The 132,046-nt window shown below is 43.2% G+C and overlaps 4 protein-coding genes and 2 long non-coding RNA genes across 6 annotated transcripts in view; 4 read left to right on the forward strand and 2 right to left on the reverse strand.

Annotated features, from left to right (window-relative positions):
* LOC138976713 (fatty acid-binding protein, heart-like) overlaps nucleotides 1-9,143 on the reverse strand; it is a 48,798-nt gene extending 39,655 nt beyond the window's left edge. Inside the window, exon 1 of the mRNA XM_070349585.1 lies at nucleotides 8,567-9,143. Coding sequence (XP_070205686.1) covers nucleotides 8,567-8,639 — 73 coding nt within the window. The 5' untranslated portion in view covers nucleotides 8,640-9,143. The remainder of the gene's footprint in view (nucleotides 1-8,566) is intronic.
* A 22,055-nt stretch (nucleotides 9,144-31,198) lies between these two features.
* LOC138977500 (uncharacterized) lies at nucleotides 31,199-35,150 on the forward strand. The gene is made up of 2 exons (XR_011459312.1): nucleotides 31,199-31,544; nucleotides 34,084-35,150. It is a non-coding gene; the product is annotated as an uncharacterized lncRNA (long non-coding RNA).
* A 2,142-nt stretch (nucleotides 35,151-37,292) lies between these two features.
* LOC138976714 (uncharacterized) lies at nucleotides 37,293-58,182 on the reverse strand. The gene is made up of 7 exons (XM_070349586.1): nucleotides 57,894-58,182; nucleotides 53,276-53,412; nucleotides 49,735-51,091; nucleotides 49,175-49,274; nucleotides 46,829-46,888; nucleotides 44,247-44,437; nucleotides 37,293-42,789 (listed from the first exon to the last, which is right to left on the reverse strand). Exons 2-7 carry the CDS (start codon nucleotides 53,397-53,399, stop codon nucleotides 42,579-42,581), a joined length of 2,043 nt encoding a protein of 680 aa, XP_070205687.1. The 5' UTR covers nucleotides 53,400-53,412; nucleotides 57,894-58,182; the 3' UTR covers nucleotides 37,293-42,578.
* Nucleotides 58,183-58,516: 334 nt separating this feature from the next.
* LOC138976717 (protein strawberry notch homolog 1-like) lies at nucleotides 58,517-109,365 on the forward strand. Its single transcript, XM_070349588.1, has 28 exons — nucleotides 58,517-58,584; nucleotides 62,970-63,083; nucleotides 63,405-64,544; nucleotides 65,799-65,892; nucleotides 82,631-82,840; nucleotides 83,633-83,717; nucleotides 84,654-84,744; nucleotides 84,913-85,074; nucleotides 85,838-86,079; nucleotides 86,956-87,109; nucleotides 88,536-88,718; nucleotides 89,016-89,113; nucleotides 89,630-89,766; nucleotides 90,160-90,339; nucleotides 91,311-91,538; nucleotides 94,550-94,677; nucleotides 96,222-96,350; nucleotides 96,615-96,750; nucleotides 97,160-97,272; nucleotides 98,258-98,429; nucleotides 98,938-99,012; nucleotides 100,192-100,338; nucleotides 100,842-100,936; nucleotides 101,486-101,578; nucleotides 103,238-103,384; nucleotides 104,144-104,220; nucleotides 104,955-105,151; nucleotides 106,501-109,365. Exons 1-28 carry the CDS (start codon nucleotides 58,567-58,569, stop codon nucleotides 106,896-106,898), a joined length of 5,043 nt encoding a protein of 1,680 aa, XP_070205689.1. The 5' UTR covers nucleotides 58,517-58,566; the 3' UTR covers nucleotides 106,899-109,365.
* On the forward strand, nucleotides 77,514-79,739 carry LOC138976715 (uncharacterized). The gene has a single exon (XM_070349587.1). The coding sequence runs from the start codon at nucleotides 77,850-77,852 to the stop codon at nucleotides 79,536-79,538; it is 1,689 nt and encodes a 562-aa protein (XP_070205688.1). The 5' UTR covers nucleotides 77,514-77,849; the 3' UTR covers nucleotides 79,539-79,739.
* Nucleotides 109,366-112,281: 2,916 nt separating the features above from the next.
* LOC138976718 (uncharacterized) lies at nucleotides 112,282-115,877 on the forward strand. Its single transcript, XR_011459128.1, has 2 exons — nucleotides 112,282-113,913; nucleotides 114,250-115,877. It is a non-coding gene; the product is annotated as an uncharacterized lncRNA (long non-coding RNA).
* Nucleotides 115,878-132,046: the final 16,169 nt, after the last annotated feature.

The following is a 132,046-nucleotide window of genomic DNA, read 5'->3' on the forward strand; positions in this document are numbered from 1 at the left end:
TACATCCTGTTCTTTTTGTATCGTGTGCATTGGATAAAGTTGTGTTCTACATGTACATGTACATAATACGTCGCTGTGCATCCAGTTTTCTGGCATTATTGCGATTGGGGGGGGGGGGGGGGGGTGGGGGTGTTGCGACTGCGATCAAATCAAGGGGCCAGTTCGGGGTTGTGTTATTTTCAACCATACACATTGATCGAGTAGTGGATTTGTAGATTGAAACCCTGATTGGGCCTTCGATGTGTACACAGAAGTTTTCAGACAAAATCGCGATTGTAAGGGAGATAATTGTGGGTTCGATGTCAAAATAAAAGCTGAGTTATGGTTCCTGTTTATTTCAGGTAAGAATTAACTTGGTGCGTAATTACACAACACGTAAAAGGTAAATGTAAGTACAAAATCTGAAATATATTTAGTTTGATAATCTAATTCAATGAAAAGCCTGATTTCTGTATTTTTTTTCCTTCTTGTTCTTGTTTTGTTTACCCGTGCATGTTTTTCCTTCTTTGAGAAGTATGGTTACATGGGTACTCACGACGTGCTGCAAAGAATGTTTTTAGCGACCTACGGCGAAGGTTAAAGTTCTGGACAGGTCTGTGATGATGTTTGGATGATGACGTTGTCACACGTTAAAGTCTTGGAGATGTCTGTGATGATGTTTGGATGAGGACGTTATCACACGTTAAAGTCCTGGAGATGTCTGTGATGATGTTTGGATGATGACGTTATCACACGTTAAAGTCCTGGAGATGTCTGTGATGATGTTTGGATGATGACGTTATCACACGTTAAAGTCCTGGAGATGTCTGTGATGATGTTCATGATCATTCTGATAAGCATCGCTTCACGGCTATTGCCAGTTGTCTCTCTGACCGGACGCTACAGTCCTACGCGAATCTATCAAAACGAAAATACAGAGTTATCTCCCATATGTTTTTCGCGAGCACTGATCTAAATTTGAGAACACTGATCTCAAATTTAGATCAGTGCTCGCGAGACGAAAATGATTGCAGATTGGCCGACTTCGACAGTGATCTCCGTTCTGTTCTTCACAGCCAGTCATGATAAAGACATCGTTCTAAGGTCGAAATTTTGGGACAGCTGCCGGAAGGAGACCGTAATATATGGTTTCATCACTGTCAACTGGTTACAGAAAAAATCGTCTGCTCCAGTCAGCGCCGAAACCAAACGGTTGATTATCACGTGACACTTTTGCCATATTTAGAGTTGTTTGCACAGTAAATACAGCCGCGAAAAAACTTGAAACTGTCTTACACATCAATTTCTTTGTAATTTAAAAATTACAAAACACCATGAAAAATCATTATCGACGATCGCGAATCTGCTTATATCAATAATACATTACAAAAAGCTCTAAATAAAAAAATGGGTTTCCTTGCATGCCAGACAAGGAAACTCAAGGCATCCTGTCAGGGAGAAAATGAGCCGAACTCATTTTGACCTGAGTTCAGGATGGTTCATGATGCGTTACACGGGAACGATTGTAACTTTAATAATTTTGCACGTGAATTCCGTTCAAAGCTTTTTACTCCTGTCAACCACTAGCATTGTCATTTAGCACTGTTTTGTTCAAACGAGAAAGCATTTGTCAGTGAAAAAGAAAATTGATTTGCTGGTAAAAGGGTCAATCTTCTTGCACGTGGAATCGGGGGCGAAGCTTTCTACTCCTGTCAGTCAATTCCACCGTTAATTCTATGGGCAAATGTTAGTCTAAGCGAGAAATCATTAGTCTGTGGAAATGAACATTGATTTACCGGTAACACTGTCAATCATCTTGCACTTATAAAATCGGCTGCAAAGTGTTTTACTTCCGTTGAACATTTATAACGTTACTGCCACCGGCAACGTTTCGTCCAAACAAGAACTGGTTTGTTGGTGAAACCAAAACTGGGATTTTATACGACAGTGATATAATTCGTGTAGGTAAGGTCCAATGCAAACTTGTTTGTGTGTGTGTGAGTGTTTCGTTCGTATGTGGTTTTTGTTTTCCATTGTGTCAATTATCACACCCCCGGTATAGGGGTGTGTATAGGTTTCGGTCGATGTGTTTGTTTGTTTGTTTGTTTGTTTGTGTGTTTGTGTTCGCATATAGATCTCAAGAATGAACGGACCGATCGTCACCAAACTTGGTGAACAGGTTCTATACATTCCTGAGACGGTCCTTACAAAAATTGGGACCAGTCAAACACACGGTTAGGGAGTTATTGGTGGATTAAAATTATACAAGGACTTATAGAGGGACATCTTAATGGTCAAAGGGAAATAACCATTCTCACTCAGTCACTGCCACCAACTGAGAAGGTTATTTCCCTTTGACCAACGGGGGTGTTTTTCCTACCTCGGAGGAATTTCTTGTTTCTACTGTTTCTCGGCAACTTCTGATTCAAACTAGACGTGACTTGATAGGTCTACTGGGAAAACGGAAGCTGATCTGTGTACCTATTCTTTCGATCTGTTTATCTAAACAATTTTATTCAAAGATTTACGGATAACAAGGCTAGGCCTACATGCAATCAATTGTATCAATGGCGCACAAGTGTTAAACTGTTCATCTTCTCTACGTGCGGACCGACGGAAAGCCTTCTTTTTTTCTTTCTTTGTCTTTCATCGTCTTTCTGTCTCTTCTTTAACCCCTTCACTGCCCACCCCGTATGTAATACGTGGTCATTTTCGGTTTGTCCTACGCCCATAACCGTATCTCATACGTAGGATTTGTGTCAACAACATTTCAGGACATTTCTGAAAACTAAATGGGAGGTAACCACTGTCCAAGTACTTGTAGGGGTCCTAAACACAGTTCTTTCCCATAGACCGTTCGGATAATGCTGTTACACTGTGGCAGTGAAGGGGTTAAACTCTTGGCAATGGTGGATCAGACACTTCTTGCCAATATTAATCAGGAGAAAAGCAATGTACGAGGCATGACAGAAAGATGCAGGCAGTCCGTTGCCAGTAATCAAACAAGACGTGAAACTTCGTAAATCGTGCGAATGATTGAGCTAGTTCCCTTATTGCAATAAAGAACACACGCTGACGTGATGCGTTCAGGAGACTGGAAACAGTAATAACAAGGTCTAGTTTTTTGCTTGATGCTGAACTAACAGTCACATGGGAACACTTTATTCTTTCTGAAAAGGGTCTTTGTAGACATTTATGCCTTTTAGGCACTTGAAATATACAAAAAACAGTACCGTTGCAGTTGAGTTCTTTTGCTTGATAAAATAAAATTCACATTGAATTCTTTCCTCGTTCTGAAGATTGTGATGAACACAGATGTCGCTAAGATTTATTTCTTCTATAAATTTGCATACATGGCGATATAGGTTTTGGCACTTTTTTTTTTTAATTTTTGAAAATTGCAAGACTTTAGCGACACCTTTCCCCCGTGGTACAAACAATAAATTAAAAAATGCTAAAATGACGACAAGAGTTTTAGCTTTCCGCCGAATGCCGACGCTGCAGGAAGTCACGTGATAATACCACAGTCACTGTTGAATAAAATTACAATTGAAGATAATATAACGATATACCTTTTCTGTGTTAAAAGGACCACTATTGTACTACTTGCTGCGTTACCATACGATCGCCGTCACTATCCTAGTATCGTGTCTTGCATGTGAACAAAGCAGAGCGTGGTACGCAGTGATCCACCAAGTCTGGGATCGACGGAACCAGCAAAGCGTGGTACGCAGTGATCCACCAAGTCTGGGATCGACGGAACCAGCAAAGCGTGGTACGCAGTGATCCACCAAGTCTGGGATCGACGGAACCAGCAAAGGGTGGTACGCAGTGTTCCACCAAGTCTGGGATCGACGGAACCAGCAAAGCGTGGTACGCAGTGATCCACCAAGTCTGGGATCGACGGAACCAGCAAAGCGTGGTACGCAGTGATCCACCAAGTCTGGGATCGACGGAACCAGCAAAGCGTGGTACGCAGTGATCCACCAAGTCTGGGATCGACGGAACCAGCAAAGGGTGGTACGCAGTGATCCACCAAGTCTGGGATCGACGGAACCAGCAAAGGGTGGTACGCAGTGTTCCACCAAGTCTGGGATCGACGGAACCAGCAAAGCGTGGTACGCAGTGATCCACCAAGTCGGGGATCGACGGAACCAGCAAAGCGTGGTACGCAGTGATCCACCAAGTCTGGGATCGACGGAACCAGCAAAACGTGGTACGCAGTGATCCACCAAGTCTGGGATCGACGGAACCAGCAAAGGGTGGTACGCAGTGTTCCACCAAGTCTGGGATCGACGGAACCAGCAAAGCGTGGTACGCAGTGTTCCACCAAGTCTGGGATCGACGGAACCAGCAAAGGGTGGTACGCAGTGTTCCACCAAGTCTGGGATCGACGGAACCAGCAGAGCGTGGTACGCAGTGTTCCACCAAGTCTGGGATCGACGGAACCAGCAAAGCGTGGTACGCAGTGATCCACCAAGTCTGGGATCGACGGAACCAGCAAAGCGTGGTACGCAGTGATCCACCAAGTCTGGGATCGACGGAACCAGCAAAGGGTGGTACGCAGTGATCCACCAAGTCTGGGATCGACGGAACCAGCAAAGCGTGGTACGCAGTGATCCACCAAGTCTGGGATCGACGGAACCAGCAAAGGGTGGTACGCAGTGTTCCTCCAAGTCTGGGATCGACGGAACCAGCAAAGCGTGGTACGCAGTGTTCCACCAAGTCTGGGATCGACGGAACCAGCAAAGGGTGGTACGCAGTGTTCCACCAAGTCTGGGATCGACGGAACCAGCAGAGCGTGGTACGCAGTGTTCCACCAAGTCTGGGATCGACGGAACCAGCAAAGCGTGGTACGCAGTGATCCACCAAGTCTGGGATCGACGGAACCAGCAAAGCGTGGTACGCAGTGATCCACCAAGTCTGGGATCGACGGAACCAGCAAAGGGTGGTACGCAGTGATCCACCAAGTCTGGGATCGACGGAACCAGCAAAGGGTGGTACGCAGTGATCCACCAAGTCTGGGATCGACGGACCCAGCAGAGCGTGGTACGCAGTGTTCCACCAAGTCTGGGATCGACGGAACCAGCAGAGCGTGGTACGGCGCAGTGTTCCACCAAGTCTGGGATCGACGGAACCAGCAAAGCGTGGTACGCAGTGATCCACCAAGTCTGGGATCGACGGAACCAGCAAAGGGTGGTACGCAGTGTTCCTCCAAGTCTGGGATCGACGGAACCAGCAGAGCGTGGTACGCAGTGTTCCACCAAGTCTGGGATCGACGGAACCAGCAAAGGGTGGTACGCAGTGTTCCACCAAGTCTGGGATCGACGGAACCAGCAGAGCGTGGTACGCAGTGTTCCACCAAGTGATCGACGGAACCAGCAAAGGGTGGTACGCAGTGTTCCTCCAAGTCTGGGATCGACGGAACCAGCAGAGCGTGTAGCGCCTGTGCGGCTGAAAGGATCAAGGCGTCTAAACACATCCTCCCTGTCATGCAAGGAGACTGCAACAACCATACAATGCAATCTCACCCATCGTTCAACCTTAAAGGTACCATCATTCTTTCTGATGTGAATTGTGAGCAAACATGCTGTCAAGCATCACAGGCCTAACCAGGATTTTACATGGGTTAAAAACACTTACTGGACCACATACGCACACACACACACACACACACACATACACATACACACACACACACACACACACACACACACACACACAAAATATATATATAAAAAAAAATATTTAAAAATTATTTTTAACAAGCTTCTTTTTGTGCAGGTTATTTTTCACGAATAGATTTCCTTAATGACACCAGTGTTAATCTGCAAAAGAAATTGACCACAAAATGCCCACGTGACTGTACAGGAAGCAGCCAGGATGTAGAGTTTGGTATGTCACCAGGTGAAAGGATGGTCTTTTCCCGGCAAACACCACCACAGATCCGTGACGGTGCACGTGATTGGTCACAAGTGAAGGAAGGTAGTCTTGAGTCGAGCATTTGAAAATGCCTGAGCCTGAAGGCGGGTGTCTGTCTGCCTTAGAGATGAGGACGACAGTTGGCCAGATAGCCAGGATAGCGCGCTGCATTTTCCTGCATAGAACTAAGGCGCGACTACCGGGACGGTGCCTGAGCTAAACATTGGCGGGCACTGCTCACAGCCCGGCACCCGGCACTGTAAACATTCCCCGTCCCTTCACCTCTCTCGCCACCATCCGCCCTACCCTTGGTCTCATGTCTGTAGGTGCATTTAAGGCATCTAAAATATATCCTTCTTTCACACAGCGAGACTGCAATAAACTAGACGCCATCACTAACTTGGCAACACTCGCCCCCCTCTCCATTCACTGTCCCTATCCTCCCTACATCCGCCAACCCAACCTACCCCACCCCTCCCCCCATACCTCCACCCGCCCCAACCCCCTCACGAGGCTGTACAAATAGGCAGTCTGTGACCTGAATGTGTTGGACATGCGGCGATATAAGTCATATCCGACTGCGTATGTAATCCGGTCTCTTTAATAGGGTATGTAATCCGGTCTCTTTAATGGGGTATGTTATCCGGTCTCTTTAATGGGGTATGTTATCCGGTCTCTTTAATGGGGTATGTAATCCGGTCTCTTTAATGGGGTATGTTATCCGGTCTCTTTAATGGGGTATGTAATCCGGTCTCTTTAATGGGGTATGTAATCCGGTCTCTTTAATGGGGTATGTAATCCGGTCTCTTTAATGGGGTATGTAATCCGGTCTCTTTAATGGGGTATGTAATCCGGTCTCTTTAATGGGGTATGTAATCCGGTCTCTTTAATGGGGTATGTAATCCGGTCTCTTTAATGGGGTATGTAATCCGGTCTCTTTAATGGGGTATGTAATCCGGTCTCTTTAATGGGGTATGTTATCCGGTCTCTTTAATGGGGTATGTAATCCGGTCTCTTTAATGGGGTATGTTATCCGGTCTCTTTAATGGGGTATGTAATCCGGTCTCTTTAATGGGGTATGTTATCGACTTTTTATTGTCAAACTGTCAACATGAAACACGACAATGTGACTCACGCTTGCATGCAGTCTGTCACTGAAGTGTCGTTAAAAGTGAGAAAGGGAAACGCAAAGTATGAACGTTATCCGCCCGGCCTCTTCCGAGTATAGTAGTTCTACCTCCGTCTCCAACGTCGAATGTTGATGGCCCGTGAGGTCGCAGGCATGGGAATTCCAAAGTAGAAAAAACTCTGAAAATAGGCCTAGGTCCAGAGGCCGCCCAGGCCCCGTCAGGGTACAGGGGTAGAGCCCGTTGGAAGGAAAACGAATTTTAGCATCTTAGACCAATATTTTGATAGTTCTCGTGTAAGCAAAGAATGGCTAGAGAGACAATAGTATACATATCATTTAATTTACATTTTCTTTGCTGCGGACAATTTTACATTTTTGCTGAAACGTAATTTCCTTTTCGCGGAAATTGCGATTTCGCGGACAATTCCCATGGCTGGGTCGAACCTGCCTTGGCGACTACGTTTCGATAACGACCACCTGCCCACAACGACCACCCCAAAGGACCCAACACGTCGAGGGGCTCAGAGAACTTACAAAAATCGGCTTTACGTTGACATTACCGCTCCAGGGATAATCTGTTGGCGGGGAATGTGCCTTCCGACAGCAAGAACATGCACATCTTGGCAATTGTCTTGGTCTTCGGACCCTGAAGTTCCACTGATGCCTTTACACGCTGTAAACGCACAGGAAACGTTTCTTACGTGAAACATAAAACCAAATGGGAAAGTTAAATCTCATCCAAGGTCAGTAATGCTTAACTAATTAAACAGATATACAATCAATGATTGCATCGCTCACAGTATCAGAGAGAGAGAGAGAGAGAGAGAGTGGCAGGGAGGGTGAGAGAGACAGAGAAGGGGAGAGGGGGGGGGAGAGAGAGAGAGGACGATTAGAGATAGAGAGAGGGAGAGAGGGAGAGAGGGGAGGGGAGGGAGAGAGAGGATGGGGAGAGAGGAGAGAGAAAGTGTGCAAATGCTAAATTATAATTGATTGAAAATATTGTAAATTTTCGAAGATTGTCCATGCTAAACGAAAGAATGATATTATTATTATTTATAACCCATTCTGTTTACGTTTAAACTGTTCAGCTTCGCTCACAGTATCATATTCATAGCGAGTCATATTGTAACTGAGGGTCAAAAAGAAAAAAAATGCAATCAATGATTCCACTCCCGTCTGTGTGTAAAAACAAAGGTCTAAAATAAACCAAAGCGCAACTATGATGTATAATGAAATGCAAATTCACAGACAAAACCCGCAAGAAGAGCAAACATACGAGAAAACTTTCAGTATGGAAGAAATGAAGGGGGGGGGGAGAGAACGAGGAAGAGATACATTGATAAGGATTTGAAGAAACGGAAAACTGGGAAATAAAATTAAAAGTACGCTGAAAGAAGGAACGAGAACGACGAAAACTGAAGATATTAGAAGAAAGGGGGAGAGAAAGAAGCAACGAAAACTTTACGCTACATTTTGTTGGTAAAAATGAATACATGTACATGAATTGAAGAAATGAAAAGTGTTTGCGTTACTTACCCATCACGTCCCAGAAAGGATCGATGTTTTCATAATCAACTGACTGCCACTTTCCGATCAGACCGTCCGCCATCTTTTTCACTTTTCTTTTTAGTTTTCCACGGAAAAAAGAACACCTCGTTGAAAATTCCTTCTCTGTTTGTTTGTTGTAGTTTTTTCAATCCGAAAGCACCAAACAGGTGATCAGGTTTCTATTGAATAACTTTATGTGATCACAAAAGTGTGTCTGGTTTTGAATTGTTTCCTAGATAGACTTTTTTTTGCAATTTTAAAACAATGGCTTTTCACTCAATAATAGTCAAGCACTAAGGACTTTCAACGTTCAGATCAGAGAACTTTACTACAGATATCAACCCTGCCTGCTGTTGGCAGGCGACAACTGGAAGAAAACTGATAAGACTATAACGTCAGTGAGCAAGAGGAGAAAAATCCAAAGTCTTATCAAAAGTGATTGCACAAGAGATAGACGCTCCCGTTCCGCAGATGCAGGCGTTTACAGCAGACTGAGTGAGACCACAGCATGTGCTAACATCCTTTTAAACACGGACTTCCATTCATTTTCTCTGAATAATTATACGCACGTCACAAGGCCGGCAGATAGGCGCTCCTCTGCGCATGCCCCGTGCCGAGGGTTGCGCGTGCGGTGAGGTGACCTTCTGCTGGAGAGAAAGAGAGAGAGGGAGAGAGAGAGGAGGAGGTAAGAGAAAGATTATGTGTGTGTCTGTGTCTGTGTGTGCGTGTGTGTATGTGCGTGTGTGCATGTGGGAGAGAGTGAGACAGAGACACAGAGACAGATGAAGAGACGGGGCTTCCGCCACCCCCACCTCCTCCTCCCATCCAAAGAACTGGTGATCGACCTTTGGTACTTTACACTCATGGGATCAAATTCATTCACAAAATAAAAAGGAATTTTAATTTCATCGCAAAAAAACTTTCCCTTCTTAATTCTAGGGTCGTATACATAAACCACTCGGTGTACGGAGTTTTCAACGAAGGAATGGAATTTTTTGGTATAATCGATCGAATTTCACAACAAATTTCCTTCACTTGCAAGATACTGACAAATGATTGAAGTTTTGCCCTTTAATTTGACGGGCAGGCAATATCAAATGCGAAAGCTGGACACAAGCGAAAAATGAGATGGTTACACCGGCCCACGGGACGTAAGGTATAAACTGTCCCCCGTTTCTTTAACGCGAGAATTGGCGAGTGAAACGAGTGGGGTGAGGAAGTGCCGTTTCTTGGGCAATTCTCGCCGCCAGGAACGCTAGGATTTGGTTAGCGTAGGCGAGCATGCCTTGGAGATGCCTGCTACGCTAGAAAAAAAATGGAGGCCGCGCGCTTTCCAATCCGATTGGCTGTCCATGGCGGTTTACCGACTACCAACTTTTCGGTATCTTGCGTAGCTAGCCATCAAACCGTTTCATATACACTCTCGCTTCCTAGCTTTGCGAGCGGCTAGCCACAAGCCTTTAAGAAACACTCGTCTGATGTGGCTCCGCCAAGTACCAAACTATTGCTTGTTATCAGTCATGCCCGAGGTATCTGTGTCTACTTTATCATTCCATCTTCTTGCATCCGCGTTCCGTGTTCGTGATCATAAGACACTCCTGTGTCTGTAGAAAGCGTGAGCTTGGAATGCGGTTGACAAGTACGTTTGGCACGAACGACAAAAGATATAATTCGTTCTAAATCAGAAAGGATAGACCAATTACAGGTCTGATTATAACTCAAAATTCTTCATGTCCGTCTTGTTCTTCTCATTTCTCTTGTTCTTCTTCTTCTTTATGTGTTCTTCTTTTTCGCCTTCTACTAGTGGATTCACTGGCAATCTTTGTCTTTTTCCAACTTCAGTCTTAAACGGTTAAATGTCAAGGACTGTCAGAGTATTTGCTCTGCAGTTACTTCCTTAGATGAATACCAAGGAGGACAATGCAACATAGGAAATTAACCATAGGATGCACATTACTCTTTATTAATGACCGAACGAAAGAGGGGTCCAAAAAGGCACGCATGAACAGAAGAAGAAAGAAAACAACCTTGACCTAAGCATGCAGTCGCTTCGTTCCCCTTCATCTCGCAGTGAGAGGGGATCCACTGGAGTGCAACAACGCATTCTTTCTGGAGCTTCTGCTAGCGGAGTTTGAGAAGTACACAAGACCTGGGGAATTCTTCATTCACGGCATGTAACATGTACAGCAGTTATCGGAGTCAGTAGATTACTATACCTTTATGCTTATATACTGTTCAAAAAAAGAAACGCATAGCTTGTAATATTTGGTTAATTTAGTTATATGGCTACAAGGATATCCACCAAACTGCAGAAAATGTTTATCTGGTCGTCGACCTTTCGTCCATTGCCACAAGTGAGCTCTGCACGTGACGCATGCGTTATCAGTGGCTACAATGTCAAAATTGCTCATTTGGCATGACCACTCGTCATGCTTCAGTGTAATCTCGTGAAACTCGGGGAATATTGAGCTCTCACCATGTCTTCCAAAACCCATAAAAGCGGATTGTTCGCCACAAAGAAATCAAACGACAATTCAGCGACGAAAGATGGCCCGATTGAGCAGAGAAGACCGCCAAATTGCATTGGGTCGTTTACAAGCAGGCCAAAGTCAAAGTGCAATCGCCAGGCACTTCCACGTGTCCCAGAGCACCATCAGTAGACTGTGGGTCAGGTTTCAAGCCACTGGCTCCGTTGCTGACTTGCCACGAGCGGGAAGACCAAGGGCGACAACTGCTGCTCACGACCGCTTCATACGGCTCCGCCACCTCCGGAATCGTTTCCTGTCGGCCTCATCTTCTGTCCAGGCTCTCCCCGGGCCACACCGATTATCGGACCAGACCGTGCGGAACCGCCTGCATGAAGCTGGTTTGAGAGCTCGCAGACCTCACAGAGGAGCTGTCCTCACCCGCCGCCATCGCCAGAACCGAGTGCAGTGGGGCAACCAGCACCTTCGCTAGACCGTCCGGAATCACTGGAGACACGTGTGGTTCAGCGACGAGTCCTACTTCCTGCTCCAGCGACATGATGGTCGGAGGAGGGTCTACCGGAGAGTAAACGAACGTTACGCGCCCAACTGTGTGGATGAGGCACCCGTTCATGGTGGTGGAGGCGTCATGGTGTGGGGGGCGATCAATACCACTGGAAGGAGCACCCTGGTGCTCGTCCAAGGGCGCATAACTGCCCAGCGATACGTGGAGGAAATTCTGCGCCCACACGCCCTTCCTCTTCTGGCTGACCAGGATGCCATATTCCAGCAGGACAACGCTCGCCCGCACACAGCACGACTCACCACCCAGTTCCTCACCGACCACCATGTCCAGGTGCTTCCCTGGCCATCCATGTCGCCAGACATGAACCCGATAGAACACCTCTGGGATGAATTGGACAGACGTGTGCGCAGGCGAGAAGAAGCGCCGGCAAATCACCGCGATCTATTGCAGGCACTTCAGGAGGAGTGGGACACCATCCCACAGCAAGATATCCGGCATCTGATCCAGTCCATGCCCAGAAGGTGCCGGGCAGTTGTTGCTGCTCAAGGCAGTCACACCCCCTACTGACTTGACAGCCTCGGCACCCAATCGTATTGATTGACTGATTGATTTGAAGATGCAAAAGAACTGTGTGTGCATTCAACTGTGTCCATACCAAATTTCAAACAAATAATCTAAATATTGGATTTTCTGTTAATTTTTTCGAAAAATAAAACAAATTTGGCAAGTAGCAACTATGCGTTTCTTTTTTTGAACAGTATACTACCTCCGTGTATTAACTTGACTAATCATTAATTAGTAAAAAAAAAGATGATAGTTTACAGTTATCCTTTGACAGTGTCAATACTGTCAAAGCATAACTATACATGTAAACTATTAATAACTCCAACTAATTATGACTGATGAGTAAGAAATTAAAGGAATGACATCGTTAAATTATAACTACACCGGAAAATTATTAATACCTCCACGTAGCCAAATCATGTGTAATAGCATAAGTAAAGAAAGGAATAAGTCACTGTCAAAGAATAACTACAGCGGGAAACTATTGATACGTCTGTGTAATCATGGGAAGTGATTATTATACGTTATTTGCGTGTTTGACCAAAATATGACATTTTACACAGATCGAGACAGTCACACGCAAATAACATTTATGTATCGATCGAATTCCTCTTAGGTACGTATGACTTTGTTGTTGTTTTGACGATTGAACGAGCACACACACACATGCATGCAATCCACATGTATGCAATCAAACACATAAGCTTCATATTTGGGCGTTTCAGGTTGACCGAAACTTCAAAGGAACTACAAAACACACGTCATGTACTGACTTTGTTGTTGTTTTGACATTGAACAGCACACACACATGTAATCAAACAAATGACGGTTTTTTTTTTTGAGTTCCTTTGAAGTTTCGGTCAACCTGAAAAGCCAAATTATAAAGTTTTGTCGGCCTCTGACGTCACATGACTCAAAGAAGGGAAATCCAATCTCCAATCGATACATAAGACATTAAATATATGACGCTGACAAGTTTGCTTCATACAGCTTATGTGCATTAGTCAGCCAGTATACGATTTCGCTAAACTAGCCAGTTTTGAAGCCATTATGCATATTTGGTAAATCACTCATTCACTGCCGATTCCGCGAAATGGGCGGCGTCTTGCCGATTTCGCGAAATGGGCAAAAATGTTGCAGATTCCTCAAATTCGGCAATTCCGTGAATTCGGCACGACATGTCTATGAATAACATTTTGTTCAAACCAAAAGTGCATGACCATCGACACTATACGTTTGCAGATCTATACAGAAAGATCCTAATCACGGCATTTTGTTTTTAATAATGAATATTCATAACTGAGTACGGTCACGGGTGAGGTTGGACATCTGCGTTTCGCGCTTCGTCAGTCAGTTTTGCTGTCATATACAGGGCTCCCCGCCACGAACGCCTCAGTCACGTGGAGGGTCCTGGGACCCCCACTTTCAATCTGTAAAGGGTCCATGGACTCCCTCATCGGAGTTTTAGAGGGTCCTAAACTCCAGGGTCCCCAAAGCCCTCGTTGTACAGCTAACACTTTGTGATGACAAGTAGTGTTACTATGATATGATGAGTCTTTTTTTTTAATATATTCAACAATATTCCAGGCATGTCAACAAAACGCACACGCCCACAGACACACGCACACCCACGCACACAGACACACGCCCACAGACACACGCACACAGACACACGCACACAGACACACGCACGCAGACACACGCACGCACACACGCACGCAGACACACGCCCACAGACACACGCCCACAGACACACGCACACAGACACACGCACACAGACACACGCACACAGACACACGCACACAGACACACGCACACAGACACACGCACACAGACACACGCACACAGACACACTCACACAGACACACGCCCACAGACACACGCCCGTAAGCAAGCAGGGAATATTGGTGCTTGCACTTAGCCGATGACTACAGTCTGACAATGTTAACTACGGTATGCACGAGAATGTCAGTGCGTCCCTGGACCCGCTGTTTTTTTATGTTTAGTAGGTCCCGGGACCCCTTCTATACATTTCTATAGTATGTGTTTTTGGCTTCCAGTGCGTAGTATATGGCATAGGGACGCATAGTTTGGGGAGCCTTGGTCATATGTCAACATGCCTTGGTCATATGTCAACATGCCTTGGTCATATGTCAACATGCCTTGGTCATATGACAACATGCCTTGGTCATATGTCAACATGCCTTGGTCATATGTCAACATGCCTTGGTCATATGTCAACATGCCTTGGTCAGATGTCAACATGCCTTGGTCAGATGTCAACATGCCTTGGTCATATGTCAACATGCCTTGGTCAGATGTCAACATGCCTTGGTCATAATTATGTCAACATGCCTTGGTCATATGTCAACATGCCTTGGTCATATGTCAACATGCCTTGGTCATATGTCAACATGCCTTGGTCATATGACAACATGCCTTGGTCATATGTCAACATGCCTATGAAGATGCAAGGGTACACAAGAGCAAGCCTATTCAGGACTCCCCCATAGCAAAAGGGGAAAACACATGTACCGAATAACAGCACTAGGGGGTCGGTACTGCACCCTGATGCCATCCCAAAATATCAGAGTCCTATCAAAAGCATTTGCCTGGGAGTGTGTAAGACGTGAGTGTGGGTATTGCTTATGCCGCTGACACTGACGTTGGCACCCGATACGGTTTTAGCGGCTCATGCACATGCCTGGCAAGAAGCGGAGCGAAGAGACTGTCAGTCTGATAAGATAGCGGTGTCATTCCCACTGTCAACTTTCGTCTATCCCAGATTTCCCCGAAAACGGAGTATGGCAGACTAAAGGGCGGGTTAAGAACGACCAGACACGTACTGAAAACCCGTTTGTGTAAAACACGAGTCACAGTGTACTTGGGAGTTCCTGCCCACGAACGATGAAGAAGAAGAAGTCTATCCCAGATTATGCACTTGGTGGTTCCCACTTCAGAAGGCAATCACTGACTTTGAACTCAAAACGAAAACTTGAGCGTCGATTTTAAACGTCATCATGAAAGCTAAGTCTAACTGGAGTCTTTTACTTGAAAGGTCAAACTCATGACATACGAGGGGCGTTCTAAAAGTGCTTAGAATTCAAGCTCCTGGCAATGCCTCACAATATTTACAATGACTCGCGTATGCTAACTGTAATCTTTCATCGGCGGTGACACAAAATGTCATGTATCACATGTATGTATGAACGCTCTCTACTGACGCCGCACTGACGTCGACGCTGAGGTTGAGTTCCCGTATCAGTCTATAGACTTCCAACATTCCGACTAGACGGGCCCCATGATGAATATGCGCACTCCTCCGTATGAAGACTTCAGACTGTTGTCGCCAGTTGCACTGCCACCGGGGTCCATGGGCTTGACTGCATGATTGCCTGCACAGTACGCCGTGAGGTATCTGCTGCTTTGCGGCACACACACACGCACACACACGAGCACACCACACACACGAGCACACCACACACACTGAGCACACCACACACCACACACCACACACACGAGCACGAGCACACCACACACACGAGCACACCACACACACGAGCACGAGCACACCACACACACGAACACAACACGGCACACACCCCCACACACACACACTCACTCACACACACACACACACATACACACTGACACACACACTGACACACACACACAACAGATTGTCCGGAACTCGGCTTTTCTGCCCTTGCCATAATTACGCGGCTCTCCTCATATTGACAAGTAATAGCGGGGATCCCGAAAACAGACACAGTCAAAGGAAAGAGAAATTCAAGTTTTACGCCCTCACGGCAAAGCCATTAGGGGCATGTTCCCGGGTTTTAACCCGACTTTAGATGAGATACACAAGTGTATGCGTGTTTAGGTGGTATCAGCCATCTGCACTTATGGCAGAATGACCGAGGTCTTTTACGTGCCACAGTGGTGACACGGGGGTAGGAGATGGATACCGTCTCTGGGTCTGCACATAAAGTTGACCTGTGTCCGTCCCGGCCCGGATTCGAACCAGCGACCTTTCGATCACAAGTCCAATGCTCTACCACCTGAGCTACCCGGGCCCCCCAGTCAAAGGAAGAAGTCCCGACAGTGATTCAGGAAGCTTCATTCGGCCGGTCCGGTAGTCATTATAGTATGCTGGTAGTCATTGACAACTTTGACCGATGACATAGTTTCTGCAATTATACTCTTACTGTGAATGATGTAATTAGTTTAACAAAAGAAGGGATCTCAAGGCATAGGGAGCAGAGGCAATGACAGAGGAGGGGGGGGGGGGGTGGGGGGCGGGGGGACAATGACCGTCTACAAGGGGCGGGGAATACAGAACAACGGGGGTGGGGGTATCGGGGGTGGTGCGATTCGAAAGATCGAAAGAGAGAGGATAAGAGAAAACTAGAGCTGTTAAATGTCGTTTTAGGCGTCGACTGTCGGTTAATAAACAAAACTGATGCCAAATTCAGTGCTGGAGAGTCTGTCGCCTTGCTTTTCGGCACCATTGCCAACTTTATCATGAGTGGGCTATAGCAGAGACATACATACTATCATGAGTGGGCCATAGTGACATACACACTATCTATGTCTCTGGCTATAGTGACATTTCATGGCCAATTCGGCAAAATTGACGGGGAAACAAATCCTAAAAAATAAAAATAAAAATAAAATAAAAATAAAAATCCTAACCACATCCCTGAAGGTCTGAACTGGACTTTTGGGGGAGGGGGGGGGGGAGAACAAAGCAACGTACACGCCCTAAATGCATGCACGTGCAACATCAGAAATGCTGCGAGTGGCTGATGCCATCGACACATGGGTGGGTTTGTTTGTTTTTTACGACTGATAGATGTAAAAGGGTATCTCTAAATCAAAATAATCTGAGCGAGTTAGTGGACAATTTGTCAAATAAGTTTATTTTCTGTATATTATTAAGTTTTTGTCTGTGTGTCCGCTGAAAAAACCCGCTGGGTCGAAGATCAATTTATGTAACGTTTTATTTTGTCAATAATTAAACGTTCCAATAACACAACTTTCTTGTTTTTGGCTCACGTAAGTGTAGCCTATGTATTGCTATCGTCAATTTTGTCTGTCTGTGCGTACGTGCGTATGTATGTATGTATGTATGTATGTCTGTGGTAGAAACTTTAACATTTGACTAAACACCGAAATACTCATTTTACCTAGTTATTTTTCAAGCACCATCTTCAAACTATTGAAGTAATGATCAACATTTTGTCGGCATGTGTGTAGTTAAAGTGTGTATCCAAAAAAACCAGGTGGAGGGGGTTTTGAGGGGGTAAAAGCAGGTGACTGGTTTGTATCGTGTGTGGTATGTTTACTAGCTCAGACACAAACATTTCTGTCTTTCTGTGTCTGCATGCGCGAAATGTTTGTTCTGTAAATGTAAAGCGCTTAGAGAACGTCAAGCGCTATACAAATCTCCCCATACAATACAATACAATCAAGATAATATAGTCTTGGAATTGTTATACGACTAAGAGTTAAAGAACTGCGTATGGCGAGAAGATCCAGCGGGTTGTTCTTTGCAGCCTCAGTTGCTCGGTACAGATGCCACACCTGTTGGATACAGACGTTTATCCTACATACGTGAGAGAGACACCCGTGAGATAATAATCGTTCAAATCACACGTGTGTATATCATGTAAATGAGGTCATGTCAAGCAAGTCTGGCAGGGACCTGTTTTTCCACTGCTTATGATGCCAAAGTCACCGAGACAAACGTCATTATAGAAACACAAATTGCGCTCGCTAATTACCCTCGATGAATCTTTAGAACTAACACGTCACGCCACACATTCAAAGTGACGTTTCTTTGCTTTGACGTAATAGATTGCACGAGGCTTTAGAAGAGATCGAGGTTCTAAAACAAGCGTCTTCAATTTAGCTGCCTCGAATGCAGGACATTTTCAGTAAAATACACGTAAGTACAGTATGTAGGATAAACAGAATACTACATGGCTTGCTGTTCCGTACCAGATTTACACTCGTTGCTTTTTCAAATAGTGAACAGCTCGCTTTCGCTCGCAGTTCAATATTTAAAAAAACAACTCGTGTAAATCTGGTACGACACAGCAAGCCATGTAGTATTCTCTATCTAGGCAGTAGGCAAAGATGGCCCACCACCACTTCTTCGAGCGTATGGCAATCCTGTACTTGCCAACGTTCTGATCAGTGGGATCAACACATCCCATGGTTTGGTTGTAGTGGCGAATCAGGAAGGGCTGTGGGAGTTGAACTTGCCTGGACTCTGACCTTGACCACCTCTTTGCCACCTGAAGTGGATGTACCCCAACCTTGTTTGAGACGACGTTCACGATATTGTTGTCGTTCCATCGCACGACAATGAGACCTGACTTTGTGTCTGTGGCATAGTCGAAGGTTCCTCTTGGCGTCTTCCGCATGTCTTTCACATCTCTCAGTGGGCAGTCTTCGAGACGATTTGCTCGGATTGTGCCTGTGCACGCGATGTTCTTTTCCGACAGCGGATCCACCAGTTTCAAACTCGTGAAAAGATTGTCAAACGTCAGGTGGAACGAGCATCCCTCCACTTCCTGCAGCTCGGCTATGAGATCGAGAACCACCTCCCCTCCCATGTCAACGCCCGGGTACGCTGTCGGTCGTCCTGTGGCTCGCACTGAACGATGTATCCCAGAGTGGTCAACAAACACCCGCATACAAATTGTTTTTCCACACTTACTCTTTCATCTGAAGAACTGTCGATGCCAGGTTTATTTTTCTGCCGTTGACTCTGCCTGCGCTCAGTGGAAGTTGCAGTTGTGGTCCGAGAGGTCGAGGGTGCATTCTGAAAATCGCAATAAATATAAAATTAGAGAGAGAGACAGAGAGAGACAGAGACAGAGAGAGACAGAGACAGAGACAGAGAGAGACAGAGGGAGGTTTGGGCGTTGGATTGATAACTCCACTACAGATAACCCTGGACTGATTACTGTTTTACCCAAGCGTATGTCCGATCTTACTCTTTCTTCATCTGAAGACCTGTCACTGATTCTCGGGTTCATAACGGTGGCTGGCGTTGACCATTTCTGACAACTGTGGCAGAAGCAGGCGCCCGCAGCTGACGGCCATTGAGGTTGGAGACTGTCCCTTCCCCGCCCTTCTTCTCCGCTGTCTTCATCAGTGTCCCGGCTCAGTCACATGAGGTGGCTCAATGAAGACAGAGGCTTCCTGGACACTGCTGTCATCTTCCAGCATTGATAAACCTTCGTTGACATTATAGAGTCTGGAAGACAAGAGAAGCAAATCCTTCTTTGTAGCCTATATGTAAAAAAAAAAAAACCCACCCCTCTCGTGCCCACGGTCCCATAAGCTATATGGGACGGCACTTCAAACACTCACAGATGCAAGCAAAACTTTTTTTAAATAATCCGCGAAATCCATATTCAGATAACATCAGTATCTCCATTATTTTATTTTTGTTTGATATATAAAAGTCTTGGTAAAGAAAATAACAACTTACCTTTTACTGCTTGCCATTCTGCTCATCAATTCAGACCAAAAAATGCAAATCATGGCTGCACCTGTGTGAAACGGTAAGGGAGATAAATCCCGTTCAACACGAAAACTGGACACACGTAGCCTCCCTTGATATGTCTGGGTAATGATAACCACTTTATTGGGTTCAGTTAAATGTATAATCTCCACTAAAAGATAGCGTCCCATATATGGGACGGTGGGCACATATGGGTTAAATTAATGATTGTAGATAAGCTTTGCCATGATAATTATGCTGATGCAGTTTAAAAGTGTGTCTGTGTGTGCGTGCGTGTTTGTGCGGTCTTGTGTGTATGTGTGGGTGCACGGTGTGTGTGTGTGTGTGTGGGGGTGTGTGTGTGTGTGTGTGTGTGTGTGTGTGTGTGTGAGGATTGCACAAGATCTCCTTCAGGGACAACTACACCAACAACAAATACAGTCATTTTATCCGTTTGCCTTCTTTTGAAAATTATACATGGAGTAGATATGATGACGCGTTAGTTTTAACTCTGTGTGTGTGTGTGTGTGTGTGTGTGTGTGTGTGTGTGTGTGTGTGTGTGTGTGTGTGTGTGTGTGTGTGTGTGTGTGTGTGTGACGGAGTGATTGAGTTTGTGTTACTTTTGACCATTTCTTACGGGAGCCTTGAAGGCTTTGCCTCTTGTTTATTCTTCATTTTGGAACGTAGGCAGTCCTTTTCCGGGAACCTCCATTCAAAATTGGTCGAGAAAAAGTGAGCTGCAAAAAAGCAAAAACAAAAACCAAATTGATTTTGAACCATCAACTTTTTGCAGTCGCACAGTTATCAGTGAAAATATTCGCTTATTGTGAACATCTTTGCGTCACGTTAATTCCAGCTATTTACTGCCTTGGGTTTCCTTTTATCTGTTTGCAGTGCGGATTATTTGTCAAGCGCAGCTGAACATGAAAGGACGAATAAAACTTTAAGATACGGAACTCCTAGACAGGGAGCTTTATTGTTTTCTTGGCCATAAACGACAAACTGTAAGATTGACTTTTAGTTTCTTTGCTTGAAGAAAACAATCTCCGACGCAGCCCGCATGAAAAGAAAGAATCAGATAAATGTCAATTTTGACGAAAACTTGACATTTAATCAGTGTTGAAATGCATATGTCACGATCGGGTGACAGAGACCAAGAAAGCGTCACTCAGTGGAGTGCCTGTTCTGGGTCAATGTATGATAGAAAGCGCCTGTGCGTGATATTGGACACAGCAGAGTTTTTGCTGACAGTGCTCCCGAGCACGGATGTTTTGAAACGCACGAGCTTCACAGTGCAGGTTTCTGCTGTCATAGGGCTGACGGTTTTTTTCGCTGACAGCGCGCACGGGATTTTCAGGGATTGAGTTTCTCGTGTCCTTTTCCTGCTTGGGGAGGCAAAACTGTGTATAGCTGGACTGGTTTGGTGACAAGGTCAGTCACGTGTATTTGGCTAGGTGGTCTGTCAGAGACTCAAGGACGGCACACTTGACACCCAGCGGCAGAAGGGGAAGGACCTAACACACAGTTACTAGAGTATGATGGTTTTTCACCGAGTATCATATTCGGCACTCTAGGGGAACTTCCACAAGTTATTCCTTTCCTCTGCCACGTATTTTGCTGAGGACAAGTCGTCACATTTCCTTCGTCGGCGATGGCTTTCGCATAAGGATTCGACAAGGGGTTCTGGACGTTTTGGGTCACTGTTGACGAACAGAGACTGTTCCAGGGAGGAGGCGGACTTTGCTTCCATTGAGAGTTACAATCATAGGCTTTTGAGGTAATAAATCATTATTTAACGCTGTTGATGAGTCTGTGTTGTGGAATGAAATACTCTCTGTTGTTCTTTCCAGGTTAGCGCATAATTTACTCTCTGTGACGCTAAAATACTAATCTGTATATGGTTTTTGCAGATAGGGAGAGAAGGACGGAAAATGGCTGTTTTGTTGTTGTAAAAAGTCAGTTTTGTGCAGGCCCACGTGCTCGATGAGATATTTAAAGATGACATGTTTTAAGGTGGTGGGTGAGGGGTAGCTGACATGTTTAGTGCACCGATGCTTTCTGTTTGCAGCCTTCCTTCGTTCGTTCGTTTCGTTCGTTCGTTACGTTCCCGTAACATCGGCACGGCTGACTCTGGCGGGAACTGTTGAGGCTACGCTAACCAGGAGACCGGCTAACCAGGAGACCGGCTAACCAGCGGACCGGCTAACCAGCGAACCGGCTAACCAGCGGACCGGCTAACCAGCGAACCGACTAACCAGCATACCGGCTAAGCAGCAGCAGCAGAGATAAAGCTAAGTGCACCATGTCGTACGCACCCCGTTGACCACCGTTGTCTTTTCGTATCTATGATTTCATTGGAGTAGTGACAACGTGGGGTGTGTGACACCTGCACGAACTAGAGCTTTTCGAACAGAACATTCTCATTTCGACTGTATTTACACGGGTTCAGCGTGTTACTATAATTTTCTACATAGTACTGGCATTTTGTCAGTGAACACTGGTTTTTTACGTGTTGAGAACGTAAAAGGAACATATTTTGAGTGAAGGCTCGAGGGAGGTGGAGAGTTTATACATAAACAGGCGTCTGAAACTTATACTTTTGTTGACTCTATTTAATTGTATGCCTGCGAGAGTGGATCGTGGTGTGGTTAGTTAATTAGTAGTAATTAACCGGTTCATAATCACCTTGAGTGATATATTGAAACGTGACACATGGGGGCCAAGCCGGGATTTACTCAGTTAATTTCCAACTGATAAAGACCCACCAATTAAGGATAACTAAGAGCAGATAATCTCGTCAGTGCTCGACTTATTTTCTGCTTGGTGCTACCCTTTTTTGTATAGTTTTGATCATATACCACACCTTAAGCGATTCACATCTTGCAGGAAATGTAAATTGTAATTTGTGAGTTATTGTATGCGCTAACTGTGATTACTTCCCTTTCCTTTGTTTGTGAATCTTTGTTGTTGTACGTTCAGAGTTTTCCGTTGCAGAGAGCTGAGCGGGGTTAACGGATTTGTTGTTCGTTTTACTCAGTTTTCTCTACATTGTTGTTTCGCATTCTGTAACAGGTTACATTTCTACCGTCTTGTTTTACTTGGATTTTTCTCCATATTTTGACTTTGTTGGAATTTTGGGGGGGAAGGGTCCGAGGACTTCTGTCCTAACCAAGGCTGTGGGAAACACTCTGTTTCACCGCAAAAAGCAGCCGATAAAGTAGGCCACGGCTGTGGGAAACACTTTGTTTCACCGCAGAAAGCAGCCATAAAGTAGGCTACGCGTTTTGTTCTACACCGTTTGGATTTTTCTTCTGCATTTTCTGGTTGCTGGATTTTTGTATCCACCGCTTTCATCACCGCGTGTTCTAGCTATAGCTGCGTTAGACTTATTTTGGTAATAAAGCTTTGCTAAAACTAACCATGGCTACAGGGGGATCTCCTACGAGGAGAATAACTTTCGAGACTCCTGGCAGCGAGCAACCGACTGAGCGAGACGCACGCGTTAGAGCCCGAAGCGTTCTAAAACGCTTAGAAGTAGAACGGAAGGAAGAATTTGAGCGACTGACAAGAAAAGAAGAACGTGACCGACAGGACAAGAAGGACGAACTTGACAGACAAGAAAGGGAACGACAGGCAGAACGACAGGCTGAACGAGACAGACAGGAAAGGAAAGAAGAACGTGACAGACAGGAAAGGAAAGACGAGCGTGACAGACAAGAAAGGGAACGACAGGCAGAACGAGACAGACAGGAAAGGAAAGACGAACTTGACAGACAAGAAAGAGAACGAGACAGACAGGAAAAGAAAGACGAGCTTGAGAGACAGGAACGACAGGCCGAACTTGACAGACAGGAAAAGAAAGACGAACGTGACAGACTAGACCGGAAGGAACAGGCGGATCGCGATCACCAGCTAGAGCTAGCTAGGCTACAGGCCGAGAAGGGTACGCTTACTCAGGCTAGCGCGCCGACGTTTGTTGCCGACCGTACGAGACTGCCGACGTTCGACGATGACAAGGACGAGCTCGACGACTTTTTACGCCGGTTTGAGCGCATTGCATCTGACCAGAAGTGGGAAGAGGCCACGTGGGCTAGCCGCCTTAGCACCTGCTTAAAGGGACGCGCATTGCAGCTCTACAACGCTTTGGAGGACGACGAGGCGAGAGACTATCAGGCACTTAAGAAGGCGTTACTCCAGCGCTTTAACCTGACTGCTGAAGCCTACAGACGACGTCTGCGTAACAGCAAGAGACTGAGCGGCGAGCTGAGTCATCAGTTTGTGGCACGCCTTAACCTCTACCTGCGGCGCTGGGTGGAGATGGCCGAAAAGGACTGGACCGTCAACGACCTTGCCGACCTCATAGTCATGGAACAACTGATGTCCAGCCTGCGACCTGAGGTGGTGACCTTCGTGCAGGAACACCAGCCAAAGACTACTCAGGAGGCAGCCGACTGGATCAGAGTGCACGAGGACGCCCAGGCGATCTCCGGCAAATCTTCAGGCTCACGGCCAGGAAAATCGGGAAATTCGGGTTCTTCAGGACCCAAGGACGGGAAGGACGATCAGGGACACAAGGGATCGAGTTCCAGAACTGACATCCAGTGTTACTACTGCAACAAGCGGGGCCACGTGAAGAAGGACTGCCACAGGAGACAGGCTGACCAGAAGGGCGTTCACTTTGTTGGCAGTGAGGAGTTAAGGGACGTCACGAGCTCATGCACCATTCCACAACTCTGCGTTCCGTGCTCCAGGAAACATTTCCAGCCCCACTGCAACGTCTACGTTAACGGAGTGAAGGGCGAAGGTCTGCGGGACACAGGGGCAGACATGATAGTGGTTCGGGCGAGTCTAGTTCCAGCTATGGCCTACACAGGAGACAGCATCAGGGTGAGAATGGCCGAGGCATCTCACGCTTACGACTTGAACACGGCAGTGATCAAGGTCGTAACCCCGTTGTTCACGGGGACCATTGTGGCCGTCGTCATGGACGATCCTCCATGCGACCTGCTCATTGGAAACCGGGTTCAGTTTGTGGACGGCGTCACCAGGGAGGTTCCCGTTTATCGGTCTCCCGACGTCATTTCAGTGCTCACGCGGGCACAGGCGGAGCGAGAGGACAAACCTCTCAAACCCCTACCTGCTGCACGAGCTGCCCTGGGGAACGTGACCCCCGCGCTTCTCGCGAAGGCTCAGGATTCTGACCCGACCTTAGCTACTCCTCGGGAGCACGCGAAGTCGGGGAAGGTGAAGCTGAGCGGGAAGCATGGGAGGTCAAAGTTCCTCAGGGACAAGAAGTTGCTCTACCGTGAGTTCAGCAACCAAGAAGGTACATTCAAACAGGTTGTCGTGCCTCGCGAGTTTCGCGAGGGTGTCATGGCAACGGCACACGACTCGATTCTGGGAGGTCATCTTGGTACCAAGAAGACCACGGATCGTGTCTGGCGCCACTTTTACTGGCCAGGCATCTGCACGGATGTCCGACGTTTCTGTGCGTCCTGCGATAAGTGCCAGAAGGTGGTTGCCAAAGGAAGGGTGAGGAAGGTCCCCTTGGAGAAGATGCCGCTCATCGACGAACCCTTTCGTCGGGTGGCAGTGGACATCATCGGGCCCATCTTGCCTGCGTCTGAGGACGGAAACAGATACATTTTGACCATGGTGGACTACGCTACTCGATACCCAGAGGCGATCCCTCTGAAATCGATTGAAGCCACGCGAGTAGCTGAGGCTCTGGTTACTATGTGGTCCCGGCTGGGAATTCCATCAGAGGTACTCACCGACAGAGGCACGCAGTTCACGGGAGGAGTGATGGCGGAGGCAGCACGACTGCTATCACTGGAGCAGCACTTCACCACTCCTTACCATGCTCAGTGCAACGGACTGGTGGAAAGGTTCAATGGCACCTTGAAGACCATGCTGAGGAAACTAGCTCAGGAGAAGCCACGCACGTGGGACAGGTACATCCCAGCATTGCTTTTTGCATACCGCGAGGTTCCTCAGGAGAGCTTGGGCTTTTCCCCATTTGAGTTGTTGTACGGCAGACAGGTACGCGGTCCCATGGCTATCCTGCGTCAAGCTTGGACGGACGAAGAAGCTGACGAGGAGGTGCAGACGACAGCGACCTACATCGTAGAACTCAGGAACAGGATTGAAGAGACCTGCAAATTGGCTCAAGAGAACCTGGGAAGAGCAGCACAGCGTTACGCGCGAGGATTCGACCGCAAGGCACGGCCGCGCAGCTTCAAGATTGGAGAACGGGTGTTGCTACTTCTACCTGTCAAACACAACAAGCTACAACTGCAGTGGCAAGGACCTTTTGAGGTGACAGCGAGGGTGGGCCAGAACGACTACAGGATCATGATGCACGGGAAAGCACGCCTGTACCACGCCAACCTGCTGCGCGCCTACATAGAGAGGACAGCCTACGGGGAGAAGAACAAAGACCAGAAGAACAAAGACAAGAAGACAGAGAAGGTTGCAGTCATCAGGGGTGAAACGAGGGGTTGCTCGTTCTTGAGGACGACCTTTCTGTCTGGAAACAGACCATCAACCTCTGCAATATCTTCAGGTTGCAAGGTTGGCAAACGCCAGACTTATGCGCTGGGCGTTGATTCTCCAACCGTACCAATTCACGGTACGCGTCATACCGGGCGCCAACAATGTTGGAGCTGACTTTCTCTCTCGGGCTGTAGAGGAGAACATGACTGTGAGCGAAACCGAGGTTTCGTCTTGAAGAGGGGAGGTGTGTCACGATCGGGTGACAGAGACCAAGAAAGCGTCACTCAGTGGAGTGCCTGTTCTGGGTCAATGTATGATAGAAAGCGCCTGTGCGTGATATTGGACACAGCAGAGTTTTTGCTGACAGTGCTCCCGAGCACGGATGTTTTGAAACGCACGAGCTTCACAGTGCAGGTTTCTGCTGTCATAGGGCTGACGGTTTTTTTCGCTGACAGCGCGCACGGGATTTTCAGGGATTGAGTTTCTCGTGTCTTTTTCCTGCTTGGGGAGGCAAAATTGTGTATAGCTGGACTGGTTTTGTGACAAGGGCAGTCACGTGTATTTGGCTAGGTGGTCTGTCAGAGACTCAAGGACGGCACACTTGACACCCAGCGGCAGAAGGGGAAGGACCTAACACACAGTTACTAGAGTATGATGGTTTTTCACCGAGTATCATATTCGGCACTCTAGGGGAACTTCCACAAGTTATTCCTTTCCTCTGCCACGTATTTTGCTGAGGACAAGTCGTCACATTTCCTTCGTCGGCGATGGCTTTCGCATAAGGATTCGACAAGGGGTTCTGGACGTTTTGGGTCACTGTTGACGAACAGAGACTGTTCCAGGGAGGAGGCGGACTTTGCTTCCATTGAGAGTTACAATCATAGGCTTTTGAGGTAATAAATCATTATTTAACGCTGTTGATGAGTCTGTGTTGTGGAATGAAATACTCTCTGTTGTTCTTTCCAGGTTAGCGCATAATTTACTCTCTGTGACGCTAAAATACTAATCTGTATATGGTTTTTGCAGATAGGGAGAGAAGGACGGAAAATGGCTGTTTTGTTGTTGTAAAAAGTCAGTTTTGTGCAGGCCCACGTGCTCGATGAGATATTTAAAGATGACATGTTTTAAGGTGGTGGGTGAGGGGTAGCTGACATGTTTAGTGCACCGATGCTTTCTGTTTGCAGCCTTCCTTCGTTCGTTCGTTTCGTTCGTTCGTTACGTTCCCGTAACATCGGCACGGCTGACTCTGGCGGGAACTGTTGAGGCTACGCTAACCAGGAGACCGGCTAACCAGGAGACCGGCTAACCAGCGGACCGGCTAACCAGCGAACCGGCTAACCAGCGGACCGGCTAACCAGCGAACCGACTAACCAGCATACCGGCTAAGCAGCAGCAGCAGAGATAAAGCTAAGTGCACCATGTCGTACGCACCCCGTTGACCACCGTTGTCTTTTCGTATCTATGATTTCATTGGAGTAGTGACAACGTGGGGTGTGTGACACCTGCACGAACTAGAGCTTTTCGAACAGAACATTCTCATTTCGACTGTATTTACACGGGTTCAGCGTGTTACTATAATTTTCTACATAGTACTGGCATTTTGTCAGTGAACACTGGTTTTTTACGTGTTGAGAACGTAAAAGGAACATATTTTGAGTGAAGGCTCGAGGGAGGTGGAGAGTTTATACATAAACAGGCGTCTGAAACTTATACTTTTGTTGACTCTATTTAATTGTATGCCTGCGAGAGTGGATCGTGGTGTGGTTAGTTAATTAGTAGTAATTAACCGGTTCATAATCACCTTGAGTGATATATTGAAACGTGACAGCATATGAACTCACATACATGCTTGCCTGTGCCAGCGCTGCATGCATCCATTGCACGGTAGCTAAACGTAGGGGTTGCACGCTCGTGTGTGTGTGTGTGTGTGTGTGTGTGTGTGTGCGTGTGCTTCTGTGTGTGTGTGTGTGGGGGGGGTGTTGTGATTTGTTCGTGTGTGTTGTGTTTTGTTCGTGTGTGTGTGTGTGCCGTTGTGTGCGTGTGTGTGTGTGTGTGTGTGTGTGTGTGTGTGTGTGTGTGCACATGTGTGTGTGTGTGTGTGTGCGTGTGTGTGTATCTCCGCCAAGGTGTCGCACTGCGTCGCCATCCGGCGTCCGCGAGGCCGCCGTTTTGGAAAAAAAAGCAACGACATGAATTGCTGCAAAGCAGCTGAATATAATGACAAGAAAAGCAAGCGTGCAGAAGTAAATTTATGTTTGAGTCTTGCAAGACTTTGTGAACAGTAGCCTAGTCTGATTGTCGTCTGCTCCGGAAGGTATTGATATTTTGAAGCGTAAACGTCAAATCGCAAGTCGAATTGGAAAGCTTGTTGTTATCATTTTTCCTACGAAGTGCCGTAGATTTGTTCGCAACCATGTTTGGAGGTGTGCCTTGTCAGGTAACGGTGATAAACGCATTCGAATACCAACTTGCAAAGAAATGTAGATCGTTTGATCCGGAACTGGAACGTCGATATATGCAACAACAAAATCTAGCACAAAACCCCAACGCTGACTGGAAGTGTCACATTTTTGTGATGAATTTGCTTACAATGTAGCCTACATAGCACTCAGGCCGTGTTCTTTTTTTCTTTTTTTGTGTGTGTAGAGCGAAATATATTTCTCGCGACGCAGTAGTAGGGGAAGGGCTCCTAATATGGACCGGCTCCTAATATGGACCACCTCCTGTTCTGACAAACTAACGGCGCTAGAGCGCTCAAAACAATTTCATTGGCTGTATTCACCCTCTCTGGATAACTTTCACATGTCAAAACAGTTGCAGAAACACAAACCTGAAAACCGTTAGGCTTTTTCTCTAATTTTCACTTTTGGCAGGGTTCACTCTAAATTTGCCGCCTAAAACAGACTCGTTTCTGTCCACAGCCAAAGTTTTTATCACACAAAAATTGCTACATATGACAGCTAAGACCGTATTTGTTACATTTTAGCAGTGCTGACCCCGAGTTTCTACTGCAAACAAAAAATAATTGCAAAATCTCAAAGTATGTGTGAGTCCCCTAATATGGACCACCTTCAACAAATCGAAGAAAATAAAAGCTAAAGGCTATTTTCATTAATTCATTCAGAAGCTTGCTGGAAATGACCTATAACTAGCCTTCGAGATTTAAAATAAATATCACAAATAGTCTTCTTTTCGTGGAAGTTGATAATTTCACTTATTTTCACTCTGTTTTTGATGAGTTTCTTTAGTTTTCTGGTGTGCTTCAAATAATGCTCTCATCAACCCGAAACAGATAAATCTAAAGCATATTTTGATTAGTCTGCCTTGCACACTAAGTTGTATCATGTTATTCTGAAGTATAGGGGGATTTTTACAGTGATTCGAGAAGGCCGCTTCAGTGGTCCATATTAGGCGCCCAGGCTCCTAATATGGACCATTTGCGTTTTTTCTGTCTTTAATTTTTGCTGAATATCTATCAAAGCTATTTCACTCTAATTAGGCCTAGCGGTTAACCTAAGAGAGAAGGACTACCAAACACAAAATGAAACTTCTTAGCAAGAAAACAAGCTAGTTATCAGCATGAAACAAAAAGTGGTCCATATTAGGAGCCCTTCCCCTAACAAGCAAGCAAGCAGACAACCAAACAAACATTACAAGCAAATCAGTAAAAACTGTCGCTGGCGGTAATTAGTATAGAATCAAAAAACAAGAAAGGTAGGTTGTTGGAACGTTGCTGTTGGCAGTCTCTTTGTTTTGGGCACAGGAGCTTGTATCTAACCACCGGTCGATAATTATTTACTCCTGCATGCTTATTATGTACTGCTGCATGCTTACCCTTACTACTACTATGTAGTAAATAGTAGTTGTAAGGAGACTGTATGGAATAAGGAGTAAATATATGGAATAAGGAGTAAATAATGATCGACCGGCGATTGGATACAAGCTCCTGTGGTTTTGGGTATAGTATAATCAGAGACTGTAGAGTACACATGCACCACAGTCGCTTGTTCAGTCGTGAAAAACAAATTTAAGCTTACGGGTCCACGGTGTGGGAGACGTTCCATGCGTAAAAAGCTCTGAGGCGGAAGTGCTCCAGCTCTGAAGGGCCACTTTTTCGCAGTCGGCTCAGATTTCTCGCCACGGAAGGTGTCGAAGGCAGTGTTCCACTATACGTTTTGGTTTGTAACGTTCATAAATGCATTGGGTATTACCACAAGTAGGCGATTAGATGCCACAGGGAATAGAAATCGCAATAATTGATCATTTATGTCAAAAAGTGGAGATTTTTGTGCATTTTCGTGGTTATGTTCGATTCAGACTGACACAGACCATCGAAACCCTAATGGAGAGCTGAAACAATGCTAGAACAATGTTTTGGAGTAAAAATAGTTTCAGATTTCTCCTAGATTTCTCTCAAAATTAAATAATTCGTTAAATCGATGATCCAGCTCTGAGCAAGAGACATCAGTTTTGCGATCAAACACTTCAGAGCTGGAACATTTCGTTTTTGCCGCATAGCATGCAGATTTCACAACTTTGATGCCATCCACTGATAGGAAGTCTTACATATATGCTATTCTATCAACAGGAGTACATATTTCATCTATACGGGCCTTATTTTGTCTGTTTTGCCAATTGTGTCAGAGCTGGAACAAACTAAGCTCCGCCCATTTCGCTCTTGCTCAGAGCTGGATCATCGATTAAACGAATTATTTAATTTTGAGAGAAGTCTAGGAGCAATCTGAAACTTTTTTTGACGCCAAAACATTGTTCTAGCATTGTTTCAGCTCCCCATTAGGGTGTGGATGGTCTGTGTTAGTCTGTATCGAGCACAACCACGAAAATGCACAAAAATCTCCACTTTTTGACAGAAATGATCAATTCTTGCGATATCTATTCATTGTAGCATCTATTTGCCTACGTGTGGTAATACCCAATGCATTTATGAACGTTACAAACCAAAAACTATAGTGGAACACTGCCTTCGACACCTACCGTGGCGAGAGATCTGAGCCGACTGCGAAAAAGTGGCCCCTCAGAGCTGGAGCACTTTCGCCTCAGAGCTTTTTACGCATGGAACGTCTCCCACACCGTGGGGTCACCGAGACACAAAAATAGAGACCGCGTGTTTATTCTTATGGTCTGACGTTATACGCAGTATTGCGCGTCACAAGTATGACGCCATACCAGTCGGGATGTCAGCTCAGCGCAGAAATATGCAACAGGGTGGCCTGGCAAATGGAGTAAGGCCTCATAATTGTGATTGACCAGCACACGAAGAGGCAGAAGCCGTTTGACCAGGTCAACAAAGATCTGTCAAGCCCGGCGGAGAACGCCTTCTCCCTAAAGGGAACATCATGGAAGCTTTCTGTTCCACTGCAGAAAACATTCTTGGAGGTTAGACAGTTGATTTTTTCCTTTCTTCTTTATTTACACCATCAGCCATTTTCAAAAACAGTGAAGTGCCGGTGACAACGATAGTTTGGCCTGCGCCTTATTCGCTCGCTCAAAGTGTCAATGTTTTTGTATTTAAAGGCAGAATGGAGAGAAAATATGACTATTTGTGATGAGCCATTTGTCGGGCTCTTTTCTTTCGACGTTAAAGGCGGACTCAGGGGACGTAATTCCATCCCAGAAAACAGAAAACAGTATCAAGTTTATGTTTCAAGGAACGCAAAGCTGTCTCCGTTTTACAAATAGCTAAATGTAGGATCTACTACCAGTGGACCTTTCTTATTAGTCATTTCAGTTGCATAGTCCTGTTTGTAGTCTCAAATTTGCTTTGTGTCTCGTGTTTGTGCCGCAAATCCATTCAGTGTGCAGTATTGAAACGTATAATGGCAGTTCTGGATCTGGTGTAAATACGTTGCAGGAGCCATAGTCGACTATCGTCGCAACGGAAACTGGGAGAGTCACCTCTATATTTTGGGCATAGGGGTGGTAAAATTATGCCTCACTTTTCTTGCTCCTCAGTTTATTAAAAGTTCATGTACTGTTCACAGCTGTTGTTGTTTGTACAGTCCGCCAGCTCCGATGATTTTAGTTGGAGGGTTAAACAGGCTGGCTAAAAACAATCTACTGTCTACTGTCAGTTGAAATGAGAGTAAGGAGGGGTAGAGGGGGGATCCTGGTAATTAGAAACAAAATATATAGATAGACCTGAATTAGCGGCAAGTTTTAAACGACCGCAAACACTTTTTTGAGAAGACATGTAGGCTACAGACTCAGCTCTCTACGCGCAAGCAAGGGGCGCGGAATTATAGCTATAGACTGTGAAACCCCCCCAGTTGTGGTTTACCTTGCTGTCCAGATAACGCTGGACTTGTGCGTAGAGCCGGCCGGTGGAACACGAGAAAATTACTCCCACGAGATTTTTACTCCGGAGTAAAAATTTCGTACGAAAATGTTACTCCCTTTACGAAAAAAGTACTCCTCCATTACACGAGAAAATTACTCCCCACTATCAATCAATCAATCAATCAATATGAGGCTTATAAGTTATATCGCGCGTATTCCGTGGGTACAGTTCTAAGCGCAGGGATTTTTTTTATTTTTTTTATTTTTTTTATTTATGCAATTTATATCGCGCACATATTCAAGGCGCAGGGATTTATTTATGCCGTGTGAGATGGAATTTTTTTACACAATACATCACGCATTCACATCGGCCAGCAGATCGCAGCCATTTCGGCGCATATCCTACTTTTCACAGCCTATTATTCCAAGTCACACGGGTATTTTGGTGGACATTTTTATCTATGCCTATACAATTTTGCCAGGAAAGACCCTTTTGTCAATCGTGGGATCTTTAACGTGCATACCCCAATGTAGTGTACACGAAGGGACCTCGGCTTTTCGTCTCATCTGAAAGACTAGCACTTGAACCCACCACCTAGGTTAGGAAAGGGGGGAGAAAATTGCTAACGCCCTGACCCAGGGTCGAACTCGCAACCTCTCGCTTCCGAGCCGCGCAAGTGCGTTACCACTCGGCCACCCAGTACTTACCCTGTTCACTACAGGTGAGTTCCGAGTAAACATTTCGTACAAAAATGTTACTCCCCTGACGAATAAATAATTTGTGACGAATACATTACTTCACGCTAATACGAGCAATTCAACTTCCCATGCCAGGTGTACGAAATTTTTACTCCCTTGTCCTCTGTTAGTCTTGGTGGTGGAAGGGCTGGAGGGAGGGTAGCGCGACATTCGTTTGCTCGAGATTACATAGGCTATTGGCATTATCCCCTTCGCCCGCATTCCATTTTCGCGAACGAGATTTTTACTGGAAGTAAAAAAAATGGGGAGTAAAAATGCCGTGGGGCCGGGAGTAATTTTTGTGTGCCTTGGGGAGTTCTTTTCTCGTACGAAAGGTGTATTCGGAGTAAAAATTTTGTACGAAATTGTTACTCCAGAGTAAATTTTTCGTGGAGTAAAAATTTCGTGTTACACCGGACTGGTTTGATGTATTACCTGTTTGTCCCTCTGTTCTAAAACTCTGGGATGGGCATTTGTCGCAATTGGTGCGATACGACAGGCGGAATTTGCGACAGCGGATTTTGACACAAACTGCGACAGACAAGTTGCAGCACGCGACAAGATATTTAAGATCTGAGACAGTAAAAACACCTTTGCGCCCCCGCCCCTCTGACAACTTTTCTGTTTAGAACTTGGCTGGGGTGCATGAGGTCAAAACTGGGTCTCACCCAAAGTAGATAGGAGCCAGCCGCGGGTTCGGATTGGTTGAAATCACAAACACATTTTAATTTCTACCGATCCGAACCAGCGGTTGGTTCCCAATCAGTCGGCATTTGTTCTTGCACTGCTCTCTCCTCTATTTAAATTGGTTTGATCATGCTCTAATCCAATAATGTGTGTGTGTGTGTCACGTGTGTGTGTGTGTGTGTGTGCATCCGTGCGTGTTTGTGTGTATGTGCAGGTTTTGCTGGAGACCAAGCGTGTGTAGTAGCCACCAGTTTCCTCGTGGCAGTGACCACCGTCATGGGGTTCATGCTGTTCTGGAAGAAATCCGCGGGGTGCCGCACTCCCATCGATGAACGCGCCGGTTCCGCGGGTGGCCGCTCTCATTCCAGAAAGCGGAGAGGCAGGAAGCCAGCTCGCAGGAGGTGATGACAAGCAATGGAAAAAAAAGAGAGGATGAGATTCGGAGAGGAGGGTGATGGACTTGATGAAGATCGTGAAAGACTTAGTGATCGCAGAAAGGTAGATTCTGATGAATCACTGAAATTTTGAGCATGATGAAAGGCTATGGTGATCGCAGAACTGATGATTTTGATGCAGACGGCTAAAGACCATGATGTCCACGGAACGATTATGAAAGACCATCAGTGATGATTGTAGAAATGATGATTTTGATGAAGTTGATGAAAGATCAGAAAGTAGACTATAGAGAGATAATGTGTCGATGTTTTATAGATGAGGTCCAATTGAGAAATTGACAAAAGCTTCAAGAGAACCTGATGCAAAATGCCTTGTGTGAATCAATGATGAATTTGCCAACATTTTGCTGCTGATGCTGATAACGCAGAACATTTACACGATCAACAAAAAATCGAGCGCTGAAGGACAGAAGACTTTTTAACCAGAAAAATACTCCTGATTCATTAAATAATGTTACCACTTTTTCCATACAAATCTTATATCCGCAACGTGGGCTGGTGCCTTGTATACCAATTTGTTTTCCTTTTTTTTTCTTTTTGAGGGTGAGGGTGGGGGTGGGAGGGGTCGCATGTGACCGGACTCGTTTTAATGCTTATACAATATACCATTTCAAATATTACAATGTGTTTTTGTCAGCTCGTGAATTTTAACCCGTTCAAGGTAACACCCACACACACACAGACAAACACACACGCACGAACGCACGCACGCACACAGGTGTACGCACACCATTACCCTCGTCTCGATTCCCAGTCTACTGGCATACATATATAAATATATAGTGAACTCAACAATTGGCTGAAAATAAAAAAGATTGAAGTCTCATCAGTTTTGTCCTTGCATGTTCAATAGAGAATATATAAGAAGCTTCACAGGCACGCCATACACTACAGAAACAGAATTACGAGGTTAACAAAAAATCCTGCAATGAAATGTTCAGACTGAGGTTCTGTTATTCTCACCCGTTCTCAACGGTTGACAGAATGAAAGAAAACGCGTGACCAGACGCACGCACGCACACTCGACATTAAATGGATAAGGTGGCACAGGCCTAAGTGTTTGTGGGTGTAGGTATACGTTCGCGTTTGTGCTTGCGTGTACTATGAATGTGGGGAGAGCAAGATAGAGTAAACTGCAGCAATCCCGAGTGAGTGCGTAAGAGTGTGTTTGCGTAAGTGTGTTTGAGAGAGGGCACGTGTGTGTACGAGTGTAGTTCTGCACCTATGTCTGTGCTCAATGTGAGCACTGAATTTCTAAAGACATACTGCAAGCAAAGATCTTGTATGCTACGCTAAGATGTTGCACTGGAGCCGTTTTTGCGCGTTCGCTGCTAGCTGCGGTGCCACGCCCCTTGGCTTGTTGGGCTCTGCTGCCGCTGATAAGATCCCTAAGTACCTCTCCCAATTATAGTACTTTTCGGCAATATTTACAGTTTCAAATTGTTAGGATAACTTCTTTGTGATTTTATAGAGGTGTTCTGGGGAAACTGAAAGGTAGCCTCGTCAGGGGACAACTATTCAAACCCGTATCCTCATCACTTTGTTTCTCGATTGAGAATAATCATTTATAGATGACTATTTTTCATTTCCCTTGTCTGGGTGTATTTGTGTGTACTGTCCTCTCAGTGATTGAGGCTTATGTAAGGCTTGGTGATTATATAGTACATCGTGCCTTTAACGGGTTTTTTTCCGTATTGTTGTGTGTACTGATGGTACAGGTAAATGTGGGAAGTGGTGTGGTTGTTTGTTCAACCTTCTCATTATTTTGTCTGTGTACTGTATGTACAGGTTGACAGGGGGAGGGGGTGTGTTGGTTTCATAAGGTAGTTTATAGGGGGTAAAAAAAATCAAGGGTCTGCACAGGATGTACTGACATGCTGACCGGTCAACTGACAGGTGCACAGACCGAACTGCTTCTTGTTCACAAGATGCACGAAGGTTGCAAGGAAGGCCTCATCACCCCAAGCATCATCGCTCGTCAGTGCTGTGACAGTCATGGAAAGTACATACAAGCTACACATAGAGAGAAATATCCACATGCGGAAAGTGATGACCAGGATATGATATGTTTGGATTAAAAACACGCTCAGAAAGTTGCAATACCCGGCTTTCTTAGCCCTATATTATCTGTTGTGGCTTCTCAAATGCCAGAACATACAGACAGACAAAAGCCGCTAGACCCCATCACAAACAGAACTCTATAATCCACAGGTGTTGCTTCCCTCAATACTGGTTTGTGACGTCTCTGTTGCTGTTAAAATTGACAATCTCTGTGACAATACTCTTGACTGCAACTGACTGAGACAAGTGAATTGTCATAGGTCAGAAACAATGATAAAAACCTAACCCAGAACTTCAAAGCCAGACAATTTCAGTGAACTACACATTGTTCTAATTCAATCTAAAATCTAAAATTGTCTGACCAGTTTACTCTCCCTGTCTTTTTCTTGTGAGACAGTTCTACCTGTTTATGATATATATCATGTGTAAGTCACTGCGTGAATGTTGCCTCGAAGTCGAACGATCCAGCAAACATACTGATGTAAGTACATTTTGTTATCTTTGAAAGTGTATTTTTGTAAGGAAATAGCGTCCATTTATATTGCAATAACCCTTCTCATTAACAGTCTTGACACTACGCCGCGTGTTTGTAAATAATGCCATTTAAACAATCTAAATAAATAGTTAGCGCGCATAGCTCTCTGCCTGGCTCAGCCAACGATAAGGACACTTTTGCGATAAGAGCGGAGCGCCGCTACCGCGCGTTTCCAAAAGGGCTGTAAGAGGCGGTGAAACATCTTAGCGTAGCATACAAGATCTTTGCTGCAAGCACGTTTGTGTTCATGTGCAAAAGAGACAGGTAAACAGACATTGGGCATAAATCAAACAACCACACCGTTGTATCATGGAGCATAAATCAAACAACCACACCGTTGTATCATGGAGCATAAATCAAACAACCACACCGTTGTATCAGTCACCTTGCACTTTATTTCTTCCAGTTGAGCACCTAAGCAGGCAAAAATGGCACTGAAGGCACGCTTTCACACACATTCTAAAACTTGTCACAATTAATCAACTATTAAACTACAACTACGCATGTCAAGTAAAATACAAGGGAAAACTGATACAGTTTTCAACATTCAAAAAAGGGTACCCACACTTTCAATGTTTTTTATTATAGCAAAACAGCATACACTTTCAATTTTTTTTACAATCACTCTACTCAATAAAGAGAAATATTTGACTTCCCGAGGATCTAGGTGAAGTTTGAGTCAGAAAGAATTCCCCTAAGTGATTAGGACTAAAAAAAAAATAGGTGTGGTTACGGTAACCCGACCTACCCTATTTTTAGGGGCCGATCCTATAACTTTTTATTACATTTGTCAAAAAAAAAAAAAAAAAACGAGTGAAAAAACGCAATGAAAGCGAAAGCGCCTGTGTCGCACACTTATTTCCCTGTCAAGCAGGTTTAATTTGTACACATTAGAAAAAAAAGTAAAAAAAAAAAAAAAAGTGATTGCCTACCTACCTACCCTATTTTTTTTGGCTATGTTACCGTAACCACACCTATTTTTTTTTGTTGCCTTAACACCAAGGCTGTGTTTTTTTCTTCAAATTTACTCACTAATACCAGAGAGGTTGGATCAATTGCATCAATGCCTGCATTGCAATATGTACCCCCAAAAACAGGCACTTGTAATTAACATTATCTTTACTTTCTTTTCTCAAACTAACCCTAACAAACAGTACATTGCTACCATAGTATTACAGAAAAACTGAGGAACCGAAATTTGTGGCAGATTTGTTCATTTCATTTGAGATTTGTGTATGTGCATGGCATGCTCTTCAAATAAATAATAAAAAAATGCCGTACTACAAAAGTAATGAATAAAAGATTTGTTCTTTGCATCTATCCTCTAAAAAAAACGGCACAACTTTATCTGTCAAGCTTTGTTCACACACCATACAAACATTTAATTAGATAAAATGTGTTCTTCATATTTTGATACTGAAGGAGCTAAAACTGCAAAAGTATGCTTTTTGACTAATCACCTCTTGCACATTCTCAGAATAACTTCCCCTTAGAGATTTCAATTCATTCACCAATAAAACATGAAAACATGTTAAAATCACAAGTACTCTAGAAAATAATACAAACTCCTTTGGTATGCAGAACAAGTAAAAATGTAACTCTTGAAAGATGGTTTCAAACTGAACAGCAACTTTGACGCAACTTAGAGCGGACTTTTGTAAAATTGTTAACAATACACACAAAACCTTGGGATGACAACCAGGTCACTGTCAATGTCATGCACTCTTTGAGCGTTTTTCACAAGAGAACAAGTTTCGCACATCTTAATCAGGCTTCTGTGGCTGTTGACAGCCACAAAAAAATAGTCCGTCATGCCACACAATGTCACGGATTCAAAGATAAATTTGATCAAGACGCTAGGTTTTGGCAAGGGAAGCATATGAATCCTAATACTCACCAATTACTGAGGTGAGTCAAAAAGCATTTTCATCAATGATCAAGAAACAGGTTTTGCACATCTTAAATTAAGCAGGCTTAAAAACAACTGTTGACAACACATACAAAACCTTGTCACGCTATCCTCGTCCCTTTCATTTCAACATTATTTCATCGGCATAACACGCAATTCATATAATTTTTTACTGAGCGACATTTTCTGATGCAATGAAAACCAAAAAATACTGTGCAACTTATTTGTATGCCACACTCGCAGGTTGGCGATAACAGGTAAATGTAGTTTTGGAAAAGTGTTATGCCCCCCTGAAAACACTGCATGCAGACCTGCAAACCCCATATGCACCAGGAGTATTCTCAAAGAAACTTGGCGTATTTTCAGAAAAATGTTTGTTCCCCACACAGCATTCAAACAACCAAAATACTGGATCAGTTTCAGGATGCGCTTGTGAAAAGAAGCAGTCTCGGAATTTTGTTGATCATATTTATTATCCACCCACCGTTCTGATCATATTTTCGACAATTAGGTGTACAAAATACAGCGAAATGGTATAGGTTTCCAGGTCTGTGTATGCAATAACTTACGCATACACACAAATCTGTTCTCAGCGCGTTTTGATTTTCTGGCTCAGTAAGGTACTGTACGTCAGACTTAACTGGTGTGAAACACTACACACTTGAGGTAAGCGATAATGAACAGGTTTTTCAAACACACTGTGTATCATACTGTCAGTGTCATGCATAAAACTGACAAAGTGTCCGAGTATGGAGGCTCATGAAAACTGCACAAATGACATGCATGAAACTGACAAAGTGTCCGAGTATGGAGGCTCATGAAAACTGCACAAATGACATGCATGAAACTGACAAAGTGTCCGAGTATGGAGGCTCATGAAAACTGCACAAATGACATGCATGAAACTGACAAAGTGTCCGAGTATGGAGGCTCATGAAAACTGCACAAATGACATGCATGAAACTGACAAAGTGTCCGAGTATGGAGGCTCATGAAAACTGCACAAATGACATGCATGAAACTGACAAAGTGTCCGAGTATGGAGGCTCATGAAAACTGCACAAATGACATGCATGAAACTGACAAAGTGTCCGAGTATGGAGGCTCATGAAAACTGCACAAATGACATGCATGAAACTGACAAAGTGTCCGAGTATGGAGGCTCATGAAAACTGCACAAATGACATGCATGAAACTGACAAAGTGTCCGAGTATGGAGGCTCATGAAAACTGCACAAATGACATGCATGAAACTGACAAAGTGTCCGAGTATGGAGGCTCATGAAAACTGCACAAATGACATGCATGAAACTGACAAAGTGTCCGAGTATGGAGGCTCATGAAAACTGCACAAATGACATGCATGAAACTGACAAAGTGTCCGAGTATGGAGGCTCATGAAAACTGCACAAATGACATGCATGAAACTGACAAAGTGTCCGAGTATGGAGGCTCATGAAAACTGCACAAATGACATGCATGAAACTGACAAAGTGTCCGAGTATGGAGGCTCATGAAAACTGCACAAATGACATGCATGAAACTGACAAAGTGTCAGAGTATGGAGGCTCATGAAAACTGCACAAATGACATGCATGAAACTGACAAAGTGTCCGAGTATGGAGGCTCATGAAAACTGCACAAATGACATGCATGAAACTGACAAAGTGTCCGAGTATGGAGGCTCATGAAAACTGCACAAATGACATGCATGAAACTGGAAGACTGAGGTTTATGATGATAAAGCACAATGAAAAGAATAAAACTTATATACAAACTACAATAACAGTGTTTTTTTGAGACAGTGAATACACGCACATCCTGCACATGAAAAGAACAAAGATAATAGATATGATAAGATACAGATAAATATGATGAGAGAATGGTTTTCATGCAAAAGCACACACACAAATATACGCTAAATACTGATAATTTACAACCAATCAAAAGTGCTGTCTCTAAACTGAGAATTTTGCTTCCAAACACATCATTTCATTGTCAATGAGTCCAAGAGTAATGGAGTAAGTTCCAGAGCTTGTAATTTCGACAAGATATTTTTCACTCTGGCAAAACACTTTATCTCATTCTAACGCAAACACAAACACACACACTCTCTCTCTCTCACTTTTTTGGATTACCAGAAGGATTTCATCTTTGCAGAGTACAAATCAGATTTCCCGCACCATGTCTGACATATACTCACACTGAACGCAGTATAATGTAGAGTGTGTACAAGTGTGTGTTTGTGTCTGAGCAAGGAAGAGAAATTGGGTGACAGCTTTGTACTTGTATATATATCAAGCCAAGAAATGCTCATAGTGTATTGAGCATTGTTGTAATGAAGTCTGATGTCTCATCGCAAAATCTCCCATCCAAACACAAAACCAGGTGTCCTGTCATGTGACCTGTCATGTGACCTGTCATGTGACGTCTCCTTCTCTCACAAGACCACACTTCATGAAGTTATGAATGTGACTGGAGCTACATGACAGGCACTCATTTTTCCACAACAAAAGAATCATTCTCACAAGCATAAAATGTAGCTTTCTGGCACCCATTTTCCTGCAACACAATTATTATCCACATAAGGCACAAAAAAAAAAAAAATTGTCTGTTTCTGGTAACATGGCTAAAAAAAATAGGGTAGGTAGGTAGATATAAAATGTCTAATTTTTCCTTTGACGCTGACCTGTGACCTTGAAAAAGGTCAAAGGTCAACGAAACCATCGTTAAAGTGTAGAGGTCATTGGAGGTCACGACTAAACAAAATATGAGCCCGATCGCTTTGATAGTTTCCGAGAAAAGTCCAACGTTAAGGTGGTGTCTACGGACAGACTAACACTGACCGATTACATAGAGTCACTTTTTCTCAAGTGACTCAAAAATCGCGCAAAGAGACTGGATTCACTATACATAGAGACAAGACACTCAACACATTTACAAATCTGTGACAAAGACTGAAAGAGTATGACATGTTTTTCTTTGTTTACCTGGTCTGATATTTCCATGATGAAACAGAAAAGAAGACTTGAGACATCTTACATCTTGAGCTTGGACAAATGGGAAAATTTTTTGAGTTTGGAAAAAAAAAGTTTAGGGTCGGCGCCGAAATTTAGGGTCGGTCGGGTGACCAGAAACAGACAATTTTTTTTGTGTGGCCTAAGCATAAAATGCAGCTTCCTGGCACGTATTTTCTCAATTTCCCACAACAAAAGAATCATCCACTCAAGCATTAAATGCATCTTTCTGGTACCAATTTTCCCGTAACACGATAATCATCCACTAGAGCATAAAATGCAGCTTCCCTGACACACATTGCTTACAACATAAGATTGTCTCCCTTCTGACCAACAGACTAGGAAAGAGAAATCACTCTACCTAAATCATGGATGCGACCATACTGCTCATGACTCTCACATTTTCTCTCTATCTCACAACACAAGATCCACTTCCTTAAATCCTCATGGACTAGGAAAGAGAATTCACTCAACCAAAGCTGCAGACGTCACTGAAACGCTCTTGACTCACACATTTTCACCACGTCTCTCAACACACAAGATCAGCCATGGATGTGATAACACAGTTCTCTCAGTCTACCACTGCAATTGCCGCACATTTTCTCACAAGATCATTCCCTCACACAGCCTAGTAGTGGAGAAAGAAATCCCTCAATCTCTGAGTCTACCACTGCAATTGCCGCACATTTCTCACAAGATTCTTCCCTCACACAGACTAGAGAAAGAAATGTCTCAAGCTTTCAGCCAAGGATGTGACTCTAGCGCCTTCTGACTTCGGTCACCATAGTCGTACGTCAGTTCTTCCCCCTTTTCTATGTGTTGTGAGGCGACGAGGATTAGGTAGGGACGGTCGCCGACAGTGACGGCTTTGGTGTGACAATTTCCTTTTCGACTGTGGTTAAGCAGTCGACCGAGCTTCCCGCTCTCAGTTGTTGCGTCAATGCTGCAAACACACGCAAAGAACTTAATACAGACATGGGAACCAGGATACATGAGACAGTCTGTAAATAACCTACGGTTCCCAAGTAATACAAGACGGATCATAAAAACACAATGGATGAAAACAAGGGTTGAAACATTTCCATTTACCTCAGTGTTGTTCCAAGCCTTGGTTTTTGGTCATTTAGACTTTTTTTTTTTAAACAAATGCCTCATTTCAACTCCGAACCGAAGGCCTGAAAGTGGCGAGTAGAAACATGTAACTGGCGAGTAGAAATGTTCATCTACTCGCCAAATGCGAGTTAAGTTGCTGAAACAAATTGTTGGTGTGGCTAGTAAAGTTTGCTCTAGTACACTTTCAGAATCACAGCCAAAGGCGAGTGCACCATTTTTTATATTTAGTCAAGTTTTGACTAAATATTTTAACATCGAGGGGGAATCGAAACGAGGGTCGTAGTGTATGTGTGTCTGTCTGTGCGTGTGTGTGTGTGTGTGTGTGTGTGTGTGTGTGTAGAGCGATTCAGACTAAACTACTGGACCGATCTTTATGAAATTCGACATGAGAGTTCCTGGGTATGAAATCCCCGAACGTTTTTTTCATTTTTTTGATAAATGTCTTTGATGACGTCATATCCGGCTTTTCGTGAAAGTTGAGGCGGCACTGTCACGCCCTCATTTTTCAACCAAATTGGTTGAAATTTTGGTCAAGTAATCTTCGACGAAGCCCGGGGTTCGGTATTGCATTTCAGCTTGGTGGCTTAAAAATTAATTAATGACTTTGGTCATTAAAAATCTGAAAATTGTAAAAAAAAATAAAAATTTATAAAACAATCCAAATTTACGTTTATCTTATTCTCCATCATTTGCTGATTCCAAAAACATATAAATATGTTATATTCGGATTAAAAACAAGCTCTGAAAATTAAATATATAAAAATTATTATCAAAATTTTTTTTTCGAAATCAATTCAAAAACACTTTCATCTTATTCCTTGTCGGTTCCTGATTCCAAAAATATATAGATATATGTTTGGATTAAAAACACGCTCAGAAAGTTAAAACGAAGAGAGGTACAGAAAAGCGTGCTATCCTTCAGCTTCTCAGCGCAACGAATACCCCGCTCTTCTTGTCAATTCCACGGGCACTGCCTTTGCCACGGGCGGTGGAGTGACGATGCTACGAGTATACGGTCTTGCTGCGTTGCGTTGCGTTCAGTTTCATTCTGTGAGTTCGACAGCTACTTGACTAAATATTGTATTTTCGCCTTACGCGACTTGTTTTAATTTCAGGCCCGAACCGTTGGATGTCCAACAGTTTTGATACAATAATATTTTGCGGCAAGGACATTTTGACAGTAATATATTTGAATCCAGGTCCAACTGACCTATGGTCCTTTGTGTCTGGGAACAACACTTATCTTGCATTAATCAAACCACCTATTAATTAACAAAAGCCACTCACCAGTACTGTTTGTTCTTGTGATTGAAGTAGTACATGTAACAGCCGACCTCCTCGTCGCGCTCGTAGAGCTGTTCGCGCTGCTTGGCGGTGGTGATGTTGACCAGGTCCCCACAGTACTCCACCACAAAGTCGTCCTTCTCGAACGACTTGGTGGCCACCACCCCGCGACCCTTGCCCTCAAACTCAACAACCTATAACATACACAGTTCACAATCATGACCCTGCCAACTTTGCCCTTGATCAACAAACTGACACACACAGTTCACAATCATGACAAACCTTACTTCTTCTTCTTCTTCTGCGTTCGTGGGCTGAAACTCCCACGTACACTACGTGTTTTTTTTGCACGAGTGGAATTTTACGTGTATGACCGTTTTTACCCCGCCATTTAGGCAGCCATACGCCGCTTTCGGGGAAAGCATGCTGGGTATTTTCGTGTTTCTATAACCCACCGAACTCTGACATGGATTACAGGATCTTTTTCGTGCGCACTTGGTCTTGTGCTTGCGTGTACACACGGGGGTGTTCGGACACCGAGGAGAGTCTGCACACAAAGTTGACTCTGAGAAATAAATCTCTCACCGAACGTGGGGACGAACTCACGCTGACAGCGGCCAACTGGATACAAATCCAGCGCGCTACCGACTAAGCTATATCCCCGCCCACTGACAAATCTTACGACATAGGTCTGGCAGATAAGTAGCACTGTTTGCCTGCAAGACTTTTCAAAATCTACTTGTTTCTTGTAATTCTACGGCATCTAGATAAAACGTGTGGCTATATATGGTCTATTCATCAGGAGATTTCATGGTTAGAATGAAACAGAAAAGAAAGAAGACAAAGCAAAGTCTTGTCCTGAAGTCTGTTTTAAAGTGTTTGATATGTCATTGTCTCCCATTCTTCTCCTGTGGAACTTCTGAAAGTTGAAAAAAGTTTATTTTTCTAGCTATGTGATACAGCAGCACCCCCAAAGACAGTGGAGGAAAATCTGAATTTTGTCAAAGGTAGATAACTGCTTGTACAGTACCTAAAGTGAAACGTCATAACCTAAAAGACAGCTGAACTTTTCAAAAAGAACAGTGTTGCAGAGGGTGGAATGATTGGAATCAAAGCATAACGAGAAAAATGAGTGTCCACTTTCAGAAAGGTGTACTTTTCTAAAGTTTGTTCAACTCAAGAGCTAGCCGTCAAGTCCTTGTCAAAGGCCACTTGCAGGTTCTATTGGCAAAACAGCCTTTGAAACTTAACCCCACCATTTCTATTCCAGGTTTTTTTTCTTTCTTGCTTTTGTAACCAAACAATGAATTCAGCACAGAGAAATAGATAACGAGGAAGAAGAAGCACAGACAAGAAATGGCTGAAAGCAAAAGTCATTACCATTCATATTCAGTGTCTCTCAGCATTTGCATTTGTGTCTACATACTTTGCATCAGGCCTATCATTACACATCACAGAATTCAGAGAAGGGTACCATAAGGCTCTTTGTCAAATCATCACTGGCAAAGCTTTTAGCTTAAGTTACCAAACACAACAATCAGAAACAAGATGAGAATGGGCAGAGTGAAACTGGCCACCAAACACACCAATCAGAAACAAGATGAGAATGGGCAGAGTGAAACTGGCCACCAAACACACCAATCAGAAACAAGATGAGAATGGGCAGAGTGAAACTGGCCACCAAACACACCAATCAGAAACAAGATGAGAATGGGCAGAGTGAAACTGGCCACCAAACACACCAATCAGAAACAAGATGAGAATGGGCAGAGTGAAACTGGCCACCAAACACACCAATCAGAAACAAGATGAGAATGGGCAGAGTGAAACTGGCCACCAAACACACCAATCAGAAACAAGATGAGAATGGGCAGAGTGAAACTGGCCACCAAACACACCAATCAGAAACAAGATGAGAATGGGCAGAGTGAAACTGGCCACCAAACACACCAATCAGAAACAAGATGAGAATGGGCAGAGTGAAACTGGCCACCAAACACACCAATCAGAAACAAGATGAGAATGGGCAGAGTGAAACTGGCCACCAAACACACCAATCAGAAACAAGATGAGAATGGGCAGAATGAAACTGGCCACCAAACACAACAATCAGAAACAAGATGAGAATGGGCAGAGTGAAACTGGCCACCAAACACACCAATCAGAAACAAGATGAGAATGGGCAGAGTGAAACTGGCCACCAAACACACCAATCAGAAACAAGATGAGAATGGGCAGAGTGAAACTGGCCACCAAACACACCAATCAGAAACAAGATGAGAATGGGCAGAGTGAAACTGGAAACCAAACAAAATTCTTTGAACTTCTTCTTCTGCGTCAATGAGTTGAAAGTGAAACTCCCGCGTTCACTTGTGTTTTTTTGCATGAGTGAGTTTTTACGCCTATGACTGTTTTTACCCACATCATTTCGGCAGCCGTATGCCGCTTTCGGGGCTAGATGAATTTGTGTTTCTATAACCTACTGAACTCGGACATGTATTAGAGGATAGGAGGCCGGCGCCTTATCTACTAGGCCATTGCGGCTGTGAGTACTTGTCCAACGTAGACTTTGAGAGAAACATTACCTCCAGTCCATCTTCACAACCAGTCTTGATCTTTTCTGCCATCTCCTTCTCTCGGGCTCTCTGCAACAAAACGTATTACTCAGTCAAAAGTCTTCATTTCATGTACTCTACAGTAGAACCTTTATTTTAACTGTAGTTTAGGACTTCCCCCTTTGAAAACTTTATTTTCAGATTTTGTTTCTTCATAACCTCTGTTAGTGTTACTTACCTCCATTATAAGACTCCCTCCTATTTATTCATTTTAAGACATACATTTCTCACATTTTGTTTTCGGTCTTAAAAGGGTTTGACTGTATTACCCCAATGCTGGGAAATTCGGGTCGCTTCCTCCCAGTGGAAAGCTAGCAGCAACAGAGTTGCACTACCCAGGTGTGTGCGTGTTTAGGTGTTATCAGCCACCTGCACTTATGGCAGAATGACCGAGGTCTTTCACATGCCACTGTGGTGACACAGGGGTAGGACATGGATACCGTCTCTGATTCTGCACATAAAGTTGACCCGTATCCTTCCCTGCCGGGATTCGAACCTGTGACCTTAGGATCACAAGTCCAGCGTTCTACCAACCGAGCTACCCGGCCCTGTCAAAACAATAGTGGACCCCGCATCTCTCCAAACACATGAGAAAATCAGGTCTTTAAGTTTAAAAGGAAGGAGTCTTAAAATGGAGGTAAACCTACTGAGGTCATGAACAGAAAATCTGACAATATCAATATGTGACCCTCCACCACGGAATGAGTCGCATGTCACCTTTGCATGATTTTCATATTTGTACATTTTCCCAAAGAGTTTTTTATGCTCTATCCAGTGGAGTTTACCAAAACAAATGCATGGGTGAAACTGATCAGAATTGAAAATAAGGAAAATGAGGCTGGGGTCCAGGGGCCGCCCAGGCCCTGGTGGGGTGCAGGGGCAACGCCCTGCTAGGGGGCCCAGGGGGGCAAAGCCCCCCGGAAGAAAACGAAAAATCAGGCTTTTAAGGGTAAAAGTAGGCCTATCCTGGTATCTCAAACACACAAATTTGCACATTAAACATGGTAACAAATGCCAAGCTGTAGTCCGATAATTCGCGCGCCCAGTGAAACAAAGACTCAGCGATGTCCGGTCACTGTGTTAGGGGGAAAACAGATCAAATTGGTGGCGAAAAAAATCTTTTTTAAAAAAAAAATTTTTAAAATATTTTCAAAATAAGGAATTCCTTATTTGACCAATTTCATTTGGCAGATTTCCGCCCTGAGGCGGAAAAGTTTTACCCATGCAAATGCTTCTTTCAATGTTTAACAAGAAGAGCAAACGCTCGATCGAGTCACTTTCGCAGTTCTGAATATTATATGAGGCATCAGATGGACAGGAAGAAATTGCTATTCACAACACAATGAGTCACGTGCACATAAAATTTGAGCCCGGTCACTTTTATAGTTTCCGAGAAAAGCCCAACGTTAAGTTGTGTGTTGCCGAACAGAAAAGGCTAGTTATCTCCCTTGTTTTTCTGATAACGTTCGTAAAAGGCTACAGATGTAAATACTTTGATGTAAAGAATAATCCTACAAAGTTTCAATCACATCCGATGAACTTTGTCAAAGATATAAAATGTCTAATTTTTCCTTTGACGCTGACCTGTGACCTTGAAAAAGGTCAAAGGTCAACGAAACCATCGTTAAAGTGTAGAGGTCATTGGAGGTCACGACTAAACAAAATATGAGCCCGATCGCTTTGATAGTTTCCGAGAAAAGTCCAACGTTAAGGTGGTGTCTACGGACGGCCGGCCGGACGGCCGGCCGGCCGGACAGACTAACACTGACCGATTACATAGAGTCACTTTTTCTCAAGTGACTCAAAAATTGTAATCATGTGTCAAAATACTGGATCGGCTTCGGGATGCGCTTGTGAAGAAAAATAGTCTAGGAATTTTTCTCGTCATATTTTTTTTCACTGACCGTAATGATAGTATTATGGACAATAATGCATACAAAATACGGCAAAATTGAATGGGTTCCCAGGTCTGCTAATGCTTCCCTTAGTGAGTAAATATTCTCCATCTCTTCTTGGATGGACTTTGGGAGGTGATGAAGATTGCCATGACACCCAGCATTGCTTCTGCTGCTGAATCTCAGTCGCAGGTGGAACTGAGCATATCTCTGGATAACGATCAACTTTACAGACTTGTAGCCTTAGCATAATTCAAACTTTAAATTGTGAACACTTTCAGTTTTTTTGTTATAACTTTAACTTGTCATTATTGCCCTAGGCTCATTTGGCTATGACTGATTTTCAGCCTCCGTGTCAGTTTTAAACAAGAAAATAATGAATGCCCTGCAACTATTAAAAGATAGTGATGTGAAAGCTTACCTTGAGCTGTCTGCTGGTCATGCCTTGTCTGCTGCTTCTCCGCACGGGGAAGAAGGAGGTGATCTGTTTCTGGGGGGTGTCATCATTCTCAGGTTCCTTGCTGCTGGCCACATAACACACAAATCACTGTACAACATGTCAAACTTTTTCTGCGTTTAAGAAATATCACTCACATGTCCCTTTGACAGCAATAGAAATACATTTTACACAGAGAGGTGCAAAAAGGAGCCTTTTGAATTTGATGTTGATTCTGTTTTCACTACAAACTAGAGTTTCCTCTCCCACACACATTTACTTTAAGTGCAACAGTTTAAGTGTAACACTGTAAGGCAAGTTCTCTTGAAGCTTGACTATGACAACAACAAATTTGCTGAATGTGACTGTGAGAACCAAATATGTATGGACAAAGAGTGACATCTGACAGACACACACACACAAACACATTCACAAAAACCCAACACAGAGACAGACAGACAGACAGACCGACACACACACACAGAACACAAACAAACTCACAAGAAGCATAAAATGAAAACAACCACCAACAAAGACCAACTCACCTAGCCTTGGCAGCTGGTTTGCCCTTGGAGGGAACAGCTTTCGTCTTGGTGGGAACAGCAGCAGTACTGCTAACCGTTGTAGCATCGGCATCCGTGGTCACAGCAGAACCTTTGCCAGATTTTGCCGCCGCCGACTTAGTTCTAGCGCCTCGCTTGCGTGGTTTCTTGGGCCCTGCAACACCACCGAGCATTTCAGTGTGTGACTGGGGGGGCACATTCTCTACGTCCGCTAAATGTTTGCCACTCTGTTTACACTTCTTGGAAGCGCTTCTCTGTGCGCTGCTCACAGCCACAATTTCTTTTTTCCGCTTCTGTGTGCTGCCTGTGTTTTGTTTTCTCCCTTTCTGCTGGTTGTTTCCATTCTGTCTTTTCTTGCTCTCTGAGCAGGGTTTGGTGTGGGGTTGCCGGTGCTGAACGGTGTGCGCTGAAGGCTGCAGGTTGATGTTGACCGGCACCAGCACCGGTGACGACTGGCCGGGAATACTGACCGGCACGAACACCTGGTTGGATTTCTGTCCACGGACATGTATTAAAGTGGGCACGGGTATATACACAGGACCATCGGGCCGCCCGGCAACGCTGACAGGCATAAACACCTGGCTGGTTCTGGACAGTCCATGGCTGAGGGGCACCACAAACTGGGGAGAAGAAGTCACTGACTGTTGTTGGATTAATGACACAGGGGGAGCCACTGGGCTCTGCACTGCAGCGCCTAGGCCTAAGCTGACAGGGAAAGGCACAGAGCTAGCACCAGCAGGATCAGCCCGAGAGTTGTGAAAAGACGGCCTGGGTTGTGCAGCAGGGTGTAATGTCACTGGGTACGGTACCTTGGTTGTGCCAGGAACTGAAGGTAGAGCACAGACTCTTGCACTCGTCACAGGTGATTTGCTCCCTGAGAGTGAGACTGAGAGGTTTGTAGATGTGTTTTGCCCTGATTGCCGAAAACTAATGGCTTGACTGTCACCGTCAGAAAAGCAGTTTTCACTATCTTCACTTTGAATTTCAACACTGCAGTCCTCAACAATGCAAACATCCTGCATATCATCCTCATCATCTGAGATGGTAATGTACTCCACTGATGAGTCATCTCCACAGAAATGATAGCTGTGTTCTGACAAGACCTGCTCCTTGCTGTCTCTGTCTCCACCACTGACATGTGTTGAACAAGCAGAGAAACACACGTCTCCCTCAGCCTCACACTTACTCTCTTGTGAGCTTGTCACGCCACTCTCGTAGCCTTCATCGCTTTCACTAGCTTCGCACTCATCACCTCTTTCCCTCAGGTGTTTCGTCTGACAAGTCTCAACGGCAGAATCCGGTACTGGGGTCATCCTGCTTTCAGATTCAAGGTCGTCGCCTGAAATCCACCACCATAAGGTCATCAGCTGTGTCCGCTTCAAAGTTTCTTCTTTTCCAGCTAGTGTTAACAGCACTTGAAAACTACTTCTAAGTTCTACTTCTAGTACATCATGCACATGCACTCAATGATCACACGCCTATTCCTGCACAGTTTGTGCAGCACACAGAAAAACGAAACTTACAAAGTTTCTGACTTGAATTACCCACATCACATGAAACGCAGTGTGCACAGATTTACAAATAGACCTTAGTTGTGGAAGACATTCATACGGTTGTCTGCATTTCAACACACACTTTAAAGCAACGCTAAGGCCTAAAAAAAAAAATAGGTGTGGTTACGGTAACCCGACCTACCCTATTTTTAGGGGCCGACCCTATAACTTTTTATTACATTTGTCAACAACAACGAAAATGAAAACAAGTGCAGAAAACGCAATGAAAGCGAAAGTGCTCGAGTCGTCATGCAGACGACAGACGATGCAAGGGAAATAACTCCTTCTACTAAAAAGGCCCAACAGACGCTTGCCATGACAAAAATGGCGGCATCTTCTTCAGTTGCGAGTGCTACACGCTTGGTTGCTCTGCTATTAAGAAAAAAAGTTTAAAAAAAAAAGTGATTGCCTACCTTCCTACCCTATTGTTTTTGGCTATGTTACCTTAACCACACCTATTTTTTGTGTGTGCCTAATAACAAAATTATTCAGAACATCCTTCAACCTTGCAAATGCTACTGATTAGCCCACTCTTCTTGCGGAAGATGAAATCAACTTACCCTGCAAGTCAAAATCACCATTTTCAAAAGGTTTGTGCAGCAAAGCCACATAGACAAAAAAACAACGACTCCTTTTGTATAAGTTATAACCATCATCTTATTTGGTTCAGAATCAAATGCATACAGTGTTGTTCCCAGACTCACATGACAGAAATTAAACTGGAATTGGATTGAAAATAGGCAGGGTTTAGCCTGGGAGAAAAAAGCAATGGGACATTTGTCCCCCTCAGCCAAATTCCGATGGGACATAGTCGAAGGCAAGAAGCCCAAAGACATGTACGCGTTTTGACCAAAGATGCAAAATGGTGCAATCTGATAATTAGCCGCTATATCGTGTTATCTGTGTGTGTGCGTGTGCGTGTAATCCGATGTAAAGTGTACATTTGGTGGCGCAGTGGTACGTAATGTCAATGCGCCCTTTGACGCACCGAAGGGAATTGGGATGGTACATTTTTAGATTTAATGCGCTTAATGCGCCAATGGCGCAGAGCGCACTAGTAAATGTTTGTTCGTTCATGGGCTGAAACTCCCACGGCTTTTACGTGTATGACAGTTTTTACCCCGCCATTTAGACAGCCATACGCCACTTTCGGAGGAAGCATGCTGGGTATTTTCGTGTTTCTATAACCCACCGAACTCTGACATGGATTACAGGATCTTTTTCGTGCGCACTTGGTCTTGTGCTTGCAAGTACACACGGGGGTGTTCAGACACCGAGGCGAGTCTTCACACAAAGTCGACTCTGAGAAATAAATCTCTCGCCGAACGTGGGGACGAACTCACGCTGACAGCGGCCAACTGGATACAAATCCAGCGCGCAACCGACTGAGCTACATCCCCGCCCGCACTAGTAAAGGTATCGTAATCTGTCTGAATGTCCTGGCTTCAAAAACATAGTTCTGTCAGAAGACAACATATGTATGTCAAAACCATGGTGGACTTTTGCAAGGGGTCAGAACAATGAATCAAATGAAAATCAATCAATGCACCATTGACCGAAGCCTTAGAACAACACTGTGATAACTAGCGGCAAATGGGACAGTACAGACTGGAGACCACTGCTATTAGGCCAAAAAAATAAAAAGGTCTGTTTACGGTAACATAGGGTGAAAAAATAGGGTCGGTAGGTCGGCTTTTTTTTTTTTTCTTCTCCCCTCTCTATGATGTTTCACAGGTCATTTCTTCTCATCAATCCCTGTTTTTGCCCAACATAACTATAAACAGTACTTTGAGCTTACCTCCCTTCTGTCGTCTGCTGTTTGAGCGCAAACAGCTCTATTTTGGATGCGTTTTTTTTCCCCAGACGATCCAAAAAAAAAGATTAGGGTTGGGCCTAAAAACTAGGGTCGGTCGGGTTACCGTAAACAGACCTTTTTTTTTTTGGCCTTAAATCAACAGTACCAAACTGACCTGTAGCGCTGGTTGCACTGGATGCTCGGGGTGATGGGCTCGTAGCGCCAGGGCAGTCACCATTGGGAAAGAAGTCAGTGATGCGTGACACAGGTGTCTTGCTTCTGGCCGACACTTCAGCCATCCTGCTGGACAGTCTATGGACATAGGTCACTTGAGTAAGTATGGCTATCTGAATTAAACATTAAACTTTTAAAGCCACACTCTGCATGAAAATGAAATCACTTCTTTCTTCTCAGATCAGATCTATCCAGGCTTTATCGATAATCGAGGTCTGTCGTTTGTCATCACACTCACATTTTATGCGTACCCGACCCTGGCAGACAAATCAGCACCGCATGACTGTCGGATATGCTGTCCGTAAAGATTGGGACTTTTTCTTAGTACACCTGGTGACTATCTTACTTAGTATCACTTTTTGCACTGAAATTCAGCATGCACCTTTGCCAGCTTTCCACGTGACACTCCAGTATCCAAACGACAGACCTCAATTAGTCAATACCACCATCCCCCCCCACTTCGACACATACCCCAAATCAACATTTTTACTGATTTTGTTAGGCAACAAACAAAATGTTGGTTTAGGGTAACGTGACCCAAAAAATTAGGGTTGGTAGGTACGCTTTTTTTTAAAATTTGAAGTCGAGTTCAAAGAAGGTTTTTTCCCTTAGTCTCTCGGTATGGTTCACAAAATGTGCCAAAGGTTTGGTGGTTGTTTTTTTTAGGTTCGGCGGGGAAAAAATAAAGTCGGTTACCCTAAACCAACATTTTGATTTTCTGGCCTTACATAGTGGGATTTATCTAATTTGCTAAACTAACATTCCAGGTTGACAGTGAAACTAATTAATGCATAATAAAAATTCCCACTCCGCGCAGATAACACCAAGGCTGTTGAAAAATTGCAATGAACGAACGGCACACACACTGACACAGTGATTTGACTTAACTAGATATATCCTCCCTCATAGTTCTACCTTGGTAGTCCACCAGGTGGGATGTTAGTTGAACTTGCACTTTGACTACATTGTTAGTACAGGCCAAACTTTGTAAAAATAAAAATGCACGTGTAACACAGGCCTGAAAGTGGCGAGTATTTTACTTGCCATGGCAAACAGAAACATGTAACTGGCGAGTATTTTACTTGCCATGGCAAATAGAAACATGTAACTGGCGAGTATTTTACTTGCCATGCCAAATAGAAACATGTAACTGGCGAGTAGAAATGTTCATCTACTTGCCAAATGCAAGTAAAGTTGCTGAAACAAATTGTTCATTTAGCTAGTAAAGTTTGCTCTCTGGCTAGTAAATTTTTTTTAAATCACTAGCCAAAGGCGAGTACAGCATTTCTTGGACTTTCAGGATTGAAACAATATAATTTTTCTCATCGGCCTTGTTGATCCCCCATAAGCTCCACATCGAATATACCCCCTAAGCGGTACACTTATTGGCGACTTATTTGACTTGAGAAAGAAAAGCATGTCAGTTTCTGTCAATTGAAGGAAATTCGTGGCGAAATTTGATAGGTTTTACCCTAAAATTACTTTGAAAACGTGTTTGAGTAGATATACTTCCCTTGAATCATGGAAGGGTTTTTTGTAATGATGGTAATTTCTATTTTGATCCAAAATACATTTTTTTAGCGGAACAAAATAGACACCATGATTGCAAAAGTAGCACTACCAAAAATCGAGCATCAGTACTTGGGAAGGGAGGGTGGGGGGCAATGTGAAGTTTAAGCGAGACTGACCGCTGGTGAAAACAAGAAGAGCAAACGCTCGATCGAGTCACTTTCGCAGTTCTGAATATTATATGAGGCATCAGATGGACAGGAAGAAATTGCTATTCACAACACAATGAGTCACGTTCACATAAAATTTGAGCCCGGTCACTTTTATAGTTTCCGAGAAAAGCCCAACGTTAAGTTGTGTGTTGCCGAACAGAAAAGGCTAGTTATCTCCCTTGTTTTTCTGATAACGTTCGTAAAAGGCTACAGATGTAAATACTTTGATGTAAAGAATAATCCTACAAAGTTTCAATCACATCCAATGAACTTTGTCAAAGATATAAAATGTCTAATTTTTCCTTTGACGCTGACCTGTGCAGGCATGGGAATTAAAAATTGTAAAAAAGGCTGAAAATTTTAAGTTATAACAAAGTCGACGGCGCGAAGCACCTAGCCTTACTAGGGGGGTCCGGGGGCATGCACCCCGGGAATGTTTTTCTCTCCAAAGAACCCAAATGGTGCTATTTGGTGTTATCTTAGCTCTAAGTTTGCCATTTAATTCAGTTTTTAGAACCATTTTTGCCTTCTCCATTTTTTTTCCGGCGGAAACTTCTGCTTTTTCGGCGGAACAAAAAATTAATTCGGCGGAAATTTGCCTTTCGGCGGACAATTCCCATGCCTGCTGTGACCTTGAAAAAGGTCAAAGGTCAACGAAACCATCGTTAAAGTGTAGAGGTCATTGGAGGTCACGACTAAACAAAATATGAGCCCGATCGCTTTGATAGTTTCCTGTCAAAGATATAAAATGTCTAATTTTTCCTTTGACGCTGACCTGTGACCTTGAAAAAGGTCAAAGGTCAACGAAACCATCGTTAAAGTGTAGAGGTCATTGGAGGTCACGACTAAACAAAATATGAGCCCGATCGCTTTGATAGTTTCCGAGAAAAGTCCAACGTTAAGGTGGTGTCTACGGACGGCCGGCCGGACAGACTAACACTGACCGATTACATAGTCACTTTTTCTCAAGTGACTCAAAAATGGTCTCAGGAGAAAAGATATTGTAACATTGTTACAGTTACACAGGCAATCTTCAGATTTAGTTAGCTATGTGTGTCTGCACGCAGAATGAGTCTTAACAGGTTAACTCTCCTTCAGTATTTGAACCTTGATCTCACTTCCACGGCCTGATTTACTCCCAATGTAACTGTAACTCCCCCCCCCCCCCCCCCCCCCCCCCCGCAAAGTTGCATGACTGATATATTTGAGACTGTGCCAAAAGGTCAGGTGTCATGTCTACTGTCCCGAATGACACACGATTGCTGACATTTCACCATTGCCAACAGAATAAACAAATAAGAAATAAGTAGAAAATGAATGTGAAAACTGACTTTAATTGTTGATCAGTATTTTCTATACCACTAACAAATAATCTACTTGCACATAGCTGTTTGGCAAATGTATGTTGCATGGGACACACTGACATGAAAGTGGAAGATGTTTTTCCCTCTAGAGAAACTACATATCAAGTTACACTTTTTGTGCTCTTCCATTCCAGTTGGCAATCAATTGTTAACGCATGTTATTAGAAAAAATAGAACGAAAACAGATTAGATAGAATGAAAAATGTACTGGTGATGTCATTTGGGACATACTGACATGAAAACGTCACCTTTTGGCACAGTCTCATTTTAATAAAGTTCTCTGGTTTGATTTTTGGCACTACAAATGGGACATGTTTCCTCTTCTTTGAATGTGATGTCACTTCCACTTCCAGAAAAAATAATGTACATGTACTAATGCCCCCCCCCCCCCCCCCCCCCCCCTAAATAATAATTGAAAAGCCTGCACCCGCAGCTTTTGGTCAAACTCCAACATTATAACGAAGTCTAGCGAATAAACCTCAATACACCATTAAATCTACCTTGCAATGCTAATGGAAAATAAAACGTGTCTACAGCTTTCTGGCGCTGTACTTGTGACTTGTCAAGTCAGAGTTACTGTGGCAAGATCTCATCTGGTCAAGTACACACTGACGGTGACAGTCAGAGAATCAGACGCTTTCGCATCAGCCTCGTTTTATCATCGGTGGTCCCCGATCATCGTTTTGCTTGGAGTTTGGATGAACTGAAGAGCACAGTGCCCTTTTCATCTTTCGCCGTGGTGATATTTCGATTCTCGGCCTCGTTGATCTAGTTAGTATAAACTCTACACAGAACAAAAAACCACCCTTCGATAGTACTGATGAGCGACCTTGTGTACCTTACATTCATGGGGCCAAATTTGTCCAACCAATTTTTTTTTATTTAACTTAGAAATTTGATTCATCCTAAAATGTTTACCTTCTTACTCAAGGGACGTAACCACTCGGTACACGTGTTTTCGAATAAATCGATTTTGGGGGTGAAATCTATTACATTTCACCACCAATTTTCTTCACATGCATGAAACTGACATGCTTTTCGTCCATAAATAATTTCACTTCTTAATTTTACCAGGAAAAAAACATTTCAGTCTTATCGAGGGGGAAATATGTACACAGGCGAAAGATGAAATCGTGACACCCTCAAGGCTCCTTTAACCCATACCCATTAGCTGGCCATCGAAATGCGTTGAGCTATCGATCTAGATTAACACGGGACAGTCACTGAGTAAGATTCAAAACGACCAGAAATGAAATCATCGGCGAGTTTGTTCAACACGGCCCACAGGCACAGTCTGACAGTGCTCTACTTTGGGCCTACACTACTTTTCAATCTTTTGCAGTTTTGGGGACTAAAAATCCTGTAAAAGAACACACAAAATTAAAAGAGTTAAAAATGCACAGAAACTCAAAAGGCCTTTCAATACTGAGCATACATGATAATTGCTGTGTTTACGCACTGATCTGTTACCAACCTCCTCAGAACAAAATGTCAACAGCAAGAACCCCTGTTTCTGTAGAAATTTCAAATGTGGCCTTGGAAATGTTTGAAAGCCATAAGGCGATGTTAACTACGAGCTGATTGGACAAATCGGCACGAAGTGGATTCACGACGCGCGGCGCGTTGTGCAGCGTTGCGATTTACGACGCGCGGCGCTTCGAGGAACGCTACGATTCACGACGCGCGATGTATTCTGCTGTTACATTTTCTTCACAATCGCAAATATTACAACAGCTACACCTATCTGATCTATTTGAGAAATAAAACAGAGCACCATTCTCTCTCTCTCACTCTTTCACCTGCGTTTACCATACAATATCGCTGCGGTGCACAGCGCGCCGCGCTCTGTGAATCGCTTGCCAAATCGATAAGAAGTGACAGCGTCTGCGCAGTACACACCGGAAGTGAGAGATTAACAAAGCGCAAGCCGTTTATCTTATCTGAACGTTCTTTTTTCTCAAATAAAAGAATATAGATAATTTTCTCTCTTCAAAATACGTTATTCCGCTGTGATAGATCCCACCAGCCAGATGACCCGACATCAAATATAACAAACCAGGAACAGCCCGTTGACTCATGGGTAATATAGGCTAGTAATGGCCGAACACACGGTCGCAGAAGAAGCACACATTTAGCTGCGAAGTGAAATGGATGCAGACACAAGTGTATGTATTTTCGTGTGTTACAATCAGTGTAATTTGTAACTTGAGAATTTGATAAAGCGTGTGTGAACTTATAACTGTTTTTAATGGGCTTTTTGTCCTTGTTTGTTACGAAAAAGGATGCATGCGCAGTCACCGTGTCCCTGTGTTTTGTGGTCTTCTCAGAAACAGTGTTTATACTGTTAGTGTTAGCGGCCTAGTCATAACAATACCCACAGACAGTCAGAAAACACACAATCGATCAAGAAAAAAATTATAATTTTCACTTCAAGCGTCTTTTTGACAAAATCTTATTTCTTCTTTGTAATTTTATATGTTGATCACGGCGGGAAGATATTTTCAGTGGACTGTTTACGTACACAGTAACACACGTGCTGATGTTGCGGTCCTTACCCCACAGATGGAGAGAGACGAAGACAGTAAAACGGAATAACAGAATATAAATGGGACAGGGCGGTGTAATGATTAAGTCTTGGTGTTGCTTTTCGTGATGTTTTGTATTACAAGTACTAAGTAGGCTATTTTTGTGTGTTGCAGACCTTTAAAATCATGTCTATTTATTACATGTACTTAGAGGTCAAAACATGATGTGCGTTTTTGACTAGTACTTAGTAGGGACAGTCATGTAGCCTAGGATTCGCAGCCTTTCAACTTTTATTCTTCTCTGTGATATTTAAGAATCCTGTCTTCGGTGATTTTTAAATCAATTCCTGCTAAAAAAGATCAATAAATTAAATAATCTTGATCCCGCTTTCACTTCAGATTTACTACCCCCTGCTAAAAACAAAAACAAATCACCCCCCCCCCCCCTTTTTTTTTTACATTTAGTCAAGTTTTGACTAAGTGTTTTAACGTAGAGGGGGGAATCGAGACGAGGGTGTGGTGTATGTGTGTGTGTAGAGCGATTCAGAGAAAACTACTGGACTGATCTTCATGAAACTTGACATGAGAGATCCTGAGTATGGTATCTCCAGACGTTTTTTTCATTTTTTGAGTCACTTGAGAAAAAGTGACTCTATGTAATCGGTCAGTGTTAGTCTGTCCGGCCGGCCGGCCGGCCGTAGACACCACCTTAACGTTGGACTTTTCTCGGAAACTATCAAAGCGATCGGGCTCATATTTTGTTTAGTCGTGACCTCCAATGACCTCTACACTTTAACGATGGTTTCGTTGACCTTTGACCTTTTTCAAGGTCACAGGTCAGCGTCAAAGGAAAAATTAGACATTTTATATCTTTGACAAAGTTCATCGGATGTGATTGAAACTTTGTAGGATTATTCTTTACATCAAAGTATTTACATCTGTAGCCTTTTACGAACGTTATCAGAAAAACAAGGGAGATAACTAGCCTTTTCTGTTCGGCAACACACAACTTAACGTTGGGCTTTTCTCGGAAACTATAAAAGTGACCGGGCTCAAATTTTATGTGAACGTGACTCATTGTGTTGTGAATAGCAATTTCTTCCTGTCCATCTGATGCCTCATATAATATTCAGAACTGCGAAAGTGACTCGATCGAGCGTTTGCTCTTCTTGTTTAATAAATGTCTTTGATGACATCCTATCCGGCTTTTCGTGAAAGTTGAGGCGGCACTGTCACGCTCTCATTTTTCAACCAAATTGGTTGAAATTTTGGTCAAGTAATCTTCGACGAAGCCCGGACTTTGATATTTCATTTCAGCTTGAAGTTGAAGGCTTAAACATTAATTAATGAGTTTGCTCATTAAAGTTGTCATTAAAATCGATTTTTCGCAAATAGATTTAAAATTGATTGCATCGTATTCTTCATCACATTCTGAATCTAAAAATATACATATTCATATGTCATGTTTACTCTTAAAATGTGATAATAATAATAATAATAATGGAAACTTATAGAGCGCTTACCTAGAAGCTCTAAGCGCTTTACAATGACATTGCTATACACATGTACAAAACCAAAATACAACATTAAGACACAAAAAGAACAGGAGTACAAAAGCAAATTCATCGTTTAAATCGATCACAATTAACGAAAATAGATTAATTAATCTTACGATTAAAATTTAAGAAATCGATCCAAAAATGATTTCATCTTATTCTTTATCATTTCCTGATTCCAAAAACATATAGATATGATAGGTTGGATTCAAAACAAGCTCAGAAAGTTAACAAGAATACAGAAAAGCGCGCTTTCCTGCTTAGCACAATACGCTACCGCGCTAATCTGGCGTGTCAATATCACTACGTTTTGCACGTGGGAGGTGAGCGATTTCCTTCATGCGGGGATTGACGAAGCTGTACTGTCTTGGTGAAAAAATACTCTGCGTTCAGTTTCATTCCGTGACTGTTCGACAGCTTGACTAAATGTAATTTCGCCTTACGCGAATTGTTTTACAGTTGCACTCAGTGCTTGTGGCATCGTTTTTACATTTTGTAATAGAGACTATAAATATATTTGTAAGTAATGACTTTTGTTTCATTGGGTAAGGCCTAAAAAAAAAATAGGTGTGGTTACGGTAACCCGACCTACCCTATTTTTAGGGGCCGATCCTTTAACTTTTTATTACATTTGTAAAAAAAACAAAACAAAAAAACGCAGCGAAAGCGCCCGTGTCGCACACTTATTTCCCTGTCAAGTACCGAACTTTCCGGGTCATAAGGCGCGACTTTTTTCCTCGAGTTCGACCCCTGCGTCTTGTATAACGAAGCGCCTAATCCGTGTATGAAATACGAAAAAAATCAAAGAGACCGCTTGAGTACCAGTCAAACAACTTGTGATAATGCATGTTTCAGCTGCTAGGTACTGCCCTGCCTTTGATCTGGCCGCACACACAGATTTCCACTCTGTTAAACTCTGTCACTGACCCCGATGCAGGAAGTGTTTCCTCTCTCAGATATGACAGGGGAACCACCTCTCATGGCGAAAACTGGGTCATTGACCCCTGGGAAGAAGGTCGTGTCTTTTAACAAGGCCACCCAGCTATCACAATGCCTTTGGTCACTGACCGGTCACTGACCCCGATGCAGGAAGTGTTTCCTCTCTCAGATCTATATGACAGGGGAACCACCTCTCATGGCAAAAAATTTGTACACATTAGCAAAAAAAGTTTTAAAAAAAAAAGTGATTGCCTACCTACCTACCCTATTTTTTTTGGCTATGTTACCGTAACCACACCTATTTTTTTTTTTGGCCTAAGGCTCAGGGGTGTTCCTAGCATCGGTTTTCGGTCATTTGACAGGCGAAAGCTCCAAAATGACCGGCATGTTTCGGGCTCAACTGGTCAATTGTTCGACAAAATTGAGCTTGAGCCGGTCTGTGACCGACAGTTACATGACCACGTCGGTCAATAGCAAAATCAATCTTAGATTTGAAATGAAATTCTTATTCAAAACTGTCCAACTCATCCCGAACATCAATCACTTCTTTTCGATTGAAAAACCGGAAGTCAATGATAGCCGAAGTAGTGAACCAATTTCAACTTCGTCGTTTGAGAACTTATGATTTTCGCGACATTGATTGAAGCAGACGACATATTTGTGTGCAAAGCGGACCGTGCGTCATCCTCATGTCTTGCAAAAAAAAGTTAAAAACTGACCCAAAGCAACGAAAGCTTATGTTTTTTAGCACCTCATGGAGCAGTGCAGCAGCATGTGAACAAAACAAAACAGGTGAGGGAGGAAGTTATGAGAATGAGACAGAGAACGTGGCAACCGATGAAACGAAAGTAGATTCAGAGAGTGAGGCCGACCGTGGGTTCGTACAAGACTGGCGAAGTTCCCATGGCTTCGGTTTGACGCAAGCAAAAACAAAATGTTGTGCAAAAATGCAAAAAGAAAAACTATTTTCACGAGAGGCTGTGAAAATGTTCATGCTTCGACAATGCAAGACCATGAGAAGAGAGGCATGAGCAAATTATAATTAGCAACAAATATGATATAGTTTAAACTATTTTTTAAGGAACAATCGCGACTGGGCCGTATGACCGACACTTTTTGCATCAGCTGGTCAAATGACCAGTTGTTATTTGGAGAGGTGGTCATTTGACCAGCAACGCCAAATTTCTCGGAACACCCCTGTAGGGCTGCATGGGTAGAACATTGTTCCCAGGGTAAATGGAGTAGGTTTCATTACGTGCTTGTCAGAGCAGCTACACCTGTATTGGTTTGCTGAATTAGCAAGTCATAGTGTTAGGCTACATTTTTGAAACAGATTTATTTGTATTTGACATAATAAATAATATTTTTATTTCACTTCTATAAAACTTTGTTCACCATTCATCCAGAGTCATCACATTTGCAAACTCATTTTGACAGTTTGAGGAAGTGATATGGTATTGGTACACAAATTGATAGATCCAGTACGTCCATGACTTTTTCAAGAAAGAAAGGTTTTATTTTATTGAACAGAGTGGCGGTCATTTTGACTTACTGGGGGCAGCTTTGTCAGAGTCTGGCTTGGATGGTCTTGCCGATGAATTTGGTGAAGACGATCATGGTTCCTCTACACCTATGCCCGCCCAGGTATGTTTTCCTTGTCAAGAGAAATACAAGCTGTCTTTCAATTAGTCGTGTGTGTGTTTGTCTGAGTTTTAATTTTCTTTATTTGACAAGTAATATTTCCTTACAGTTGGGATTCAATAATACGTATAAAAGTTTGTGACTGTGTTTTGCAAATTAAAATGGATACAAGCAATTTATTTGGTGTTTTTTGGAGGGGCTGTATTAATCAGCATTCACCATTGATTAAAAACATGTTTTTCCTTGTTCCATACAAATTTGTCATGCCCACTTCAGGAAGAGGGTTGTACGTAAGTTACATGCAAGTCCTGTTGATGGTTTTAGGTTGTGGCTCGGCAGCCTCCCCTGGCCCAGTCCACACCTCGACCAGCACTGGCCTCACAGATGATCAATGTGCGAACACCTGCCTCCAGTCTCAGTCATGGCCAGATCATCGTCACTCAGGCCGGTGCCATGCCGCAGTCCATCAGGGTGGTGCAAAGCACTGACCCCAATGGATCAAGGACACCTGTCACCAAGGTCATTCGAATCCCACAAGGTCAGGTAGGGTCCAACTCCCTGCTGCGGACTTCCAACGGGACACCGATCATTACCAGTCAGACGCCGAACGGTCAGAGAATTGTGCAGCGCATGGTGTCGACGGGGACACCTGGTTCCGCCGGTCGGATCATCATATCGCACGTCCCAAACGGTGGGGGCAATCCCCAGACCAAGAGCATCATCATGACGCCGCAGAGTGGGTCGGCCACCCCCCAGATCTCCAAGAATATCATCATCACACCACAGGGGGCCAAGAGCGTGGGAAACACCGTGGCCAGAAAGATCTTTGTGACTCGCAACGGTCAGACACTGACCCCCATTACAACCACGGCCAACGGACATGTGGTGTTAGCCTCTCAACTCTTACACACAGCAGGGGGTGGGGAGAGGTTTCTGCTCAACCAGGCCAACGGGCAGATAGTGCGAGTGACGTCTGCCTCTCTCACCTCCACAGCCAGTGTTTCAGGGACCCCCCGGGTTGTGACGGCCACCACCCCCCAGCACACGCAGATCATCCGCTCCCCCTCCGTCGGTCATCTGCGCTCCATCACTCTCCCCTCCAATGCAGCTGACAGATCTCCGCTTCAGATCATCAACAAGACGGGCCTGGGAGGGGGCAAGGTCATCACAGCCTCGTCAGCCCCCTCCCCCGGCCCGCCCCCCCTGCACCATTCCGCCAGCTTGTCCGCTCTGTCCAACGGAGACGCTGGGTCTCGCAGTAACTCTCCCGTGTACAGCATTGGAAACATTCCCACCGTCGTGTCTCAGAAACTCCACCTGGGCAACCTCGGCAGTTTGAGTGCTGGTGGTGGTGGTGGTGGTGGGGGAGTGCCCATGATGCAACCAGTGACTGTAACCAACAAGGACATCTCTAGGATGTGGTCCAACGAAGCTGAGTGTCGGAGCAGAGCTGCGGGTAGACAGGTAACAAATCAGACTAAGAAACAGTGCAACCATTTTGCCTGTAGACATAATACATCTTTTTCAGTTTTATGATAATGAGTGTTAGTTACGGCTTTAGGTTGTTAAGTTATTAATTCTGCACTTTGGTATTTATTTTAAGCCGTGAAAGCAATTGAAAGATAAAGCAAGTGTGATTTTAAGACAGTTAAAATGTTGGAAAATAGGACTTAGATTTAGAATGTACAACTTAAAACATCAGAAAGTAGAAGTCCGACCGCTATTTCAATTTGTTCATGCTCATAACTTCCATTCTGCATTCATCAAACTACACACATCAATCAAGATTTCACAAGGTTTTGATTTTAAAATTTAACCCTCAAGTATTTTACTTTCACTTTCAGTTTCAGTCATGATTTTATGGAGGAAGAAAAAGGCGTGCTGTACAAACACAAGTTTGCTGATGACAGTTTGACACGTGTCGTATGTGTGTTGATGACACTGAACACAGTACACACTCAAACGCACGCTCCTTCTCATATAAAGTAATAGTTGGGCTCACTGTCTCATAGCTGGCCAGGCTTCTACATAGGATACAACCATACCTCTACTTGTACATAGGATACAACCATACCTCTACTTGTACATAGGATACAACCATACCTCTACTTGTACATAGGATACAACCATACCTCTACTTGTACATAGGATACAACCATACCTCTACTTGTACATAGGATACAACCATACCTCTACTTGTACATAGGATACAACCATACCTCTACTTGTACATAGGATACAACCATACCTCTACTTGTACATAGGATACAACCATACCTCTACTTGTACACATGCCTAAAATCAACACCCTCTGTGCTTGCTGTGGTGAATTGGGACTTTTTTTCATGAATTAACTCATCCAAAAAAATCCCCACCGTGTACAGAGAACGCCCAGGCTGTTCATTCTTGGTACTTGGCCAAGTGGAGGGATGATCCAATCAGTAAAAGCCAGATCTGAGATTGGAAGCCCAACTGTTTACACAGAGAGGAGTGTTCTTTTAAGTACTCAAGTCAAAAAGTGTTCAAGTTTTAAATCAAACCTTCACACATTTAAGTCATAACTTCATGGAGGAAGGGCAAGATTATTTATGAAAAAAATAATTTTGGAAGATTAAAAAGCGTGTCATTAATACATGCGTCTCACTAGTGGGTGTACTGATTGATGTGCGTGTTTGCATGTCATTAATACGCGCATGTCACTAGCGGGTGTATTTGCAGCACACCTTGCAGCAGATGGCGGAAGAGGTGGAGGAAGAGGAATCGGAAGAACTGGGTCACGCCGAGACCTACGCCGAGTACATGCCCACCAAGTGTGAGTGACATTCACAGACCTGTTTACACTACACATTGAGCGTAGTAAACTACGATTTTGGACCCCAAACTACGCAACTACGCATGCTTGTCTTATACTACGCAAACGTTTCGTTTCGACTACACATTTTGACATTTTGAATACGAAAAAACGCGAGCGAGTTCCGATCCATAATTTGTACTAACCGGTTGTGTACTGCGTGCAAAACATGCCCGGCGCCCGCGAGAGTAGCGTAGTCAGTTGGTCTTGCTGCTGTTATTACAACAATCGCGGGCGTTTCAGCACATACTTTTCTGAACGCGGTCACTTCGTAGCTCATTCTTTCTGGAGGGAAAAAAAATGGCTACAGCGACGAACACGGATTCAGAAGACTTTGGCGATCAACCGCTACGGAGCAAAAAAAAGAAGCTTGGTCAAACTCCCAGCAAGGCTTTTCTGCCAAAGTACTATGAGGAGCATCCATGCCTAGTTTCGTGGAGAAAAGGGAAGCATTTTGCCCACTGCACTGTGTGCAACACAGCTTTTTCAGAGAAGCACAGTGGGCTTTACGACCGTGTAACCGCCACAAGAAAAGCACTTCTCATGAGGAATTCGAGAAATCCCGACCAAAGCAGAGGAAAATTTGGACTGTTTTGTGAAGAAACGCGTGTCAGGGAAAGAAGACCAAGACAAGCTCACTTTTGAGAGATCGGTAACCAGAGCAGATGCAATGACCTGCCATATTATTATTATTGCCGACGCAAACCTGTTCTGTTTAGGCCAAAAAAAAATAGGTCTGTTTACGGTAACATAGGCCAAAAAAAATAGGGTCGGTAGGTCGGGATTTTTTTTTTTTTTTTTTTTTTCTCCAAAAAAACTATATTTTTACGTTATTTTGCGAAAAAAAACCTCTTTTTTTTCCCAAATGCCCAAAAAAAGTCTAGGGTCGCGCGAAAAAAATAGGGTCGGTCGGGTTACCGTAAACAGACTATTTTTTTTTTTGGCCTTATATGCACATTTGCCTTCATGTTGATACACATACTCCCAGTCCCTACTTTTTGTGACTTGATGTTCTCAGATTGTCACAGGTCTTGAATAGGGGGTCCCACTGTATATGAACTGCATAGCCTACCCCTCAACATAGCTTTTTTTTTAACAAATGCATGGGTGAAACTTTTCTGCCTTAGGGCGGAAATCCGCCAAATGAAATTAGTCAAATAAAGAATTCCTTATTTTGAAAATCTGTAAAAAAAAAAAAAAAATTTGTTTTTTGTTTTTATTTGCCGGCGATCCGATCTGTATTTTCTCTAACACAGTGACCGGACATCGCTGAATCTTTGTTTCCCTGAGCGCGCGAATTATCGGGCTACAGCTTGGCATTTGTTATCATTGTGTACTGTGCAAATTTGTGTGTTTGGGATACCAGGAAAGGCCTACTTTTACCCTTAAAAAGCCTGATTTTTCGTTTTCTTCCGGGGGCGAAGCCCCCTGGGCCCCCTAAGAGGGCGTTGCCCCTGCACCCCACCAGGGCGTGGGCGGCCCCTGGACCCCGGCCTCATTTTCCTTATTTTTAATTCTGATCAGTTTCACCCATGCAAATGTTCCAAACTAGTTAATAATTTTTTTCTTAACAAATAAACTTAATGTTTGGCTTGTATTTTTGTGGGGGCTTTGTTTGTAATTGTATGAGGAGTATTGTTTACATTGTAATAGTTTTGTTTGGAGTGTTGAGTGTTTGTTTTAGTACGGTATAAGTAACTGTTCTGTTTTGCGGTTTGGGTTGATCAAATTGAAATACTACACATTCACCTGCCAAACTACACATTTGCCTTATTTTCACACCCAAACCTACACATGGTACATTTCAGGGGTAGGCAGGTCTGCATTCAGCTTGTTGATACAGTGGAACCCTCCTGAGAAAATTGGATCTTGAAATGGAGGGAGTTTTAAAATGGTGGTACTTTTACAGAGGTAATGAACAGAAAGTCTGAAAAAATAAGGTTTAAAGACCACCTCTGTGTCACCGTCAAGACTTTTGTCACCCAAGGTTTTCCCTTTATGAAGTCTGTAAATTAATCTCCATTTTAAGACTCCCTTCTTCACAAGACCTAATTTGTCCAGACTGTTTAAAGTTAAAGTTTAAGTCGCCAGATTTATATCGGAGAAACCGCCCGCACCCTCGAGGTGCGTTTTTCCGAGCATCTGGCCGACATCCGTCATTCCCGCAATAGGCCAGTATCCCTTTATTTCACCGCCATTAATCACTCACTTGATCATGTCAAAGTCATGGCTCTGTGGCAAGTACGTGGCGACTCCTTCGAGCGCAAACTCAGGGAGTCCCACATCATATCATCCCTCGGCACTACCTGCCCTGATGGAATTAACATCCGCCGTTAATTCATTCGTCTCAACCTTCCCCCCGCTGTTCCACCTTGTGTGTATGTGTGTGTGTCCGCACGGGTACGTGAGTTTCCTCTTTCGTTCCCATTCATTCCCCCCTCCCCCACATTTTGTTTGGTCTACAGACCTCAAAACTGCCGCTTTTCAACTCTAACTTTTTCTTGCCTGTGTTATTGTTGGCTTCCCCTCGAGTAGCTTCCCTTGCTTCTCTGTCTTTGTCATTTGTTGGTTTGTGCAGTGCAGTTGTTTTGTCAGTTATTCTCCTCTTTATCTGTTCTATCGTCTTTCTTCTTCTTTTTTGTGTGTGTACTTTTGTGTTTTTGTGCCAAAAGAAGACCCTTAGGTTGAAACGTCGCTGTTAGTGTTATTCGTTCCGTGATCCTCATTTTAACGTGAGTACACAACTACATTGCTTTTTGGTCTCTTTATTGTTCCCTCTCACGTGTAGTCGCCATTGTTTAATACTTAAAGTTTAAGGTTGTAAAAGTTGCAAAAACAGTGATTTCATTGTACTATTGCTTATGCATCGCTCCCTTTACTGTTCTTGCTTTTACTAGTGTTGAGTGTTTTGTTAAGACCAGCCTGGACACTACCAAAAATATATTTTGAGGTGAAAATGATCAAGCTACACATGATTCTGTTCTGGTACAGCTGTAGGATAGACACTAAACATTGGCAGCTGTCTGCGTTCTGCTGTGAGGACATCTTTTAGAATTGGACATGTTTCTTTTACTTTTAGTTGCTGCTGTTCTGTGTGAGGTTCTTGAGAGTTTTAGTCTTGGTCCTTAAATCTCACCGTCTGCATCTATGCAGATGTTTATTTGCCTAAATAATTGGTTAAGTCCTTGTCAATGATGAAAACACATGAGCTTTGTGTGACTTTGCCATGATGTTCAATGATAGGCCTGAGACAAGGTTTTGAAGTTACTGCTTCTGCTCAGTGCTGTGTTGTTATTCAACTTATTGGGCCTCTGTTTTGGGTCCCTGATGCATTGGTGTTTTTTTGTTTGATGCATGATTGCATTGGTCTGATTCCTGGCTGGTCGGCGGTCTGATATTTTTGACACAAAGGTCTACTGACCAAAGAAAGAAATGTTTTGCCAATACATTTGGACACATAATAATAAAATGTTCAGTCCAGGTCATAGTTCCAACTGACCTATTGTTATCTGAGCATGGGAACAACACTGTGACTCCCTTTACAGTTTTTGCTTTTGCAGTTTTTGAGTGGCTTTTAAGATCAGCCTTCACAAAACTGTGGCTGTGGTGACTGTGTTCAAAACGACTTGTCTTTGTAATTGTATCAGTTGTATTGTCGATTGACTCGAGATTGAGGGTCACGGTGACCTGATGATCCCATCTTTAGTCCGTTTCAAGGAAGAAAATTAAGGGGGGGGGGGGGGGGGTTGTAGGATAGCCACTGAGTCGCTGACTGAGCATTGGCAGCCACCTACATTTTGATCTGAGAAAGTCTGCAGCCATGGCTATAGTTTCAGCATAGTTCTGGAGGGTTTTTCATATTTTTTCCAGGGCTTAAAATCTCTTCTGCTGTCTGTCTATTGTTGTCAGTCCTTGTCAATGATGAAAACACATGAGCTTTGTGTGACTTTGCCGTGATGTTCAATGATAGGCCTGAGACAAGGTTTTGAAGTTACTACATCAGTTCATATAGTTCTGGAAAGAATTTGAGTATTGACTGGTAAATTTCCCTTCATGTAGTCTGTAATTTGTGTAAAGTAACCTCCATTTATGACTCCCTTCATGTAGTCTGTAATTTGTGTAAAGTAACCTCCCTTTATGACTCCCTTCATGTAGTCTGTAATTTGTGTAAAGTAACCTCCCTTTATGACTCCCTTCATGTAGTCTGTAATTTGTGTTAAGTAACCTCCCTTTATGACTCCCTTCATGTAGTCTGTAATTTGTGTAAAGTAACCTCCCTTTATGACTCCCTTCATGTAGTCTGTAATTTGTGTAAAGTAACCTCCCTTTATGACTCCCTTCATGTAGTCTGTAATTTGTGTAAAGTAACCTCCCTTTATGACTCCCTTCATGTAGTCTGTAATTTGTGTAAAGTAACCTCCCTTTATGACTCCCTTTATTACTGGACCTAATTTATGGGGATTGTTAGAGGTTGTTAAAAAGAACTTTTGTTAAACTATTGCTTAGGCCTAAAAAAAAAAATAGGTGTGGTTACGGTAACCCGACCTACCCTATTTTTAGGGGCCGACCCTATAACTTTTTATTACATTTGTCAAAAACAAAAAAACAAAAACAACCCCGAGTGCAGAAAACGCAATGAAAGCGAAATCCCCCGAGTCGCACACTTATTTCCCTGTCAAGTAGGTTTAATGTGTACACATTAGAAAAAAAAGTTTTAAAAAAAAGTGATTGCCTACCTTCCTACCCTATTTATTTTGGCTATGTTACCGTAACCACACCTATTTTTTTTGTTGGCCGACCGTCTGATCTTTGGTTGGTCGACCGTCTGATAGTTTGGTTGGTCGACCGTCTGATCTTTGGTTGGTCGACCGTCTGATAGTTTGGTTGGTCGACCGTCTGATAGTTTGGTTGGTCGACCGTCTGATCTTTGGTTGGTCGACCGTCTGATAGTTTGGTTGGTCGACCGTCTGATAGTTTGGTTGGTCGACCGTCTGATCTTTGGTTGGTCGACCGTCTGATCTTTGGTTGGTCGACCATCTGATAGTTTGGATTTGAAGGTCTTGTTTACGAAAAAAAATTGGTAGCCAATGCAATTGGACACATATTTTCAATCCAGGTCCAACTGACTTATTGTCCTTGAGTCTAGGAACAATACTGAGACTCCCTTTATAGTTTTGCTTTTGGACTGACTTTTACGATCAGCCGTTACTGAAGTGTATTTCATGGTGACTTTGTTCAAGAAGATTTGTCTTTGGATCAGTTTTATTTTCCATTGAGCGGTCATTGAATGGCAGGTTGTAAAACAAGAGGTTTTGTTGAACTATTGCTTATGCATCACTGACTTTACTGTTCTTGCTTTTACTAGTTTTAGAGTGTTTTTTTTTTTTTTTTTTTTTTTTTTTTTTCTTTCTTTTTTTCTCTTTTTTTTTTTTTTTTTGAACCTCAGTTACAATATGACTCGCTACGAGTATGATACTGTGAGCGAAGCTGAACAGTTTAAACGTAAACAGAATGGGTTATAAATAATAATAATATCATTCTTTCGTTTAACATGGACAATCTTCGAAAATGTACAATATTTTCAATCAATTATAATTTAGCTATAATTCTCTCCGTCAACTGGCATTTGCACACTTTCTCTCTTTCTCTATCCTCTCTCCCCATCCTCTCTCTCCCTCCCCTCCCCTCTCTCCCTCTCTCTATCTTTAATCGTCCTCTCTCTCTCTCTCCCCCTCTCCCCTTCTCTGTCTCTCTCACCCTCCCTGCCACTCTCTCTCTCTCTCTCTGATACTGTGAGCGATGCTGAACAGTTTAAACATAAACCCTACCATTCTCTCTCTCTCTCTTTCTTGCTTTTACTAGTTTTAGAGTGTTTTGTTAAGATTAGCCTGGACTCTACCAACATGTATTTTGACTTTGAGGTGAGAGTGATCAAGCTACACATGAAGTTTTTTCTTGTACAGCTGTAGGATTGACAGCTGTCTGCATTCTTATCTGGGGACATCTTTGGGCATGTTTTTTTCTTAGCAGTTGCCGCTATTCTGTGTGAAGTTCTGGAGAGGTTTTTTTCTGGTCTCTAAATATTACCCACAGTCTGCCTGTCTTTGCAGCTATTTGTTTGCCTAGATGATTGGTTATGTCTTTGTCAATGATGAAAACACATGAGCTTTGTGTGACTTTGCCATGATGTTCAATGATAGGCCTGAGACAAGGTTTTGAAGTTACTGCTCCTCAAAAGGAATTGAATATTAACTCGTAATCCAGTGTTGTTATCAATACCAGACCTCTGTTTACGGTCACTGATGCGGTTTTTAATTTTTTTTTTTTATCTTACTCATTGATCTGATCCCTTGCTCAGGTTGACTGTCTGATAGTTATGACACGAAGGAGGTCTTCTGACCCAAAAATTGTTGGGGGGGGGGGGGGGGGTTGAAGGATAAGACCCTGACCATTGACAGCTACCTGCATTCTAATGTTAGAGTTAGATAGTCTTCAGACATGGTTGTTCTCGTTGCGGCTGTTGTGCATGTAGTTCTAGAGGGTTTATCATATTTAGTCCAGGGCTTAAAAAATCGCATCTGCTGTGTCTATTGTTTGCAAGTTTTTTTTAAGCCTTGATAATGTGCAAGTCCTTGTCAATGATGAAAACATGAGCTTTGTGTGACTTTGCCGTGATGTTCAATGATAGGCCTGAGACAAGGTTTTGAAGTTCCTACATCAGTACATACACTTCTGGAAAGAAATGGAGTATTGACTGATAATTTTCCCTTCATGAAATCTGTAAACTAACCTCCATTTTAAGACTCCCTTCTTTACAAAACCTAGTTAGTCCGGATTAATGGTTGAGGTTGTAAAACAGAGGTTTTGCTTGAACTGTTGCTTAGGCATCACTCACTTTACTGTTCTTGCTTTTATTAGTTTTAGAGTGTGTTTTGTTAAGATTAGCCTGGACCCTACCAAAAAGTATTTTTACTTTGAGGTGAGAGTGATCAAGCTACACATGGTGTTGTTCTTGTACAGCTGTAGTTGCCGCGTGTGAAGTTCTGGAGAGTTTTTGTCCCGGTCTCCAAATCTGACCCCCTGTTTGTCTGCCTGTGTAACTGTATGCAGCTGTTTGTTAGCCTAGCTAATGCAAAAGTCCTTGTCAATGATGAAAACATGAGCTTTGTGTGACTTTGCCGTGATGTTCAATGATAGGCCTGAGACAAGGTTTTGAAGTTACTGCTTTGTGGGGACTGTGTTCAAAATATTATTATCCGAGGAAGTCTTTAGTCATGGCTGTTATAGATGAACCTGTTCTGCCCATACTTTTAGAGGGTTTTTCATGTTTTGTCCAGGGCTTGATGAAGTTAATATCTCATCTGCTGTCTGTCTTTTGTTTGCAACTTTTGTGGCCTTAGATAATTGAAAGTCCTTGTCAATGATGAAAACACATGAGCTTTGTGCATGATTTTGCCGTGATGTTCAATGATAGGCCTGAGACAAGGTTTTGAATTCATGAAGTTACTGCTTCTGGAAAGGAGTTGAGTAAAAACTTGTAATCATGTGTTGTAATTGGGCCTCCGTTTTTGGTCAATGATGCGTTACTTTTGTCATCTGATCCCTGGCTGGTTGACCGTCCCATACTTTTGCAGCGGGAGTTCTTGTAGGATAGGCACTGGCAGGCTACCTCAAGTCTGATCTGAGAAAGTCTTCAGACATAGTTGTTATGGTTGCAGCTGTTCGGCATGTGATTGTAGAGGGTTTTTCATATTTTATGCAGGGCTTAAAATCTCATTTGCTGTCTATTGTTTGCAACTTTTTTGATTGACTAGATAATGTGTATCTTTGTCAGTCCTTGTCAATGATGAAAACACATGAGCTTTGTGTGACTTTGCCGTGATGTTCAATGATAGGCCTGAGACAAGGTTACTGCTTCTGGAAAGGAATTGAGTACAAATTGGAAATCCAGGCTTGTTAACATGTTCCTGTCTTCGGTCACTGATGCATTGCTCTGATCCCTGTTTGATCTACGGTCTGATAATTTTGATATGAAGGTCTTGTCACCAAACAATTTTTTGTAGCCAATGCAATTGGACAAATATTTCAAGTCCAGGTCCAACTGACCTTTTGTCCTTGAGTCTGGGAACAACACTGTCACTCCCTTTACAGTTTTTGCTTCTGGGGTGGCTTTCACAATCAGCCTTTACAAAACTGCTGTTAAGTATATTTTGTGGGGACTGTGTTCATAATGACTTGTCTTTGGGTCAGGTTTGTTGTCCATTGAGGGTCAGTGGTGACCTTGTAATCCCATTTTTAATTTGTCTCTGTCAAGGAAGAGAAGTAAGTGTGGGGGGGGGGGGGGGTTGCTTCTATAGGAGAAGGCAGCTATCTTGCATTTTAATCAAAAGAAAATCTTCAGTTATGGTTGCTATAGTTGCAGCTGTTCTGCGCTTACTTTTAGAGAGTTTTTCATGTTTTGTCAGGGCTTAATGAAGTTAACATTGCATCTGCTGTCTGTCTTTTGTGTGCAACTTTTGTGGCCTAGATAATGATTCATGTGTAAGTCCTTGTCAATGATGAAAACACATGAGCTTTGTGTGACTTTACCGTGATGTTCAATGATAGGCCTGAGACAAGGTTTTGAAGTTGCTGCATCTGAAAAGGAATTGAGTATTAGCTCATAAGCCTGTGGTGTTATCGGGCCTGTGTTTTTTGTCACTGATGCTTAGCTTTTCTTATCTGATGCATTGCTCCGATCCCTGGGTGGTCCACCGTCTGATAGTTTTGATATGAAAGTCTTGTGAACGAATAATTTTGTGTAGCTCATGCAATTGGACACATATTTTCAATCCAGGTCCAACCCCCCGCGGGTTAGGGGGAGTCCCATATTGGTTGGGACTAGAAAGAATTTACCCGATGCTACCCAGCATGTCGTAAGAGGCGACTAATGGTTCTGTTTCTTCTCTTCTTTTGTCTTATTTCTGCCTTACCAGTCCTTTCACCTATATTTCCTTCCAAGAAAACTCTCCCTACTTTTCCCTGCAGTTTTCCAATTCTTTTCTTGTCTTATTTCTACCTGACTGGATCCATCACCTTTATTTCACTTACCAAAAGTCTTCTTTTCCACATCCTTATTTCTCTGCACCCCGCATGTCGTATGAGGCGACTAACAGATTCTGTTTCTCCTTTTACCCTTGTTAAGTGGTTCTTGTATAGAATATAGTCAAATGTTTGTAAAGATTTTAGTCAAGCAGTATGTAAGAAATGTTTAGTCCTTTGTACTGGAAACTTGCATTCTCCCAGTAAGGTCATATATTGTACTACGTTGCAAGCCCCTGGAGCAATTTTTGAGTCACTTGAGAAAAAGTGACTCTATGTAATCGGTCAGTGTTAGTCTGTCCGGCCGGCCGTCCGTAGACACCACCTTAACGTTGGACTTTTCTCGGAAACTATCAAAGCGATCGGGCTCATATTTTGTTTAGTCGTGACCTCCAATGACCTCTACACTTTAACGATGGTTTCGTTGACCTTTGACCTTTTTCAAGGTCACAGGTCAGCGTCAAAGGAAAAATTAGACATTTTATATCTTTGACAAAGTTCATCGGATGTGATTGAAACTTTGTAGGATTATTCTTTACATCAAAGTATTTACATCTGTAGCCTTTTACGAACGTTATCAGAAAAACAAGGGAGATAACTAGCCTTTTCTGTTCGGCAACACACAACTTAACGTTGGGCTTTTCTCGGAAACTATAAAAGTGACCGGGCTCAAATTTTATGTGAACGTGACTCATTGTGTTGTGAATAGCAATTTCTTCCTGTCCATCTGATGCCTCATATAATATTCAGAACTGCGAAAGTGACTCGATCGAGCGTTTGCTCTTCTTGTTTGATTAGTGCTTTTGTGAACAAGAAACACTTAAAGGCCCGGCAGGCATATATAAGGCGCCTGTGCCTCCCGTTATGGAGACCATTTGAAATTGTTCCTGAGCCACGAGCAGAAGTAGCTCTGATGTTTTTTTGAATATTTCACATACTAGGTCGCTTTCTCTCAAATAATTTTGCATACGCAAAGCTATTCCGACTACAAAGGCTAAGAAGTTGATACAAACGGTTAAAAAGTTGTCTGAAATGTTATATTTGTTGATAAAGATTTGAACTGAGAAATACGTTCGAAAAGGGGGCGTGGAAAACTTGGTCTTGACGTGACAGATTCACAACAGTGTTCTAAAAATAACACAGCACATGGCAAGCTTTACACATGCTGAAACAAGAAGCTGTCGCTTACCTTTACCACCAGTGATGTCCTTGGTATGGAATTCCGTTTGGATTTGGATAAAGTCCCCTCACTAAATCAAGTATACATTCCGGCATGATCTCTCTTTGTATATTAACTGTGCAGGGATTGTCAATGCTAAGTGTGCGTGTCTTTTTTTGAATGTAGAGAGGATGTCTCCATGCATTGCGTGTTGACATCATTGTCCAGTATTTTTTATACAGTCTTTTTCTGATCGCCGAATTTCTAATGTTTGCTGGCTGCCCACTGCCTAGCCACTTCTGTTTGCACGTTGCAACACACGGCAAACAAAAACAAAACAGACACTCCCCTTCGGCTGGCACTGGCACTGACACCTGTGCCCCTCCGATTCCTCGGCTTTCACCGCCCTCGCTACCAACGCTGAGGCCTGGACAAACACCGCGACCCGACACAGAACACAGTGCTGGTGAATCTGAGTCCCTCTCGACACTGATGCTGGCAATATTATCTCCAGAAGAAACTGATACTTCACTCCTTCTCGTATTCAAAAACCATCCACGATCACGAAAAAGTGTCTCAACAGACGTTTGTTGTTCTTCTGTTACGCCTAAAAGAGTCAAATCAAATGAGTTATTTTCCATTGATTATCATTTACACACTAACACGTCAAATTGCAAATGACTGAACAGTACAGGGCGCTAACCATGGTTCTGTAGAAAACTGAAACAAACTGACTGGTGGGAAACTAGGGCAGTCTGTCATCACGTAGATAGGGTTCGCGCCCTACTGGTGGGGACCTCCCAGGGATGAATAAAAACGACGGTGTCTCATTCTACTTCATTGTATTTAGGTACCTAGTTAGTTCCACAAATTGTGTTGGCATGTTACCCTCTAGTGGGCCTCACACCGCGCGGGCTGCTGAAGCAGAACCACACCTTTACAGAAGACCAGGCTCATTTGTGAATCAGGTTGGTCAAGTTGAAATTGTATCGTTGACTTTGCAACATATCCTATATATTTGTGAGCTGGTACTAATGAAAACCCCCTGGCAACAGACTGGCTCATTTTCAAGTCTATGCAAACGGGGGGAAGAGCAGAAAGCAAGACACATGAGTTGAGTTTCCGAATCCTGTGATGGGGAGGGGGTGGGGGTCGAGGGTTTACTCTCAGAAATATGAATACGTCTAATTATCTCGGTTGTGTGTGCCCTACAAGTACTCACTATACAGAGACTAGACCTTTCTGTAAGTCAGTGGTCCGCCCCCCTCCCCACCCCCTCCATGTCCCCCACCCCTCAGTGTCCCCGTACCCCCACCCCTTGTAGCCCCCCCCCCTCCTTGTGGCCCCAGTTTCCTTTCTACTTTTGTAGTTTGAAAAAGTGCGGTCATCTCGACCAGATTTTGCGCCCAAAAACAAGGCGCTAAAAATTCCCACCAATTATTCTGTTGTGTCTGTTTCTATCAGTGTGCTAGCTGGACATACTTACATTCTAAAAGATAGTGTTGGCACTGATTCTTCAAAAGTTGAATTAATCACAGAAATCAGTCATTTATCTAAATGTTCTATCAGTCCTGTACGGAGAAGGGCTTTGAAGTATTTACTTGTGGAATTTGGTTTGCTTTTTTCCAAAACGGTTGAGAGTTGCATTGTACCTAGACTGTGATTTTGTATTCCAAGAATGGAAGACATAACAAACGTACAAAAAAGAAAATATTACAAAGACTCAGAAGAAGCTGTAAAGCGAAGAAATGTTGGTCGTGTACAGAGAAAAGCAGAAGGCAAAATTCAGTTCAGTGGAGAGAAAGATGAAATTGATTTGATTCATTCACAAGTACGAAAGATTAAGACATTTTTAGGAGAAGGGAATCCAAACACTGTTACTAACAAACAACTTGTTGACACTATACTGCGTTTTTTCATCGATAAAAACATTGAACTTGATCCTCCTGCACCAACTGATGCTCCAGTTCTTGGACATTTTGCAGACACTTCTTTCTCCCTTGTCAGTGGTGTTGATTCTAGTGACGAACAGCTGTTTGTTTGTGCCCAGAGTTCCCTGGATAAGTTTTGTGAACGTGTGTATCATCATTCTGTTCAGTGTGGATGTAGTCTTGTGCGTACAAATATGAAAATGCTTGGACATGTCGGTCTTTTCACCTTTGCATGTGATAATGATCACAAAATCGACTGGCCTAGCTCGCCATACCTGGGTGTTAAATACCTTGTCAACTGCAAAATGATTCATGGGTATTTTGTTTCTGGGATAAAGCTGAACCAGTACCAGAGAATTGTTGAGGCAGCAGGCATTGGCAAACTGGGTGATGACTACGTAAGTAATGTTTTTAGCGTGTACAAGGATTGTGTCGCCAGACAGGTGTCTGACTCGACGTACGACGCCCTACTCGAGGAACTTGTTCTTTATGAGGATGGTGGCATCAGTATCCTTACGGATGCCAGACACGGAACGAGAAAAAACTCAAGATATTCTGACATTGTGTGTCTGGGCGCACAGAGCCACAAAGTGTTACACGTGTCCGTTGTGAGCAGGACCGATGAGCCGTGCGCCCAGAAACACGAACTGATTGGCACTAAGCGTGTCTACGACTATCTGGACGGGCAGGAGGATGGATCGGTCCACATACGAGTCCACTGTCACGACAGGAACGCCACCGTGAACAAGTGGGTGAGGGACAACCGGCCAGACACGACCTCAACTAATGACACTTGGCACGCTGCCAAAAACGTCGCCAAAGAGGTCCGAACAGTATGCACTGGGCCACGATACCAAGAAGGAAAAACCTGGCATCCAGAACTGAGTGACAAGGCTGCCAGCATCAAGACACACATGTACTGGAGCATGAAGAACTGTGAAGACGACCCTACCAAACTTCAAGCCATGATCATCAATATTATTCAACACTACAAAGGTAATCACCACGACTGCCACACCACGTCAAGATGCAAAACAGACCCACAGTACGAACCTTCAAAACTTCCAATCACAGACCCAAAGGCAGAACTTCTTTTACGACAAGCTTTAGAACGAACAGTCATTTTCAAGAACCCTTTAGATTACATTCACTGCATGGACACCTACTTCGTTGAATCATTCAACAACACCATGCTCCAGTACCATGACAAACGAACAGACGGCAGCCTTTCACTCGAGAGTTACACGCTGAGAACGCACATGTCAATACTAGACTGGAATGAGAACATCAACTCCAGAATAGTGACCTCTCTTCGTGAAATTCAGGATGCCAGGAATCCACGCCGTGTCAGTGCCAGGCGGAACTTAAAAAGAAAGTGTTTTGATTTCTGGACGATGCTGTGGCACGATTACGCATCAGCAATTCTTCAGCAGTAAAGGTAGGCAGTACACGCTTTCCATTCGGCTTTGACTAACACAGCATGGGATTGTTTACAGCATGCGTAGCATGCGTTCTCGCTATATTTAGTTAGGCTCCGCCCCTTTTTTGCGGTGCATCATGGGAGAGGCCGGATCGGTTGGGACGCGTTTAACAAGTGGCTCTATCCCATCTCCCCCCTTTCCCCTATCCCATCTCCCCCCTTTCCCTCGTCGCGATATAACCTTCGTGGTTGAAAACGACGTTAAACACCAAATAAAGAAAGAATCCAGGTCCAACTGACCTATTGTCTTCTTGAATCTGGGAACAACACTCTGACCTCCTTAACATACTTTGCATCTGGAGTGGCTTTTTTGATCAGTCTTAACACAATTACAAGTTTTCCCTTAAGTATATTTTGTTGGGAGTGTATTCAAAATGATTTGTCTTTGGATCAGTTTTATTGTCCATTGAGGGTCAGTGGTTACCTTGTAATCCTATCTTTAGTTTGTCTCTCTCAGGGAAGAAAAGTTAGTGAGGGATGGGTGGGGGGGGGGGGGGGGTGGTGTTCTGGTAGGATAAGCTGAAGCAACTGACTATTGGCAGCTATCTGCATTTTAATCTGAGAAAGTCTTCGGTCATGGCTGTTATACTTATGGTTGCAGCTGTTGAGCGTGTACTTTTAGAGGGTTTTACCGGTTTTGTCCAGGGCTTTAAGAAGTAAATGTGCACGTCCATGATATTGGGTAACGCCTAGGGGACATGAGCACTTTGAAAAAAAGTGTAAATAATCAAACTTAAACAGGCTTGTACACATACAAAAGACCTTTTTTGGCTCACGTAAGTGTAGCCTATGCGATGCTAACTTTTGTCTGTCTGTGCGTGTGTGCGTATGTATGTGTGTATGTCTGTGGTAGAAACTTTAACATTTGAAGACGTCATATTACATTGACGTCACATTATGACGTACGAGGGTTAGACGTCACGCGATGGAATTACTGAAAGTCTCGGTGATTGTTATTTTGAGCGGGCCGAGACTATTTGGCAGTCGTGTCTATGTAAGTAGGCTACATGCAGACAGACAGATCTAGATCTAGTGTCTCGCTTTCTTGCACAGTTTCACCTATGCTCTTTCTGTGTGTGTGTGTGTGTGTGTGTGTGTGTGTGTGTGTACTGTGTGTGTGTATGTGTGACGGAGTGATTGAGTTTGTGTTACTGTTTGTCGATTTCTTACGTGAGTCTTGAAGGCTTCGCCTCTTGTTCAATCATATATTCCCCCAAAGACTAAAAATGGAAAGTTCTCGAGCATGTATTTCATCACAACACATTGACAATTGGGTGGGGTCGACTGCGTGAAATCAGTTAGTTTGATTGCGTACATTACAGCAGAAAACAAAACCAAGTGAGATCGGAACATCGTCTACGTTTATCGCCGATCATTGATATTTTTGAAAGATCTATTGCTCAATTAATTTAAGTAAGTTATAATCCAGCATACAAAATAATGTTGTTGCTGTAAAGTGTGCGTGTTAGTACTTCAGACAATTCATTCTCCCTGAAGCGTTTATGGAAACGAAAGTAACTTACGACAAGGCTTTTGTCAATTCCACCTAAATCTGAAATAACTAAGTGTTATATTATTTTCTGTGTTTTTATTGCAAAAATGTGTCCTAACCTAAAATCATGTGCCACAACAAAATTAATTATCTTTGGTGTTTCTAACAAAAACACCAGTGCATAGAAGTGAGAAGCTTTATTATGTCCCATTTTTGAGCGCCATTTTGAGGACATGCTTCGACAAACAAAATTATTTTTAAAAAAATCACAAACACAACTTATTTTGCAAACACGTTTTATTTTATCAGACAAAGTTGTCATACATCACATGAAACCTGTAACTGTTACCCAGTATCATGGACGTGCACAAATATATCATCTGACATCTGCTGTCTGTCTTTTGTTTGCAACTTTTGTGGCCTTAGATAATTGTAAGTCCTTGTCAATGATGAAAACACATGAGCTTTGTGTGACTTTGCCGTGATGTTCAATGATAGGCCTGAGACAAGGTTTTGAAGTTACTGCTTCTGGAAAGAAAGTCAGTAAAAATTGGCAATACTGTGTTGTTATTGTTACTGTTTTCTGTCGCTGGTGCATTGATCTGATTCTTGGTTGTTTCATCATCTGATAGTTTTGATATGAAAGTCTGGTGACGAACAATAGGGGGTTGGTTGGTGGGTAGCTGCAGTGTTGTTCACCGACACACAGAATAATAGGTCACTACAGTGTTCTAGATAAGCAAATGTGTAGCAAAGACCTGTACATGGAGATATTACTACGTCACCCATGACTCACTTTTTTCTCCAATTCACATGTTGTTTTGCTCCCACCAAGACGTGTAGATCTTGGCAAACGTGTGCCGCAATGACTCGATTTGATGACTTGACCTGTACACGTTCCTGTACACATGCTGAAAAGTTCCACATCTCGATCTGTGTAATATCAATCAATCAATCAATGAGTCTTATATCGCGCATATTCCGTGGGTACAGTTCTAGGCACTCTGCAGTGATGCCGTGTGAGATGAAATTTTATACGGCCAGTAGATTGCAGCCATTTCGGCGCATATTTACCTTTCACGGCCTATTATTCCAAGTCACACGGGTATAGGCAGACAATTATTAACTGTGCCTAAGCAATTTTGCCAGGAAAGACCCTTTTGTCAATCGTGGGATCTTTAACGTGCACACCCAATGTAGTGTACACGGGGGGAGGTTCGGACACCGAAGAGAGTCTGCACACAAAGTTGACTCTGAGAAATAAATTTCCGCCGAACCTGGGATCGAACTCACGCTGACAGCGGCCAACTGAATACAAATCCAGCGCGCTACCAACTGAGCTATATCCCCGCCCGTATATGTAAGACCTTGTCAATGATGAAAACACATGAGCTTTGTGTGACTTTGCCGTGATGTTCAATGATAGGCCTGAGACAAGGTTTTTACTACATGTAGCTCTTTAGTCGGGGTCATACCCGGGAACATGCCCCTAATGGTTTTACAGAGGTTGTTATACAACACTTGTCACTAAACCCGTGTCGTTGTTTGTCCCCCAGTGCGTATCGGCCTGAAGCACCCTGACCCCGTGGTGGAGACCAGCTCTCTGTCCAGTGTGGAGCCGCAGGACGTCAAGTACCAGCTGTCCATCCCAGAGAGCACCATCGACAGCGGCGTTCTGTCGGCCCTGCAGCTAGAGGCCATCACCTATGCATCCCAGCGACACAGCACTATACTGCCCAGTGGGGAGAGGGCTGGCTACTTGATAGGTGGGTGGTAAAGGGCTGGCTTTTTCTTGTTTTTGTTTTTTGTTGCCGCGGACCCCCCTTCATGGTTGAAAACGATGTTAAACACCTAAGAAAGAAAGAAAGAAAGACCCCCCTTCAACCACTGTATTGCGAATCGGGTATATCGCGATCTCCAATCTGTTGACTCTTAAGACCGCGATATAGTGGAAGTCTACTGTATTTTGTCTTCAGCGAAAGACAGGGAGGAGCACCACTATTGCACTGCCGTGAATTATGATGTAGTAGGTAGTTGCCTTGAATTATGATGTAGTAGGTAGTTGCCTTGAATTATGATGTAGTAGGTAGTTGCCTTGAATTATGATGTAGTAGGTAGTTGCCTTGAATTATGATGTAGTAGGTAGTTGCCTTGAATTATGATGTAGTAGGTAGTTGCCTTGAATTATGATGTAGTAGGTAGTTGCCTTGAATAATGATGTAGTAGGTAGTTGCCTTGAATTATGATGTAGTAGGTAGTTGCCTTGAATAATGATGTAGTAGGGAGTTGCCTTGATTTTTAGGGGAAAGTTATTTGTCTTTTCTTGGATGAGAATATTTTGCCCCCTTCTTTGTACACGGCCAACAACACAAAAGGTTCAAAACAAAATCACAGAATTTGCTTAGTTTCTGAGTGCACAGAAGTTGACCTGGGAGACTGAAAAAATGTCAAGATTTGAACCCACAACCTTCTGCTTGGGAGGCCGACGTCTTATTCACTAGGCCACTGCGCCCGTCACAGGATTGAACAAAAGGTGAAAGTTGTGTTTTGTTGTGCAGGTGATGGTGCCGGTGTGGGAAAGGGCAGAACGGTGGCTGGCGTCATCTTTGAAAATTACCTCCTGGGGCGAAAGAGGGCACTGTGGTGAGTGTTTGACTTTGACATCACCTTGTGCTTGGATTGGATTGGATTGGATTGGATTGGATAAGATTTACAGTCCAGTGAGGTTACCCTCATGGAAATTCGGCTGCTTTCTCCCCGGGGAAAGCGAGCTGCCATACATACGGCGCTACCCATATTTTTTTTATTTTTTTCCTGCATGCGTGTATTCATGTTTCCTGAGACTTAATGCCGTGTGAGATGGAATTTTTTTTACTTTATTCCAAGTCCCACGGGTATTTGATGGACATTTTTATCTATGCCTATACAATTTTGCAAGGAAAGACCCTTTTGTCAATCGTGGGATCTTTAACGTGCACACCCCAATGTAGTGTACACGAAGGGACCTCGGTTTTTCGTCTCATGCGAAAGACTAGCACTTGAACCCACCACCTAGGTTAGGAAAGGGGGGAGAAAATTGTGGCCTGACCCAGGCCTGAACACGCAACCTCTCGCTTCCGAGCGCAAGTGCGTTACCACTCGGCCACCCAGTCACCTTGTTGAGAGAGGAGTGAGATACAGTGAAACCTCTCTCCATTTTAGACTCGCCTCTACCAGAACATCTCATATTCTCTCAAGTTTTCTTCATAGGGTCAGAGTTACCTCCATTATTAGATTTTAGGTCACCAGTGGTGTTGAGAACTAATAAGCTTCTCCACTTGAGGAGCGGTTTTGGTGATTTCAGTGCGTTCAACTTTAAAAGGAGCTCTTGGCCTTTCACAGGACAACGAATTATGTTTCCTTCTGTTTTACGTTGTACGAAAGTGACATGCACGTATCTACCAGTCACTAGAATGATGTGTGGTTTTATGCTTTTGCTTACAACCAGATGTAAAGGCTGAATAGCTGAATGTTGTATGATTTTAATACAGTAGTAACTTCAATGTCAAGATAATAATGTGATTGTATTGTGTTGTCCAGGCTGAGTGTGTCCAACGACTTGAAGGTGGACGCAGAAAGGGATCTGCGTGACATTGGTGCTCATAAGATTGATGTCTACGCCCTGAACAAGGTATAGAGGTGGATTTCATTGCGCGCGCGTGTGTGTTTGTGTGTTATGCAAGGAGAACAATAATCAGTGCTAGACGTTACAGCTTTCTCATGTTGTGTTGTCCTCAGTTCAAGGTGAACAGTAATCGGTGCTAGACGTTACAGCTTTCTCATGTTGTGTTGTCCTCAGTTCAAGTACGCCAAGATCTCGTCCAAGGAGAACAACAGTGTGAAGAAAGGTGTGGTGTTCGCCACGTACTCCTCTCTGATCGGAGAGAGCCAGTCCTTCAGCAAGTACCGCACCAGGTTAAAACAGCTGCTCAAGTGGTGTGGCAAGGACTTCGAGGGAGTCGTATCCTTTCAGCGAAAGAGTTGTGTTACAAGCCACCCACCAACCCAGCCCACCCTTATGCTTAACCATCCACCCCCTGTCTCCATTTTCACTTTCGTATGTGGCCTTTTATTTGCTGGAAATACCCCCCTATAGCCCCTGGATGTCAGAGAAGAGTGACTTTCCTTGCAAAGTATGCAAAATCTAATTCTGTCCTTTGCAATAAAAAGGCTGAAGAGTCACACACACACAACAGTTCGAGGGACGGTAGGAGAAAAGTCAGTCGGGGAATCGGAAAAAAGTTTTCAAAACATCTTTTGGCCTTATATAGTTGCTTAGGGGAGGGGTGTGGAAATTCACTGGAATCGGCATGTAGGTATGTCTGTCATTTGAAACTGTGGTCCAAAACATGACTTGTCTGTAATCACTTCAGTTAGTGCAAACCTTTTCTGTGATGACATTAAAAGAGCATTGGTTTCTGACTTGTGGATGATTTTTAATGATAGGCCTGAGAAGAGGTTTGCCCACACACATGCATGTACACTCTCTCTCTCTCTTTCTCTCTTTCTCTCTCTCTTTCTCTCTCTCTCTCTCTCTCTCTCTCTCTCTCTCTCTCTCTCTCTCTCTCTCTCTCTCTCTCTCTCTCTCTCTCTCTCTCCCTCCCTCCCTTCCTCTAACACACACAACACAACACAGACAAGTGCACACTTACAGCAAACAAAGTTTTATCTCAGGGCATATTAGCACTTTTTTTTCTCTTCCTGTATTCCTTAACTCCCCAAAGATTGTGTTTGACGAGTGCCACAAGGCCAAAAACCTGTGCCCCACCGGCTCCACCAAGCCCACCAAGACCGGCATGACGGTCATGGAACTGCAGAACCGACTGCCCAAAGCGCGCGTCATCTATGCCAGTGCCACCGGTGCCTCCGAGCCCAAGAACATGGCCTACATGACGAGACTGGGTCTGTGGGGGCCCGGCACGCCCTTCAAAGAGTTCAACGACTTCATCTCCGCAGTGGAAAAAAGGTGGGTGAAATAATACAGTGGGAACCCCCTTTAAAACTTGCAAAAATCTGTGAAAATCACATCGTAATGTCTGAGATCAGACAAGTATCCTTAGTTTAAATGACCGAAGAACGAGGCCTGGGAACAACACTGGGACAGACAATGACCATTGGCAGCTACCTGCATTGTAATCTAAGACAGTCTTTGTCATAATTTGTCCAGGGCTTAAAATCTTATCTGCTGTCTATTTTTTGCAACTTTTTTTTAGTGTTATTCACTAGTCTGTGCCCTCAACCAAGTTTATCCTGGACTAAAGTCTGTAAATCCTTGTCAATGATGAAAACATGAGCTTTGTGTGACTTTGCCGTGATGTTCAATGATAGGCCTGAGACAAGGTTTTTACTATATGTAGTTTTGGAAAGGAATTGAGTACAGTGGAACGACCTACACAAATCTGAGAAAATCAGATCTTAAAATAGAGTGAGTCTTAAAGTTAAAATTAAAGTAAATTTACAGATGTTATGACCTGAAAATGTGAGAAAATGAGATCTTGGGGGGGGGGGGGGGGTCTTAAATTGGAGAGTCTTAACAGGGAGGTTCCATTGTAATGTTGATTCTCATATCATCCCGTGTCATTCACTAGTCTGTGCCCTCAACCAAGTTTATCCTGGACTAAAGTCTGTAAACTCGACTCCTGTATACTGGCTGTGGTCACAATGAAAAGGTGAATTATACAGACACAAAACTTATGGGGGAATCCTTTGTTGTGGTTGTAATAGGCAGGTTGTTGTTATGGAGAGGTGGTTGGCAGTGCAGGTTTGACTGCACTAGGATACGAGCACAGTTGATTTGGTGATTTATTGTATTTGTGGTTTAATGTATTCGCTGTGTTTGCAGGGGTGTGGGTGCTATGGAACTTGTTGCCATGGATATGAAGTTGCGAGGGATGTACATCGCCCGCCAGCTCAGCTTCAAGGGCGTGACCTTTAAAATCGAGGAGATTCCCCTTGAACCGGCCTTCAAGAAAGTCTACGATGACGCGGTTGAGCTGGTATGTCAGCTGTTTCTTTTTTCTTTCAGTGGATTGTGTATGGGCTTGCGGCTGAAATTGCAAAGCGGGTCTAGTCCTGGTCTAACATCACTTGCCTTTGAGAAAGGTAGACACAAAAGCAACAAAGAGTAAAACAGGAAAACAGTGGAACCCCTGTGTTGGGGCGGGGATGTAGCTCAGTCAGGGCGGGGATGTAGCTCAGTCAGGGCGGGGATGTAGCTCAGTCAGGGCGGGGATGTAGCTCAGTCAGGGCGGGGATGTAGCTCAGTCAGGGCGGGGATGTAGCTCAGTCAGGGCGGGGATGTAGCTCAGTCAGGGCGGGGATGTAGCTCAGTCAGGGCGGGGATGTAGCTCAGTCAGGGCGGGGATGTAGCTCAGTCAGGGCGGGGATATAGCTCAGTCGGTAGCGCGCTGGATTTGTATTCAGTTGGCCGCTGTCAGCGTGAGTTCAAACCCACGTTCGGCGGAAATTTATTTCTCAGAGTCAACTTTGTGTGCAGACTCTCTTCGGTGTCCGAACACCCCCCGTGTACACTACATTGGGGTGTGCACGTTAAAGATCCCACGATTGACAAAAGGGTCTTTCCTGGCAAAATTGCTTTGGCACAGTTAATAATTGTCTACCTATACCCGTGTGACTTGGAATAATAGGCCGTGAAAGGTAAATATGCGCCGAAATGGCTGCAATCTACTGGCCGTATAAAATTTCATCTCACACGGCATCATTGCAGAGCGCCTAGAACTGTACCCACGGAATATGCGTCCTATATAAGCGTCCTATTGATTGATTGATTGAAGACTGTGAAAATCTGGTCGTAAAAAGGAGGGAGTCTTAAAATGGAGTTAAATTTGCAGGCATTACGAACCGAAGGTTTGAAGAGGGGGGAGTCTTAAATTAGGTGGTCTTGAAAAAGGTGTTCCGCTGAAAATATCAACACACTGGAATGCAGGCGTTAGATGGACGTTACAGGAAGAGGGGGGAGTCTTGAATTAGGTGGTCTTGAAAAAGGTGTTCCGCTGAAAATATCAACACACTGGAATGCAGGCGTTAGATGGACGTTAGAGGAAGAGGGCGGAGTCTTGAATTAGGTGGTCTAAAAAAAGGTGTTCCGCTGAAAATATCAACACACTGGAATGCAGGCGTTAGATGGACGTTACAGGAAGAGGGGGGAGTCTTAAATTAGGTGGTCTTGAAAAAGGTGTTCCGCTGAAAATATCAACACACTGGAATGCAGGCGTTAGATGGATGTTACAGGAAGAGACTGAAGCTAACAGTCTGAGCAGAATGCGGATATGTGCTGAATGAGAACAGATGCAATGTAGTGACTGTGTGAACCGTACCTGGTCAGATGGAACCATGTGGGTGGGTACGGATATATCCCTACCTGGGAGACAATGAGTTAATACGCTGCATGGTGTGTTTCAGTGGGTGGAGGCGAGAGCCATGTTCCAGAAGGCGGCGGATCTCATCCAGGCAGAGCATCGCATGCGCAAGTCTATGTGGGGTCAGTTCTGGTCTGCCCACCAGCGCTTCTTCAAGTACCTGTGTATCTCCGCCAAGGTGTCGCACTGCGTTGCCATCGTCCGCGAGGCCGTCAAGGCTGGAAAGGTCAGTGTGTGTTTGTGTGTGTGTGTGTGTGTCTCCTCCAAGGTGTCGCCATCGTCTGCAAGGCTGGAAAGGTCAGTGTGTTTTTGTGTTTGTGTGTGTGTGTGTGTCTCCGCCAAGGTGTCTCCATCGTCCGCGAGGCCGTCAAGGCTGAAAAGCGTGGGTGTGTCTGTGTGTGTGTGTTTCGCCAAGGTGTCGGACTGCGTCGTGATGTGTGTGCGTTTATTTTTGGTGTTAAAGGGCCATTTCTGTTTTGGATGGACAAGAGAATTGGTGTGTAACTGAGTATTGTGCTTGCAGTGTGTGGTGATGGGCCTGCAGTCCACAGGAGAGGCGCGCACCGTGGAGCTGGTGGAGGAACAGGGGGCCGACCTCAACGACTTTGTCTCCACCGCAAAGTGAGTACACCTTGCTGCAACACAGTGGACTCTCTTTCTTCCTCTTCTTCTTCTGCTTTCCCAGCCATGATTAATCTTCAATTCACTCTGTAGGGCGAAGCTTCTCGTTGGCTTCCACTGGGCTGGGCCATGTTTTGCGTCTCCACACACACAGTGGATTGACTTCTGTGCTCACCTTTGTCAACTTTGCCTGGTGGAAACGTTGAGTACTTACTGCCTGAAGGTCTTTGATTGACTGTTTTTAACCCAGCTGTACCAGAGTGATTTCAGATATTATCCCTCAGTGTCTGGGTGCTGTGGAAGGTGTTTGAAGCCAGAAAGTTCATAGTCGTCACATTTAAATAAATCGTTTTGAGAAACCATACAGTCCTGCTTCTAATGCTGTTATTACTGAGTTTTTTTGTGCCGTGGAACCAAGTATTTTGAGACACACACCGCCCCACCCCCTACTTGACGGGTTGTCTGGAAGATGATTGTGTTTTACTGTCTGTGACCGTGAGATGTGTTGTGTTACAGGGGCGTGTTCCAGACACTGGTAGAGAAGCATTTCCCGGCCCCCAACCGCCAGAAGACGTGGGACATGCTGGGTCTGGGCGACATCATGCAGGGAAACTCAAACAACGCTGTCGACAACAGTCTCAAGAGGAAGAGGGGTCAGTATTTTATACTGTCGTAATCTTCTCATCTGGCATATTGTTGTGTACCTGTTACAGTACGGTGATAAGGTTCATGTGCAAATGAAGTAGCATGAACAGGGTAAACTGCAGAAAGTAGCCTAGGCCTGCTCACTTGCTCAGACCTGCAAGCATGACATACACACACACATAAGCGTGCACACTCTCTCACTCATTCTCTCACACACACACACACACACACACAGAGATGTGCTTACATATTCTCTATCTCTCCCTACACACACACTCAAACAGTGAGGAAAAATCACCCTGCTAGAAGAACACTTTTAAGAAATAGAAGACACAAAATTAACTATCTCTCAACATAAAGATGAAAAAGTGTATTTGAGGTTTGCATTATGTCCCTTGCAGACGAAGCGATGAGTCTGATCAACAAGCGGAGCAGGATGGAGAACAGGATGGAGAACAGCAGCGACGACAACCACGACTCCAGCGACTCTCTGTCCGACCTCAGCCTGGACTCCGACAGCTCCGACTCTGACGGCGACAGAGACAGCAACCCCTTTGGTGGCGGCTCAGACAGTGATGAAGGTGAGCTGGCTTCAAAGTTTTACACTGTCTGTGGGCATTTTTGACTTGTCGGAATAATAATAATAATACGAGAAATTATAACGCGCACATATCTCACCACAAGGCGACTCAAGGCGCACATGATCAGTGTTAGGCAGAGGGAGTCTTCTATTGCAGGCTTGGGGGAGGGGGTGGGTCTTGAAAGGGGGTGGGGGGCGTCTTCTAAAGGGGGGGGGGCGTCTTCTAATGGGGGTGGGGGGCGGGGGGTGTCTTTTGTCAGGGGTCTTTTCTTGTTTTGCACATATTATATGGGCAAGTTCATCAATTTCAACTGTTCGCATTTAAAGTTTTTAGGTTGTATTGTACAGAAGTTTTGTGGTACACATTTGTCACGCTGACATTTGTGGGAGGAGAAGATGAAGAGTGAGATTGTCATTTTTTGCACACTTTGTTGTTAATGTCGTTGAATGAAAAGGAACGCTTGCGGTGCATTATGTAGGTCACTTGTTCAGCTGTATTACACTTTGACACATTATTACTCCTGTCAAAATTAGGAGTTTTTGTGGAAGCTTTCATCTTGAAAAATAAAACAATAGCCCATGTTCGGAAGAGTGAATACCCTTGCTTTTAGTGGGACAATGTACAGGTGCTGCTTGCCCACGTGCTTCAGACACACCCCTCGCTAGTCACTAGCCTGTGGATTTTTTGTCCCAATAAAAGCAAGGGTATTCACTCTGTCACAACCAATACAAATTCAACAGAGTTATTTTCAAAATTCATCATTTCGAAGATATACTTTGTGGTTGTAAGTATGTGTACATGCTCTCCATTTCTTCGCTCTTTAGACCCATGGCTGAAGTACGTGTACATGCTCTCCATTTCTTCACTCTATAGATCCATGGCTGAAGTACGTGTACATGCTCTCCATTTCTTCACTCTATAGATCCATGGCTGAAGTACGTGTACATGCTCTCCATTTCTTCACTCTTTAGACCCATGGCTGAAGAAGTCCAAGAAGAAGAAAAAGAGCAAGCCGCCCAAGAAGGAAAAGACGAAGAAGAAGAAGGGGAGCAAGAAGATGAAGAATTCGTCGGACGAAGAAGACGAGTTCTGTGACAAGGCCCTGGCCCAAGTCTCCTTCATGAAGAAGAGCAGTTCCTACGCTGGTTTCCCTAACAACACCAACGGTGGCAATGGGGCGCTCAACATCGGGGGCAATGGTGAGGCTGGGTGTTGCTGGGGAAAAATTCACTCTGAATAGCCTTGGACCTGTTTCAGACCTGGGAACCCTTACGATTTCACTGTATTTTGTATGCATGATTGTCTACAATACGATCAGTGCAGTCAGTGGAAAAAAATACGATGAGCAAAATTCTAATCCGATATTTTGACACATGATTCCAGTTTGTGTCAGTAAACATTGAAAGAAGCATTTATTTTAAATGTATTGGTAAACTTAATTAACGGTGTGACAGACGCGTGTGAGGCATGTTTGAAGCAAATGCTGTGTGGAGTACGCTCATTTTTCTGAAATGACACCAAGTTTTTTTGAGAATACTCCCCAAGTGCAAAACAAGGGTTCCCAGGTCTGCTGTTTGTGAATGCTACTGTCACAGTCAGTTGTGGTCTTAGCTATCGCATGGCAATGCTTTCATTGCTTCTGTGCGCATTGAATATAAATGTCTTAGCTATCGTATGGCACTGCTTTCATTGCTTCTGTGCGCATTGAATATAAATGTCTTAGCTATCGTATGGCACTGCTTTCATTGCTTCTGTGCGCATTGAATATAAATGTTAGTCGACCACTGTGGGCGTGCTTGGCAAAAGGAGAATAAGCGTTCATGAACAAGTACGGTAGGTGAACAGTTTGCCGCTGTTCTAAAGAGCACCACCGCTGTTCTAAAGAGCACCACCGCTGTTCTAAAGAGCACCACCGCTGTTCTAAAGAGCACCACCTTGGTGTATTGTCATCCCCTAATCAGTACAGAGGAACGCCCTTTTTAAGACCTAAAAAAATCTGAAAAAATTCGGTCTTAAAATGGAGGGAGTTTTCTTCAGCGTTCGATGATGGTTGTGTCTAAATTCGTTGGCCCGTGATGTTGACAAAATGGGCTGTCAGTTTGAGGTCCTGGGTGCTGCCTGGGAGGGAGTCTTAAAATGGATGTGAATTTACAGAGGCCATGGACCGAAAAAGTGAAGAATTGAGATGTTAGAAAGGAGGAAGTCTTAGATTGGGGGTCTTAAAGACGGTTTCCAGCCTCCCTACCACCCATGACCCCAAGGACCTGCCAACTGTATTTTCTGACTACTTCACTGAGAAGATCGAAACCATCAGAAATAGCTTTCCTCCACCAGTGGCTTCGCCTCCGGCTACACAATTCTCTGGTTCTTTGTTGGATAGCTTCACTCCTGTATCTGAGCAGTTTGTTTTGAAGATTTTGAAGAACACAGTGGCAAAGTCTTGTGAGCTAGACCCCATCCCCACCAACTTGTTTTATGAAAACCTTGACCTTTTTCTTCCCATCATAACCAACATAATCAACTCTTCTCTCACTTCTGGCACTGTGCCAATGGACTTAAAAACTGCAGTAGTTAAACCTTTGATCAAGAAACCATCTCTGGATAAAAATCAGTTGAAAAACTATAGGCCTGTTTCCAACTTACCATTCATTTCTAAAATTCTGGAAAAAGTAGTGCTTAGTCAGCTTCTCTCCCACCTTGAAACCAACAACCTCTGCAACCCTCTTCAGTCAGCGTATAGGGCTGGCTACAGCACCGAGACTGTTTTGCTTCGTGTTGTGAATGACATTCTTTCTGCTCTGGATAATGATGACCTATCAGTTCTGCTTCTCTTGGATAACTCAGCTGCGTTCGATACGATCGATCACTCTGTTCTGCTCTCTCGTCTCGAATCTGTTTTTGGCATTCACTCTACCGCTCTTCACTGGTTTAGTTCATATCTACAGGGCCGTAGTCAGTATGTGTCTGTCAATAATCTCTCATCTCCTCCATCTCCTCTCTGTTTCGGCGTTCCCCAGGGATCAGTTCTAGGCCCAGTTTTATTTGTACTATACACCACTCCTCTCTCTGCCGTCATCAAGCAACACGCAGTCAATCACTACCTCTTTGCAGACGACACACAACTCCAACAAGCATGCAAGCCTACAGAAATCCAAGCGGTGACACACACTCTCCAAAACTGCACTTCAGACATTAAATCATGGATGGCAAACAATATGCTCAAGTTAAATGATGACAAGACTGAATTTCTTCTTTTCTCTGGAGCTTCCTCTTCGACCACTTCCCTTCCAGCCTCCATCACAGTAGGTTCTAGTGACATTTTTCTCTCTGATAGTGCTAGGAATCTTGGGTTCATCATGGACTCCCACCTCTCAATGAAACAACACATCAAAAAAGTCTGTCAGACATGTTACTTTGAGATCAGAAGAATAGGTTCCATAAGAAAATTTCTCACTGTTGATGCCACTAAAACTCTCGTTACATCCTGCATTCTGTCCAGATTAGATTACTGCAACTCCCTTCTCATAGGCTGCCCTGACTCCACTCTCCAACCCTTGCAAAAAGTACAACACTCTGCTGCACGTCTCATTTTCAGAGCACAGCATCGACAACCCTGCACTCCTCTCATGAAAGAACTTCACTGGCTTCCTGTATCTGAACGTATTAGGTATAAAGCTGCCTGCTTCTGCTACAATATCATCTCTGAATCGGCACCTGCCTATCTTTCTGAACTGGTCTCTCTCTACACTCCCTCTCGCACCCTTCGTTCTTCTGATGATGCTCGACTTCTCTGTCAAGGTCGCTTTAAACGCAAGGCTCATGGCTTCCGCACGTTTTCGTATTATGGACCTCAGTTATGGAATTCACTCCCCTTTCAATTACGTCACTCTCCATCCATTTCATCTTTTAAGTCCAATTTGAAAACTCACTTGTTCCAACAACACTACGGATAGTTCCTTAGTATATAGAGTCTGGGGATGTGAGATGTGCATGATGTGTTGTTTGAATCTGACAGTGATTGTATGATTTTTGTATACATGTATTGTTGTCACGCGCTTTGAACTTCTGATAAGGCGCTTTATAAATGCCCGTTATTATTATTATTATTATTATATTAAAAGGGGGGTTCCACCGTTCAGTCATTAAAACAAACCCTGTGCAAACTGTGTCAGTGTTGATGTGTTAAAATATTGATGGTTGTTGTTGTCAGGCATGGAACAGGCGTTCACCATGAAGACGGAGCTGCTCAACCTGGTGGAACGTCTGGGGGACAAGCTGCCGGCCAACACGCTCGATCACCTCATCGATGAACTGGGCGGCCCAGACAACGTTGCGGAGGTACGACATTCTTAGGCTGATTCTCATGATTTTAACTGTCTGTATCTCTGTGTGAGAAAGTGGGAGTTGTTTGCAGTTCTTTTCAATGATGACCCATCTGGAGCCTTTTTGTCTGAGGTTTCTGTGATTATGAATGATAGGCCTGAGGAAAGACGGGGCAAACAAAAGGAGCAGGCAGCACAGTAACCATGACAACCTGCTCTTTGCTCGAAATAAAAACTAACAGTCCAGTTAAGATGCATGGCGCTGTGTTTCCTTCCATCCTTCAACTACTTCTCTCCCCGGCAATTTCTTTGTTTCACCAGAGACGAGTTGCCCAGAGCGGGTCGCCCGCAGTGCGAATGACAGAAAGCCATTTCTTAGGGCAGTGCAGGAAAGCGCTCGCGAAGCACTCGGCGAGCGGCTTTGGTATATGCTCGCCCACCGCGCGCTGCGTAATCCAAGATGGCGGCGGTGTTTACACTGCGATGCCGTGTAGCGTGTTGCGATCTTCTCGGCGTGGTTTTTGACGTAACCCTAGGGATCCACCGCTTTTCAAGGTTCAGGGACTACCCCAGCTAAATTTCCCATCATAATTACGTTCTCTCTGACGATTTCACTGACCGAATCGTCTACTAGTTTAAGAAGTACAACTTTTTTCATATCTCGCAGCAATCGTGCTTTCTTCGTCGCCTTCGGGAAGCGATTTGCCTCGTTGTGAGCCCGTTGCATAGACCAATCCAGAGCGACTTTTCTCTGAGCGGGCTATTGTGATTCTGAGCAACGCATGGCAGAGTTACTTCCCTCTGCATAGCTGCCAACCCTCTCGGATTTTTCGGGAATCTCCTGAATTGTACAACTTCTCCCTGCTCATATTCATGACTAAACGGTCCCCCTGGACCCCCTGGCTCCTGGATTTTGACTTCAGAAGGTTGACAGCTATGCCTCTGTGTTTCAGTTGGATAAGTCTCCGTCTCTTTTTTGTTTACTTTAGGGTTCTCTGCTGGTTGCATTTACTGTTTGGTTCTCTTGTTATTTGTGTCCTGAAGAAGCCTTCGGCATAGGCAACAGTTGTGCTGTCCTTGCCTCGGTGGATACACAATTCTTTGTTATTGTGCTGTCCTTGCCTCGGTGGATACACAATTCTTTGTTATTGTGCTGTCCTTGCCTCGGTGGATACACAATTCTTTGTTATTGTGCTGTCCTTGCCTCGGTGGATACACAATTCTTTGTTATTGTGCTGTCCTTGCCTCGTGGATACACAATTCTTTGTTATTGTGCTGTCCTTGCCTCGTGGATACACAATTCTTTGTTTTTCAAACCTGTTTGTCTCCCCCACTGTCATTTTGTTGTTTACGTTAGGCTAAGCTTTTATGTCAAAGATCGACCTTGGTATCTTCTTCTTCTTCTTCAGCATTCGACAATTGTGTCCTTCTAATCTCAGGCCTGACCTTGGTATCGCACTGTGCCCGCTGGAACCGACCCTGGCTTTTGCAAATGCTCAGTTTTGTGATGCTAAATGTCTGTGATTACAGATGTATGATAATCGATGTCTGTGATTTCAGATGACGGGTCGCAAAGGGCGTGTGGTGCAGAATGACGACGGCATCCAGTATGAGTCCCGCAGTGAGAACGACGTCCCCTTGGAGATTCTCAACCTGACGGAGAAACAGCGCTTCATGGACGGAGAGAAGGTAGGGTGTGACTGTCAAGCTTTCTATTATGATGTTATTTTCATGTTGAGCTAGAAGGGCAAAGCCCGCACGACTCGTGTGTGTGAAGTATGCCCAGGTTACACTGTCACAAACACCGCTTCATGGATTCTTTTGTGATATTTTGAGGTATGGTGTGAAGCTTTCTTCTGGGTATTTTTATGTTTTAAGACTCTCCATTCTTCTTGGTGCATGATTAGGATGTACATAGAAAAAGGTGTGAGAAATTGTTTGTGTTTTTGCCAGGATATTGCCATCATCTCAGAGGCAGCCAGTTCCGGTATCTCCCTCCAGGCAGACCGTCGCGTCATCAACCAGAAAAGACGCGTGCACATTACCCTTGAGCTGCCGTGGAGCGCTGATCGGGCCATCCAGCAGTTCGGTGAGCTCCCTGGAATTGTTCGCTCACTTTTTCTTAAAGTTTTTTACAGAAAAATATTTAACTTTTGGAAGGGGTCCCCCTTTTTTTGAGCGGCGGTCACGTGATCCGTGGTAAAGAAATCTTTGATCCAAAAGGTGCGCCAGATAGTCAAGTGGACGACGGCCCTACATGGCATAACAAATTTGACTGAAATGACACAGGATATATTGCTTTAATTTGTGGCAATTCATTGTTTTGCTAAGTTTAAATCTTAGATCTTGACGCAGGTGTGGGTTTATGTATTGGTATTCCTTCTATGGCCTTATTCTGCTGTCTTATTTCCTGAAATGTGTTTGCTTATTTTGCATCAGAGTGACGATTTGAAGAGTAAACTGTGTGTGAGTCTAACAATATTTTGGTGTATGTGTAGGTCGAACCCATCGTTCTAACCAAGTGAGTGCACCAGAGTACATCTTCCTCATCTCTGAGCTGGCGGGAGAGCGACGTTTTGCCGCCACTGTGGCCAAGCGGCTCGAAAGTTTGGTAAGTTCTGTTCTTTTCATCCTTTCTACATTTTGTTTATTTTGACTAAATGTATTTCTGAAGACTTGGAATTGAGATGAGGGTGATAGTGTGTGTGTGTGTGTGTGTGTGTGTGTGTGTCTATCTGTCTGTCTGTACAGGTGTATGTGTGTGTGTGTCTATCTGTCTGTCTGTCTGTGTGTGTGTGTCTGTGTGTGTGTGTGTGTCTGTGTGTGTGTGCACGCAGAGTTGTGTGTGGGCGGGGATATAGCTCAGTTGGTAGCGCGCTGGATTTGTATTCAGTTGGCCACTGTCAGCGTGAGTTCGATCCCAGGTTCGGCGGAAATTTATTTCACAGAGTCAACTTTGTGTGCAGACTCTCTTCGGTGTCCGAACCTCCCCCCGTGTACACTACATTGGGTGTGCACGTTAAAGATCCCACGATTGACAAAAGGGTCTTTCTTGGCAAAATTGCTTAGGCACAGTTAATAATTGTCTACCTATACCCGTGTGACTTGGAATAATAGGCCGTGAAAGGTAAATATGCGCCGAAATGGCTGCAATCTACTGGCCGTATAAAATTTCATCTCACACGGCATCACTGCAGAGCGCCTAGAACTGTACCAACGGAATATGCGCGATATAAGCCTCATTGATTGATTGATCTTCAGTCTGATCTTTTTCCAAATCATTATTTATTTATTGGGACAAATCCTGGCTCCGGCGTGCGTGCTTGAGAGAGAGAAGGAGGGAGGGGGGAAGGGAGAGAGTGAGGGGAGGGGAGGGGAAGCAGTCAAGCTGTAGATCCCACTGAAGCGTGTTATACATCCACACCACCTTGACATGTCCAGTCTAACAAACAGTGAATATGTTCAATAATCAGGGAGGAAAAAAAAAGAAGTTCATTCTGTTGCCTCAAATCACCAGTTAAAGCGTTGTCATTTTCTGCAATCATCTTGGCATTTGACGAACCAGTGTTTGTGATATCAATTCTTGTTGTTGTCAGGGTGCGTTGACTCATGGTGACAGACGAGCGACAGAAAGCCGGGACCTGAGTCGGTTCAACATCGACAACCGCTACGGTCGGGCGGCGCTGGACGTTGTGATGAGGTCCATTGCGTACGGTGATGCTCCCTTGGTGGAGCCCCCCAAGTCATACAAGGGCAACTTCTTCAAAGGTTTGTTTGGCTTCTTTTTTCCCCCTGTTTTCTGTTTCACGGAAAATGAGATATCTCCCTCTCTCTCTCTGTCTTTCTCCTCGTCTCTCTCTCCCCCCTCCCTCCCCACTTCCCAAACCTTTGTCTTGCCTCTCTTACCCTCTCTCCATTACTCTCTTTGTTTTTCTCCCTTTCTCTCTCTCTTTCTGTCGCTCTCTTCCTGCTCTCTCTCTTCCCACCTCTCTCCCTCCTCCCTCTCTCCCTTTCTCTCCCCCTCTCTCTCTCTCTCTCTCTCTCTCTCTCTCTCTCCCTCTCTCTCCCTCTCTCTCCCTCTTTCTCTCTCTCTCTCTCTCCCTCTCTCTCTCTCTCCCTCTCTCTCCCTCTCTCTCTCTCTCTCTCTCTCTCTCTCTCTCTCTCTCTCTCTCTCTCTCTCTCTCTCTCCCCCTCTCTCTCTCTCTCTCTCTCTCTCTCTCTCTCTCCCTCTCTCTCTCTCTCTAATAAATAAGCTGAGTGTGTTTGTGTGTGACAGACGTGAAGGTGGCGGTGGAGGGCGTGGGACTGCTGACCGTAGATGAAACCTCCGGCATCACCTCTCTGGACAAAGGTCAGTACACTTTGCTTCATGTTTCACACTGCTGGCTTGAATGGTTGAGAGAGAGAGGGATGGAGGTTGGGTGAGTGGGTGTGTGTGTCTGTGTGTTTGAAATAGAGAGAGAGAGGGTGTGTTTGTGAGTGCGCGCGAGAGAGAGAGGAAAGTAGCGAAGCAGTCGAGCTGTTGTTTTTCTCCAAAGGAAAAGTTTTTAGGTGTGGTGGGGGTGTTTTAGAAGGTGGAGGTGGGGGAATGCACACATCTGCAGCAACAAATAAACTTGACCAGATCAGTAGGATTGAAAGAAGCATCTGTGACATACCATAGCAGTGTAGATGTCTGCATTATGATACTAGGTGATGCAATCCCCAGACCTGTTTACCCTTACGATTTTGGCGTAATTTATTACGATTTTCTGCAAAAAATACGCCATTCCGCTATCCGTGTCAAGACTACGATTTTCATAAAGTAAAAAAATTAAAATTTTTATTTTTTTAATTTTTTTTATCAATTCACATGATTGGCATTGTTTTTTTCAATGGCAAAATGGGGTGAAAAAGCACAGGACTGACCAGAGATCATGTCTGTCTGATGAGACGCTGGAGAGCCTTATTCTAGTGGTGAAGTCTCGCCCTCACTCATTCGGCAAGCGCAAGTACAGTAGAAAAGCGCTTGACACACTGAAAAAGGCCTACTACGAGCAAAAGAAAAAGAATCGGTGATGCATGTGCTTTTGATGTGATCTTCTTTGAAATTATGATGACTACAAAAACTGACTGATGTGTTTTGTTTGTGAATGATGGATATATGTGCATGATTGCGTTTCGCAGACACAGTTGTCATGTGCGTTGTAATTGGCGACGAATGCTGGATGATTACTATTTTTGTGCCAGGATTACTATTTTTGGGGCTGAGCATTACTCCAAAACACTTATGGGGGTAAACAGGTCTGAATCCCATGTGTACTTCAGTGGAACCTCTCTTTTTAAACCCCCCCCCCCCCCCCCCCCCTCATTTTAAGACTGTTTTCAGATTTTCTGTTGACAGTGTCTAGAAATTGACCTCCATTTTGATAATCCCTCCTTTTCAAGACCTGAATTTGTCAGATTTTGTCGGATCTTAAAAGGCGTGTCCACAGTACTAGCGTTGTAGTGTGATGTGCATCTCTCAACTGTTACCCCCTCCCCGTTGCAGACTTCCAGAACATCAGCAAATTCCTGAACCGACTGCTAGGCATGCCGGTGGACCTGCAGAACTCGCTGTTCGAGTATTTCAACCAATCCCTCTCCGCCATCATCCTCGAGGCCAAGCGCTCCGGACGCTGGGACATGGGCATTCTGGGTAAATCTCACACACAGATGATTTGCTTTTGGTTGTTTGTTTATGTGTGTGTTTAATCCTTTGGCTGCCTGTAGGACGTCAGCAAGACCTCCTGGGTAACTTGCATCAACGGGCAACAAATTCAATAAACAACAAAGAAGAATAACGAACAAGCAATGCGTGCATGTGAAGTGTAATCATATATACATCAAGGGCAAATTGTAAGTTGTCCATTCAGATGAATACAGGTTATGCTTTGTATACAAATATTTACTGGCAGCAAACGGGTTAAAGACACTAGCGTTGTTGTTTTTTTTTTTAAAGAAATGAATTCTTTAAAAACTTGAAACTCTGCTCAGAAAACAACCAGGATGTTAATTCTTTGCATGTGTGAAGGTAAAGGAATAATCTTATCCCATGTAAAAACAAAAAGTGGGACGGTTAACACTGATCTCTACAGTCTTGACTTGTGTAAAATGTCATATTTTGGTTAATAATATAAATAACCTGCAATATTGTTTCAGACCTGGGATCTGGTCAGGAGCGCGTGAAGAAGATGGAGACCCGAGTGTTTGTGGGAAACACAGCCACTAACACCGCCAAGACCGAGCTCAGTGCAGTAAGTTTTCAAATGCATGTACTGCTCTCTCAGCACTTTACAAGGCTGAGGAATCTTCTGACATGTGATTTTCTGGGGGAAAAAATGAGAGTAATAAAATAGAGAGAAAAAAATTCCTATTAGCAACAACAAATTTGAAGAGCAAGCTTTTTGAGTTGACATCCACTTTGTCTCCCCCAACAAGTGGGGGACCAGGGAAACGAACACTGAAAATGTTATCCTCCTCACAAGCTACATTTCATGTTCATTTCTTTTCTCCCCGGGTGCAGGTGGCTGATACCACCTAAACACGCACACACATGGGTAGCGCCACTCTGTTGCTGCTAGCTTTGCACTGGAAATAAGGGACGAGAATTTCAATCAATCAATCAATATGAGGCTTATATCGCGCGTATTCCGTGGGTACAGTTCTAAGCGCAGGGATATTTTTTTTTTTTTTTTTTCCCTAGAATTTCCCAGCTACTGGATAATAAAGTGATGAAAACGAACAGTGAAAAAGTTATCCTCAGGGCCATTCCATTCCTCATATGCTACATGTTGATGCTACAGGTGCAAGTGGAGCGCGGCATGGCGTGGTCGCAGGCCATGGACATCTGGCGCCGCTGTCAGACCATGGAGGAGGGATTTTACGTCTCTCTGCAGGTACGTTATGTTATAATGATACACATAGAACTCGATACAATACAATCCAACACTACCCCCCGCGGGTTAGGGGGAAGAATTTACCCGATGCTCCCCAGCATGTCGTAAGAGGCGACTAACGGATTCTGTTTCTCCTTTTACCCTTGTTAAGTGTTTCTTGTATAGAATATAGTCAATGTTTGTAAAGATTTTAGTCAAGCAGTATGTAAGAAATGTTAAGTCCTTTGTACTGGAAACTTGCATTCTCCCAGTAAGGTAATATATTGTACTATGTTGCAAGCCCCTGGAGAAATTTTTTGATTAGGCCAAAAAAAAAATAGGTCTGTTTACGGTAACATAGGCCAAAAAAATAGGGTCGGTAGGTCGGGATTTTTTTTTTATTTTTTTTATTTTTTTCTCAAAAAACCCATATTTTTACGTTATTTTGCAAAAAAAACAAGATTTTTTTTTTTCTTTTTTTTTTTCCCCCAAATGCCAAAAAAAAGTCTAGTGTCGCGCGAAAAAACTAGGGTCGGTCGGGTTACCGTAAACAGACCTATTTTTTTTGTTGGCCTTAGTGCTTTTGTGAACAAGAAACAATTAACAACTGGCTCTATCCCATCTCCCCCCCTTTCCCCGTCGCGATAACCTTGGTGGTTGAAAACGACGTTAAACACCAAATAAATAAAGAAACAATCCAACACTGTACAGTACTGTACAATGCAGAATAGCTTCATGTTCTCATTATGGCGATTAATGAACTTTTTTTAGGATATAAAAATTGGTGGGAAAGGAACGGTTGCCCTGTAGCATTATAAAGATTCATCTCCACAACTTGTCTTGATGTGTGACTACAACAGGGGAAAGAAAAAGCTGCACCCCTCGTGAACAGTCACTAACACATTATGCTTTTCAGAAACGTAACCTGTCGCTATGGTGTGTGAACAGTCACAAACGCTATTGTTGATGCTTTTCAGAAACATAACTTGTCGCTATGGTGTGTGAACAGTCACTAACACTATTGTTTATGCTTTTCAGAAACGTAACCTGTCGCTATGGTGTGTGAACAGTCACTAACGCTATTGTTTATGCTTTTCAGAAACATAACTTGTCGCTATGGTGTGTGAACAGTCACTAACACTATTGTTTATGCTTTTCAGAAACATAACTTGTCGCTATGGTGTGTGAACAGTCACTAACGCTATTGTTTATGCTTTTCAGAAACATAACTTGTCGCTATGGTGTGTGAACAGTCACTAACACTATTGTTTATGCTTTTCAGAAACATAACTTGTCGCTATGGTGTGTGAACAGTCACTAACGCTATTGTTTATGCTTTTCAGAAACATAACTTGTCGCTATGGTGTGTGAACAGTCACTAACACTATTGTTTATGCTTTTCAGAAACATAACTTGTCGCTATGGTGTGTGAACAGTCACTAACCCTATTGTTTATGCTTTTCAGAAACATAACTTGTCGCTATGGTGTGTGAACAGTCACTAACACTATTGTTTATGCTTTTCAGAAACGTAACCTGTCGCTATGGTGTGTGAACAGTCACTAACGCTATTGTTGATGTTTTTTTAGGACTGTAACCTGGATAGTCACTAACGCTAATGTTGATATTTTTCAGGAGCGTAACCTGGATAGTCACTAACGCTAATGTTGATATTTTTCAGGAGCGTAACCTGAAGCGCACAGCCATCCTGGTGGTGGTGCAGGGCAAGAACAAGAAGCGGGAGAAAGTGTTCAGCGTGTATCGGCCCAACACCGGCCTGCAGGCGCGCGCAGAAACTCTCGACGAAATCAAGAAGAAATACAAAAAGGTGACGCTGACATTTCTGTGTTTCATTTTGTTACAACATAATCTTGAAGACTAACTCCAGCATAAGTCTTTGACTTGGAAGTTTGTTGCCTTGAAGTTTATTGTTTGTGAATGCTTTGGGTTTTTTTGGATTAAAAATCTCATTAACTAACCTTTCTTGTTTATTTATGTGTTTCTTCCTTTTCCCCTCCTTGTGTTTATGTGTTAAATGTCTTTACTGATGGCATTACATAATACAACATAATTCTGTATTTACTTGAAGTTTTTGTTACAATGAGGTTGTACTGTGTGTATCCAGGTGTTACAATGAGGTTGTACTGTGTGTATCCAGGTGTTACAATGAGGTTGTACTGTGTGTATCCAGGTGTTACAATGAGGTTGTACTGTGTGTATCCAGGTGTTACAATGAGGTTGTACTGCGTGTATCCAGGTGTTACAATGAGGTTGTACTGTGTGTATCCAGGTGTTACAATGAGGTTGTACTGTGTGTATCCAGGTGTTACAATGAGGTTGTACTGTGTGTATCCAGATGTTACAATGAGGTTGTACTGTGTGTATCCAGGTGTTACAATGAGGTTGTACTGTGTGTATCCAGGTGTTACAATGAGGTTGTACTGTGTGTATCCAGGTGTTACAATGAGGTTGTACTGTGTGTATCCAGGTGTTACAATGAGGTTGTACTGTGTGTATCCAGGTGTTACAATGAGGTTGTACTGTGTGTATCCAGGTGTTACAATGAAGTTGTACTGTGTGTATCCAGGTGTTACCGGATGAAGCGGAGCGACGGTGGGAAGACCAGTACTACGCTTCGGCCCATGTCTGCACGCATGCCTACTGGTACGTTCGCTGGTTTTTTTTTTGGGGGGGGGGGGGGGGTGAATGCACAGATTTTGTGGGGTATTTTGTATTTCCCACGTATAAGAAGCATGAAACTGCTTCTTCTTCTTCTGCGTTCATGGGCTGAAACTCCCACGTACACGTGTTTTTTGCACAAGTGGGTTTTTACATGTATAACCATTTTTACCCCGCCATTTAGGCAGCCATACACCGCTTTTAGGGGAAAGCATGAAGCAGTAGGAGCGCTGCATGATAATTCTATGGCAAGTACGGGAAGAGGGGTGTGTACATCTGCCTACCCTAAAAAAAAAGTATGCGTCAACAACTGAAGACCGAGGCCAAAGAGCAATTTCTTTTATTTTTTGTTGTATTTGTCTTGTTGAAATGTTAGCAGTTAGTCTATCTGTCACGGCTGTTCCCAGGGCTTCATTTCTGCCTCTTTAGCTGCAGGTAGGCTGAGCTATTTCTAGCACCCATCCTTCCCCCACAGCAGAGATAACTCAGCAGCTGCTCGCTCAGTGCCATACACAGATGAGGCCCATCTCCTGGTGTAGCACGGAAGCATTTGAGTTGACAAGCAAGCTAGCTCAACAGTGTGCTGGCTGCAGCTGTTGATAGCCAAATGATTCCCTCTGCCCTGGCTATTTTTAACTCGCCCCTTCCCCAGCTAAAATGCAAGCAAAGAACAGCTGTGATGTCTCAGGTTCATATTGTGTCTGTTTGTAATTCCTCAGGAACGGCAACTGCAAGAAGACAAGCCTGGGCCTGCCGTGCGAGATCGGTCTGCGTACACGTCAGTACCACGTGCTGTCTGGCTCGGTGCTCTCCGTGTGGAGCCGGGTGGAGAGCGTCCTCACCTCCATGCCCTCCGGCAACTCCTCCAAGATGCAGATCATCCGCCTCCGCACCGACGATGGCAGCAGGATTGTGGGTAAGTCACGGCAACAGACCAAGTGCGGAAATAACACTTTTGTGCCACATTAACCTGCTGTCTGCAGCCAACCTGTGCACGGTGTAGAAACTGTGTTGAGAGTTCTGTTTAATTGCATATAAAGAGCTAACATCTTTCTGGTTCTCACTGGAAATCCGTTTTTTGAAAGCTTTAAAACCAAAAAATCCGGTTTCTTAAAGCAAAACTTTAAACAAAAATTTTAAAAAAACATTCTTTTGTTTAGATGGTTGATGGAGGCAATATGTGTATTATTTTATAATTATTAACATACATTTTGGTACCAGGAGAGGCTGTTCTTTGCCTTTAAAGATGAAAAAAAACAAGAAATTCCTCCGAGGTAAGAAAAACACCCCCGTTGGTCAAAGGGAAATAACCATTCTCACTGCCACCAACTGAGAAGGTTATTTCCCTTTGACCATTAATATGTCCCTCTATAAGTCCTTGTAGAATCTTAATCCACCAATAACTCCCTAACCGTGTGTTTGACTGGTCCCAATTTTTGTAAGGACCGTCTCAGGAATGTATAGAACCTGTTCACCAAGTTTGGTGACGATCGGTCCGTTCATTCTTGAGATCTATATGCGAACACAAACACACAAACAAACACATCGAGCGAATCCTATACACACCCCTATACCGGGGGTGTAAAAAAAAAAAAAAGCCTCAGCTTTTGGGGGGAATAGGCCCCCAGGGCCCCTGGCCTGCCGCCGTGGACCCTGGCCTGCCGCCGTGGACCCTGGCCTGCCGCCGTGGACCCTGGCCTTTCACGTTTTTCACTATTTGTTGATGTTGCAAATGTACACAGGTGCAACAGAACAGCAGCACAGCTTTGCATCACTAGTCATAAGAGGTGTCAACTCCACTCCAATACAATAGACGATATTAGGAAATAACTGTCGGGTTTGTGTGCGTTGTGCAAGAGTGAATCTCTTACTTTTGTTAAGGCAACCTTTCCACACATAGCTGTTCTTTTGAACATGTGTGCATTTGCAGATCACTGCCAGTGCCACGGCTGTGCATGTGTTAGTATCATATTTACTGTAATTAAACAACTGTAAACAATGCGGCTTCACAGCAGAAAGGTTGGGTGCAGACAGAAGGTACAAATGGAACAAATGGTAGACAAGTGTTCAGTTGCTTTGTTTTCCTCTCCTCATATAAAGCTGTGCAGACAATGGCTTACATGGATGTGGGGGGAAGAAAAGTTCGTGGGGTTCAACTGCTTTTTGCACTCCCCCCACCCTCACTCCCACTCCTGCCATTTAGGCAGTCATACTCTGTTTTCCGGTGAAGTAAATGAACTGATTCACTTGTCTTGATGTTTGCAGGGAGCCTGATCCCCCAGAACTGTGTGGCACCGCTGACCCACGTGCTGTCCCAGGACTCGGCTCGAACCTACACCGAGAAACACCAGCAGTCGCTCGAGTCCGCCATCAACGGTCTCAAGGCGTCCTCCGCCCTCTCCTCCCTTGCTGCCAACACCAACGGCCGCCCCACCACCACCACCTACAACAACAACAACACCACCACCTACAACAACACTGCCATTAACAACAACACTAACAGCTTGATTAGGATGAATACAAGCACACCTGTAGCACAGCTACAACACATCAACAACACTGTCATGACGTCTCAGTCAGCGCCCAGCGAGGCAATGGAGGATCCGTCCACGCCAGGATCATCAGAACCCATTTTCAGTATGCCCACGTTTGACTTCTTGTGATGAACGGAGAGGGGAGGATGCTTCCACCCCCTCGTGCTAGGCGCTGGGTCTCCAGTCAGCGTAGAAAGAGGGCCGCCTCTTTCTGATTCAGGGACAACTGAAAGTGAGAGGATTATGCGACTTCTTGTGATGAAGGGAGAGGGGAGGATGCTCCCCACCCCCTCCTGTCAGTACAGAGAGAGGTCCGTCTCTGTGTTTGAGGGACAACTATAAGTGAGACTTTGTGACGAAGGGACACAGGGGGACTCTCATCCCTTGTGTTACTAGTGGCAGAGTTTCCCTCTGTATTGTGGAGAGAGAGAGCTGCCTCTTTCTGGTTTAGAGACGACTCAAAGAGAGAGCTGCCTCTTTCTGGTTTAGAGACGACTCAAAGAGAGAGCTGCCTCTTTCTGGTTTAGAGACGACTCAAAGAGAGAGCTGCCTCTTACTGGATTAGAGACGACTCAAAGAGAGAGCTGCCTCTTACTGGATTAGAGACGACTCAAAGAGAGAGCTGCCTCTTTCTGGTTTAGAGACGACTCAAAGAGAGAGCTGCCTCTTTCTGGTTTAGAGACGACTCGCAGAAAGAGAATTGTGTCTGAGAAGGGAGAGTAGCTGCTTCTGTGTTGAAAAGAAGTGTATTTCTCCTGGCAAAGACTGCCAAATGCTTTGTGTGAATAGGGCTACCACTGTCGTTGTTGAGAGATGATTTGAAGAAAAGAGGCTTGCCTTTGAAAAAAGGAGGACCTTATCTGAATGTCAGTGTTTGAAGAAGAGAAGTGAGAGGTTAAGGTTCATGTCTTCAGGTGAAGGCAGAGGAGAGGCCATGTTTGAGTGTGAATACAGAATTGTGACGTGTGCAGCCAGAAAGCTTCTGGTGTGTGTGTCATTCTGTGTCAAACCAGGAAGTGTCAGAGCCTAGGCAAGTTACGTCTACAGTAATGACAACTCTGTACTGGAAACCAGAGTAATCTCACAGCGCCATAAAATTACTTTTGGTTTTGGTGTGTTGGCTCACAATGTTTACTGAAATCCTGACTGAGGACTTCGTGCTGAATAAAATAACAGTGACAATGGGTTGTGGAAATTCAGTGTGGACATCCCATCCAGGAATCCTGAAATGGAAATTCAGTGTACACATGCTATTCTCATAAGAGAAACGACGTCAAGATCGGTCTAAAGAATCTTGAACGCCTCATAGTGCCACAGGAGAAAGTGTTACGTTCAAGGAGGAACAAACTAGATCTACTCCTGAGATCCATTTACCAAAGATTGCTAGGTTTGTGCTGACTGAAACAGGATCCTGAGTCTGATGTGGATGAAACGTTTCCTTCCAAATACTGTTACCTACTCACCTAGATGCTGTTTTCCACTGGAGAAATATTAAAAGTATTTTCATTCAGCGACGCGGGGTTGCGTTACCACTGTCTCAGGATTCAGACTTGACGAGGAGTATTGCTACTCTTGTGATTTGTCCGCACATGATGTAAGTCATCGTCACCTTGGCAAATCGACCCGTGAAGATTTATGTTGCCTGGAAATCATCTGCATATCATCGTCCTTTTCTTTCTGTCCTCAGTTGATTTATTGTATGAACAAAACAAGTTTGCTTCGGCTGCCCACCTAGACCGGGTCATTTCAGCATGAAAACTTCACCATGACAGCAATGGATGCGATCATGACCAATTAAAGCTCAACATAGTCCTGAGTTAACCCAGTGGAAGAGACATCACATACTGAGTGAAAGAAGAGGCTCTACTGTTTGCGATTCACTCAGTATGTTGGGGAACCTCTCACGGGGCTGAATGGGATTATTGCCATGGACGCTTCTGCTGGAGTTGCAACCCTTAGCTCATGTTTTCAAGACGTGGCAGTGATAACGGCCAGAGGCTCAATGTAGTTCTGTCTTCTGTCTGAGAGCGAGACCTGCATGCACTCCACAGCTTGGTAAATGTTGAAAAGTCAGCTACTTGTGCTGTGCCTTATGCCTGTTGACTACAGTGGAACCTCCTGTGAAGACCTCCACAAATCTCAGATAATCAGGTCTTAGTTAGGAGGCAGTCTTGAAATGGGGGTCACTTTACACAGCTTATCAACACAAAGTCTGAAACATCAAGTCTTGAAATGGGGGGTCACTTTACACAGCTTATCAACACAAAGTCTGAAACATCAAGTCTTGAAATGGGGGGTCACTTTACACAGCTTATCAACACAAAGTCTGAAACATCAAGTCTTGAAAATGGGGTTCCACTGTATCACTTGCGCCCTCTAGCCGTACTCTAGCCGAACGCTATCCCCCTGAGCTTAGCACAAGTGCTCATTACTCTAGCCGAACGCTATCCCCCTGAGCTTAGCAGAGACCTGTTTACCCTTACGATTTTGGCGTAATTTATTACGATTTTCTGCAAAAAATACGCCATTCCGCTATCCGTGTCAAGACTACGATTTTCATAAATAAAAAAAAAGTAAAAAAAAAAAATAAAAAAAATTATTATTATTTTTTTTTAATCAATTCACATGTTTGGCATTGTTTTTTCAATGGCAAAATGGGGTGAAAAAGCACAGGACTGACCAGAGATCATGTCTGTCTGATAAGACGCTGGAGAGCCTTAGTAGTGGTGAAGTCTCGCCCTCACTCATTCGGCAAGCGCAAGTACAGTAGAGAAGCACTTGACACACTGAAAAAGGCCTACTACGAGCAAAAGAAAAAGAATCAGTGATGCATGTGCTTTTGATGTGATCTTCGTTGAAATTATGATGACTACAAAAACTGACCGATGTGTTTTGTTTGTGAATGATGAATATATGTGCATGATTGCGTTTCGCAGACACAGTTGTCATATGCGTTGTAATTGGCGACGAATGCTGGATGATTACTATTTTTGTGCCAGGATTACTATTTTTGGGGCTGAGCATTACTCCAAAACACGTATGGGGGTAAACAGGTCTGTTAGCACAAGTGCTCATTACTCTAGCTGTGGTGTTAATGGCAACTGAATACTGTGACAGTGATCAGCAAGACTAGTGACAACTCTTACTCACTTGTGAAAAAATGAAAATGCAAACAGTCAATGTTGCAGCCGCAATACCCTTTGGTGCAGAAAATGGTGTATTTTTGGGTCTCCCAACACTTTTAACTGGTATTCAGAATTGTCAACATGATGTGTATGTGATAAACTAATACCCGTATTGCTGTTATTTGTGTACGTACAATAAACCTGTCATTTGTGGTGCTCATTTTCAGGAAAAATTATTGCCAAGTTTGTGCTTCTCAAAACAAAATTCCAAAATGGTGTGTGAAGAGTCTGTGAAAAACGAGTGAAGAAAAAACAAAGATTCTGTGACACTTTTCCATGAGGGTTTTTTTCATCACAGAAAGTGAACTGTTGAAATTAGTGTGCATGTTTTTCAACTAGCTTGTGCTGAAACCACAGCCAAATATTCTTTTGACTCGACCTTCTGGGTAAAGATTGTCTGTTGTGACTGTTGTGAAACAAAGCGCACACTGTGTTGTCAAAAGTCATTCACCTGTGTCACACAGTGTGTGCCAACATCGTTTCCTTGAGTGATCCCACCTTCTGTTCCTGATGTGGACTGCATGACACATTTAACAGTGAGAGTTTCTAACAGAAAGCAACCACTGTGTGGGTAAATCATCTTGTGTGGGAGATTGTCTGTGCTTATGTGTGTGTGAGTGTACCTGTGTGCGAGTGCAGAATATCTGAAAATCAGCAGCGAGTGCGAGTCTCATTGAGTTGGTTCCCAGTAAGGTTACTAATTAATTATGCCATTACAACTTCACGCCTTGCCTAGGCTTCTGATCTCTGATCTCAGTTATCATTCGTCTTCAATATGAGCATCTTTCTTTTTTTTTCTTTCTTTTTTTTATTCCAGACTGAATTTTGTTTTGTGTGTGGTAAGGCCAAAAAAAAAAATAGGTCTGTTTACGGTAACCCGACCGACCCTATTTTTTTCGCGCGACCCTAGACTTTTTTTTGGCATTTGGGGGAGAAAAAAAATCTTGTTTTTTTTGCAAAATAACGTAAAAATATGGTTTTTGGAGAGAAAAAAAGAAAAAAAAATCCCGACCTACCGACCCTTGTATGAAAATGTATAGCTTTCTGCACAGTTTTACACATGTGTATTTAAAAACCATTTCACTTCATTAGATTCATGGGCACCAGTAGAACATTTAAGAGGGGGGGAAAAAAACACCATACACTGATTATGTTAAACACAAGATATATAAATATTCTTCTTTTTCGTTCATGGGCTTAGACTCCCACGTTCACTCACGTTTTAAGCACGAGTGGATTTTTACGTGTATGACTGTTTTTTACCCTGCCATTCAGGCAGCATACGCCGATTTCGGGGGAGATATATAAATATGAACAGTGAAGATTTTGTTTCTAAAACAGTAAATTACAAAAACACTTGAGCCGAGCCACAATGTTTGCTGGTGTCAGTTTTGATCAGTTTGACATTTTGGTGCATACACATGAAACAAAAAGGACTTGATCAGTTCCCGTCAAGTTATTCGGACAACAGTAAAATACAAAACAATGAAAGCAGCTCAGACATGACATTGTTATGTAAATGTATGATTTTGGTCAATTCAAAGTCCCAGCTAAAAGGGTTGTGTGTTTTTGTCAGTCAAAATCGGCACTAAAAAGTAGGTATAAACCACACCTTTTCGTACTATCAATGATTTCAGTGTAATGGAGATTTCAGAATCCTATACATGTCTAAAACTAAATAGTTGGACTGCTGTAATTGGCCTCATTTTCTTTTTTCATCTTTTTGTTTGTTGTGTGTGTGTGTGCAAAATTCAGCGTCACAAATTTAAAAAAAAAAGTGAAATGTTTAGAACTGTATGTCCATTGTTTGTGTTCCTCACCTGAAATATCCCCTCCCCCCCCCCCCCCCCCCCCCCCCCACCACCACCACCACCCAACATACCTCCCCCCCCTCCCCCCACCTCCCCTGGATCAACCTTTGCTGTCTCTTCCCTCTCTCCAGCCTTTATTGCCTATTTGAACTCGGAGCATGGAGGCAAATTTGCAAACAGGCAAAAAGTGTTTCAACATTTTCATTTGACTTTGTATTGACTTTGTGATGATGTGAATGTTTAGCTTGCATGTGCCTGTGAATATCTTTCAAATATCAGGTTGATATCATTTTGTGCTGATGATTGTATAGCTTGCATGTGCCTGTGTGTGAATATCAGGTTGATATCATATTGGTTGATATCGTATTGTGCTGAAGTGTAATGTGACTTGTACTGTCAGCAGCCAGGGCTTTCATAACAAAAACAAATTAACAAACATACATCTGTGTGTTTCTGTGGTGTTGCGTTATTATAAACTTGACAATGACTTGTTCCAAGAATGGAAAAAACTGTTCTTGTTTGTTTTCACGTCGTGTTCTCTTGGCTGATTCATGTTGATTGTGACGGAGCAGAGTGGGTGCCGCTCTGTCTTAGTTTACATTTTACATTTTCTTTTTCATTACTTCATTGTTCCATCGCTGGGAAATTCGGGTCGCTTCCTCCCAGTGGAAAGCTAGCAGCAAGAGAGTTATCTTCAACGTGTTGATGTAATCAATGACAGATTATTCCACAAGTAACAAGTGTCAGATCTGCTAAACAAGTAACCCCTTCTTTGTTTCCTCCAAGTTCCAACCTCCCCTAAATTTCTGAAACTAGTTGACGCAATTGAATTCTAGACTGTCACCATTAGGGTTTCCGTTTTTAGGTGAATTTGCACATTTTCCATAACAATATGCTCAGATTTGGATCAGATTGCATCATTTTAAATGTCAATTGCAGACATTTTTTCGTACCCACTTACAAATAAAGTGTTAAGGGATTTTTGCTGTGGTACTGGTAGCTTTGGTAAATTGAAATATAGCAGAAAAATGTGACTGTATTTTGGTTTGTGAGCTGTAAAGGTGTCTTAATGGCATTCTTGGACCAACAGTTTTGATAACTGGGAGTTTCCAAGAAATCAAATGCAAGGAGTATTTCGAAGCTGATACAGATCCTGTGAGAACACTTGTTCTGAGGTTCTCGACAACTAAACTCTTTGCAGTTCTTTTTACTTTTCTTTAATATCTGTAGTATACAGTGTATGCAAAGCTTGTGTGTTGTTTTAACTAAAGCTAGGAATTCTAGGTCTTTTCATCTGCTCTTAACATTTTTATATTTTGTTATATTTTTTTTATAACAGTATTGTAATCTGCAGTGTATGCAAAGATTGTGTGTTGTTTTGACTTAAGCTAGTGATTCCATATCTTCTAATCTGCTCTTAAGACTTTTTGTGTGTGTAATAAGGATAATAATGTTTAGTTTAGTACAAACAAATATATTTGGTGCTTTCATTGAACTGTATTATTACTATTAAATACAGCTGTGAACTGTATTACAATATTGCTTTGAAGTTAAGCATACAAGCCAACACGTAGTGGCGAAGTGGACAGAGAAAGAAGCAGTCCCCTCTTGGTGCAAAAACAACCACGGTGTTGTCAAATCATTCTAGTCTCGTTGTTCATGCTGCAATCATCCAGTGCCTTCCATTTCTTCCACGGTCGTTGTCTTAATTATCATTCCCCCATGAAATATTTCATCCAAGTTTGTGTCCATTTTGTACATTGTTTGTAAATTAAATTGTGTTACAAAAAAAGAAAATAAACATGAGGAAATTGTGTTGTACATTCTGTGCTTGTTAAAGAAATTTGTTTTAAGAAAGAAAGAAAAAAAAACATGAAAAATCTCTTTTGTACATTCTATATGTTTGTAAATTAAATTTGTTTTTTAAAAAAAAAACCGAACATGAAAAACCTCTTTTGTACATTCTATGTTTGCAAATGAAATTTGTTTTGAAGAAAAAAGATGAAGAAAAAAGTGAAATGACACCTGTATGTGTAACAGTTGTTTATCCTGTGAATAATGTGGGTACTTGTGTCTTTCTGGATAAAGGAGTGTGTGTGTTTCAACCAAGACTTAGACATGTGTGCTGGTTGCTGTGTGGGCCTGAAGGTTGAGAGTTTGACAAGTGTTCGTGTGTGCACAAGGATTGCTGTGTGGGCCTGAAGGGTGAGAGTTTGACAAGTGTTCGTGTGTGCACAAGGATTGCTGTGTGGGCCTGAAGGGTGAGAGTTTGACAAGTGTTCGTGTGTGCACAAGGATTGCTGTGTGGGCCTGAAGGGTGAGAGTTTGACAAGTGTTCGTGTGTGCACAAGGATTGCTGTGTGGGCCTGAAGGGTGAGAGTTTGACAAGTGTTCGTGTGTGCACAAGGATTGCTGTGTGGGCCTGAAGGGTGAGAGTTTGACAAGTGTTCGTGTGTGCACAAGGATTGCTGTGTGGGCCTGAAGGGTGAGAGTTTGACAAGTGTTCGTGTGTGCACAAGGATTGCTGTTTTTAGACTGGAGTCAAGTGTTCCACATGGAAATTCTGTATCTGGAAATGATCTGAGTGAGTGAATGTTAACAGTTTGAATCAGAGTTAGTGACATTTGTTTTATAAATTTATACTCTCTAACCCTCTTCCCTCTTCAACTGACCAACAGCCATTCCATAGTTTGTCTTCACAATTGCTTATGTGTCCGTAATTGTACGCATGTTCAACTATTCTTTGGGCCTTTGACCAAATTTTTTTTTTATTATTTATTTTTTTTTTTGTAAGCGCAGGACTGCGTTTTTTTAGATGCTGGTAAAATGTATCTTTCCTTAGTTTGATTAATGCAATTACTGAAATAAATTAATCTTATTTATTAGAAATGCTGTATTGTATTGTGAGATGTTTGATTTACCTGGGCGTAATATTTGCGTTCCCTTCTTTTTTCTTTTATCAGCATTTTGTTAATGTTTTTGTTGTTTCGGATTGAGTTGATCATATGACGTGCTTCTATTGGGTATGATGATCACAAAAAGTATGTTTATTAAGCCATCAATAAATCTTATTAGGGTTTTATGTAAGAAATGGAAACAATTTTATTTTTCTGAAGAGCTGCAAAGAAATGATACTTAAGGGCAGGCATGTATGTCATTCATTGTCCTATTTTTACTCTCAGTTTAGTATTGTATTACATGTATTGTATTGCATGTAATGTATTACAGTTTCCACTAGTTTTGCCTTAAAATAATACCTGGCAAACAAATAAACAGTCAATTTCAAGGGATATGTGTGATGTATGTGTACATGTTCAACGTGTTTGTGTGTATTGATGTATACTTTGCATTTACATTAACTTTGCTTGACAGGGGAAGGTAATACATTGCCAGGGAGAAATACGTTTTGTGTTGCATATTTCCATATTCAATACTCGTTTGTACAGTCAACAGATAAGTCTTGAGGAGCATAACAAGACAGTTAATTTATTGCTTTTGTTTGAAATCCCGTGTCTGTTATTAACCTGAAAAATGTGCAGCGTCCTTGCTTTGGAGTTTTGAGCTTGCAGAACTTTATCTAAATTCAGCAGATGCTGCTTGCAGAACTTTGTTATCTAAATTCAGCAGATGCTGCTTGCAGTACATTTGTTTCTTAACTGTAAACTAGGAGTCCACAGAATTCTGAGTCTTTATTTACCACAAAAGAATTAAGACAGGTTTTGTTTCCTGCTTCATTTCTTCGTTTTTGAGTATTTTGTATTACAGTACCACAAGACTTGGAGAAGGGTAAGAAGAAAAAAAAGTTCAGTTCAGAAAAATTTCAAAAGATTTTGCACTCACCCACTTCCCTTTTACTTATGTTTCTTCTTTTACTTTTTGTGTGGTTATATCTTTGTGGAATGTTGAAGTGAGTGAGAGTGTGGATGATTAGAGTGTCCAGGTTGCTAGCTGAATGCCTCGTGTTGATTCATTGATTTTATTCCATTTCCAATCTGAACGATGTCGTCCCCGTGTGTGTGATATTCTGGTGATGACCATGGCAGTTTGTTTGTTGTATGTAACAAATGTGTACACTTTCCAAAGTTGAGACAACAATAAAATGCTCACAAATACTTCAAAGCGTCCGTTTGTGTGTGTGAATGCTCACAAATGAAAATGTGTGTGTGAATCAGAATGCTCATGAATACTCTAAAGAGTTTATGTGGGTGGGTGTGAATGCTCACGGAAACTATGAAAAGTGTATGTGTGAATGCTCACAAACATTTGGAAGAATCTGTACATTACCCACTATTCATTCAGACTTCGTGGGACAGAGTTTTTTCCACACGAGATTACGTTGATTTTCTAACGAAGCCGTCAATCCTAAAACTATTGCAGATTTTTTTTTTCTGAAACTTTTTACCATTAGCGCAGAGATATTGTAGCACATCTTTGTGTTGTGAGCAGGAGTAACATTCCATACCCAGTCAGCGAGTGCGTCTTGTAAGTCAGACAATTATTGTTGTGTTGTGAGCAGGAGCAACATTCCATACTCAGTCAGCGAGTGCGTCTTGTAAGTCAGACAATTATTGTTGTGTTGTGAGCAGGAGCGACATTCCATACCCAGTCAGCGAGTGCGTCTTGTAAGTCAGACAATTATTGTGGAGTTGTGAGCAGGAGCAACATTCCATACCCAGTCAGCGAGTGCGTCTTGTAAGTCAGACAATTATTGTGGAGTTGTGAAGAAGCTGCGTTCCATATACACCATTGTAGGACCTTGATTTTTCAGATCCAAAAACAAAGAGACTGCCAACGTTCCAACAACCTACCTTTCTTGTTTTTTGATTGTGAATGTTGGAACGTTTGTTATTGACAAAACAATCAAGCATGGGAATTATCCGCCGAACGGCAAATTTCTGCCGATTTTTTTTTCCGCCGAAAAAGCAAAAGTGTCCGCCGAAAATATAAACGGGGGAGGCAAAAATGGTTCTGAAAACTGAATTTAATGGCAAACTTGGAGCTCAGATGACACCAAATTGCACAATTTGGGTTCCTTGGAGAAAATTTTTCCGGGAGGGGGGGAAGGCCCCCGAACACCCCTAGTAAGGCTATTTTGATATTACTTACAACATTTCAGCCTTTTTTACGTTTTTTAATTCCCATGCCTGACAATACATTCACAGATATTTCGACCCAACGGTCTTTTAAGTGAACAGACAAACAAATATTCAACACAAAACTTAACTTGATAGTTCTATCAGTTCACGTCCACTCGTCAGGAAGCCGAGCGAATGAATTTCTCAGATGTACTTGGTTACTTGGTTCTTTAAATCACTTTGTCAGATCCGTTATTTAGGCAGACATGATGGAAAAAGGGGTCTAGGGGTTTCCGCCGAAGAGGGTTTTCGTCTCCGTTACCAATAACTTCCTCGGCTCCGGACCACCTAACCAGGGGTCGGGTTCGTGTCCTTATAATGACAGCTTTTACGCTTCCTATGACAGCAGGGTTTACTTCGTTTGCACACCAAACTTGTGCAAATTCCGCAAATTCTTCGACCAAAAAATCCAGGATAAAACAAAAGTTGCAATCGCCAGACATAAAGTAATTTTGTTGTTAGTTTTCGAAGACAAATTTCTACTTATTTTACGCTTAAATCTTGTTTTTGTGTGTGTGCCGAAATATATCCTTGCCGCGTTTGAAATGAGCAAACGGTAGCTTATTTATAGAATGCCTGCTAAAGATTGAATTTCATAACCTGCTTTAAAAGGTTTGTTGACTGGGAAGTGCAGTTTGTATGAGTCGAACCTAAAAATAGGCCGTCTTTCGTGACTCGACTTCAATGTGGGCACAATGCAGAGCTCTCTTTGTTCAGTGTGGAATGACTCGCGTGGTAGAACCAGAGACATCTTTTCACTAACCTTGCTACGCTGGCGTGACAAGTCAAAGCACTCAATGTCATGTACACACGCAAGCACGCCACTCACCCAGGTACACGCGGCACGCACGCACGCACGCACGCACGCACATACACACACACACGTAACTGCACACTTTCTATTAGTAATATGTGTTTCTTTAAGGATGGTGACCACACAAATATTATCACAGGGCGAACTATTGATTTAAAAAGAGGGACCATGATGTCCTTGGACTTATACTCTATGACTATAGTATGCACTATTCTATCAGAGACTATGTTAGCTTTTTTTTTTTACAGTTTTGTGAATGTGGACGTCAAAGTTTGTTCTTTCCGCTTTCTTAGTCATCTCTGAACACAACTCTGTCTGTCGGAATTGGTCTTCCTGGCTCCGGCTGTTTATAATTATCTAATGTTCCTTACCATCCCAATCTTTACGTGAGATAAAGTGTAATACGTCATGTAAATGGCAGAATCGGTTTTGTCAAAGTCAGAAAATGGGTCTTTTAATCCTGAAATTAGATTTGTTTCTGAAAGTTTCTTCCATTAGCGAAGTGAAAAGAAGCAACATTCTATGCCTACCGCAGAGTTTGGGGCGTCTTGTAGGCCTAAATCCGCGGACAATTGCTGCATAGTTGTGAAATTTGTTCTCCCATTAGCGTGCTAGTCGTGTTCAGTATAACTAGATTCTTTAAAGCTCTGGCAGATATAACGTATTTAGGCCGACAACCTGTGATATCATAGGGGAGGAAAAAGGGGTCGAGAGGTAGCCGAAGGGGGTTTTCGTCTCCGTTACCAATAACTCCTTGGGCACCGAACCACCTAACCGGGTGTCGGGTTCGTGTCATTATAATGACAGCTTTTACGCTTCCAATCACAGCAGGGTTTGCTTCGTTTGCACACCAAACTTGTGCAAATTTAACAAACTCATCGACCAGAAAATTCAGGATAAAACAAAAGTTACAATAGGCAGACACAAACTAATTTTGTTATGAGTTTTCGGAGAAAAATTTCTACTTATTTTACGCTTCAATCTTGTTTTTGTGTGTGTGCCGAAATATTTCCTTGCGTTTGAAATGAATAAACGGTAGCTTATTTATAGAATGCCTGTTGATCTATTGATTGAATTTCAGAACCTGCTTGAAAAGGTGTGTTGACTGGGAAGTGCAGTTTGTATGAATCGAACCGAAAAATAGGCCCGTCTTTTGTGACGCGACTTCAGTTTGGGCACAATGGCCAATGCAGAGCTCTCTTAGGTGAGTGTGGACAGAGTGGTCGAACTTACAGTTAGATCTTTTTACTAACCTTGCCGCCTGGCGTGACAAGTCAAAGCACTCAATGGCATGCAGACACGCAAGCACGCACGCAGGTGCACACGCGCGCACACACATACACACACTCACACACGTAACTCAGTCAGCCCCTGGGTACCAGCTTATTTTTCTTTCTCAGAAATCGCTGCTGCACACTTTGTATTAGTGATATGGGTTTCTTTAAGGATGAAGACCATACAACATTAACATATAGGGCGAACTAGTGATTTAAAAAGAGGGACCATGATGTCCTTGGACTTATACTCTATAGGTTTCTCAGAAATCGCTGCTGCACATTTTCTATTACGGTGATATGTGATTCATTAAGGATGGTGACCACATAAATATTACCATATAGGGCGAACTAGTGATTTAAAAAGAGGGACCATGATGTCCCTGGACTTATACTCTATAGTATGCACCATCATATCAAGAGACTCTGTTAGCTTTTTTCACTGTTTTGTGAATGTGGACGTCAAAGTTTGTTCTTTCCGCTTTCTTAGTCATCTCTGTACACAACTCTGTCTGTCGGAATTAGTCTTCCTGGCTCTGTTTGTAATTATCTAATGTTCCTTACCATCCAAATTTTTTTTTTTTTTTTTTTTTTTTTTTTTTTTACACGTGAGATAGCCAGCCAAACTGGAGGAGTGTAATACGTTTTGTAAATGGCAGAGGTTTGTGTATGGACAGAATTAGTTTCAGTTTCGGCTTGTCTATGGTCAGAAACAGTTGTGTGAAAATCCTTAAATTAGACTTTTTTTCTAAAAGTTTCTTCCATTAGCGTAGTAAAACCGAGAAGCAACAAGATAATTATGTTGTTTGGTTTGGTTACAAAGGTCAGTGCGTCTCAGGCATAAATCCGACAATTGCTGCAGAGATATGAAGAAAATGATGTTCTCCCATCGCGGCGTAGTGAAAAGATGCAGCGTGCTAGTCGCGCGTGCTATTAACTGGGTTCTTCAAGCTGTGGCATATATATAACGTATTTAGGCCGACAACCTGTGATATCATATAGGGGAGGAAAAAGGGGTCGAGAGGTAGCCGAAGGGGGTTTTCGTCTCCGTTACCAATAACTCCTTGGGCACCGGACCACCTAACCGGGTGTCAGGTTCGTGTCCTTATAATGACAGCTTTTACGCTTCCAATGACAGCAGGGTTGACTTCGTTTGCACACCAAACTCGTGCAAATTCCACAAATTCTTCGACCAGAAAATCCAGGATAAAAGAAAAGTCACAATCGCCAGACACAAAGTAATTTTGTTTTGAGTTTTCGGAGACAAATTTTTACTTATTTTACGCTTAAATCAGTTTTCTTTTTGTGTGTGTGTCGAAATATATCCTTGCGTTTGAAATGAGCAAACGGTAGCTTATTTATAGAATGCCTGCTGATCCATTGATTGAATTTCATAACCTGCTTGAAAAGGTGTGTTGACTGGGAAGTGCAGTATAGTATGAGTCGAACTGAAAAATAGGCTCGTCTTTCGTGATATGTTTCTTTAAGGATGATAACCACGTCAAAGTTTGTTCTTTCCGTTTTCTTTGACAACCTTTGTACACGGCAACTCTGTCTGTCGGAATTGGTCTTCCTGGCTCTGTTTATAATTCTCTAATGTTCCTTACCATCCCAATCTTTACGTGAGATAAAGTGTAATACGTCATGTAAATGGCAGAGGCTTGTCTATGGGCAGAATCGGTTTTGTCAAAGTCAGAAAATGGGCCTTTTAATCCTTAAATTAGATTTGTTTCTGAAAGTTTCTTCCTGAAGTGAAAAGAAGCAACATTCTATGCCTACCGCAGTGTTTGGGGCGTCTTGTAGGCCTAAATCCGACAATTGCTGCATAAGTTGTGAAATTTGTTCTCCCATTAGCGTGCTAGTCGTGTTATAACTAGGTTCTTTAATAAGCTGTGGCAGATATAACGTATTTAGGCCGACAACCTGTGATATCATATGGGAGGAAAAAGGGGTCGAGAGGTAGCCGAAGGGGGTTTTCGTCTCCGTTACCAATAACTCCTTGGGCACCGGACCACCTAACCGGATGTCGGGTTCGTGTCCTTATAATGACAGCTTTTACGCTTCCAATGACAGCAGGGTTTACTTCGTTTGCACACCAAACTTGTGCAAATTTAACAAACTCTTCGACGAGAAAATCCAGGATAAAACAAAAGTCACAATCGCCAGACATAAAGTAATTTTGTTATGAGTTTTCGGAGACCATTTTTTAAACTTTTTTTACGCTTTAATTTAGTTTTTGTGTGTGTGCCGAAAGACTGATATCCTAGCGTTTGAAATGATTAAATCAAATGGGAGCTTATTTATAGAATACCTGCTGATCTATAAATCGAATTTGAGAACCTAGCTGCTTGAAAAGGTTTGTCAAGTTGACTAGGAAATGCAGTTTGTATGAGTCGAACCGTAAGATAGACCCGTCTTTCCTGACGCGACTTCAGTTCGGCCTCAATGCAGCTGTTAGGTGAGTGTGGAAAGAGTGGTCGAACTTAGTTAGATCTTTCCACTAACCTTGCTACACTGGTGTGACAAGTCAAAGCACTCAATGTCTTACTAACACTGACGCACGCACCGTGCACGCACACATACACACACGCGTGCGCACCCACACCAGCAACCACGTGACACACATACATACCACACACACACGCACACACTGACGCATGCAAACGCACACTAGCAAACACACACACACACATGCACGCACGCACTCACACACACACAAAGATACAAATGCACAAACACACTTACAGAAAAGACTAAAGCAACAAAACTGTCATTAGGTTTTGACTTTAATCAGGGAGCATTACTGGTAAGAGAACATTGGCAACCACAAACACGTCACAAAACACAAGATTCTCAACTGAACTCAGCAACAAACATAAGCTAAAAATGCAACAACCACTGTTTACTGAAACAGAAACAAACTCGAGTCTCTTCACTCTGCTTGAAACATTATCAATGGAATGGGTTCCCTTCATCTTATACAATATTAGGTTTTGACATTAACCTGTTTGCCTGATTAGAGTGATCTTAAAACAAAACCTTAAAGGCACAGTCCTTCCTGTGTAAATGATTTGGCTGACACTCTAAGCTGAGGCATACTGTAATCCTGTGAGGTTACACTCCAAGCTGAGGCATTTTGTAATCCTGTGAGGTTACACTCTAAGCTGAGGCATTTTGTAATCCTGTGAGGTTACACTCTAAGCTGAGGCATATTGTAATCCTGTGAGGTTACACTCTAAGCTGAGGCATTTTGTAATCCTGTGAGGTTACACTCTAAGCTGAGGCATATTGTAATCCTGTGAGGTTACCCTCATTGAAATTTGGCTGACACTCTAAGCTGAGGCATATTGTAATCCTGTGAGGTTACCCTCATTGAAATTTGGCTGACACTCTAAGCTGAGGCATATTGTAATCCTGTGAGGTTACCCTCATTGAAATTTGGCTGACACTCTAAGCTGAGGCATATTGTAATCCTGTGAGGTTACCCTCATTGACATTTGGGCTGCTCTTGCACTGGGGAAAGCAAGCTGCCATACAGTACGGCACTACTCGTCTTTTTTCTCTTAATTCCTGCATGCGTACATTCATGTTTCTAATCCCTGAGACTTTTGTTGTGAACTTGGGATCTTTATCGCGCGCATGCATGCACACGGGGGTGTTTGGTAAACAGAAGAGAGTCTGCACAAAGTTGTCTCTGGGAAATAAATCCCTGGCCGGATGTCACGATCGGGTGACAGAGACCAAGAAAGTGTCACTCAGTGGAGTGCCTGTTCTTGGTCGAGTATGATAGAAAGCGCCTGTACGTGATATTGGGCTACAGCAGAGTTTGCTGACAGTGCTCAACTAGCACGGATGTTTTGTAGTGCACGAGTTTCACAGTGAGGGTTTCTGCTGTCATAGGGCTGACGGTTTTTCGCTGACAGCGCGCACGGGATTTTCACGGATTGAGTTTCTCGTGTCTTTTTTCTGCTTGGGAGGCAGAATTGTGTATAGCTGGACTGGTTTTGTGACAAGGTCAGTCACGTGTTATTGGCTAGGTTGTCTGGGAGAGACACAAGGGCGGCGCACTTGACACCCAGCGGCAGAAGGGGAAGGATCTAATACACAGTTTCTAGAGTATGATGGTTTTTCACCGAATATTGTATTCGGCACTCTAGGGGAGCTTCCACTAGTTTTTCCTGTCTCACTGCCAGTACTTTGCTGAGGACAAGTCGTCAACTTTCCTTCGTCGGCGATGGCTTTCGCATAAGGATTCGACAAGGGGTTCTGGAGGTTTTTGGTCACTGTTGACGAACAGAGGCTGTTCCAGGGAGGAGGCGGACTTTGCTTCCATTGAGAGTACAATCATAGGCTTTTGAGGTAATAAATCATTATTTAACGCTGTTGATGAGTCTGTGTTGTGGAATGAAATACTCTCTGTTGTTCTTTCCAGGTTAGCGCATAATTTACTCTCTGTGACGCTAAAATACTAATCTGTATATGGTTTTTGCAGATAGGGAGAGAAGGACGGAAAATGACTGTTTTGTTGTTGTAAAAAGTCCGTTTTGTGCAGGCCCACGTGCTCGATGAGATATTTAAAGATGACATGTTTAAAGGTGGTGGGTGAGGGGTAGCTGACATGTTTAGTGCACCGATGCTTTCTGTTTGCAGCCTTCGTTTCGTTTCATTTCGTTTCGTTACGTTCCTGTAACATCTGCACGGCTGACTTTGGCGGGACCTGTTGAAGCTACGCTAACCAGGAGACCGGCTAACCAGGAGACCGGCTAACCAGCGGACCGGCTAACCAGCGGACCGGCTAACCAGCGAACCGGCTAACCAGCGAACCGGCTAACCAGCGAACCGACTAACCAGCATACCGGCTAAGCAGCAGCAGCAGAGATAAAGCTAAGTGCACCATGTCGTACGCACCCCGTTGACCACCGTTGTCTTTTCGTATCTGTGATTTCATTGGAGTAGTGACAACGTGGGGTGTGTGACACCTGCACGAACTAGAGCTTTTCGAACAGAACATTCGCATTTAACTATATTTACACGGGTTCAGCGTGTTACTATAATTTTCTATATACTACTGGCATTTTGTCAGTGAACACTGGTTTTTTTACGTGTTGAGAACGTAAAAGGAACATATTTTGAGTGAAGGCTCGAGGGAGGTGGAGAGTTTATACATAAACAGGCGTCTGAAACTTATACTTTTGTTGACTCTATTTAATTGTATGCCTGCGAGAGTGGATCGTGGTGTGGTTAGTTAATTAGTAGTAATTAACCGGTTCATAATCACCTTAAGTGATATATTGAAACGTGACACCGGACGTGGGGGTCGAACCCACGCAGACAGTGACAACTGGTTTCCAACCAGCGCTTCTACTGATCGAGCTATCACCCCTGAATTGGGACTGATCCAAGCAGAGCAGCAAACTTTACCTTGAATTAATTACTTAACAGACACCTAAGTGTCAATCTATAAAATTAACTCATAAAAAAAGTGCTCTTTATACAGGAATCTGTCAAGATGTTGCTGTTTGGTATGTGTCTAACTGGAGGGATGGTCTGATGACTCGGCTTCTGGTCAAGCTGTTTTTAAATCTCACGTAATGCAGAACTTTGTGCGCCTACCACAGCTAGCAGACGGGATGGTCTGATGAAGCTGTTTTTAAATCTCACGTTATGCCTAGCCAGATCTGAAATAGTAAACCAACATTTTCACTGGAAGGACTGTGCCTTATTTTGTTTGTTTGTTTGCTTAACGCCCAGCCATATCAGGGCGGTGCTGCTTTGACATAATTATAACCTGCGCCACACACAAGACAGAAGTCGCAGCACAGGCTTCATGTCTCACCCAGTCACATTATTCTGACACCGGACCAACCAGTCCTAGCACTAACCCCATAATGCCAGACGCCAGGCGGAGCAGCCACTAGATTGCCAATTTTAAAGTCTTAGGTATGACCCGGCCGGGGTTCGAACCCACGACCTCCCGATCACGGGGCGGACGCCTTACCACTAGGCCACCGTGCCTTAAATATACAAGTAATACAATACAGAAAGAAATAATCTGTTAAAGAATCCCTTTCCCAGAGACTTCAACCTACCAATTATATTAGGTACCTTTAATTGTTTTGCACTATAAATTAAATTTGAAACGTATTTACACAGGTTGAGATGAAATATCTTTTCATCTTCCACATGTAACGGAACATTTTAAGAATGTGAGTATATGGGCATATACACATACACATTTACTAAACTGAATGCAGTGTTACGTATGTACAAGAAATGCAAGTTGTGGCGTTTGTTTCTTGTCCATACACGCTTACACAGATGTACATGTATTTCTTTTCTTTCTTTATTTGGTGTTTAACGTCGTTTTCAACCATTCAAGGTTATATCGCGACGGGGAAAGGGGGGAGATGGGATAGGGGAAAGGGGGGAGATGGGATAGAGCCACTTGTTAATTGTTTCTTGTTCACAAAAGCACTAATCAAAAAATTGCTCCAGGGGGGCTTGCAACGTAGTACAATATATGACCTTACTGGGAGAATGCAAGTTTCCAGTACAAAGGACTTAACATTTCTTACATACTGCTTGACTAAAATCTTTACAAAAATTGACTACATGTATATTCTATACAAGAAACACTTAACAAGGGTAAAAGGAGAAACAGAACCGTTAGTCGCCTCTTACGACATGCTGGGTAGCATCGGGTAAATTCTTTCTCGTCCCAACCAATATGGGACTCCCCCTAACCTGGGGGGGGGGGGGGGGGGGGGGGGGGGGTAGATGTACATGTATTCAAATGAAGAAATGAGCAAGACTCACTTTCATCTTTTGGTTCTAAACAGTGCAAAATGTGTAATATACCACAACATATGTGCAGGGTACTTTATTGAAGTTTGACACATGTGTGTTGTGTTGTGTTGTGTTGTGTGTTTGTGTGTATCAGTGTCTGTGTATGTGAGCATTTATTATTTACTGACATGACTAAAAAATGTGACAAATTTACTTTCAGAATGTGCGACTATGTTTACACAGCTAAAGTCAAATTTCTAAATACATGTACTTGAAATGATCAGGCTACTCTTTATCTATGTTATTAGAACAAATCAATTCTGTTGCATAATCCTCCGTAACAAGGGAACAGGAATCTATCATTCATGTAATATCATTAAAATGCACATGCAAGCCAACAAGTACATGTACACACATGAACTCTTCGCACAACACTAACCCGTCAAAAATATTGCACATACATAAGCGTTCAAGGGGCAGCCGGAGGATAAAATGCCAAGGAAAATGTTTTCTTTTTAGCCTCCCAAGCGTATCAGATAATCACACAGTGCAAGCACATATGCGACCCTCCACCACGGAATGAGTCACATGTCACTTTTGCATGATTTTCATATTTTTACATTTTCATAAAGAGTTTTGTATGCTCTATCCAGTGGTGAAAACCGTTTTAGAAAAGAGCAAAAACTGTTTGAGTTATAAGCCTGTGACTAAGGTGACCATCACACTGTTACCAGACACTCCCCGGACTTATATTTAGCCTAGCGCAGAACCGCGCAAGGTGACATGCGACTCATTTCGTGGTGGAGGGTCACATTTACCAAAATACCATGACAACAACTGAACATAATTTTGCTTGAATTTGGCACTAAGCCTTTCTTTTCTTGGGTCAGACAGGTTTCAAGATTTGTCAAAAACAAACGAAAACATTAACTGTGCCTCAGCACTTACCCTGATGATTAAAACCTGTGTTTCAAGAATGTACTGACAACTTGTTTCTCAAACGTACATAATTATAAAATTTTCAAGGATAAACAAAACAATTTAGAATTGTTTGTTTTGTCCTGAATTAAATGTTCCGTATGTAAATGTAACCTTTTTTTTATCCTTAATTGGTGGGACATTGTCATCATTACCCATAAAAGCATTGCGATCAGAAGACACACATTTCATACAAACAACACATATAATCTCAAACTAAAGTCAGTAACAATAAATCACAGAAAGCATAATGCACCCTTTTGCGTCAATAATCAGAACTAAAACACAACTTGTAGCAAACAACAACAATAACAATAACAATAACTGTCATAAACTCATAGACTAGAAGAAAAACAAAACACTGAACAGATAATTTTAAGATTTCTCCGAGTGTGCCGATTGCTTTCCTGATTCATTGGCACTGACTGGTTTTTGAACAGGACTCTGACAACTACGTGAAAAGAACTGGTGAAAAAACGACAAAGCTTACGCGTACTCCTCTACTGAGAAGCATCCTAAGCTGAGAAAGTTCTTTAATTTGGACATGAAAAATGAACTATTTCACGTGTTTTAGATTCACAGACAAAACTTCAGATTCACAGACAAAGCGAACTTATGCAGATCCGCATACAAATCCCATCCCCATTAAATATGTGTAGTTTGTTCTCATCGATTGTGAGCAGCTTTTGTTTATTTTGTTTGTAATTATCAAGACATTCAATAGACAACTCTCTTTTGTGATGCATTTACATTCTTGATACAAAAAGAAGAAACGATGTTTTAACTGTTTCTGTGGTTGTCACCAAGACTTCTCAGAGTACAATGTACTAGCAATGAAATTTTTACTTTTGAATTGTGCTGCTCACATTTTTCATGATTCTTTTCTTTGCTTGTTACAATACGTTTCTACTTCTCTTGTACACTTTTTCAATCACAAAAGGTGTCCCGAGACAAAACAAATTCAGCGGAGCATTCACTTATCAATCAATCACACACTACAGGGAAGTGTACAAGTCTGGCTTTGGGGGAACAAAGACTTACTGCTGACATTATCTTACACGCACATGATGATGGTTACAAACAGTGCATGACATTATCTTACACGCACATGATGATAGTTACAAACAGTGCATGACATTATCTTACACGCACATGATGATGGTTACAAACAGTGCATGACATTATCTTACATGCACATGATGATAGTTACAAACAGTGCATGACATTATCTTACACGCACATGATGATAGTTACAAACAGTGCATGACATTATCTTACACACACATGATGATGGTTACAAACAGTGCATGACATTATCTTACACGCACTTTCTTTCTTTCTTTATTTGGTGTTTAACGTCGTTTTCAACCACGAAGGTTATATCGCGACGGGGAAAGGGGGGAGATGGGATAGAGCCACTTGTCAATTGTTTCTTGTTCACAAAAGCACTAATCAAAAATTTGCTCCAGGGGCTTGCATCGTAGTACAATGTATTACCTTACTGGGAGAATGCACGCACATGATGATGGTTACAAACAGTGCAATTCAGACAAGTGCAACAAGTCTACATGCATCTGGAATAAAGCATTGCGTTAAAACTACACTGCACGCTCAGACGAGGAACAGGAATGTGCTTAAACTGAGGATTAATTTACAGTGACAGTCTAGCCTACAACATTTTTTTCCCGTAAGATTATGTCAGAAGGGGAAGGCAGCAAAACGACCTCAAGTTTGCTTCTGAATTATACACATGTCCAAGTTCGGTGTTTTGTTGCCCTTAATTTAATCAAATTTGGTGTAACTGTCATTATGCAAAGTTTCAATGTCTAAAACAAAATCGTCCGGATCGTGTATCACATATACACACAGAATGGAACATTTATTGACACAGAAAGGTAGGCAAAAAATGGTGGAAAACTCTTCACAAAAAAAGTAAGAAGGAGAAGACAGAGATCGAGAGTGTTGACAAGATGAGCATAGATGGATAACGAGAAACGCTATGACGTTGACACAATGTATGCAGTGCACAAATAACTCAGTGAGAATGAGGATCACAGCAGTGGAATGTTTGGCTCAACCCCTAACGCAAAAGAAAAGAAAAGAAAAAAAAAGACGTTCAGGTTATTCCTTTCACAACTTTAAACCCAATGCCTTTAAGAGAACCTAACATCGCCCGCTAGATAATCCATACACAGATCCCGTAACGGCAGCATGAATCCTCTGTAGAGTCGCTTCCCCCTGTTGTGGTGAGAAACAGTTTGCCTTGACCAGATGAGAACGAGCCTAATGCTTCATTAGAGGGTTCAGTTAAACTTCATGAGAACTGCTCAGAAGATTCTGTGCAGGAAGCAAAGTTATAACAAAAAAAAGCACTGACTTTCTTTTTCAACTTCTTACCAGCTGTAAGCAGATTTCCTGCAGAGTTTCCTGGTGAGTTGGGGATAAGGGGTATTTAGGAACGAGCAGTATAAATTCTTCAACAAGAAGCCCAGGTGGTTCCCTGCACTTTGGTCAATAAATTCACTCTAAGTTGCCTCCCACTACTTCTCTGATCATCTGATCGATTGTTCTAGAGCTGCACTGAGCTTTCAAAAAACTTGCAGTACTGTCAAACCTAAATCCTTAAGATTTCCCGTATCCAGACCCCCCCCCCCCCCCCCCCCCCCCTCTCTGACCATATCTTTTAAGATGCTCTTTTGATAACATCTGTACATTTACCTCCCTTTTATGACCTGATTATTTGTTAACAAGATTTATAGAGGTCTCAAAAGGCAGGGGTGGGTCAACAATACAACCCTTTAAATCTGAAATCTAAGTTAAAGGGACAGTAGGAAACTGTAACGAACTTACATGCTGTGGAAAGCGCAAACAAAACAACAATTATTAACCAGTTTCCTCCAAACACGTAACAAGGAATAATGCTGATTCCCTGATCGTTAAAAATAATCTTGGCTATCTGCTCAAAATAAAATAGACTTTGCTGTACAATCATTTCATACAAAATTAAGCTAACGTATGTGGTATGGTATGTACATGAATGGTGCAACGATTCCTCCAAACTATTCACTCATAAATTCACAAACTTACATTAACGTAAACACACCAACACATCTACAGTAAAACGGCTAGAATAACGATCTGTACAGATTGCAAGAAGAGTCAAGATAAAAGAACAATTACAGATATTTGTATGCACAGCCTTTCCCAAATCTGTTACAAATTATGCAATAATGATGTATCAATGCCGGTAACGTATCATTTCTGATTAGAATTGTCAAGAGTAAGATTATTAAGTACAGTTCTTTGATATACGTCTCCTTTTTCAAATGTAGAGCAGCAATTATGCAATGATGTGTCTACAATATACTGGTATGCTAGCACTTATGAGCATGTTGATCCAAACCCTCGAGATACATGTGTTAGCTAGTATCAGAGTACATATATATAATTCGCATTTTGTGCATGTATACAAATTTTAGGCAAACAACAGAATGTTTTCTGAAAAAAAAAACACCCGTTGAGTCATTACAGAATTCTGTCACAATCCAAAGTTCACAGACAGATCCAATGTTTTGCAGTTCTTATATATTAAAGATTTTATTCAGAAACCTGTGAACATTAAAGCTCAAAAGTTTTTCCATGGTGCACAAGGTTCCTTACACTGTGCCAGAACAGCCTTGCTCAAAGGACTCGCCTTCATATTGACTTTAAATCTTGATGAAGAGAGCAAACGTTCAGATGCTTCACATTTCTTATGACTCGAGACCTGACCCAGATTATATTGCTGATAAAAGACAGAATCATCTGTTATTAACAGGTCCCAAGTTTGACCCAGGACTATGAATATGATTAACCCATCTAACCTTTTCTTGAGGTTCTATATTTATGAAAACGTCCAATGGACAAATCATTTTCATTCCCCATTTCTCAATGCAAACAGTTACAACTTTAAATGTCCGCCTTTCTTCATGGTATCATAACGATTTAATCCTTATGAACATCTGGACAGATTTGTGCAACATAAGCCAGCGCCTTTATACAAATGACACGTCGTAGAGATACAATGATTCACACTTAGCATTGGACACAATCATGCCAAGCTCACAACCACAGCCTTATACAGGTCACATCTTGCCACACAGAACCAAGAAATTAATGTTTTTCACTTTATAATATCATCATGTATTTACAGTTGCGCTTATCTGCCATTGAAGGAAATCCAATCAAATGATCTCATTCACAAAGGACACCTAAAATATAACCATGGAAAAGAGAACCAACGATTCACAATTAATTCTGGTGATAAATAGCATTCTGAAGGTACTTCACATTTTACTAGCGTTTCCAACACAACCTGCTGAGTTGTCATGGTAACTGTGTTCAGACAACTACAGTAAGTGTGAAAATGAGAACAAGTGTAACTATAACAGACGCAGAGATGTATCTTCAGATCACAGATGAAAAAGAAAACATTTTGGGCGAGAGGGAAGGTGAGACAAGAAAGTGACCAGATAATCCATTTTTTTCCAGAAATATGGTGAATCTAGCTTTAGAAATCTACACAGCCTTTGCAGTGTTGCTAAATTTTGTGAGAGCTTAAATGAATTGTTCTTTTGTTTTAAATGCAGGTGTTTCATCAAATTGGGTACACAACTTTGTCTATTGTATGAATAAAACAATTATTGACAATGGAGGTGACATTTTCTCCTTTTAACAAAATTCTGCAATCTGTTCCGATTTATAATGGCTGAACAGCACTAGTTGAAAAACAAGTATTGCCAAAGACGTGCTAGCATTGTTGAACAACAATCGCAAACACACACACCTAAACACACACACACACACACACACACACACACACACACACACACACAAACACACACACACACTGCTACAATCACTGCTTTCACAAAGACCCAACTAAAATGGTTCTGTAGATGATAAAAATGTGATGAAGTTCTGATGAAAGTATCACAGTTTCTGTTTGCGGTCTGGTCCCTCTCACAAGTGGAAAGCCAACAACCTTTGTTGATGGAACAACCAACACTACCAATTGTGGGTACTGGCTTCTACTGAACACTCACTCTAGCTCTATAAAAGTATAATCATCATCAGGCCTGGGAATGAGTAAAAGTGGTTTGGGCGTACTGACGGGAACATTTTTGCGTTTTAAGCATTTTTCAGGGCACACGGAGGCTCTTTTCTTACACAATTAGAAAAGGATTTCGTCGTATTTACGACGAAAGGTGTATCATTCCCAGGCCTGCATAATGCTGTTTATTCCCCACGATAAA

The sequence above is a fragment of the Littorina saxatilis genome, linkage group LG9 (assembly GCF_037325665.1).
Source record: "Littorina saxatilis isolate snail1 linkage group LG9, US_GU_Lsax_2.0, whole genome shotgun sequence".
Lineage (NCBI taxonomy): Eukaryota > Metazoa > Mollusca > Gastropoda > Littorinimorpha > Littorinidae > Littorina > Littorina saxatilis.

Bases quoted from the DNA above. Each gene is read 5' to 3' on its own strand.
- LOC138976714 (XM_070349586.1), bottom strand. From the start codon at position 53,399: ATGGCTGAAGTGTCGGCCAGAAGCAAGACACCTGTGTCACGCATCACT. The intron at 51,092-53,275 runs GTCAGTTTGGTA...GGTGGATTTCAG, and splicing joins CAGTGCAACCAGCGCTACAG to GCGACGACCTTGAATCTGAA. The intron at 46,889-49,174 runs GTAAGCTTTCAC...GTTTTGTTGCAG, and splicing joins TGACCAGCAGACAGCTCAAG to AGAGCCCGAGAGAAGGAGAT.
- LOC138976715 (XM_070349587.1), top strand. From the start codon at position 77,850: ATGGAAGACATAACAAACGTACAAAAAAGAAAATATTACAAAGACTCA.
- LOC138976717 (XM_070349588.1), top strand. The intron at 88,719-89,015 runs GTCAGTGTGTGT...TTGTGCTTGCAG, and splicing joins AGGCCGTCAAGGCTGGAAAG to TGTGTGGTGATGGGCCTGCA. The intron at 100,937-101,485 runs GTAAGTTTTCAA...TTGATGCTACAG, and splicing joins CCAAGACCGAGCTCAGTGCA to GTGCAAGTGGAGCGCGGCAT.